The sequence below is a fragment of the Strongylocentrotus purpuratus genome, unplaced genomic scaffold (genome assembly GCF_000002235.5).
Source record: "Strongylocentrotus purpuratus isolate Spur 01 unplaced genomic scaffold, Spur_5.0 spur5_scaffold_17, whole genome shotgun sequence".
NCBI lineage: Eukaryota > Metazoa > Echinodermata > Echinoidea > Camarodonta > Strongylocentrotidae > Strongylocentrotus > Strongylocentrotus purpuratus.
In genome coordinates, this window is record NW_022145602.1 from 19,665,788 (window position 1) to 19,808,586 (window position 142,799).

The window sequence follows — 142,799 nt, forward strand, 5'->3', positions numbered from 1 at the left end:
TATCGTTTGGCAAAACCTTAATTTGAATTTGCCGCTCTCCACCCAAGGTGTTAAATGAGTACCTGGTAGGAAAGCATTCCTTGAATGCCAAAGTTGGTAGCCTAGCTGGAGCCAGGGTAATATTTGAATGCCTTGAGCACCTTGCATTGTGATTAAGTAAGATTGTAATTAAGCTCTTCTGCAGATCACACAACTATAAATAGTTTTAGCAGGTTCACTATACCACATCATTGTAGTCGAGATTGAAAGCTACATACATGTACAGGTAAATGCAATTCACTGTTAATTACTTACTTTTTCCCATTGTGATGACTTTAATAGAGAGACTGTTATATATTTTTTAATGAGAATTGAAAAAAAAAAGTTTTTCAATGGTGAAATGCATCGTAACGACATATTGAGATTCCTTCTCAACAGTGCTTGTATACTTTGAACAATAGAAATGAATTTTTTTCCTTTTTTTAAAATGGAAGTTGTTTAAATTAAAAGTGAATGTAGCCTAATATGGGTATTTTAGTTTGATCATTTAGAAGCAGCTAGCATGCACATCTCATATAACAAAGCCAAAGGTCTGCAGAATAAATTGCAAGCAATGTTGTATGTGTGTTTTAGCAAAAGTAAAGCGATGCCAATATGTACATTATGACAATCATACATGTATTATGTACAGTGTCAGTTATATTGAGCAAACACGGGTAGGATGAATGGGAAAAAGTGTTCTTTTTGTGCAGGAGAGATCAATTCCTGTTTTAAGGGACTCTTGTGTGATTTTATTTGACATGCAGTCATGTGATTCAGTCACATGTGTGTCATATGACATGTCATGTGACCTAATTACCTTGGGCCTGTTTGAACACAACATGCTTTCAGTAACTTGGATTTGACATAGATCCCAGCTAGAGTTATCTTGTCCATTAATTGCTCTGATGACTCTAGACTTTGCTCTATGGTTATAATATGAAAAGAAAAACATTTGCACTTCTGAATATACTGGTAGTACATATAATAAATAATATAAGGGTAAATTATAAGACATGTTTGATAATGAAACTTGCAAGGGGATTCAACTTTCTTTAAAAATTAGGAAAAACACTCAACTTGTTAGTTTCTAAAATGTAGTTTCTAAAACTTGTAGTTTCTAAAAATGAACTGATGACTTTCAAATCATTTTTTAAGAATTGTTAATATTTTACCTTTAAATATATAAAAATATAAAAAAAGAAGTATATTCCTAAATAGCTACTGCATAGATAATTAACACTATATTTCTGTAATGAATCATGTTTAAGCCAAAATATATTTATATTCAATATTGATAGAAATCTGGTTGTAGAACATTATGTATTTTTATAAAAATATTTGTACAGAGTTGTTTATATTCTCTGCCAGCATTTTTGCTGCATGCAGTCAGTCTTGTTACTTTTCTTCTTTTTTTTCTTTTTTTAATTTGGCCCATTATGTAACAAAAATGTATGGTGTTCCTACATGCAATCGCTCATAAGCTATTGGGCATTTTATATTCCCTTTGATTATTCTAGCTTAAACTTAGAAATGAACGAAAAAAGATTAGATTTTGCACCAACTGAGTATTTTTTTATACAGATTTTTACCTTTTTGTTTATTACACATTCTTATATGAACATACATGTACATTAGATTATTTTTATCCAAGCCATTTACATGTACCGTACATGGTGCTTTCACTTTTAAAATATGATCGCATATTATTACTTGTGCCTTTTGTAAGTGGTGCCTGTTTATAACAAAAACAAGTATTGTCAGTTTATCAATTTATACCATTTTGGTATTTTTTTTCACCTTCAAGTACTTCTTGTAATATAATGTATTTTGTATTTTATACACCATCATGCCAACCATTTCACTCCTTTTAAATATGAGAAGTATATTATTATATGATGTGTTTATTAATCATTTAATGGAAAGTGCATTCTCTTACAGTGCATCACAAAATGATTGTGTATTACAGACTAACATGTTTGCAAATCTATGTGCAGTAGAAATAGGTGGAAGAATGAAGTGCATTAATTAGTTTTCTGAAGTGCCATAGGTTTTCATGAAGCTCAGTCAGGGTATGTGCACGTGGTTCAACATTAGCAAAATCATGTTCATTAAATTCAGATTTATTTATTCTGATGTTGATGATAAATCTGTGCCATAATAATATATATATTCATGTATATTTAAGGATTGTGTGGTAGCTAATATTGACGTAAAATACACATAGTTTTGCTGTTATTGTATTTGTAAGCTTAGTTCCTGTAGAATTGTGAACATTTTCCACCATTTCTTTGATGTACATCTTAATTTCTCTTTGAATTCTTATTGAAGTGATATGGTGTGTACCTGTAAAGTATAGAGCGCATACAAAATATATACATAATGTACTCGTCCAGAGGGATTGGTTTGAATAGAAGAATTTATGTAAGAATGAAAATTGAGCTCAAAGACCCTATTTAAAGTGAAAAATGAAATAGGTGAATTATATATCATCAGAAAGCTTATAAGCCATAGATTACAATAATTTCAATGATATGCCATTTGAGTGTCTGTCAGAGGAGTATCAGCTCTCTGTTTAAGTGTCTGTCAGAGGAGTATCAGCTCTCTGTTTAAGTGTCTGTCAGAGGAGTATCAGCTCTCTGTTTAAGTGTCTGTCAGAGGAGTATCAGCTCTCTGTTTAAGTGTCTGTCAGAGGAGTATCAGCTCTCTGGTTAAGTGTCTGTCAGAGGAGTATCAGCTCTCTGAAAATTCAAATTCTAAAGCTTTGAAAATCAGGAAGTTGTCGACTTAAAAACTTGCTATCGACTTGATGACATCATCAAATGTGGAGTATGCATATTCACAATGACTTTGCATTAATAAAGCACGGCTAATCGCCTCAGCTTTAAATTAAAGGTTAACCGATCAGGTCCACATGTTATGTCGTCACTCAGAAAGTTCTCCATTTATATTAAGTTGTACACTGGGAGTGTCGTGGTCGAGTGGTTTAAGGCTCTTGACTGGAGATGCGAAGGTCGAGGGTTCGAATCCCGACACGGCACTAATATCCTTTGGCAAGATATTAACCTGCACTTGCTACTCTCCACCCAGGTGTCAAATGGGTACCCGGTAGGATGCGGCCGTCATTGTTGGTCAAACAGCTTGTGAGCGTCAAGTAACGCCCGGCTGGAATGCTCCCCAGGGAGTGGAGATTGTGCACACAGTGTGTGCGGGAGAGCACTGAATCCAATGACCGGGGTAATTGTAAAGCGCTTAGAGACATTTGTATTAAGCGCTATAAAAAAATTAAATATTATTATTATTCTTCAGATATAGTCTTTAAGTTCACCACAAATCTACGCTATGTCAATGTAACTTGGTAATGATAATGTTTGATTATGATATCTTAATTCTCTGCACTATGTTTCCTAGCCTAGAATTCACAATATAATATTAAGTTCTTGCAAAATGGTCAAGAAGATCTCACCAATAATGATTAAGTGCACTTATCAAATTTGACACAGAAAAACGTAGTTAAATTGCGCAAAAAGTCTGTACTATCTGTATATTATATTTTTTGAAAATATTATTTACATGTTGAGGAAATATGACAGATGTATCGCAAAGGTCCTTGTGTGTTATTTGATGTTTGATGTCTTGCCTTAATGTTTTAGTTTGATTTTGAGTATGGTTATTTTGACATGTTTCTGCCTGTAAATGTTATGTTTCTCATTAAAGATGATTTGTATTTTTTGGTTTAATTTTCCCTTTCCCCCTTTCTACAGGGCATTTGGAATTAATGTTTTGCTGGTTGACTTCACTATTACTGGTAGTTAATTGAAATTATATCATTATAAATGAATGGGACATACACTGGCAACATGGTTAAAATCAAAAGTAAAAGAAAGAGAACTTTGTTCAATATTTTCAGAATTACAGTGTACATGCTCAATGTATGATCTATTTCAAACAACCCTTGTGTTGACAATGCCCCCTTCCCCCCCCCCCCCAAAAAAAAAATGCAACATGTTTATAAATGTGTGTCTCCCTTTTGTATGTTAGTGTTATTATTATTTGTTTAACAAAACATTATTGCTCAAATGTCTTTGGCTTCATTGCAAGATATGTGCTACAAAAGACAGTGATTAAACAAACATTGATTTAAAAGGGAAGGGGGTGGATAATAAAACAGGAGGTAGGTTACAGTATATATTTTTTTTCTTCCATTTTCCGTCCATTACAATTTATATTTTTATGTTGTGCCTTTTGTGAAAATGCGATAATGATCAAGATCAATTAAAGATATATTTTGCACAGTTTCAATTAACAACTATCGACCTGTCTTGTAATTTATTTTACTACTATGTTGGTGAATGGGAATTTGGCATCGCCAAATAGCCAAGCATGTGAAAAGTTTGTGAAACAAACTGTTCTCATATGAGGGCATTTTTGTGTTGGAGAAAAAAGGCGGTTAGAGCTGGTGAATGCACATGGGGGGGGGGGGGGTGTTGGAGAGAAAACAGTGCCCCCAAAACTTTTTCAAGTACTCAAAAGTGCCCCTTTTTACATAGGAAAAGTGCCCCTATTACTTTTCACCTATGATAAGTGCCCCTTTTTCCTTCAAAAAGTTCCCATTTTGCAATGAGTATCCATTTTCTATTCTCACAAGTGCCATTTTTAATCTCTAGTAAATGCCTTTTTTCACTTTAAGTGACCTCTTCACATCTGATAATAACCCTATTCTAATTTGAGAGGTGCCCCTTTTCCTTTGTAAGAAGTGCCCCTTCCCCTTTTCATAAATACCCCCTTTTTAACATTGATAACACACCTTTAATTTTCACGAGTGCCCCTTTTCCTTTCAATAAATACCTCTTTTTAACTCCGATAAGCGCACCTTTTATTTTCACATATGCGCCTTGCCTTTACTCTTATAAGTGCCCTTTTTAAGTATAAGTACCCCCCATTTAAAAAAAAAAAACTCCTTCCCCTTCTCATAAATGCCCCTTTTCACCTATGAAAAGTGTCCCTTCTCGTTCTCGTAAGCACCCCTTTTCATCTCTGAGACGTGCTCCGTTTATTTTAACATGTGCCCCTTTTTCTTTTGAATAAGAGGGACTTCCCTTTTCTCTTGAAAGCCCCCTCAAATCTGATTGGTGCACCTTTTCTTTCAACAAATGCATATTTTTCCTTTATTAAGGTGCCCCTTTTCATTCTCATAAGTACCCCCTTTTCATATCTGCTCAGCGCCCCCTTTTTCAGTAAAGTGCGACAAGTTCCCCTTTTTACTTATATTACTTTCACTTTAAACAATGATACGTGCCCCCATTTCCTTTCCAATAAGGGAACTATACCCTTTTATAAATGCCCCTATCAAAATATGATGGGTATCCCATTTCCGTCAAAAAAAATGCCCATTAGCTATTCTCATAAGTGCCCTTTTTCATTCATGGTTAGTGCCTCTTTTCAGGTATAAGAAGTGTCCCATTTTCACTTTTGATAATTACGCTTTGTACTTTGGCACGTGCTCCTATTCTTTTCAAATAGGTGTCTCATCCCTTCGATAAGTGTCCCCTTTTCCTTTCATCATTAAACGTGCCCTTAATTTCAAGCGAATAAGAGCACTTCCCCCAAAGCTTGCTCGCTACACTCATTCGCATTTATAGATGATGTAATTATGTTACTGATCAAAGGTCTTTTCAGTCTTCCGTTATAAGAATGTGCTTATAACCCCATCAGGATAGGTTTTTTTTTATCTCTTTATAAGATGTAGGACAAATCTGAAGAAAAATTCATTACTTGATTCGCTCGCTCGCAAATGAATATGCAGACCATCACACCCAAAGTATGATGCTTAAGTATTATTTCGTATGATGTATATTTAAAAAATGAAAGCATCCACGATAATGTAATCACAAGTAGGGGGTATATACCAATGTCTAAAAATTATATATTCTCTCTTTGAGATTCTCATTTGTAGGTTCCATTTTTTCCCCAAAAAAAAATCCCTTGGGGGTGCCCCCCCCCCCCCCCCCCCGCTTTGGAAGTCGTTCCACCGCCCCTGGTCTTAACTATTAACACGTGATTTAAGTAGTTAGACCCGTCGTTAGTCAGATATGGAAATCGTTCATAATTTACTTTATCTGTTTTGTGGGTATTCAATAGTGCTCCAGTCGGTGAAGAACAACCGTTTGGTATGACTGAGATAAATTGTACATTTGCCGAAGTATTTGATATTATCCTAGAGCCTATTAATTTTCTTCCGACCATGTTTATATGTAAAAATGTTAAAAATACAGATAGCCAATTGAACTACCAACCATTACTTAGTCATCAAGTTAGGTTATGTCCATCCATAACGTCACACCACGAAAAAGAGGTAATGATTGCGATCATATATTTTGTAACGGTGATTGTCATATTGATTATCTTATCAATTATTGTATTGAATATAGAGTGAGGCACTATAAATCAGTGGAAAAGCAGTGCATTAAAAATTCTTCTTCTTTTTTTTAACCGAAAAAAACATCCACCAAGACGTACGTTTTCACTAGCTCTTTCATAGGAACCCTCATGTCTCCTTGACTTTTGAAAGTTTACCCACCGTAATTTCATCAAAATAGGTCGCAAGTTCACCATTGCCTATATAACACATGTACAACAAGTCGAACTTTGGACTCAATTTACCACGCGATTCTAAGGTTATAAGTCAAGCACACGAAGGATCAGAAGCATGAATTATCATAGATCAGTTCTGATTTGTTCATTATGTCCATTTTATCCATTTATATTTTGTTCACAACAGACAAGACGCGGCCCATCGTGTCCATCGGTTCATCTTGTAATGCATTATTGCCAATTAAAAAAAATATTGCCCGAATCTTAGAAACGCACTAACTCGTTCCTAATTGTCAAGGAGTTTGCACAAAAACGGAATATTAATATACGTATCAGGACAATTACCCCCTGGACATTGAAAGGGTGAATGGCAAGGCAGCGAAAAAAGATGTCCGCAAACCCTTGAATACTATCACCCCATATGACGACCTTGCTCTTTGGTATTTCATTCACCTCATTATAAATAACAGTGCCAACTCACTGAGTGGAACCAGGTTACACCACTTTTGTCAAAAATACTTGAATCACGATCAACACTAAATGTTCACCTTGTTTGAAATATTTGGATTTTCTATTACAAGTATCATCACAATTTGTGCATATAATAGCCTAGTATTTTGCAAATATACAACAAAACAAAAACAAGAACACCTCGATGATGGCTCAATGATAAGATCGACATTGTTTTAATACAGGAATTGCCAATAAGTACGCTGAATGTTAGTCTACACTCGATAGTTTGAAGACAGGCCGACCGGAAACAAACCAGAAATAGTGTGTTAACTCTCTAAAAAAAATGTTAAATCCATTAGTGTATTTAAATGCATGTATGAGCATGGAGTTGGTATGAGGATGTAGGCTAATAACTCCATGATATAACTTAAGGTTGTTTTATTTTCTGTTATTTATTTATTTCTGATATTTAGACAGGTTGACTCATTATCACCAATAATGGTGGTCTTCCATGAGGCCCTGTTAAACATAATTAGGTACATTATAGTTTAACAAATATATATGATATATAATAACAAAATCTTGAATATAAATTCATAACAGCAATAAACAATAAGTAAGAACGTGTACAAACATATACACAAAGTCTTTGGTATCCTCGTAAAAAAATGGTTTGTTTGTTTTGTTTTGCTTTGCTTTTTGTTCAAGAAAACGTTGTTGAATAATTATAATATTTTAATGAAACATTATAGCATAGACAGTAGTTAGTTTTTAAATCCGATGAAAAGTAACTATTAGCATATTTCGTTAAGTATTAGACCTTGAAAAAAGGCAACATATACTTGTGAGAGTTCAATTGTTATATACATGTTTACAACAAAATATATTACAGGATAGTAAATTACTGGATAATATGAAAAATTAATGCATGCAATCTAGTATAGCAATTGAAAGTACACTCTTAAATAACATTAAAAATTCAAATGTATTTATAGCTGATTTTACATTATAAGAAATCATTCTTTAAGTTTGAAAAAAGGAACGCGTGAACACATACCACACAAAAATGATAGTAAATAATTTGGGATAAAACACAACATGTATAATAATTTACTGTTCATAGACGATTTTTAAAATAATGAGCAATTTTCTAGGTGTAAACTTTTTTTTGACTCACACGGTATAATACACACATGTGCAATGTAAAAGTTCTTTTTCCTCATGAGTTTTAGATTTTCATGATGAACTTGGGCCATCTTCCTTTTAATGTGGTCAATTATTGAAATAATAAAGAATACATTAATTCACGGTTGAAGGCCTTTTTGCGCAACACATTATTCGTTTATTGGTTGGTATAAAAATTATCATGCATGATGATAGATGTACCACAATATTCTATATTCGTATTCATATTCATTATGTACTATATTCTGCATAATAATATAACCGCCCTTGGAACTACTACTAATGAAAATGATAACAATACTTGATGCTGATAATGATAATAATAATATTGATAATTGTAATATACGACACAAATCATACTAGCCTAGTAGTAATATAATAATCAGTCCTTAATTATTGTATTAAAGGGAGTGTATCATGGGAAATACTGGTTAACGCCATTTACGTCTTCTTTTGGACAACTGCACATAACCGAATGGTCTTGATTAACTGGGTCAGAGCGCGCTAGCGTTCGCGAAACAGACCAAAGTGCTCCTCACGCTTCGGTTTCGCGTATTTTGCCAGCACGTGAAAGCTGCGGTCGCGTCGTCCGTATACCCGCTTGGGCCCGGACGCGGCACAGATTGGGGCTTTTTTATAAAAATTTAAAAAAAGGGGGTCTTGATTTAACCCTAACCCTAACCCTTAACTTTCCTATAGGCTCAACACGCACCTATAACCCCAATCTGTGCCGCCGAAAAAATAACGCGGCCCACGTAGGGACACGGGAAAGACACATAGACTCCTCATGACACACTCCCTTTAAATTCGCTATGCGCTTCCAAATGACTTTGGATATTATTAACCTGGCATTAGTAAACAATTATTTTATCTAACATATTCAATTATTGAACCATTTTCACATTATCCTCTAACCTCTGATCAATATTGGTCGAACCCGCGAAGTATCTACTATTTAATTGTATCAACTATTATAATGATTATCCAAACCACTATTATAAAACTATTTCTATTTCAAGAGAAATGACCTGCAAATGTATGGATTCATAATTTTTTTTCTTCAAACATTTAAACCGTCAATCATTACATCAGTTCTGTTATTTCTGCACTTCGTTAACATAGATCTAAATTCTTTAAGTCGCCACCAATATACCAGCGAGTTTGACATAGTTCCTATGCTGAAGAAGATATTACCAATAAAAAGGTGTAATATCGAGGTATTCAACAACGCAATGACATATTCCACCCTATAAATCGATCGGAAAAATAATGTCGTGACGTATACAAATGCTATTGTGGCGAATACTTTTCTGTTTTCGAGTTTCCTCTGTTCTGAAAACTTGACACCAGGTGGGCCTTTGGAGACGGTAGTATAGACAAAGAGATAGAAGAGGCCAGTGATGAGTAGGAGCACGACGTCGGTGGAGACTGCGGAGATGTAGAAAGCGAATAGGTCTTTCATGATCCAGATGGGGTATGCTATTGGTATGCAAAGCAGCCATGTGGTGACGCAGGCAGCGATGATACGGGGTGTGGTAATGATGCCATGGGCACCAAACGGGTCCACCCGGATGGTAATGAATTGATGTACGGCGGCGAGAAGGATGTTGATCACAGAGACGAAGTCGGCTGAATATATAAAAAGTGTGGAGAAATAGCTTGCGGACCCAGTCTGCGAATGGATGGGAGAAGTGAGTTTAATCAAAGAATAATGATAATATAAATGAGGATAGTTATAATAATAATAATGGTAATGATGATAATAGTTGATAATATAATGATTATATACCTCACTTAAGAAATCAAGCCATCTGATTGGTCGAAATTGCAGTCGTGATTTTAGCCATTCCCGTAAAGAAACGAAAAATGCCAAAACCATTTAATAGTCCAAGAGTAAAATCCCGGCAAATTTCCAGTTACCGGGAAAATAATAAAATCTTGCTGCGATACCCGTTGGCCGTTTACGTGTTAAAATGTTCTTTGAGCGAGCGCGGAAATCATACAGAGTGTTTTTTGTCTGCGATTCCCTACTGATCGAAAATTTCAGTAATTTTTCGGGCGGTGATGAACAGACAGTTTATCAGATTTTCCGTGATGTTTTAACCAATCTTTACTCGATAAAAAGATAAGGTAAGAATTCTTGGTTGATTTTTGATTGAATTCGGCATATAAAAGGGATATCGACTGCTTTAATACTCTAGGACTGCATATATGGCTCTTCCTATACTGGCTCTCGGGAACCCAGGCGCGCCTCGGGGTGGTATAGCAGCGGAGGTAAATTTCCCTTGAGCGTATAAAAACAGCCAGTCCTCTCGTAGCAGTCGATATCTCTATATAATAAAGTTAATAATGATAATGGTAATACTAATAATGATAACAATAATATGAAAGACCATTCCGACCATAACGGCAGCTAGGTTCATGTTCGATACCAGAAGTAAGATTCAAGAGATGCGCTATTTCAAGGAGATTCGTTGTCTCCTCAGCTCTTCCGTCAGCTGCACGGCTCACAATCCGGTATGCTCCATCATTCAAGGTACACGTAATTGGTCTGTACGAAATGATGTTTCAGCAACAGTTAACCATTCGGTATATACGAATGATATCAAACTCTATGCACATAATGACGACAAGATTCATACATTAATAAGAGTTGTAAAACAACCCACCGAGAACATCAAGATGAGATTTGATACCGACAATTGCGCAACAATTACATTACTGCGAGGGGAAACGGCTGAAATGGGCAACATAACTGCCGCCGAATGGTAAAGCTTCAATCCAGGAGCTGAAAAATGAATCGACTATCTTGGTGTGAGAAAATGACAATTATCATCACCCACAACCGGGGTCGTCGCTAGACCTTTTTCAGAAGGGGGGGGGGGGGGGGTACTAGAGACCATAGATTACCGAGAAAAAAAATAGCCACCAATAACCGACAAATATATTAATGCCAATGTGTCAATGTCTATAAAATTAACCCTATAAACTCAGGGCCAGGAACTAAATTATTTTTCCGATTCCCCCTTTCCGCGCAAAGCGCGGAAGTTTTGATATTTCATTAAATTATTAGAGAAATAAGACGATTCGTTGTACCGTTCTCGACTCTTAATTCTAGTTTGAATTCAGTTTCCTCCCCTCCCGTGCGAAGCGAGAAAGCTTTGACGTTTCGTTAAATTATTAGAGAAAGAGACGATTCATTGTATCAACTCTTAATCATTGTCTGAATTTTCAATAATGTTTCATTGTCCGATAAAAAGTCACAGTTTGTAGGGGAAAAAAATTTGCCGGCCGACCGACATAATACATCTCACCGACTTCAAACTTCTGCATTGATATAGTACACGAGGATCGAGCAAGAATACCGACACAGCAACATTATCTATGCGTATCTTTCTTGCTCCCTCGACGTGGCGACTCCACCCAACATCCCCTCTCTCTCTCTCTTAGTCCCATCCTTCATCTTTATCTCAGGATCTTACCCCCCTCTCTCTCTCTCCTCTCTTTCATCCCCCTTTTTTCTTTTGTCTTCTTCTCTTTTCTTTTTGTTTTCCTTTATTTCTTTCTTTTCTTTCTTCTCCTTTCTCTTTTTCTTTTTTCTTTCTTTCTTCTCTTCTCTTTCCTTTCTTTCCTTTCTTTCCTTTCTTTTCCTTTTCTTTTATTCTTCTTTTCTTTCCCTTTCCCTCTCATTTTTCTTTCCCGCTTTGCTCATTTTTCCCGACAGCAACCCAATTTTAATATACCACCCCTCCTTTAGCGACGTCCGTGGCCACAACGCGCATGAAAATGATGACCGTAGTCAGAGTATACAGTGCGTATAAAAAGCGCAACCTACTTTGGTAGTTTCTAATTAAAGATTTATAAAATATGTGACCAGGCGCGCCGGAAGCAGTTTGGGATTTTTTTTTTTTTTTTTTTTGTGGGGGGGGGGGGGGGAAGGGGGGGATTCCAGGGGCTCACCTTTCATCACCACCACTCTGTTGAAAGATCAGATGAACGGATAAATAAGAGATCACTGTAGACAAGGTTCATGTATAAGTGGCCATCTTGAAAGTGCTTTATTCATGTATCCTTCCGCCAATCGCGGCCTCATTACGCACATTGATGTTGTTCATATAGTACCACAACATCCCCCTTCTTTCAATGACAAGTTGATAGTGCTCTCATTAACCAGTTATATCTTCCCTGCTCAATAGGCACTGTACATGACGGAAATTATCCACTAAAACAGTAACACAATTTAGAAATTTCAACAAGAGGAAACATTCCAAACATATTCTTTTTTTCTTTTTTTTGAGAAGCACAGTACTAAAAACTGTTCAACTAAAACTTACAAGTACCTTTCAACAAGAAAACAAATTTTAGAATGGTAAAATAGTGTCCTCCACTATAACAGGCATATTTTTGTCGCTGAATCGACATACTTGTATAATGTAATTCAACTTTTTATAATTTACATAACTTTTGCTGGAATAAACTAAAGTGATTCCATATTGCTTTCTGGCAAACAGTTATAAACAACATTTTCCTGTGAAAAAACGTTTTTCATCCCATTTCAATTAGGACTTAGCAATACGACAAATCAGCGTAACAAAACTATAATACCTGGTCATTTGTGTGGAGAGAAGAAATATCATGCACGAGCACGACATACAATTGTTAAATTCGGTTCTGTATACAGAAGAGATTTTCTGTTGAAAGATAGCCAATATTAAGCGTGGCAGTTATATAAAACATTTTGGTTATATACATGTATACTGATTAAGAAATTGAATCACCTGATGTCAAATATGAGGTTTTACTATCATCAATGTAATTCTACCGGGTATGCTAAATCATTAAACAAATAAAGTATAGTTGTTGTTTATCAATCTATTAATCGATGAAGTTTTTATTCTTGATAACGAGATGGGGGATTAACCTTGCGACCATATCTTGTGACATAGGCAAAAGAATCAGAACGAGGGATTGAACCATCGAAATCCTGTGTTCCTGCGGGTGTTGTGCAGTTGTCACCATCCTCTCTTGGAAGATGCTCTGTCCCTGGTGTGGGTGCTGTTGCCGTCTCTATTTGTATCGGCATCTCTCGCAGATGGGACCTGTTTCTCCTTAACACCCTGCCATTTGGTGTTGTCACTTCATATGATCTTGGTTCTGGGCAAACTCTTGAAACCTCAGCCGGCAGCCATGTATTGTCGTCTGGATGCAAAGTTCTGACTTTCTGGCCGACCTTCAGGAGGGACAGTACCCGACCGGCATGTCTGTCATGGTCGGTCTTCATCACATCCCGCCTTCGCTGGAGCTGGTCGTGGACATCGCTCATCTGTCTGTCATGATCATGGCGACCTGGAAGGGTTGTCTTCATTTGCCTCCCAAACATCATTTCGGCAGGAGATGGCAGGTCTGATTGAGGCGTTGCTCGAAGGTGGAGAAGTGCCTTTTGGACATCTTGTCCTGTCTGTTTGCACTTCTTAATCATCGACTTTATGGTGCGTACCATCCGCTCAGCTAGGCCATTGGAGCGCGGATATCTCGGCGATGAGGTGGTGTGCTTGATGTTCCATGACTCACACATGTCTTTGAAAGCTTTTCCAATGAACTGGGGTCCGTTATCAGATATAACTTCGGAGGGCACTCCCAGGAGGCTGAAGGTTTCTTTCATTACGGTAGCAACTGAAGCACTTGTGGTGCTGTGCATTTTCCTGATCACAGGGAACTTGGAATGATAGTCAGTAATGAGTAAGTATTCAGTTCCATCAAGAAAAAACAGGTCTGTGGCTACCTTTGTCCATGGCGTCATTGGAACTTCGTGCGGTTGTAGTGGTTCCCTTTGTTGCCGATCTTGGTTCTCCTGGCAAGCAGGGCAAGTCTTGACAAGGTTTTCAATATCCTTATTGATGCCTGGCCAGTATACCGTGTCCCTTGCTAGTCTACGAGTTCTCTCTATACCCATATGACTCGTGTGTAGCTGCTCCAGGATGTCTGATTGCAGTGTTGAAGGTATCAACACCTGTCTTCCTTTGAAGATAATGCCGTTGGCGACACCCAGTTCCTCTCGGTATGACCAGTGAATCCTTGAGCTGCTTGGAACCTGCTTAATCACGTCTGGCCATCCATCGTGAATAATTCTACTCAGCTGCTTCAAGTTCGGATCGCTTGCTGTCTCTCTCTGCAGCTGTGTCTGCTTCATAGGTGTGAAGCTTGCCAGATCATTGTCATGATTCTCTTCTAATTCCATGACTTCATCTACATGGAGCTCAACGATGACGTCTCCTCTCTTTCTGGGGTTTGGCAACCTACTGAGTGTGTCTGGTAATGTCATCTGACTTCCGGGCTTGTATAGGATATCACAATCATAGCCCTGTATTTTGACGAGAAGCCTCTGTAATCTTGGAGGCGCACTCCCCAGGGGCTTTCTACAGATCGTTTCGAGTGGTTTGTGGTCAGTGTAGACTGTGAACTGGTTACCAAACAGATATGAATGGAAACGTGTGATCCCAAAAACAAGTGCCAATGTCTCTCGCTCGATGTTTGAGTAGTTTGATTGTGCATCTGACAAACTCTTTGAGGCGAATGCGACTGGTCTTTCATTCTGAAGGAGGCAGGCTCCAAGTCCTTTGAGCGATGCATCTACCTCTAGTACTGTTGGGACACTGGGGTTATAGTACCGTAGACACTTTCCTTCTGAAATGTCTGATTTCAATCGTTGAAAGCATTCCTCATGGTCCTCCTGCCAGGTAAAGGGAACATCTTTCCTCAGAAGATCACGCAGTATTGCTGACTTTTCAGCATAGTTTGAGATGTATGGTGATAAATAGGTCATCATCCCTAACACTCGCTGGAGATCGTCCTTGTTCTGTGGTGTAGGCATTTCTCTGACATCCTCCAACTTGCTAGGATCTGGTTGTATGCCTTTGTCTGTGTACAGTGAACCAAAGAAATTGATGCTTCTCGCCTTGATCACACACTTTGTACTGTTGAACACCAGACCTTCTTTTTGTGCAACTCCCATCAGTCTCCAGAGATTATCATCATGCTCCTGTTCAGTCTTGCCAAATACAGCTATGTCGTCAGCTATACCTTCACAGCCTGGCGCCTGTGCAAGGATTGTGTCCATCCTTTGTTGAAAGATGTCTTGACTCACCGAAAGTCCAAATGGAAGTCTGCGAAAGCAATACCTTCCAAATGGTGATCTGAATGTAGTAAGCTCCTGCGATTCTTCGTCCAGGTGGACTGACCAATATCCTGCCTTTGCGTCCAATTTCGAGAAGTACTTGGCCTGTGAGAATGCAGGATTGAGCTCCTCTAGAGTTGGAATCTTGTGAGGGCATCTTTTCAGGTTTTGATTGAGCCTTTTGGGGTCAAGGCAGACTCGCAATGACCCATCCTTCTTCAGGGCTGTGGTGAGGGAACTGCACCAATCTGTGTGATGAGTAACTTTCCTAATGATGCCGTTACTTTCCATCTGATCCAGCTCTTTCTTGAGCTTGTCCCTCAGGTGGATGCTGCATTTTCGAGGCGCATCAATTGATGGAGTTGCATCCTTCTTCAAGTGCAACGTTGCCTTGCCACTGAAGTTCCCAATCTGGTCAAACTGGTCTGGGTAAGCCGCCTGTAGGTCTTTAGCTGACCTGATGGGAGGAAGATCATTTGGACTGTCCAGGCCCATCTGTTGTTCAACTGTGTGAATCGTAACAATCCCTAGCTTTCTGGAAGTAGGAAGTCCGACAATGACTGGTCCCTTTACGTCCGCAACATACCATGTTTGGTCTACGACCCAAGGCGACCCTTCATACATCATCGACATCATCAAGGTGCCTAAGCAGCGTAAAGGCGTTTCTCCGTAGGCAGATAGTCGCGTAGTAGTGGGACGGATAACATCTTTCCATCGAGCCCTGTACATGTCCTTCAGCGTCCGCAGTGGCAGAACATTACCGCTGGCTCCTGTGTCAACCTTTGCATTGAGGCGATGATGACCCCTCAGGTCTGGACATATGATGTTGATACTCGCATATGCTTCGGTCTCCTCCGAGTCAATAGAGTTTAGCGATATATGTATCATGTGGAATTCACGTTCCCCACTGTCCGGTTGGTTTGTGTCGTCCGGTCCAATTTCGTCAACCTTACGCTGGTTCCTGCTATGAAAGGATGTAGGCCTATACTGCCTGTTTCTGGGCTGTCTCTGCTGTGAGCTCCACCTGTCTTGTGATGGTGGACGTCTAGGAGGGATCTTCGGTTTGACCTGTTCTTTCGTCTTTCGACACATCTTCGCCCAGTGTCCTTTGACGCCACACGAATTGCACAGGTCCGCGAAGGCTGGACACCTCTTTGGAAGGTGTGAAAGACCACAGTTCCTGCATTTCTGCCTACTGTCGTGACTAACAGCATCAATGTTCCCACTTCCAATGGTGTGGAGCGTCTGCAGGCACTGTTTACCGACTTGAATGGCCTCATATTTGCGGCCTTCTTCAAGAAGCTTATCAATTGAGAACCCCTTTTCTTTGTCGAGTAGGTCTTTCTGAAATGACTCGAGTTGTGTAGACGAAATCACCAGCTCTATGAGTCTTTCACTCAATTCCCCCTCGGTGAATTTGCATTCCTTTGCCTTACTCCGACATCTATTGACGAACTCGTCGATCGTTTCTCCAGACATCTGCTTGTATCGCATTAATTCGAGCCGATGAATCCTGAAGTTCACTTTGACATTCAGTTGGCCTTCGATTAGGGCCCATAGCTTGCCTGGGTCCTTCTGATCCTCTACACTGAGGCTAGAGGCGTTTATCCTGCGTAACCCTTCGTTCCCAAGAGCTATCTTTATTTTTGTTGCCTGTTTTGTAGTATCAGTTATCTCATTATCGAGAAGGCAAAGTTCCATTCGCTGTTGAAATAACGTGAATTCTTCAGCGAGACCACACTGAGGGTCCCACTTCATCTCTGGATAGCGAGCCATGGTCCTGGTTTCTACAATGGGGTCTTGGACTACACAGGTAATTACATGTAATACATGAATTGTGACTTAAATCGACATGTAGGCCTACATAGCAATTAGCATTTACACTATAGACTAGATCTATATGTACAACTTCAAAATGTAGGTTCAAATGTATCAAAATATATCAAGTCTAGATCCATAGACAATTAGACCCCCTTGTGTAATTGGTCTAGCAAAGACAACTGGTCCTGGACCCGCTTTAAGGGGATACCACGGACCACTGTTTGGTCTATAGAGTATAGTACCAGTGGCAGTAGAGTCTACCACCACTAGATCTAGATTTAAGTTAGTAATAGTACATCAGCACTTCTACATACATGTAAGAGATATGTGTGTATCATTCACTTAATTAGGACAGGTCCACATGTAGAAATTGGACTTGTTAAGGTCTAAAGTAAACACATCTAGAAATCTAGACTAGGCCTAGTCCAGATCTAGACCAGGTCCAGTAATATAGAACAAGGTGAAAGTAGATTTTGATCAAATTACACCTAGTCATACTCATAGGGTGTCTGAACGATTTTTCAATTTTCAATTTGGGATCGTTTTTCACCATTTTTGTTTGATATTTGAATAAAAAATGTTATCAGAATAATACATTTCAAATTTCAAGTCTCACCGATGTTTCTATCAAAAGTTACAGCCCCTCCAACACGCTGGTATATTCATATCATTTTGGTCAAAATCGACGAAAAAGACGTCCACGCAGAGTGATGTTGTTTTGCTAAATTTAGCCAAACAGCTGTATCGCGCGATATGCAAGCGTATGCATATCGTACGCATGCTGCTAAGCCAATCCGCGACTTGCAGCTTGAGCTACGCTGTCTCCGAGACATGTGCGATTGACTAGTATGGTTGGCGTTCGTCGCACAATAAACCCGGAAGTGAATGCACGTTATAGTCAATGGCAATATCGCGGAGACAACGCACGTGTCTCCGCGATATTGCCATTGACTATAACGTGTATTCACTTCCGGGTTTATCGAGGGAATTGCCAACCATAATTTCAGTCACTATAATTTGGGGTTTCGTTCGTGCGCGGAGATGTTACGCGATGTAACCATGGTTTGGACTGAGCGGAGCGCACGCCTCCTAATTAGCTGATCCACCAAATAGCGAGAAGGGTATTTTTAAACTGTTATCAGTTGTGATCCCTGGGGGCTAGCGAAAATATAATCACATAGAATTGTTCCTTAGGACTGGGACTACTTATCGATCGGGGCGTCATATCTCAAAAGTGACAAACCTCAGAGTTAGCCAGGACACAATGTTTAAATTGCTGTTTTGACCAAGATATTTTTAGAATTTCGGGGGCTACGCCCCTTTGGAAATATTGGAATTCACCTGCTCTTTCATATGACACCTCATTCATTGATTATCACCTTCAGGATCACAACTGATAAAGGTTTGAATCTCGATTTGAAAAAAAAAAATTGACTTTTTTTGCATGGTCGCGCAATGCACGTAGGCTGCATAGGGATGCGTGTAATCTCTATGGGAAGAATTTTAGCACACAACATCGGGTGCGCGATCAGACACCCTAATACTCATTCTCATACTCGGTCTAGTCTAGATCCATAAGTGGAGTCTAGACTAGAAAAAAGTGTCTAGACTATCTATCTAGGCTAGGTCTTGATCTAGACCCCTAGACTAGACTAGACTCTAGTCCAGTTTTATACGACAAACAAAGCACATTAATTATGGTTTAATTGTTTCAAACCGAGTCCAAACATTATATGTCTGCTTAGATTATAGTCCATTTGATTGAGAGTCTAATCAGTAATCTAGTTTTCATTCCACAATCAGATCCGGCGAAGTCCAGCAATCAGTCCTGGATCTACTTGCACGGTCCGCAACACGACGCTCTGGGTCCGAGTGGCGGCTAGTTCCAAAACCATAATGCAGTGCAGGGCTGGAAGTCCGAGGTAGCGGCCTTAGTTAGAGCTGTACTGTTCCCGGTCCCGGTCGAGCCTCTAGGCTCTGGTCTTGTCGAGCCTCTAGGCTCTTCTCCTGACGAGCCTCTAGGCTCTGCTCCTGGCGAGCCTCTAGGCTCTGGTTCTGCCTCCGCATCAGTTCTGGTCCTGAATGTATAGGGCTTTAGTCTGACAGTCAATACACTAGTCTACTCGTAGTGTTTCCCGCGTAATATAGTGCGCAACCTTACGCCGACACAAAGTCATATTGGAGACGCGGCTGTGAGTTTACTCTGCTGGCTGTGCAGTGTGATTGTCGGCAGTTCAAAAACCGTCCCTTATCAATCTTTCATAAGTCATTCAAGATTATTGCTTGCCCTATGTGATCTGCAGTTCGATAGTAATAGATATGGCAATTCTTTTGACCGCTGCCACCATGTTGAAAGATCAGATGAACGGATAAATAAGAGATCACTGTAGACAAGGTTCATGTATAAGTGGCCATCTTGAAAGTGCTTTATTCATGTATCCTTCCGCCAATCGCGGCCTCATTACGCACATTGATGTTGTTCATATAGTACCACAACACACTCTACCGCGGAATGCTTTTCAAAGTCGAGAATTAGTATTAGAGGTATAGACCAGTTCTGGTCATGCGATTGCACTGTGAAAGAAACGTCGTGGAATCGATCAGAAAAGGTTGATCATCTAGCATATAAGTATTAACGTATACTGCAAGGTTCTGGAATTTGGCCCAGTCTTGGTAAAATTACAAGCATTGTACACAGAAAGATGTTTATGGGACTCCCATAATTGACTAAATACATCAATTAGTAGGCGGTTTCCTGGCAAAATTTGTATCATCAAGTATTAGTCAAAACATATTCTTTCACATGTTTGGTAATGAGAGCTTCCATTGCATTGCATTGAGGAGGGCGTTTCTAAAACTGGTCTTTACCTTGAATAACAATAATGATAATAATAACAATAATTGGAGTTATATAGCGCCTTTTCCAAGGATACAAGGCGCTGTCTCTTAGACTATCAACAATTTAAGAGGAGTTGTACAGGTAAGTTTCCAGGTGTTTTTTTTTTGTTTGAAGAAAGCTAGTGAAGTACTTTTTTTTTAAAGTCACATAGAAGTCAGCTCTCATGGTAGCCTCTTGTCGATGCCCTCGCGCTGTTGGAGTCTCTAAATTCTGACGAGCGAAGCGAGTCAGAGAAACCGAGGCGCTTGCGCGGAGGGCCTCTTGACAAGTGATCTGAATTTCTTATGTTTTACTTTGTTTGGCGAATATTCCGACCCAGCAGAGTTCGGTGAAAGTCATTCAATCAGAGAAAAAAAGAAAGGAAAAAAGCCCTTTGGTTTTAGAATTCTAAACGAGAAAATAGTTCAAGAATCGGATGAAGTTGAAGAAAACAGACCAATACCATTTCCACCATGGCATTACATTCCACCCACCATCTCCACTGAATTACATACTTTAATCAGCAAGAATGACAACCCACACTATCAAAAAGCCAAATCTTTAGAAGTAATAAACACTAGATATAAAACACACCTACATATATACACAGACGGATCTAAAGATCCTAAAAGAGGCAACGCAGCAGCAGGCTTCTACGTACCAGCGATGAAAATTCATGAACAGAAACGATTACACAATGACACATCGTCATACAGGGCAGAACAAGTAGCCATTATTATGGCATTAGATTGGATTGAAAACTTGAATATTTATGTTGGTATAGTTATTCTTTCAGACTCTCTGAGTACAATAAATGCAATAGAATCGCAGATAAAAGAAAATTTCGTAATAGAAATACTGATAAAAATAACACATCTTCATTATAGAGGTATAAACATAACGCTAGAATGGATCCCATCTCACTGTGGACTAGTAGGGAATGAAGTAGTAGATAGTTTTGCTAAGAGAGCATTAAAGAAAAACATAGAAATTAACAATGATCTTAATGTACAAGAACTGAAATCAATACTGAGTAAAAGAGTACGAGAAATTGGGGAAGAAAGATGGAAAACGATAGAATCACCTTTAAAACGATTTGAGAATCATTCATGTATATCAATCAAGGTAAACAGATACAGTGAAGTAATATTACATAGATTGAGAATGGGTGTTCTTCAACTGAACCAACAAAAGGCTAAAGTGGGTTTAAGTGAAACAGAATATTGTGATTATTGTAACATCAGTGAAACAGAAGAACATTTTATATTTTATTGTAATAAGTATATCATTGAACGAGCAATGCTTTTCTCAGATTTAGACACCAAAACAATAGAAGAAACAAAAAGAATACTTTTCAAGTTTTCACAGAAGGCTCAATATGCCATCCTACTATATATCCATAGAACAGGTCGCTTCAAATAAAACAAGAGACCTAATAAGTTTACCTACAAGTAAAGTAAAATAAGCCAAAAGTACTTCTTTCCCCTATCGCTTCTTTAGGAGATTCTCATAAAGAGAATAAAAGGAGGAATAAATAAAGAAATATAATGTATGTAGGTATGTAATATATAGGCCTATATAGGCCTTATATAATATTAAATAAAGACGTTAATTTTTCAATTCGTCGCTGTTTTCACGAGGTGGCGGTGGTGAAAACAAATTGCATTCACTTTGCGTTACGATTTTCCTCACTACCGTCACTTCGTGAAAGCATGGACGAATTGTTCTATTTTTATGCATTGATACTAACAAAGAGCCCACTTAAATGTTTGCTTACAAATAGTGATAATGTGATAAGATTTGTATATCAATTTACTTGAATGGATTGGAAATTCGGTTTCAGGAGCGCCCCTGTACGATGTGTCTCAATTTATAGTGTTTCTGTGTTTCTGAGTGGTCTAGGCACCGTGCGTTATAAAATTAAAAGATCACTGCGCACGCACGCCGAGTAGCCGAGAAGCCTGTTTCACATCGGGCAAAGCTAGTTTTCCATGCCATCGAAACCGGGCTGACCAGATTAAACTTTAAAAAAAAAAAAAAGCAGAAACACGAAGTTGCAAACCATCCAGAGACTCCTAAAAAATTGCGTTACTTTTTAATTATATCATTACAAATCTTTATCCTCAGTTTTCTTATTTATAACTGATTTTCCTTATAAAATTAAAAATAATTATGGCGTATATATTCAACATTGAATGAACGCCAATAAACAATTACCCAACAACAACAACAAATCAGAGAGAGCTACTATGACGTAATATCTACCGCTCTGTGCGATTTCCTTCCGTGAGAGCGAGACTGGCCGCCTAGTTGTAGTCTGCAAGCACAAACCCTGGTCAGTCGTAAAAGAGAGTGTGCACTATAAGACTACCATATGCCACGTACTATAGCTGCTCCTGACCTATATTGGTACAACCAGTAGGTACCAGTAGATAGCTGGGCTAGGCTTCTCTCAAGGCACAATGATTTTTTGATAAAGTGTCAAATTAGGGTCTGTGCTTGCAGACTAGCCTAGTTGGGCAATCCCGAACACACACGTACACACACACAATCGCTGCGGTCTAGACATGCATAATTCAGTAGGAAATCGGGTCTCATGAATATATAATTCAGATCACTTGTCAAGAGGCCCTTAGTCCAGATTCAGTCCGTTCGTTCTTTTTATCCCCCACATGCACACACAGCGCGGTCTCTCCACTGATCGCGCAATCCCCAAATTTTCGTCCACACGAACGTCCAGACGAATCTGCCAGTGTCGGGGGTCAAAGGTTCACGCTAATGTATGCTGACGTAGTGCCTTCGCTTATGCCCCAATGAATATGCATTAGTAACATCGTCGAGCTTTGTTTGTATTAGGATTAGGTCAGCCCTGCCTGAAACCTTGGACCATGCTGAAACTCTACACGCACTGCCCCAATGCAGTGGAAAACACTAAAAACATTGAGTGGAAGTCCATGGTGTTTGGCCTACTACCAGGGAGCCCAACTCCCTGATCTCTTCACATGCATGCAAACGGCATTCTTGTCTGAATTCAATAAGATTCTGTCTTGCAATCACTGTCATTATCTCTCGCTGCATGAATAAATCAGCAGTAAATTTAAGATGGTGGTCTCCTGCATTTGTCAATTAAGTTGAAATGACATTTTTTTAATTGTAATGATATGATCATATATATATTTTGACTTTTGTTAATGTACCTCGTTTAATGAAATAATGATACTATCAATTATAATGATAATAATGATAATGAAGGTCACTTAATTCAACACAAAAACGCTCAGGCATCTTTCGTTCATGACTCGTACTCGTTGGAATGATGAGCCACAGACAAATTTGTTTTATTATGTATTTGTTATACGGGGCAAACTTTCATATTTTCTTTGGGGCATATTGAGCTAGTATTAGGATTTTGGACCACCAAGATTAATATCATTCTTACGTTTTTATTTTTCCCGAAGGACGGCAAGGGGAAATCTTGTTTGGGAACATGATGATCTGAACAGGCCACAGGGGGGTCGGAATACTTTAGGTGATGTAAGGAGGGGAAAATAAGAACGAACATCAGTGGACGAAAGACATTCGTGGTTTAAGAAGAAAAAGAGTGGGCCTATTCCCAATTCTTTTGGCTTATTATTTTATTTGCAACTATAGAGAGTGAGCAAAGAGCGGCAAAAAGTCTGATGGATAGTCCAATGCGATTTACTTTTGGCTGTGAGCGCGCAAGTGACATCAATCAGATTGTACGAGAAGTTTTTAAGTCCTAAATGATTTAATTGCAAAAGTTACTTTCATTAAAACTTTTAACCGTATATTCGATTAATGAAGCTTTAAATACTTAAAACAGTTTAAGTCTCAAGAAGGATTTGGAATTTAAGTTCTAGAACTTAAGAAAGTATGCGATATAATACAAATATTAAGCCTCATGATATTCTTCATTAAATCTGAAAGGTTTGTGCCCGGTTCAAAAATCTCTTCGACTTAAAATAATAAACCTTTCGCGCTTAGAAATAAGTCTTATTTTGTAGACCATTATTCATGTTAATATTATAACGGAAAACCTAGTCTGTGAACAATATTGTAAATGTTGCCTTGTTTCATTCACTTAGACTTTTATGAGGCAATATATTGAGTGGGAAGTGGTGAAAATAGGAACGAACAGATATCTGCGGACGAAAGAGACGGATGGAGGAAGAATAATATGTAAATTATATCTATCTTGGACATGTTTATTTTGACGTTCATAGAGCATAGTTCATGTTCCAATTAAAAGGTGGAATAAACGTAAATTGCCAATAATAAGATTAATAATAATGATAATAATGACCGGGAAAAAAAAAAAAGATTAAAAAAAGTAATGATAATAATAACAATGATAATGATAGACGTTATATTCTACATCATTTATCTTAATGGTGTTATATTGTTCTTTATTCAATCAATGTTGATTTTCATGTTTCGATATGGGGATTAAGTATGTGTTTGTTGTAGTAAGCCAGTGAAACGAAATCAAAAAGCTCTTCGGTATGTTCAAAGTATGGGGAATGTGACAGAATTTCACGAATACAAAGTCATGTTCATACTATCACACCCAACTGCAAAGTATGATGATTAAGCAGTTTCTTGGACAATTTAACGAGAGAAACAAACGATGAAATCATCCCTAATAATCTAATCACAATGTAGGGGTACAATATGGCAATAATTGTATATTTGTGCTTTGAGGTTTCCCTTTGTATAGGTGCCCGTTTTTCCGTAAAGTACCCTTTTTGTTGGTGCCCCCCTACTTTGGAAGTTGCTCCGCCAAGGCACTTGTTCACGGTAAGAAGAAACTATTAAATCTCGAAGAACAAAACGTAATCTCACATGGCTATACTCCCCATATAATGTCTACAATTTCCATTTGGTATTTTTAAATTCATAAATTGGTTGTAAATTGCTCTGAAAAATGTCATAAAATGCACTAAAATAAGGCTTATATTGCACCGGAGAGAATCTAGGATCCCAGAGCTCCCAAGGCCCTGGACCCCAGCATAAAGGGACTTCACACATCGCGCTGGTGATGTGATTCAGGGTGAGAGCTTCCGAGTCAACGCCCCTTCCCCAACTTCAAGAAAGCTTCCTACGCCTATAATCTACAAACTCTATTTTTATTAGGAACCTATAATCCACAAGCCCCATTTTTTAAATATAGGTTCCTCACATTTTACTTGAAGTTTTATTTATTCCACATTTACAGAAAAACAGTTTATATTCTTTCAATTTTTTATTTTTATACAGGCATATATTATTATAAGAGTAGATTTCACACAAGAAGAAAAACAATTCAAGATTTCAAATCAAATATAATGTACGGAAAATAAGTACGAAATTACGAAATATGTAGATATAACGGGCAAGGTAGAACAATGTAAAATGTGGACAGTGGAGAGCCTAAATAAATAGCTTGTATGTGAATAGGCTCCCGTACTTAATCGTACATGTGAATTGAGTTTCTTTGTAACTTGATTATATACCATTACCATAGCTATATGATTTCTATTTCTATGTCTGTCTCTATACTGTAAAATGTGGAGAGAGCAACAACAAAAAATTGAAAACTTGAAATGCAGGAAAACCACAGGTTTTTTAAAGCAGGGATATCGAAATTCACGACGTTGGATGGAATAACCCCTTCCGACCACTTTCCTGTTCGGTTGCTTCGCTACCTCGCGGGGTCAAATTAACGATGCCATCCAATTTCTAAACACCCCCTTAGATAAAAAATCTTTACAGGTATGGACGTGTGACCATAGTTCGCGTGTGCCCTCAGTAAATCGCTATCTCAAAAATCGGTAAGATTTCGAAAATCTGATATAGGCCTATAGTGGAAAGAGGAACATAAATTAACCAGAGAAGAAATTTTCTTTTGATTGGGTGCGAAATTGAAAAAATATTGACAAAAGATCGGTAAATTTTGCAGTCATTATTTTGTGTCCGTTCCGAAAAATTATCAACTTACCGATAAGGGTCTGGAAATTTATATTTTGAGAGCAGATCGATATCCTCAAAATTGTAAGTAAAAAGTGCTCCCAAACTGATTGTATGATATATTGCCTTGCAAATTACGATATTATCTTATTTTTTTATTAATTGCGTTTTTGATAAATCAGCTATAAAGCCCCGTGCGCGAAGTAAGGTCTCGTTGTTTTTATAACCTTTTTTAGTTGCAGAGCGCACGCCGATCCGAAATGAAAAATGATGAGTCATCTACATAATTATGCAGGAAAAAATAATTGTGATAAATATGATCAAAATATAGGTAAAGGTTAGGAGAAACAAGAAATGGTGAATTTCCATATTGAAAAGGGATGGAAATTACCCATGTTAATATCAGAAGCTTAAGAAATAAGGTGAATGATGTTCAGTATTTTTTGACAATATACATACGATTTGTTCAGTTAGTCCGAAACATTGTATGAATCAAAACAATTATGTGCCTGGATATAAATGTGTGGTTAAACATAGAGGCCGGTTAGTTAGAGGAGGAGTGGGTTGCCACATAAAGGAAAATATATCTTACTTAAGAAGAACAGATTTGGACTGAATGTCACAAGATTGAACTGGGGGGGGGGGGGTGTTTCATAATGCTGTTCGTAAAGTTACGCATGACTTTACGAACGACTTGTTCAGGACCCAGATTTAGAGAAATGGCTAGGTCTACTTTCAACGTTGAGGGTGTGTTATTTATCAGCTGATTGGGTGCGCTAAACGAAAACGGTACAGAGGCTGGACTAAGAGGCCCTCCGCGCAAGCGCCTCGGTTTCTCTGACTCGCTTCGCTCGTCAGAATTTAGAGACTCCAACAGCGCGAGGGCATCGACAAGAGGCTACTCTCATGGGGAATTCGACACCGTTCGGGTGTTTACCCAAATAACAGGTGTTGTCAATCACCAGGGTTAGCCTAGAGTTTTATGACCATTATACCTTATGTAATGCTTTGCTTTTCCTTCACCCGAATAATCTCCGAGCATGCTCCGAGAGACTAGGGGGTAATTCTTGATGGGCCAACGGGTTTGCTGTGTGCAGATTTGTACTCCCATTAATGGTATTTCCACCAAGTCTGGTGTCAGCGAATTATAGCCTTCTGCACATGGAAACTGACTACCCACTCCCTTTAAGAACGAGGGGAGTTGTTCCAGAGACGTAGGGCTAAGAACTGAAAACGAGGGGATATATTGTAGCAAACAAAGCGAGTGGAGCATAAATTGACGTGGGGTCCAGGCGCGGAGCCCCCGGAAGCTCAGGGTTTAAGGCATTATATAAGGGTCAAATAAGCATATTTAGATACCTTATCTGTGACACTGGCAGGTCAATAATTGGCTGTGCCCGATGAAGCTCGTGGGTTTAAGGCATTACATTATGATCAGATAAGCCACCAGTGGCACCCCTTAGAGCCTTGGTGGGGTCCATGGGCAGAGCCACCGGAAGCCCAGGGGTTTGAGGTATTTAATTACGGTCAGATGAGCATCCAGGGGCCCGCCTTAGGGTCCCCGGTGTGGTCCAGGGGGCGGAACGCCCGTAAGCTCAGGGGGTTTAGGCATTTAATTACGTCAGATGAGCATATTTTGATACTTCATTTTTTTCTCTCTTTCTTTCTGATTCTCTTTAACATACTTTTTTTTAAAAGTGAGGGGCTTGATCGAGCCTCCGAACCCTGCCGTTCTGCAGGCCCTGGCATGAAGGCTGCTAAAAAGCATTAATTTTATGCAGCAGGTTGAGATGACAGTATATACACCAATCTATCCCACACATATCTAACCCTCCTATACTGACACGTATGTCTTATGACCATGACAAAAACCAGGCTATCTACATTTCCAGTGCACAAGCCTTCAGGATTCTGGCAAAAAATCAGCTAAAACTAGTTAATTAACGTAGGGTGATGGTGAAAAATAATGATCGAAATGTTCTTCCGAAAAAGAACTAAAAAACTACCGGGGAAACACACTGCCGTCATGAGAAACAACCACATCGGCAGTTTCTGGACAAAAAAAAAAGCACAATAAAATGATTGTAAATGGTTGAAGTCTGCTGGTCTCAAAGGTGAAACGGAGGTCTATATTTGTCATGGTCAGAACTCCGGCCTAGAATCAATCCTCCGATTAGATACTGCATATTGACAATGGCATGATGTGTGGTGAAGAAACTTGGTTTAATTCCGGATGCCCCAATTTGGCTCACTGAAACAGACTATACCAGTTAGCAATACGACATCAGCCAAACGTTGGGCCAATGTACCATGAGGCGTTGACATTGGCCCGATGTTAAAATGACCGTCAGCCCTATGTTGGCCCGAAGTTATTTCCCAAATTACGGTTATGCCAACATCAAATTCTCACGTTGGTTCAACATAAACTTTTTGACGTTAAGTCAACATCAAATTCTGATTCGGCCCGATGTTAAAATGTCCACCAGTCCAATGTTGGCCCAGCGTCATTTTCCGACGTCGGCCAACGTCAAATTCTGATTTTATCTTTTTACAGTTTAATAAAAATGTACCAAGTATTGATAAAATAAATGATTTAATAATTAATTATGAAATAAATTACGTACTTTCACTTTTATTTTTCCTACCAGCCATTCATTAAATTGACAAATTTAATCATTATTATTATTATTATTATTCATTAAATTGATAAAGTATTATATTTTAGATAGCTTTGTTACGGAATGACCAAAATTGACCTTCCATGTCATTGCGTAACAAAGTATATAAAGATCAACATTACTTAAATTTGATGAATGCTTGTAATGAAACTCAAGTATTGCGAGAGTGCCTCATATTGGTCGTTATATCATTAACTCATAGATTATTATGCAATTGTTTATAATATTTTTTTGATAAAATAGAAAAAATTCTTTGGGAAATGTTATTACTATTATTAGACTTACAAGGTAAAGAACGCAATGTGTAAGAACCGAGATGAAATCACAAAGAATGATGTTGAAGGGTATAATGTTGGTCGGTTTTCTCAGTTTCTTATTGAACAGGATGCAAGTCATAGTCAACGTAGACCCGAGACAGGAGAGAATGTTTAATATGACATAGCTATAACCCAATGCTGCAAGAAATATAGGAAATCTTTGATCATATTCATCCAGAATAGAGGAGTTAACTGACAAATTTGAATTATTTGGAGTTTCATTCATGATCCTTTTGATATCAAGTTCACACCGACAAAATTCGAATTCAGTTTGTTGAAAGGATTCTGTAAGAGCTGTCTCCCACAATATTCAAGACAATTAGATACACAGTTTGAAGTTCTTCGCGTTGCTCTCTTGGTCACCGACAAAATTCGAATTCAGTGTGTTGAAAGGATTTTGTAAGAGCTGTCACCCACACGATTCAAGAGTCAAGACAATTAGATAAAAAGTTTGAATTACTTCGCGTTGCTCTCTTGGTCCTTTTGACGCCTACACCAAACAAACAAATTCGATTTCCAGTACGCTGAATGAATGAGTAGGAATCGTCTCCCAAAATATTCAATGAATATTGGAAGTCATTGAATCAGCTAAGTCCTCTATCGATGTCAAGACTGCTCTTCGAATGTTTACAAAGGATGTGCGTTGCTTAGACTTGATAAAATACAGCCTTTCTTGATAGAAAATGATAATGGCGATTTAGAAAAATTGATGATCATAATTACTTGGCGTTGCATTCATGGTATTAATAACACCACACAAACAAATTTTAATTCCAGCACGTTGAAATATCTAAGTAAGTAGGAGCTGTTTCATAAAACATCCATTCACTGTTCTAATTTTGTTGGTGATCGAGGAAATAAAGTATCATTACAACAAACATTTCTCGGTCGGTACAAATGCATCAATCCACAACTATGGAAAGCATTCATTTCAGAATGGATGCCCCCAAAAGATAATTAGTGGCCTTTTTCTTTTTCGCCACTCTAGTGTTGATTACAAATAAGGCCTAAGTGGTTTTCAGCTTGAATCTATTTGGAAAGGGGCCTTTGTTGATCATACCTTCGTGTACTTAATTACGAGGGAAGATGATTTCATTGTTTGTCGCTCTTATTCTCACTGCTCTTAATTACTGTCTTCCAAGGATCTTCGTTAATGTAAATGAATGTGCTTTTAAAAATCAACCATTAACAAATTTGAGCATACCTACATATAAATGCATTGCATAACTTTTAAGATCACTACTATTACGTAATAAAACAAGTGATGTTACACATACTTGTAACAACTGTATTTGCGGTATTTCCTTTTAACCCTTGAGAAACGAACACAGATTGATAAATAAAGAGAAACTTACATGAAATTATAATAATGATAACAAAACAAGGTGTCTTGGTCTTCTAGCAGTGGATATTTTTGTGGACCGTGAGTCTCATGGTTTGCGGGTCGAGTCCCAGTCGCGACGCTAGTGTCCATGGTCAAGACATTAATCTGCCTTTGATTACATTCCACTAAAGTGTAGTAAGTGGGTACCTTCCAGCGCCTTTGGGCAGATTGACTATAGGGCCACGTCAACGGTGGAACTTTAAACATTCCCTATATAGGATTAAGCCAATTATACGTGTGACTTTGATATCATTAATGGTGATAATTTTAATCTATCAATTCATTAATACTATTGGTATTATCATTATTATTGATATTATTATAATAATCATTATAATTATTGTTATTATACACTGTTGGCCATAATGGTGGAATAATTTTTTTACCCCAATTTATGGAATGATTTTGACAATGATTTATTCCTAATAGATCTATATAATAGTATACGTTCTCAGATTTTATTGAATAATAATTTGTGAGTGTTTGTTTGGCGTGACTGCTAAAGCATGTGTATGCTACAATGCTAATCAACTAGGGGACATAGTATTACGGTGTATAAAAACGGCGGCCAATCGGGGTCTAAATTTGTATGATAATTTGTCCAAATTTGTGGTAAGAAGTGCTGACGAATAATAATAATAATAATAATCTGACAGGCCGGGGTCCTCAAGGCGCCCGGGCGGGTGCCGTGCGGGGCACTGAACTATGTATCCTCTGACATTCGCACCTCCTGTCCTTAAAGCTGCGTTGTACATTTTGAGATGCCGCCGTGAGGGGCCCGCACGGGCAATATTCATTTCAAATGGCCCCTGGACGGCAGACACCCGGTGTTGTGCATATCCCCGGGGCTCTTGAGGGGCCAGTGAGGGAGCCGTATAATTTATTATTCAATAAAATCTGAGAATGTATAATATTATCTAGATCTATTAGGAGTAAATCATTGTCAAAATCATTCCATAAATTGGGGTAAAAATAATTATTCCACCATTATGACCAACAGTCCATATGTAACACTTTTTGTTCAAAAAGGCCATACAGAAATCCCTATTCGGCAAATACATGTAAATTTAAATCAGTATTTAAAAAAAGAATACATAAAACAAAATCGACGGGCGTGAATGATTAAGATTCAGATCCTTATTTATTGATAGGTATTAACAAAAATAATACAAAATATCCATAAATGATCAGTATAAAACTATTACAGTTACAAAATAAAGGCCACCAATATAAGAATATAACAATTCAAATACATACATCATATAAAACAAAAATCCAGAAAGCGAAAGAAATTATGAGTGAATATGTACAGGTGCAATACATTTCAGGGGGGATATTTAAATGTAACATATTTTATTTACAATCGAATTCTATCAGTCACATGAAAAAGGACCTCCTTTCTTCCAGATATAGTTTTTTTTTACCCTCCGTCCCACATGGTTCTTTATTAACATTAAAATTCGACAAATTCCACATCCCCAAATATTAGACAAATATTCAAACAAAATATAATGGTCACACAATAATCATGATTATCACAAGAAATACAAAACGAATATTTTAATACATATAATATTAGTAGAGACAGAGTGAAATGCTGTGATTATATTCATTTTGCCACGTTTCACAGAGTCACGTTATCCCAAAAATTAAGTTGATATGCAATGTCACCAATATTTACATAAGACCTGTTTCTCATGAATATGTGATGACCTCTCTCATTTACTGGCATACACCTGACATCGAGTAAATAACCGAATGGTGTCGAAATTCCCTGATAGAACGCAAGACTTCGAGTCTTTAAGAATAAGTATACAGGTTACAGATGAAGACGGGAGCATAGTACAGGACGATCTAGGTTGAGTGATTTCTCCCGTCGTTTTTGTCTTCCGTCTCGTTGCTAAAACGCCCTAGTGAGGGCGGGGTCTAAAAGGCTGCAGCTCATTTTCTGCAATAGCTAGGCCCATAAGAACAAAGCTCATTTTTCAGTCCCTGTTAAAGGAATCTCCGTGACGTTCGATTCTACTGCTCTTCGCCTGTATAATAAAGTAAATCAAGTATATATTGTTGAAAAATGTACAAGGATCCCTTCACAAACCTTTTAGTAATAATGATAACAACAATGATGACGATTATAGAACAATAATAAGGTTAATGATTAAGATAATGATAATCACATGATAATGGAGATAAAAATGATGATACTGTAACGGCGACTTATATTGGTCGACGATAGGAAGTAAAAGTCCCAAAATATATTAGCCCCGTTATATGTTGAAGTTTAGTTGTTAGGGATGGCCGAGATTCAGGGAGAATAAACACTCAAGAGGCAGGAATTACAGTTGAAGAGTTTATTACAGCAAACCCAAACACATTTACAAGGATGGATAAAAGAGATTGTCTTGCGAATCAGAGAGGCAAAATAATACAGCAGGCGTTAGAACAGGCTAAAAAGATAGACTAACATGACAGGAGACCATTTCTGAACAGGTTGGCTCTCTATCCCCTTCGTAAAGTACTCTCGCTTCAAATACTGTGATGACAGGCTTGTCACACTAAGTCGACAAAACATCTTAACCACGAATACGACTACGACTAATATCATGGTGACGATATTAGAGAGTCGACTTGAATGGCTCGAGTCCTCTGGTTTCAATGGCGGCGTCTGGTCGCTGTAGTCACTTACTGATTTCAAGCGTGTTTGCTGCACTCTCATATGGGTAACGGGAACAACATCGTCGTCCTCGTCGAAGAACTGTGCCCAGGCCTTGTGCCGCTTCACACATGTTGTACATCCACCGCATGGCAATTGTTCAATGATAGATTCTTTGTCATAACAGTCACATGATTCTGGATCACATGGTATTCGAGACATTGCGTCTGCATTACCATGATTCCTGCCAGCACGATGTTCGATGTCAAAGTCGAACTGGCTGAGAATCTCGATCCACCGGGCAAGCTGATCTGTAGGTTCGCGAAATGACATAATCCATCTAAGGGAAGAATGATCTGTGCGCACAAGAAATTTCCTCCCAAGTAGGTAATGTCGAAAATGACGAACTAACGAGACGATTGCCAACAATTCCCGTCGTGTAGTGCAATATCGGCGTTGAGTTTTGGTCAATGTCCGGCTAGCAAAAGCGACTGGTCTCTCAACTTCTCGTTGGGTGACGTCATCCCACTGGATTTGAGATAAGACCGCGCCTATTAGATGCGTCGGCATCAAGAATAAACATGCCGTGGTCATCGGGGTAGGCCATGACGTTGTCGCTAACCAGTACGTTTTTCAATTGTTCCAAGGCTGATTTACAGTCGTCATTCCACTGGATTTACTAGATTTTTCAAGTAGCCTGTTCAAAGGAGCCGCAATTGTCGAAAATCCACGGATGAACCGGCGATAGTAGGAGCACAAACCAAGGAAAGAACGGACATCGCTTATCGATGTCGGTGTCGGCCAGTTCCGCACTTGTTCAACTTTTCCCGGGTCAGGCCTGATGCCAGCCGCGCTAACAACATGTCCAAGGTAAGATACTTCAGTTTGGAAGAGATGACACTTACTTGGCTTTAGCTTAAGTCCTGCTTGTCCAAGGCGCCCGAGAACCTCGTCGAGACGGTTGATGTGCTCCCCAATAGTCGAGCTCATAACAATGATGTCGTCAAGATATAAAATCAAGGTTCGCCACTGAAGGCCTTTCATGATGAGTTCCATTGCACGCTCGAATGTGCCAGGAGCATTGCATAGTCCAAATGGCATCGTGACATATTCGTAGTGTCCAGTCCGTGTACTAAATGCTGTTTCGTGACGGTCCTCCTCTTTAATGTCTATCTGCCAGTAACCTGACTGTAAGTCTAAAGTTGAGAAGATTTGTGCACCTCCTAAGCAATCTAGGCAGTCTTCTATGCGAGGTAGTGGATAGGCATCCTTTCTTGTGACGTCATTTAGTTTTCGGTAGTCAACGCAGGGCCGGGTCGTGCCGTCACGCTTCTTGACATACACAAGCGGGCTCGACCAAGCACTCGTTGATTCCCGAATGATGCCCATTTGCAGTTGTGTCTCGATTATTTTCTCCTCCTCATCTATGAATGCTCGAGGTGGGCGACGAGGTCGCTGCTTGTTTGGAGCTGCATCTCCAGTGTCAATGCTGTGCTGAACAATGGAGGTTCGTCCAATATCAGTAGAAGAAGATGCAATTGTAGATGAATGTTTATCCAGCAAGGCAAATAACTGATCCTGTGTATGCGGGTCTAATCCTTCACATGATTTCTGATATAATGTCTGTAAGTCATCTGGCCAGCTCTTTTGCGAAACCTCTTTACTCGAATCAGCCTTTACTGTTCGAATGCTGGGGTTTGAACTCTTGACTACATCATTGTTACACATATCACATACATCACTGATTAATTCCATTGAACCTATTCGCATTCCAGCATGAAGATTAATTTCTTCACTTGATGTGTTAACGACTCGCACTGGTATGTCAATATCATTCCGAGTTACATCTATTCGATGAGACATCCCGCGACATGAAGATTCTTTATATTCCACTCATGAGCGGTTTGCTCAATAATAGCACATGCTTGGGAATCAATATCACAATTGTCTATCTTCCCTGCATGAACTCACATCTGGGCGGCACCACAACATCATATTTCACATAAACTGCACTTCTAATAGAATTACAGTCCTGAAGTTCGATTGGAATCAAAATATTATCAATATGAAGCCCACGTCTGGCCTCGAGGGTACAATTAAAATGGTGCATAAAATCAAAACCAATCAGACCTTCATCACTTATATCTGCAATGTATGCATTCCATTCAAAATCTTTAGAACCAACATTCACAGTTGCTCCAATAATTCCATGTATATTTAGAATTCCTTTATCCGCTGACTGGAGCTGAACATGATCCGACAAGGGGATTAATTTTGGGCGAGTTTCGGTGGGCATTTGTTCATACAGTTTTATCGACATAACTGTCACTGCTGCCCCAGAATCGACCAAAAGTTTGCACGAGGCCCCATTCACATTTCCTGTGATATACGCTGTTAGTCCGTTCGATTAATCAATGCGAATTATTCTAGGGCCCGATTTAACTCCATGGCCGGCCTCGACCTGGACGATGAGGTCGGCCCTGTTTAGTTTCCCGAAGTATTGTCCATGGCTGGTTCTGCTGCCCGTTGTTGCTGCGGTGGTTGCGGCTGGAATGGTACGTGTGGCTGCCATTGCCGGGGTGGTGGGAATTGTTGCTGCGGCGGTTGCGGCTGAAAAGGAAGAGGTTGCTGCCATTGTGGAGGTGGTGGCGGTTGTTGCGGCACCCAGTTCGGTCGACTGCTAACATACTGGGGTACAGGAATTTGGCCACCATTTTGGGGTGGTACACGACAGTTACGGGCAAGATGACCAAGCTTCTGACAATTATAGCAACGAGGTGGTGGTCGATCACGAGTTTGCTGTTCTCTCGGCTGTCTAACTGGTCGTTCTGGATCATCTCGTGGCGGCTGCTGAAAAAGTTTAGTTAGTTGTTCGATTCGCTCATCAATGGAGATGATGCGGCGCCTTAACTCAATATACTTTTCATTGGTCACCGCGTCCTCTGACGTCGCTGACACCGATCGGATTTGTCGAGCTCCTCTGCCGGATTCCTCTTGGAGATGGTGAAATCGCTCAGCAATCTCCCGAGCTTCTTGGAGAGTCGCTGGCTCTCGCATCCCTATAGCCATAGCCATAGAGCTATCACCAAGCCCTCGAAGAAAATGGCGGGTCCCGACCCTAGTCAAAATGGGCTCTGGAAAAATATATTTTTTTCCTATTTTTCACTATTTATTTCCTATTTTTATGTGAATGTACCCTATTTAAACACTATTTTTTATTAAAAATAGATTAAAAATAGCATATGACAGCCTATTTTTTTTCTATTTCTAGGAATTGGTGGTTTGATAACTATTTTTTACCTATTTCTTCCTATTTTTTTACTATGTTTTTGGACTTGGATTTTTTTCTGCCATTTTCTTCCTATTTTTTACCTATTTCTTACTATTTTTTCCCTATTCTTTTCGACTTAGTTTTTTTGTCACCAGATTTTGTCCTATTTTTTCACTATGTTTCTGGACTTTGATTTTTTCACCCATTTTCTTCCTATTTTTTTACTATGTTTTGGGACTTAGATTTTTTCTGCCATTTTCTTCCTATTTTTAACCTATTTCTTACTATTTTTTCCCTATTCTTTTCGACTTAGATTTTTTGTCACCAGATTTCGTCCTATATTTTCACTTTGTTTCTGGACTTTGCCCTTTTTCACCCATTTTCTTCCTATTTGGCTATGTTTTGTACTTATATTTTCTCTGCCATTTTCTTCCTATTTTTTTACTATGTTTCTGGACTTTGATTTTTCTTACTCATTTTCTTCCTATTTTTTTACTATGTTTTTGTACTTAGATTTTTCTCTGCCATTTTCTTCCTATTTTTTTACTATGTTTTTGGACTTATATTTTCTCTGCCATTTTCTTCCTATTTTTTTATTATGTTTTTGGACTTGGATTTTTCTCTGCCATTTTCTTCCTATTTTTTTACTATGTTTTTGGACTTAAATTTTTCTCTGCCATTTTCTTCCTATTTTTTTACTATGTTTCTGGACTTTGATTTTCTTACTCATTTTCTTCCTATTTTTTTACTATGTTTCTGGACTTAGATTTTCTTACTCATTTTCTTCTTATTTTTTTACTATGTTTTTGGACTTATATTTTTCTCTGCCATTTTCTTCCTATTTTTTTACTATGTTTTTGGACTTAGATTTTTCTCTGCCATTTTCTTCCTATTTTTTTACTATGTTTTTGGACTTCAATTTTCTTCCAATTTTTTTAGGGTTAGGGACTTAATTTTTTTATCACCATTTTTCCCCTATATTTTGTTTACTATGTTCACAGACTTAATGGATTTTGTCACCTTTTTGCTTTTAATATAGGCCGATATTTGATTTTTAAGGTTGTTGAAACTTTTTTACACTTTATAAATATATATTTGCACAATTCAAAACATATTTCACAATATAACTATAATGTTAACAAAAATTGCGATATTTCGTCTTTTAAAAAGAAAAAAAAATAAATTCAAAGAAGATTTGGACAAATTACTGGCCCTCCTTAGAACTCAACTCTTCCTTTAAGGGAGCATAATTATTTCGTAGGCCTGTGAACATTTTAAGGGAGCATAAATATATCGTATAGGCCTGTGAACATTTAATCAAGAATTAAGAATGTTTTAATTTTATCTTTAAATGAAATGACTATCGATTTTGAATATTTCAAGTAAAAAAGTATGTAATTAGCAAAAGAATTAGCTTACTACTATAGTGTTATAGTGACTAGAACTTATCCAATTGGATGTAATTGTAACAATTTTCCCCATAATAAATACAAAGGTGAAAGGGTACTCTTCAAAAATGTTGAATCATAATGAAACACAACTAAATGTGTGCTGCCATCTAGTGGTAGAAAGCGAATAGGCCAACCGGTAGTTTATTTTCAAATTCAAATCTTCACTCAGACTCTGTGATGATCAGCTCAATATTTCAATCATTACTTTGCCATTTCGCCAGACTTGTCTTCCTGTAAAACCCACAGTATGGGTAATAAGGGGTAGATTTACACCAGGAAAGGACAATTTCAAGAGTAATTCCAGGGCAAGAATTGAAAGAACAAAATGAAAGGATCGAATTTATTACCAAGATTAGGCCTACAGTCCCACACTAGCACTCTTGTGTTGGAGAAATACGATCAACTTGCTTTGCACTACATGCACTGGACTGCTACTGCTAGCTGCTGGAGCTACTTTAAAGATCTTCATTTTGAAGGCGAGTAATAAAATTACACACAATTCAATACGAAATTGAGTTTGCTTTCTGTACAATTAAATTAGGAAATTGGTTAAGTAAATCTTGATTTTGTAAATTTATTTGGTTCATGAAAAAATCCAAACCATCATCAAACTGATCACAGTTGACGAAGATCGTAGATTATATCCCCTAGTAGTATGTCTACATAATTTACATAGTCATCTATATATCTGTGTTTACGTAAGGCTTTTCATTGGAAGTGAACAATCAAACAAGCTAATTCCATTCTTTAATGAGATTCGTCATGTTTGAAACATGACGAATCTCATTAAAGAATGGAATTAGCGTATTATAGTAGGTCTACTAATTCACAAATATATTTGAGCAAATTAACGCAGTGCAGTGTAGGCTAGATTCCGCCACATGCGCGTGCTGGCTGCATGGTAGTTGGTAAGACATGTGAACGCATGTGGATATATAGCATCTCCATTGAACACATGGCACAGGATCTGCACTCGTTTTGAATGAATTGCAATTCTTTACACTTTTTACAGCCAGGTAGAAATTTCATAAGCCAATAAATCATCCTAAATCATACGTGCAAGATTTTCTTGCATATTTTTAACAGAAATTGAATGGCAAAGTTGATTCTTAGAAGCCGTACATTTGTATGTCACATACACTGTATATATTATGTGTGTTATGATTTTTTTTCCATCACAATCCCGCATTCAATTGGCTGTGCAGATCCTGCATGCACATGTAGGTGTATTGCATCATGCATGACCATATAGTTGCAAAGTATAGCTCATCATTCAATCATCATAATTCATACATGTAAGTAGTCAAGCATCTATCATGTCATGAATTTGTGAAGGATGCAAGTAACTGTAGTTCTTACATGAATTTCATTTGTACAAGTGTACATTCCACGTTCAACTCTTAAATTTTCCTAGATTTGATTTGAAAGCATAATAGAATACTACAACCTGCTTATTTTTTTTTACTTATTATTTTTTCTTCTTCAGGGTATCTTAGCTTCGGCTGCTGGAAAGTCATCAACTTGGACTGTGTGGCACTGGCACCCTTGTCTTCTAGAGTACATGTACATACAGTCTTAATTTGTTAGACTGAACTGTCCAACACACATCAAGGAAATGCAAGACATGGGTGAAAGTATTAGAATCATACATGGTTAATGACTTATTGTTCATCTGTAATTAATGGAAAGCATTTCAAAATGATGCCAATAATGCCGTCCAACAAACATTCAGCAAGTACTTCCAGGTTGCCTCGCCCTGCCACAATCAAACATGTGTTCGCGGTCGGAATGAATCTGAGACATAAATCTTCAATACACAGCTTAATTTTTACCAAGGCAATCTTAACAAACACAAATTGAATTACCTCACGGCGTAATTAAATATATACATGTATTGATGTATATATATATATATATATATAAATTCTATATCTGCGTATGAATATTTTTGTATAACTTTGTTTCACTATACTCTTTGCCATGTCAGCTCACGTGTACTATGTAGTTGATGCCAGTATTATGTAACACTTTATAGATGTGTATTCATGTAACAGTAATAAAGCTTTGTCTTAGTATTCATTTAAAGTTTTAAAGACATCTGAAGACTATTCATGTTTGACATCCTTATGACACTTGACAGATAGACCAAGTTGCCAGTGCTATTAACACTTTTTACATTGTTATAGATGTGAACTATACCTTTGCCTTCACATGTTTTCATTTATAGACATTTTTAAAGATTTTGTTTAGACTGTTGAAACTTGCCAGATAGCCTTGCTACTGGTATCATGTAACACTTTATAGTCATGTATAAGCTGTTCAATACTGGTTCACATCCTGTATATATGCTAGTATTTTATTAGCCAAAAATGTGAAAATTCATTTTTTTTTTTAAATTCTAATATCTTACATTCAGATTAGATTTACATTATAATAGTTTCGTTTACACAACTAATACATATATATATGTGAACCCAATATCTGCAATTTTTACCAGTGATTATATAGGGAACAATTTAATGAAGAAGAAAAAGATATATTTTTTTTCTTTCTTGCGTTTATGTTTACAAAGACCTAGTACTACCTTTGCGTAATATTTGTATCATTTATAAGACGGGTATATGCCAATCGGTTTGCCAAAGATACATAATATTTACCGGCCGTTCTTACCTCTAAATCCAAAATTTTCTATATGAAATGCTGCTCAAGTTTTGTAAGTGTGACTTTTGTAAATATGTTTTAATAGTTTGTAGACTGTTTGTTTAGTATTCTCATTCACCATATGGGTGTACATTGCATGTGATATTTTATGTAATAAAGTGTTCTAACGTTTCAAACTGAAATAAAAATGTGTTTGCATTTTATTTATCTTGTACATCTGGCAGCAGAAAAATAGGATAGAAATATTTTAGTGTATCTATTTTCCCCCTATTTTATTCCTATTTTAATTTTTACTCGGGTAATATGTGGACGGGGATTCGACTAATCCAATTATTTTGTACATGTGCGCATGACATGCACCTACATGCATATATTGTACAACAAGGTGCTACAAAGTAGAGCTTGACAGAGATTTAATTGCTACCAAACAATTATACAGTACACCAATCATTCAATTAATATTCCATTTTTTTTTTAAATAGATTTTAAATATATTTGGTTTGTAAAAAAAATATGTTAGAAATATATTTCAGAAAAAAATATGTCTGAAATATATTTATAAACTATTTTTATTTCAACGCTATTTAAGTCTCCTATTTTTTTCCTATTTTTGTTCCAAAACTATGCTATTTGAAATAGCTTTTTGGGGTATTTTTAGGGGACGAGAAAAATAGGAAAAAAATATATTTCAAAACTATTTGTGGCTTTATTTTTTTCCTATTTTTTGTTCCAAAACTATAGCAATTAAATAGCTTTTTGGGGGGATGAGAAAAATAGGAAAAAAATATATTTCAAAACTATTTGTGGCTTTATTTTTTTCCTATTTTTAGGGGACGAGAAAAATAGGAAAAAAATATATTTCAAAACTATTTGTGGCTTTATTTTTTTCCTATTTTTTGTTCCAAAACTATAGCAATTAAATAGCTTTTTTGGGGATGAGAAAAATAGGAAAAAAATATATTTTTGCATTTATTTTTTCCCTATTTTTTTTCTATTTTTTTCCTATTTATTTTTTACTAGGGGATCATCTCCCTTGTTGCAGCATCCGCCGTCGGGTAGCCAAATGTCGTGAGGCGGCGAATATCTGCAGCATAGTCAGCAATTGATTCCCTCTGACCAAGACGACGTAATTCTAGCTGCGACACAAACGTAGAAGGCGTCTTTCGTGCAGCAAAACGATGCTCGAGCGCAGATATCAAATTCCCGAAGTCAGCGATGTCGTCTGGGGCGAGCTGCTGGAAGACAAAATCGGCTGCATCACCTCGGAGACAGGCGAGAAGACGAACACGCTGCTCCGACTCCTCCCAGCCACAAGTAGCCGCGAGGTTTCTGAAAGACGATACAAAACTCTCCCATGATCGTCCTGTACCATTATACGGCTCTTGGGGTGGTAATTGGACTTTCACTCCAGTGTGAATGGACACCTCATTTTCATCTCTCCATTCAGTATTTTCACTAGCATCATTGTCATTGTCGATATCATTCGGCTCGCCGATTTGTTTCTTGGCGATGCTGAGTTCTGCCTTTAACTCCCTGATCTCTCTCTCAAGATCGGCTTTTCGCTTCCTCGGAGACATTGTATCGTATTTAAAGCACGTGTTAAAGTCTGTATCCCACTTCTGACACCAGTGTAACGGCGACTTATATTGGTCGACGATAGGAAGTAAAAGTCCCAAAATATATTAGCCCCGTTATATGTTGAAGTTTAGTTGTTAGGGATGGCCGAGATTCAGGGAGAATAAACACTCAAGAGGCAGGAATTACAGTTGAAGAATTTATTACAGCAAACCCAAACACATTTACAAGGATGGATAAAAGAGATTGTCTTGCGAATCAGAGAGGCAAAATAATACAGCAGGCGTTAGAACAGGCTAAAAAGATAGACTAACATGACAGGAGACCATTTCTGAACAGGTTGGCTCTCTATCCCCTTCGTAAAGTACTCTCGCTTCAAATACTGTGATGACAGGCTTGTCACACTAACTGACACAATTAACTCTCGACAGCTCCCTAGTTTCACTCTTCACTGACAGATTCTTCGCTCCTAACTGCCTAAGATACGAATGCAGTCTGTCTTATATACCCTTCGATAGAGATGGAGAAAGACCAGTCATGTAGGTCACAAGTATCGCGCTGCGGAGTATTTAGGAGAAGGGCGTCATTGAGCACATAAATAGAGAGCTCAAAGTCATATTGAGAGAGAGGATACAAGGACAGGAGAAAGTCAAGACAAGAAGCAAGCTGAAAGGGCTGAAGGACAGTGCAAGGTTGAAATGAGAGTTTCGGGCAAACAAGAGAGAAGGGAAAGAGCGAGAGCTCTGAAAGTCAGGCAAAGTCAAAGTGAGAAGGGACAGAGTGAAAGTTCTGAAAGTCAGGCAAAGTCAAAGTGAGAAGGGACAGAGTGAAAGTTCTGAAAGTGAATGCAAGGTCAAAGTGAGGAGAGAATAGAACTCCGCTGTATGCAAAGCAATTGGGATCGAGCTGGCTGGATTTGTAATAGCGTAATTATAGCAAGACATCCTTAACATATACTAGTACAATAATCATGGATAGTTGTAAAGTAGACTAAAGCATGGAATAAAATATATACATAATATTACATCAAATATCTTAACCAAACTGCGTGACAATACTAATGTCATTAATATCACTATTAGTAACAATGAAATTGATATTAAAACATTGATAATGATGGAAAACCCCATATGAAATATAATAATGATATGAAAATAAAAAATAATAATAATAGTCATGACAATGATGATAACAATTAAAAAAAAAAATATTTACAATTTCAATGGTGAAATAAAATAACTTATAAACCTCTTTTGATTGGTTGGTACGTCCCCAAAGTTCCGCTTTACGTAATTTGTGTATATTTATACAAATTGTGCATAATTTATCAAGAACTTAAGTGAAGTAAATTTTCTGTTATTCATTTTATATCCAATTAATAAAATTTTCATATCGATTTCAATTTCTATTTTAAAAATGAAATATACAAGTCTTGAGATATCTTTCCAGAAAACTCTTTAAGTTCTTTCAACGAAATATAAAATGCTCAATAATTTCTTTTTCACAAAAAAATTTCACATTCGTTAGACTGTACTGTACTTACGGTTTTCTATGTAACTTAAGAGATTATCTTTAGAAGGCAATATCCTATGAATGAATTTGAAATGATATTGTTTGACATTATTGTCTCTTATCTTATCAAATTTGAACTGAAATATATCTTTCAAAACAAGTGTTTCTGGTAGGCCTGAATTATTTGCCAAAAATGGAAAACAATTTTCTCTTTTTTCGTTTCTAGGACTAAATTATAGTAACTTTTCGCTTTAGTACATTTAACGTTTATAACATTAAAATGTGCATTGTGAAATAACTGCATACTGTACCTATACAGCTGCATCCTTATTGTCAATAAGACAATAACAATAAGAGCCACTAGAGTGTACACCACCTGAGATATAACCAAGGCTATACACAAAATAGAAACAAAGAAATGACATAAAATTACTCCATTAAACATCTACTAATGCTTTGATAAGTAATGAGTTTAATAACTACCATCACTTCCAGAACCAATGTTGTTGTTGCTGCTATACTATATAGATACACGTACTACTATCATAATTACTATCATAATCGCTACATCAACAGGCACAACCAAAACTACAAATACTACTACTACTACTACTATTACTTACTACTACTACTACTATTACTTACTACTACTAATATTAATACTACTGCTATTTTTACTACTACTACTAAGAATAATAATAAAAGTACTACTACTACTAGTACTACAAGTACAAGTACTAGTCGTGCAAAATAGAAACACTTACCGAATGTTTTACGAGCTGGCAATCTCGATGGATTTTTGGTGGTTGCTTCGTTGTAGCTCGCCAAATTTCCGGTGACGTCTGTGTAATTGCAATTACGAGATCATTAAAATTATAACCAATTGATTCCTTTAATACTTATAAATAGTAATTATAATAATAATAGTGGATGCTTGTATAGCGCTCATGTCTGTCATACGGCGCTCTAGCATTTCAAGGAATTAATTCCTGCCAGGTACCCATTTACATCACTTGGGTTGAGTGTGGCAAATGTTCGTGTTTTCTTAAATTTCAACAATAAAATCTTGCTGAATCATTTCATCTTGTATATAATTACATTTTTCTAAACTGAGTATTGTTTGAGGTATTAATTATATTATTTGTTTACTATCATGATAATGTTGTAATTTTTATGTAACTTTAGAAAGAGATCACAAAGATAAATTGATAAATTAAAGGAAATCAAAAAAATTAAATAAATGAATGAATAAAAAGACAATTTAATTCATAATAAATCAGCGCCGCTAACAGCCTTTCTCTGAAGTGATGGATCTACGTCAGTCTAATAATATACAGTTATTGACTGGCAGGGGGTGTAATATAACATTATTTGGACCGCTGAAGGGAGTTATATTTCCCAAGTGGTTATATTTTCCCGAAGCGCGCAGCGCTGAGGGAAAATATGGTCACGAGGGAAAATATAACTCCCTTCAGGTCCAAAGAATGTTATATACCCCCTGCCAGTCAATAACTGTTATATTAGATAGCCTTGGGGGTTTTTTTTTGTGGGGGGGGGGGTCCATATTTTTTTAGCCCGAATTTTTTTTTTTTTTTTTTTCCGGAGACAATCAAAATTACGGAAAAATAATTTGTCGAGATCACCTTTAAAAAAAAATTTAAAAAATTGGGGTTAAAAAAAAAAAAAAAAAAAAAAATTAGCATTAGCAAAAAAAATAGCATTTTTCGGGAAACAAAAAAAAATTATTAAAAAAAAAAATTTACCCAAAAAAGCATTTTTGGGGGAAAAAAAAAATGTGGAAAAAAAAATTTCTTGGGAAAAAAAAAAATTCATGAAAAAAAAATATTGAAAAAATAAAATGGCCCTCGCGATAATGGTGTAATTTATGTAGTTGGTGACATACAGTCCTCAAGAGGGCGACATGCATTGATTAAAAATATATTCATTTCACCGGCCGGTAAAATATAACACTGAAAAGTGACCGGCCAGGAAAATATAACAATTTGGATCCTCGCAATTGATATCACGTGACGAGCTCTGGACCAATCACATCTCGGTATCTGTCTAAGCTATCTAATATATGTATTTATTTATTTATTTATGCATGTGTGTTCAAAATTTCACAATTCATTGGAGCTCACATCACATCAGTGAAATAACTAATCCTTTTCAATTCTACAATCCATTTGAATTGACTTCATATGAAAAAGAATATAACAATGTTTTATCAAAGACAAGTTGCACCTATAATACAGTTTAAAGAATGTACAGACAAAGGTGATGAAACATAAGCATAGAGCTTAAATCGTTACAACACCTTTCACATATATGATTTATGGTATGATATATGACAAATAAAATTCCAAAAGGGTTATGAGTTATTTACACTATTTACAAAGAAAAAAAAGAGGGAAAAAAAGAAAGAAAAAAGAAGTACATTGTTAAGTCTAGTAAAATGTCTCATAGATCGTAAAAGACTTAAACTTGTGTTCGATATAATGAGAACTGATATGTATGGTTAGATATATCATGTAAGTAATATCTTCTGTCTGTGAAATGATAATACATTTGAGTGCTCTTTTAAAGGAGTTTATATTGCGAGTATTGTTAGGTGGAGAATTCCGTACATCTGGATCCCTATGTCTGATTGATTTCTGGGCTAATGTAGTGTGCGGATTGACCACATACAAATCTGATGACTGCCTTGTTAAATATGAGTGAATCATAGCCCCGTTGCATAAAACTTTCCATTGGTGGTAACGTTGCCTTAAATAGAAAATACCACGGTAACAGGACTCAACAGCCAATCAAAACCAAGGTTTCCATGGTAGTTACCATTGATGGCAAAGCTAACATCAACTAATGGTAAGTTTTGTGCAACGGGGCCCAGGTATAATCTAAGTTTGCGTTACTAGCTGCTTTCGTAGAAGAGCTCCGTGTTGAAGAGGTGCCTGTTGTCCAATCGACACACTTTACACCGACATCCTCATCATGCGTACAGTCGTGGTAATGCTGGACCCGACAATGCCCGATGTTCACCTCGGTTCCATCGCATTCAACTTCGTCCAGAATGATCTGCTTCCGCTTGGACACCTTCTCGTATTTCTCGCAGGAGAAGTAGCTCTCTGCCCGCTCGTACCCGAGCATCCTGCAGACCACGTCGGAGTCTGTCAAGTCCCAGTTGTCATCGCAGATTGTACCCCAGGAGCTGTCCGACTTCACTTCGACTCGCCCCTCCAGTTTGGATGCGCCCCCTACCAGGCGGATTTGATAATCAACTGTTGAATTTAAAGAAAATAAAAAAGAGGGTGAAAAGGCAAATTTACATAAATATGGAATGGCAGGGGGGGGGGGAGGGGTAGGTGGAGCAAAACCCGTCAGTATCCACGGTCACACCCCAGTGACATTTTACTATCCCCCCCCCCCCCCCCCCCCCCCCCCAAAAAAAAAAAAAAAAAAAAGGTGTCCCCTTTATTTATTTTCTCAGAAGGAACCTGAAAATGTAGTAGCCATTATGAATTCGTTTCATGTATCAACCCCCCTTTTCGTTTGCCTTCCTATGAGAAAAGAATATTGGATTTGCCTCCCTGTAAACATGTGGCCCTGTTATGATAAGTAGCAATGCGGTACTTTTCAACTTTTGAGTCTAAACTTCACAAAATTTGGTTGAAATTCAAGGTGTGTTTTGGCAGAGATGACAAGCAGGAAAAGAGCAAAATGACAGTAGATAAGAATAAGAAATACCAACTTTGCGAATCGGACCTTGAAGGTGTCAATATATTTTTATTCCCTATTACTTGTAAGGGGTAATTTTACCTTTGAATTAAAATGCATATTTTTCCCGATCCGCAAACAAGCAGTTTCAAGCGAGCAATATTTCCTGATATTTTCACTCTTCCGGGTTTCGCCGTTGAATTTGTCCACACAAATTGCGATCAATATTTAGCCCAATACGTCTTGGCCCCATTTAACATCCGGGACCTTCCAAGCAGCATGTACCCTTTCTTGATTACAACGGAATTCAAATATTCACTGGCTCATCTTTCGGGAGATACAATGATATAGTGCCCTTACTGAAATCATATTGACCTCGTCTTCGACTCGGTCAATATGTTTTTGTAAGAGGGTGATAGAGTTTCCTGGTATCTTCTTCAAGGCCAGTTAATATTATATAGTTGTAGTCCTAGTAGGTTTAATACAGTCTAATCTCATTATCTTGCACTGGCAAAAGACAATTTTACGGTAATAGCATTTTCAGAGAAGACAAACCGTTTTCCTGGCAAGTTACTCCAAGGTCCATTAAATGACGGCATCGCCTGTGCAATCCTTGATCGCTCCGCGGGCATTCGAGGATGTTGGCTTCCTTGCCAGTGCATTTGAGAGTATCAAGAAAGATGCCTCCGAGACCTTGTCCGTAGTGGCCGCAGCACTCGTAAGACAGCGCCCTCGGGAACCCGAGCATCCGGCATATCACGTTTGCGATGTTCATGGCGTAGTGCGGCGTGGAGGTCGTGCTGAGGTCGTCTGCAGCACACACAGTGCCCCAGGAGCCGTAGTAGAATAGTTCGACCCTTCCCGAATGAAAGTCAGCTCCTCCAAACAGTCGCACGGGTACCTCAACTAGGGCAAAATATGAATCTATCAATTTCTTATCAGTGATATATCTCTTGCAGAATACGGGTATATTGCTTATAAATGTAGGCTTAAAAGGTAAACAAACAAATTCGCGTTATCTCTAATAAGCAGGAAGTTCGTCGACAATATTTTACGAAATAAAGTCGAAAAAATAAATATCAATTGCTGGAGAAAATGAATCTGGAATTTGAATTTTCAGCTGTCCCAATACCCTAGAGGCACTTTACACGTGTTGGCCTACAAAGGTAACTAAAATACTTATTTTGATATAATACGATAAGAGAAACATACGTAATTTTACCCTATATTTGTTACCTCGTTTTCTAATTGTTTAGCATATCTTTCTTTTTTATGTGATAGGGCTCCATTTACCCTGCACTATTATATAGCTATAATATGATGAAGATGATAATCATAATGTTATCGATCTTGTGTTATATTGTTATATTTTATGTAATCATCCTTGATACTTTATGTTTGTTTTCCTCTTTATTATTTTTGTTGTTAATAAACTCAAACTCAAACTCAAACTCCATTACCCTCTCCGGCACACCTAGCAGCTGCGTATCCATCGAGGTCACACCTTCCCCGCCGAGACTCCGACATGTTGCAATGGGCAACGTTTCTTTCCGTTCCGTTACACTCGATGCTCTCATACAGGATGCTCGCAGAGGGCGCTTCAAGTAATTCCTCGTCACGGAAAGCCGCAGAGGCGCCAGTGTAGCCCAACATTCGGCAGACAACGTCGGCGGCTTGTATGTTCCACGAGGTATAGCAGATCGCTGACCATGATCTCCCATGGTAGACCTCGACTCTTCCTTCGTTGTCCTTCTTAGAGACAAGACGGACTGGGACTATGGTTTTAAAAGATTATAGTTGAAATATTTGACAAAATGATGGGGGTACAACAAACCAGAGGGTTACACAATAGAAGGCACTTTGCTGCACTGGTTACGGGCTATATTTGGTGAACCAAGATGTTATTTCCAACGGCTGTAGTCGCAGCTTTTTAATTTTAATACATCACAAGAAACTTTTATACTCGGATGTTTAGATAGTGAGTTTACTACCCCATAAGGCGACATTACAACTAGACCACGTTTCGTTAGAATTTGACGTTACGAATAAGGATCATCAAACATTATTGTTTTTTCTAAGAACTCAGAACCTTCTCAGTTTTGTATTTTATGTTGGAACCAAATTTCGCATATAAAGACAGTCTCATTTACAACCTCCTGTCACATTGTGATATCTTTTTTTCTTCTTTTCAGATGCTTCGTGTTATTGCAAACATCATGCGACGTCATACTTCCACGTCTCGCTTTACGAAGTCCATTTTACATTTCTAACCAGGGCTCCGTCTTACAAAGAGTTGATATCAATAGCAACTATCGCAACATAAGAGACAGGGGACTGCAAACGTGCGATTGATTGAAGGAATTGCGATTGATTTGGACCAATCGGAACTCTTGATATGACCGGGACCCAGGGGTATATTCTGGAGGGATTTTAATTCTCGAGTCTTTGGATATTAAAGTGTGGTGCGGAAAGGTTGAAGGGAAAAGGGAAATTTTTAACTTACGACTGGTGCACGTAATCCCTGCTATCCGTTGGTCCCTACTGCAATTGACAGCCGCTCTACTCTGCTCCTCACAATCGGCTACACTGTCTTTGTTGCCCTGACACACGTAGTTGACGTTAAGAACAGCGCCCTCTTCATTGTCCAACAACTCCATATCATAGTAGGACTTAGCGGTATGTTCTCCAAGCATCCGGCATAGGACGATGGCGAGATTGAGGTCCATGGATTCGGTGCAGAAAGCTTTCTATTTGTGTCCTTGCAACAGTTCTACTCTGCCCTTCTGGTGACCGAGGCGTTTTGAACCGTTCCGGATTCGTACTTCACCTGCATTTTGATGAAAAATTAATTGCTAAATATAAATTTGGTTGTTTTTTTTTTGCGTCGGAAAGTTAGTCTTTTTATACAAAACCTTGAATAAACAATACAATTCTCGCCTTTTCTCTCTTTACATTGATGGCAGTCCATCGTGTCGATAACGATAGCCATCCAATGTTTTCTGAACTGGCTCTGCGGAAGCCACATACATTGTATTCATGAGAGCAAATTGCTGTGAAATTCTCGACATCGCTCTCAACAGCTTGACGGCGCTCTGTTTCTGCCATATTTGATGCTATAGAACGTCATTTCTGTGAGGCTCTATATGAGGCTTTCCTAAGAACGGCTGGAATTAATTTTAACTGCCTCTTCAAAGTGTCGTTGTAAAAACAGGGGTTTTCCCCAGTATGGACCCTTTGCCTCTCTTCCATTTTCTTGTTTTACATGGACTAACTTTATTTACCTGGTATGCATACTAGTCCTAGATCATCCGAATGGTCGCAGTACTCGCCCGTAAAATCAGATGAAGAGTAGCCGGGTTGGTGTGGAAGATGACTAAACTCGCACTCCGTAATATTAAACTCGCTCCCTTCACATTGTATATCCCTCATTACGTTATCGCCAACCCCTCTACCGAATTCCGCGCAGCAGTGATAGCTACTGGCCGAGATGTGCCCGAGCATCCTACACAGGACGTTTGCCTCTTGGGTGCGTATACGTTCGTCACAGACAGTTGCCCAGGAGCCTTCGTGGTAAATCTCCACCCTGCCATCAAATGGAGTTTCTCCACCTACGAGTCGAATGTCAAACGAGTTGCTTTCAACGTTACCTGCAAAAAGAAGGAGGAATGCGAACGTGATGCATGACAAAGAAGAGACAAAAATAACGATTATCTAATTATTGCATATACAAGAAAAGCACATGCGTCGTGAAACCAGTGTTTAAAAAGATAGTTAAATCAAGGTTTTTACGACGCAGGCTCGGGCGACAGATGTACTACACTATATCACCGTTAACCTGGACAAATAAAATGTTTTACCCCTAACCCTAAACCTAACCTTTTTTTTTAACAATGACCCTAGCCCTATAGATTTTGATGAAATAAAAGCCAAGGCAATCGTATATGGTGACAATCGAATCGAATTATGATATGGAAATATATATTGCACGAACAAATTAAAAAGAAAAAAAATTCCTGAAAAAAAGTTTCTGTTTACCAAGTATTTAAGTATTTTTGTAATATATGTACAATTGAAATTTGATAAATATATATTTTGCTATATTTGTTCATCATTTCATGTGTCGTGATCAGATTTAATTTGTATTACAAACATCATACTCAATCATTTATAAATTTGTTCTTTGTTTACATAATAATAATAAAACCCTACGGAAGGGAAAATATGTTGAAAAAAGAAATGGCCTGTTTTTTGTTTAATCAGAGATCACTCAAGTCTAGATATGGCATTTGCCCGAGAGCATAATCAATCGGAACGGGATGTTAATAAAACGAAGATGTGATAAAACTTGATTTAAAAAACACGCCCTACTCACCGGGATCGCATACTAAAGCAACATCTTCCGAATGATCACATGAGTACTTCGAATCGGAAGAGGAAACTACCGCCGCAGAATAAAAACTATATCTGCATTCCGAGATATTAGTTTCGTGTCCTTCGCAGTAGACATTACTAAATATAGTTTCCCCAGATCCCTGTCCGAATTTAGAGCAGCAGTAAGAACTAGTGGCCGAGGTGAAACCCAGCATCCTACACAGTACGTTAGCTGCCTCGGCATAGAAGTAATCGTCACACACAGTTGACCATACACCGAGGTAGAAGATCTCAACTCGTCCTTCATATTGATCGTTTCCACCCACTAGTCGAATTCCATTTGGATGTGCCCTGCTATAACCTTTTTAAATGTACAAAAACAAATTAAGCGTTAAATCTACTTTCATTTCAGCAATCGTCATCATTCCAAATAATCATTACCATCATCAAGTCAAAGATGAATATGCTTAACACAAAAGAGATTGAAGGTCATAAGAAATTTATTTGAAAAAGCCAATTTGGGTAATTAATATCAAGGTATTAGTTATTCACTAATTCATCTATTTTTTCACTCATTGTAACTGATATATCTTGGATAAGACATGGTCAGCCAAAATTGTTGGACGTACAACATTTGAGAAATTGCATACAACAAGAAATAGAGAATATTTGTACATTTTCAAAATTAAGAGAGGGGGCAAACGAAGGAATATCATAAAACTTGTATTTACTATCGATCCCGTGATATTTATTTATTCACTGTAAATAAGCTCTTGAGCTTTCGTGGGTTATCCTGTTTAAGATGACTTAATTTTGATCTGTTATTCTTGTATATTCTTGAGTGGTGAAGTGTGACGTCATCAAAAATCTATTTTTAGAATTTCTCAATTTTTTCTTCATTTTCTGAAAGAGCATCAACAATAATGTCCAAATGTCGAAAAGTAATTGAATATGTAATTGGCTGAGATATGACCATCTAAATAAAAAGATTTCCCATAGCAACTCAGTGTTATTTGCTCTGGCTCCTAACTTGATGCTCTTTCCGAAAATGAAGAAAGAATAGAGAAATTCTAAAAATAGATTTGTATGACGTCACAGCTTCGGTACTCTATATTGTTGTATGTTGGAAGCTTAGCGAATAAAAATCAATCAATCAATTAGACATAAATATTGATTCCTACCTGCGCTTCGTGAAATAGCTACAAACGTGAACACACAAATACAACCAACAACCAAACTTCGCATGTTGTTTAAGTAGAGACTATGACGTAGTAACCTGTAATTATCCAATCATATAAAAACGACCACATTCATTCAAGAGTACCAATTTGATTTGTCAGATCCACATCTATGGCACGGCTTTTCTACTGGTATCCCGAACTTAGATGATAATATTTCGGCATCGGACAGAACAAGCGTTAAAATTTAATTTATTTTCACTCTCTGACATATACTACTAGCAATATTTTCTAGTAATGCACATTCGTGGCTTTGGCAAAGCTAGAGCGAATAATACATTTAGAACTCTTCACGAAGTCACACAACCATCTTTGTTTGTATGCAGCAACACTAACTTCAAAACTAATAATTTATGTTGACATGGCTTTGTGTTGTAACATTTCGAGATTGACCTTCGCTATTCCTTCTTGCAGTGATTATGAATTGATAGGAAGGAGACAGGAAATGTTGTTTTGTTTAAAAACCAGGTATACCGAAACACAGGATGTCACCCCGGTGGATTATTTTTGGTTCTGCAAGTTTCCATGGTTACATTCGAGTTATATTTTAGCCCTCTTTTTATTTGACCTGTTCATATGTTGTGTAAGGGGAACTATGCCTAGAGAATCAGTTTCGATGAAACTTCGTGCTGTTGTTGGAAGTTCGGTGTAAAACATATATAAATTGCAATGTTTTTTTTGTAAAAGAACATGGACGTTGTGATTGCTTTCCTAAAAATTGCCACTTTTCAAACATTACAGGCACAATTGATAGCATCACCGCACAATCGGCCTATACCTGTATATTGAAATATAATATTAATCGCCTTTTCATTTCACGACATCTATTTCCTTTTAAGCCATGTTTTCAGGTGAAATCAACACTATCACATTATTGTTGCTGTCAGTTATGACTTGAGGACGTAGGTCCCCTAGTTGATTAGCATAGTAGCACACACATGCTTTAGCAGTCACGCAAAACAAACACTCACAAATTATTATTCAATAAAATCTGAGAATGTATACTATTATCTAGATCTATTAGGAGTAAATCATTGTCAAATCATTCCATATATTGGGGTAATAATTATTCCACCATTATGACCAACAGTGTATATGTAACACTTTTTGTTTCAAAAAGGCCATACGGAAATCCCTGTTCAGCAAATAGGCCTACATGTAAATGTAAATCAGTATTTAAACAAAAGAATAAATAAAACAAAAACGACAGGCGTTAATGATTCAGATTCAGATCCTTATTTATTGATACGTATTAAAAATATTAAAAAGTGCCCTCCAGTGGCATAATAAACAATATTCATAAAATATACAAATATTACAGTTACAAAATAAAGGCCATCAATATAACAATGCAAATACATAAATCATATGAAAGAAAAATACAGAAAGCGAAAGAAATTATGAGTGAATATGTACAGGTGCAATACGTTTCAGGGGGGGGGGGTATTTAAATGAAACATATTTTATTTACAATTGAATTTTAGCAGTCACATGAAAAGGGACCTCTTTTCCTTCAGACATAGTTTTTTCCCCTCCCAAATGGTTCTTTATTAACATTAAATTTGGACAAATTCAACATTCCCAAATATTAGACAAAAATTCAAACAAAATATAATGGTCACACAATAATCATGATTATCACAAGAAATACAAAAATGACAAAACGGATATTTCAATACATATGGTATTAGAAGAGACAGAGTGAAATGTTGTGATTATTTTCATTTTACCACGTTTCACAACGTCACGTTATTCCAAAGATTATAGATAAAGGTGAGTTCTGGTAATGCAATTGCATTGTGAAGGAAAAGGTGTGGAATGGATCAGAAACAGATGATCATGTAGCATGTAAGTATTGATGTGTACTGCAAAGTTCTGGAGTCATCAACATTATAATAAATTTGGCCTAGTCTTAGTAAAGTAACAAGCACTGACACAGAAAGATGTGGGACTACATAAGTGGTGTCGGGGATACTAACCCCGGCTACTAACCTTGATTTCCTAATCTTTCTATGCTCATTACTCAGCCAGTATACATTTTCTACCCAAATTGTTTGGCAAATGACATTTATTTGTAATCCTGAACACTCAGTGTAAGTTTCGTTTGATTCTATAGGAATTCATTTTTTTTTTAAACCAGAACTCACCTTTATCTATAAGTTGATATTCAATGTCCCCAATATTTACATAAGACCTGTTGCTCGTGAATATGTGATGACCTCTCTCATTTATTGACTTACACCTGACATCGAGTAAATAACCGAATGGTGTCGAAATTCCCTGATAGAACGCAAGACTTCGCGTCTTTAAGAATGAGTATACAGGTTACAAATGAAGACGGGAGCATAGTACAGGACGATCTCGGTTGAGTGATTTCTCCGGTCGTCTTTGTCTATCGTCCCGTTGCTAAAGCGCCCTAGTGAGAGCGGGGTCTAAAAGGCTGCAACTCATTTTCTGCAATAGCTAGGCCCATTAGCATATGGAAACGTTGTATCATCCGCTCAATCTGACTTGCGTGCATAGAACAAATAAGCATTTTTCCATGAAAAAGTGAAGTTTTCTAAAATGTGCGTTTCTTTCCAGCATTGGGGCGCCCGGAAGTCACTCGGGTAACATTTCATAAAGTATAATATAAAAAGACCATATGCAAATTTTCTGTACTTTTGTCGGAAAAAATACATTTATCCAGCACAATGTCGTCTCTTTTTGCGTTGGAGAAGAGCAAATATCGAGTTTCAATCACACTTTGGCCGCTCTCGCAAGCTCTCACTCGTTTCACTGTGGTCAAGAGACTTTGGGGCAAGCGGTTAATGAAAATACTAATCGTTAGCTTTCTTCTGGTATCAAACTTGTTTTGATTGATTGTATAATTCTGTCGGAATAAAGGAAACAAAAAGGCTCGACCAATAACTTATCAGGGTCTGAATTGACCTTTTGACCTTGAATTCCCTGATGCAAGCGCACTAATGACGTCATCTTCGCTAAATCGGTGTCTTTTATCGTAAAATGCGACACTTTCACAATGTCTATACATCTTTTTTTAATTATTAGTAAGATATAACATATTTTTTCTAATATCACTGAAGTTTTGGGTTTTATTTAATGAGTAATTTTTAAATAAGACCCATTTTACTGTTTTAATTTACTGGATCGTACCATTAAATTCGCAGGGTAGAAAGATGCATTTTCCAACCGCGCCAAATTTAATTTACGTTCCGACATTCGGTTAAATGGGTTCGTGTTGTTAAGAATCCACTGCTTTCTGCTCCAACAAACGTCCACATGCGGAGTCGTTTATCAACTAAATTATTCAAATTTATGGATGCTTAATTCCTAGCTTCCCAGGTGTTTGTGTTGCTGTTGAAGCATTTTCATTCATCTGCTATCATTCTTTGTACTCCAATTGCCAGAACCCAATTTTTATTTTGGTTTTCTAGTTTCATCGGAGTCGTTTATCAACTATATGTATTCAAACTTATGAATGCTTCCTCCCCAGGTGTTTGTGGTGTTTATGCATTTCATTCACCTGTTATTATTCTTTGTACTCCAATTGTTAGAATACAAAATGCATTTTGGTTTTATAGTTTCACGCAATAAGTAAGTCAATAAAAGAGTATGTTCTGCACAATAAAAACAATATGTGTCCCTATTGTACAATGTAATGTGTCCCCTCATTTTGTAATAGTTAATTTACCCATTCACATAATGGAACTACCTGCCCGATGAAGCCAGTGGCCTGTGACCCCTGAGCACTCAACACCGTGTGGGAGTCAGTTCGTGGTCAAATTCTTTTATGAGACAAATACAAGCGAACGTTTCCATATGACGATGCTTATTTTTCAGTTCCGGTCAAAGGAATCTCCGTGACGTTCGATTCTACTGCTCTTCGCCTGTATAACAAAGTAAATCAAGTATACAGTGTTGATAATGTACAAGGATCCCTTCACAAATCTATTAGTAATAATGATAACAACAGTGATGATGATTACAGAACAATGAATAAGGTTAATGATTACGCTAATGCTAATCACATGATAATGGAGATAAAAACGATGATGATGATGATGATATCATTGATATCACTGATAGTAACAATGAAATTGATATTAAACAGTATATCTTTTCAAAATGAACGAATTTTTGTTCACTTTTCCTCAAAATTTCATCAAACTGATTCCTTGATTTTTCTTTCACATCTCCACACACTACCACCCACATTTCTGACTTATCCTCATTAAACTGTGTAAACGAGGATAAATTTATCCTAATTTAGCTGTTAAATGATGATAAATTCATCCTCATTTATCTGTTAAATGAAGATCAATTTATCCTCATTTAGCTGTCAAAATAAATAATGAAGATAAATTTATCCTCATTTAGCTGTTAAATGAAGATAAATTTCCTTCCCTTATAATAAGTTTGCTTTTATAATAGGGGTATTTGTCCTTAGAGAGCTGTTAACTTCGAGGGTAATTTTTACGGGAGGAGAGAGAGAGAGAGAGAGAGATAGAGAGAGTGAGAGAAAGAGAGAGAGAGAGAGGGGGGGCAGTGTGAATAGATAAAGATGTATATTACTAAAGTGAACGAGAAAGGAGAGAGCGAGAGGGGGGCGAGGGGGAGAGAGAGGGAGAGCGAGAGAGAAAGAGAGAGTAAACGAGAGAGAGAGTACGTACGGTGATTCTTTTTGGAGCCAGAAGGGCGTTCACTCATATGCTTAAACAAAGAGTTTACATCCTTCTGGCTCTCAACGGAATATAATGACAAAAAAAGGGGGTTGGGTTAGAATTATACAGACACCCTTTATCTGCGTTTCATCTATGTGTATGGGGGTGGATGTTGAGGGGGGAAATGTAATATTTTCCCCCAATCTCCCATTGAACCAAAACAAATTGTGCTCCTTACCCCCCCCCCCCCCGCCGCTTTTTCACCGGCTGGCTGGTTCGCCGCTAAATATTTTCTCACGAATTAGAAGGGAAAACAATAGTACTCCTTAGCCCCCCCCCCCCCCCCCCCCCTCCCCCATTCCCCCCTCTCCTCCGCTTATTCACAGGCTGGCTGATTCGCCACTAATATTTCCTCACAAATTGGGAAAACAAATACCTCCTTTTAAAAATTCCTGGCTACACTGTTGGATAGTATACTAATGAGTGTCGCGGCCTCAATGCACACATCATGATACATGACTCACATGTTCTCCTCTACTTGCCTATTGCTGTACGATATGCAGGCATACGTGTAAATTAGAATCATCGGTGTATAGTTGGATGCATTCAGACGCCATCTCTATTTGCACAAGGCGAATGCAAATCACCATTTAACTATCGGATTGTTCTGCTTCGGGCAAGTTTTAAACATCAAAGAACAGCCATTCGAAGAGGTGAACTCTCTCAGTTCGGACTTCAAAATACGAAGGTGAGAACAGAAACTTAATAAATAAGTGTACGAATTGAGCTGGATCGTAACATCTGTTGGTATCATTTTTGTGTGGTATGTGTTCACGATTGGATGAACAGGAGGCATTGTTTGCGAGAGTGCAAAAATCGACTTGCGCCAAAGTTGCTTATGTGATATTTGAATTAAACAATTGGGATTTGGGTATTAATTGGGTCTATGCAGATCCAAATAACATCCCTAACAAAATTAATCATGCCACACATATCAAATATCAACGAACAATTGGGCTTACATCGAAAGGGTGCGGTGCGGCGCGGTGCGGCGCGGTGTGGTGAGTTCAACGCACCCATTTGATAAAAGCCCCCCCCCCCCGCTTAATTTAATACATCGATAAAAATTGAAAAAATATATTAAATGTAATATTAATGATAATACTAATAATAATAGTCATGACAATGATGATAATAATAAAAACATAATGATAAGAGTAATATTATTAAATGAGAATAACAATACTAGTAATAAAAACAATGATGATTATGATGATGATAATAACACCAATGGCAAAAAAACAAAACTGTAGTGATATTTGGATTTATTTCGTGCATTTACTACATGTATATAATAAACGAATGTGTAATGTAAAGGTTATTCTTGCTCATTCGTGTGTTTTTTTATGATGGATTTGGTCCTTCTTCCTCTTAATTAGGTCAATTATTGAAATATTAAAGAGTACATTCCTTCACGGTTAAGGCCGCCATTTTAATTTGAGAGTAATAATTGCGGCATCAATATTTTCATGTATTGCTGCACCACTGCCTGCGACTGCCGGCTTTGCATGCTGCATAACATAACAGTACGTTACTCGCAATGTTTACTGGCAATTTAAAATGGCGCCCATGTTGGCGCATGCGCACTTTTGTAAGCGTGGAAGGATGTATTATGAAATAAAAGCATGCCGTACCTATACAGCTGCATCCTTATTGTCAATAAGACAATAACAATAAGAGCCACTAGAATGTACACCACCTGAGATATAACCAAGGCTATAAACAAAATAGAAACAAAGAAATGACATAAAATTACTCCATTAAACATCTACTAATGCTTGGTAAGCACTGACTTGATAACTACCACCACTACCTAGACCAATGTTGTTGCTGCTGCTTTAAAAACTACTTCTGCAAATACAGTGTATATCTACTATATGAATGCATGTACTACTATCATAATTACTATTATAATCGCTACATCAACAGGCCCAACTAAAACTACATATACTACTACTACTGCTGCTACTACTACTACTACTAAGAATAGTAATAATAGTACTAATACTAGTAATACAAGAACTACTTCTACTACTACTACTAGTAGTACTTCTACTACTACTACTACTACTACTACTACTAATACTACTTATTCTTCTACTACTACTACTACTACTACTACTTTAAACAGTCGTGCAAAATAAAAAATACTTACCGAATGTTTTACGAGCTGGCAATCTCGATGGATTTTCGGTGGTTGCTTCATTGTAGCTCGCCAAATTTCCAGTCACGTCTGCGTAATTACAATTACGAGATCATTAAAAATATAACCATTTGATTCCTTTAATACTTGAAGATAGGTTCGAGCTTTCTTAGATTTCTACCAGAAAGCCTTGCTGAAACATTTCATCTTGTATAATTACATTTTTCTAAACAGAGTATTGTTTGAGGTTTACTGCATAAGCATAAGACAAAATCATCACAATTACCGACGGGCTACCATTAATTAATATATAACATGAATATATATCATTAGAAAATAACAAATAAATAGATATATATATAATAAAGAAACATAATTGATAAATACATGAGAAATTAATAAAGGAATGAATGAATTGATAGATGATCAAATAAATGCATAAATACATAACACCTCCAAATATCATTTTACACAAATACAATTCCAAAACTATTTACACTATTTACAAAGAACAAGAAGAAAAGAAGAAAGAAGTAAATTGTTAAGTCTAGTGAAATGTCTAATAGATCATAAAAAAATTAAATTTATGTTCGATATAATGAAAAACGATATGTAGTTTATATATGTTATGTAAGTAATATTTACATCTGTGAAATGATGATACATCTGTATCTGGATCCTTATGTCTGATTGATTTCTGGGCTAATGTAGTGTGAGGATTGACCACATGTAAATCTGATGACTGCGTTGTTGAATGTGAGTGAATCCTGGCCCCGTTGCACAAAACTTACCATTGATGGTAACTTTGCCATCAATGGCAACTACCATGGTAACAGGGCTCAACAGCCAATCAAAATCAAGGTTTTCATGGTAGTTACCATTGATGGCGAAACTACCATCAATAGTAAGTTTTGTGCAACGGACCCCAGGTATAATCTGAGTTTGCTTTACCAGCTGCTTTCGTAGAAGAGCTCAGTGTTGTAGAGGTGCCTGTTTTCCAATCGACACACTTCATACCGACATCCTCATCATGCGTACAGTCGTGCCAATGCTGGACCCGACAATGCCCGATGTTCGCCTCGGTTCCATCGCATTCAACTTCGTCCAGAATGATCTGCTTCCGCTTGGACACCTTCTCGTATTTCTCGCAGGAGAAGTAGCTCTCTGCCCGCTCGTACCCGAGCATCCTGCAGACCACGTTGGAGTCGGTCAAGTCCCAGTTGTCATCGCAGATTGTCCCCCATGAGCTGTCCGACTTCACTTCGACTCGCCCCTCCAGTTTGGATGCGCCTCCTACCAGGCGGATTCGATAATCAACTGTTGAATTAGAAAAAAAATAAAAGAGAGGGTGAAGAAGGCAAATTTACATGAATACGGAAAGGCGAAAGGGGTTGCGAAACCGTCAGTATCCACGGGCACACCCCAGTGACATATCACTACCCCCTCCCCCCCCCCCCCCAAGAAAAAGGTGTCCCCTTCATTTATTTTCTTAGAAGGAACCTAAATATGTAGTAAAAACTAATCATTATCAACCCCCTTTTTGTTTGCCTTCCTATGAGAAAAGAATATTGGATTCGCCTCCTTGTAAACGTGTGGCCCTGTTATGATAAGTACCGATGCAGTACTTTTCATCTTTTGAGTCTGAACTTCACAAAATTCGGTTGAAACTCAACGTGGGTTTTGGCAGAGATGACAAGCAAGAAAAAAGGCAAAATGACAGTAGATAAAAATAAGAAATACCAACTTTGTGAATCGGACCTTGAAGATGTCAATCTATTTTTATTCCCTATTACCTATAAAGGGTATTTTTAACTTGCAATTAAATGCATCCACAAACAAGCAGTTTCAAGCGAACAATATTTCCTGAAATTTTCACTGTTCCGGGTTTCACCTTTGACTTTGTCCACAGAAATTGCGATCAATATTTAGCCCAATACGTCTTGGCCCCATTTAACATCTGGGACCTTCAAAGCAGCGTGTACCCTTTCTTGCTTACAACGGAATTCAAATATTCACTGGCTCATATTTCGGGAGATACAATAATATAATGACCTTACTGAAATCATACTGACCTCGTCTCCGACTCGGTCACTATGTTTTCGTAAGGGGTGATGTAGTTCCTGGTATCTACCTCAAGGCCAGTCAATATTATATAATTGTAGTCCTAGTGGGTTAGTACACACTATAATATTATAATGTTGCACTGTCCACGAACAATTTTACGGTAACAGCATTTTCAGAGAAGACAAACCGTTTTCCTGGCAAGTTACTCCAAGGTCCATGAAATGATGGCATCGCCTGTGCAATCCTTGATCGCTCCGCGGGCATTCGAGGATGTTGGCTCCCTTGCCAGTGCATTTGAGAGTATCCAGGAAGATGCCTCCGAGACCTTGTCCGTAGTGTCCGCAGCACTCGTAAGACAACGCCCTCGGGAACCCGAGCATCCGGCATATCACGTTTGCGATGTTCATGGCGTAGTGCGGCGTGGAGGTCGTGCTGAGGTCGTCTGCAGCACACATCGTGCCCCAGGAACCGTAGTAGAATAGCTCGACCCTTCCCGAATGAAAATCCGCTCCTCCCGACAGTCGCATTGGTACCTCAACTAGGGCAAAATATGAATATATCAATTTCTTATCAAGTGATATATCTCTTGCAGAATACGGATAGATTGCTAATGTAGGCTTAAACGGTCAACAAACGAATTCGCGTGATCTCTTATAAGCGGGAAGTTCAAAATATGTTGTTCATTAGTTTGTCTACAATATTTAACGAAATAAAGTCTTTAAAAATGAATATTAATTGTTGTAGAAAATGAATCTGGAATTTGAATTTTCAGCTGTCCCAATACCATGGAGGCACTTTACACGTGTTGGCCTACAAAGGTAACTAAAATACTTATTTCATATAATAGAATAAGAGAAACATAGGTAATTTTACCCTATGTTTGTTTGATACCTCGTTTTCTTGTTTAGCATATCTTTTTTTATTTGATAGGGCTCCATTTACCCCGTACTATTATATAGCTATAATATGATGAAGATTATAATCATAATGTTATCGATCTTGTGTTATATTGTTATCTTTTATGTAGTCATGCTTGATACATTATGTTTGTTTTACTTGTTATAATTTTTGTTGTTCATAAACTCAAACTCAAACTCAAACTCAAACTCAAACTAAAACTCTAACTCTAACTCTAACTAAAACTCAAACTCAAACTCCATTAACCTCTCCGGCACACCCAGCAGCTGCGCATCCATCGAGGTCACACCTTCCCCGCCGAGACTCCGACATGTTGCAATGGGCAAGGTTTCTTTCCGTTCCGGTACACTCGATACTCTCATACAGGATGCTCGCAGAGGGCGCTTCAAGTAATTCCTCGTCACGGAAAGCCGCAGAGGCACCAGAGAAGCCCAACATTCGGCAGACAACGTCGGCGGCTTGTATGTTCCACGATGTATAGCAGATTGCAGACCATGATCTTCCATGGTAGACCTCGACTCTTCCTTCGTTGTCCTTCTTGGAGACAAGACGGACTGGGACTATGATTTAAAAAGATTATAGTTGAAATATTTGAAAAATGATGGGAGGTACAACAAACAAGAGGGTTACACAATAGAAGGCGCTTTACTGCACTGGTTACGGGCTGTATTTGGGGAACCAGGATTTTATTGCCAACATATGCTATAGTCGCAGCTTTTAAATTTTAATAAATCACAAGAAACTTTTATACTCGGATGTTTAGATAGTGAATCTATTATCCCATAAGGCAATATTACAACTAGAACACGTTTCATTAGAATTTGACGTTGTGAATAAGGATCATCAAACATTATTGTTTTTTCCAAGAACTCAGAACTTTCTCAGTTTTGTATTTTAAGTTGGAACCAAATTTCGCATAAAAAGAGGGTCTCATTTAATGTAACCTCTTGTCACATTGTGATATCTTTTTTTTAATATTTCAAATGTCTCGTGTCATTGCATACATCATGCGACGTCATATTTATTTCCACGTCTCGCTTTACGAAGTCCATTTCACATTTCTAACCAAGGCTCCGTCTTACAAAGAGTTTATATCAATCGCAACTGTTGTAAAATAAGAGACTGCAAACGTGCGATTGATTGAAGGAATTGCGATTAATTTGGACCAATAGGAACTCTTGATATGACCGGGACCCAGGGGTATATTCTGGAGGGATTTTAATTCTCGAGTCTTTGGATATTAAAGTGTGGTGCGGAAAGGTTGAAGGGAAAAGGGATATTTTTAACTTACGACTGGCGCACGTAATCCCTGCTATCCGTTGGTCCCTACTGCAATTGACAGTCGCTTTGCTCTGCTCCTCACACTCAGCAACACTGTCTTCGTTTCCCTGACACACGTAGGTGACGTTAAGAACAGCGCCCTCTTCATTGTCCAACAACTCCATATCATAGTAGGACTTAGCGGTATGTTCTCCAAGCATCCGGCATAGGACGATGGCGAGATTGAGGTCCATGGATTCGGTGCAGAAAGCTTTCCATTTGTGTCCTTGCAACAGTTCTACTCTGCCCTTCTGGTGACCGAGGCGTTTTGAACCGTTCCGGATTCGTACTTCACCTGCATTTTGATGAAAAATAAATCGGTAAAAATATATATTTGGTTGTTGTTTTTTTGCGTCGGAAAGTTAGTCTTTTTATACAAAACCTTGAATAAACAACACAATTCTCGCCTTTTCTCTCTTTACATTGATGGCAGTCCGTCGTGTCGATAACGATAGCCATCCAATGTTTTCTGAACTGGCTCTGCGGAAGCCACATACCTTGTATTCATGAGAGCAAATTGCTGTGAAATTCTCGACATCGCTCTCAACAGCTTGACGGCGCTCTGTTTCTGCCATATTTGATGCTATAGAACGTCATTTCTGTGAGGCTCTATATGAGGCTTTTCTAAGAACGGCTGGAATTAATTTTAACTGCCTCTTCAAAGTGTCGTTGTAAAAACAGGGGTTTTCCCCAGTATGGACCCTTTGCCTCTCTTCCATTTTCTTGTTTTACATGGACTAACTTTATTTACCTGGTATGCATACTAGTCCTAGATCATCCGAATGGTCGCAGTACTCGCCCGTACCATCAGATGAAGAGTAGCCGGGTTGGTGTGGAAGATGACTAAACTCGCAATCCGTAATATTAAACTCGCTCCCTTCACATTGTATATCCCTCATCACGTTATCGCCAACCCCTCTACCGAATTCCGCGCAGCAGTGATAGCTACTGGCCGAGATGTGCCCGAGCATCCTACACAGGACGTTTGCCTCTTGGGTGCGTATACGTTCGTCACAGACAGTCGCCCAGGAGCCTTCGTGGTAAATCTCCACCCTGCCATCAAATGGAGTTTCTCCACCTACGAGTCGAATGTCAAACGAGTTGCTTTCAACGTTGCCTGCAAAAAGAAGGAGGAAAGCGAACATGATGCATGACCAAGAAGAGACAAAAATAACGATTATCTAATTATTGCATATACAAGAAAAGCACATGCGTCGTGAAACCAGTGTTTAAAAAGATAGTTAAATCAAGGTTTTTACGACGCAGGCTCGGGCGACAGATGCTCCCTAGGCAATGTACTACACTATATCACCGTGAACCTGGACAAATAAAATGTTTTACCCCTAACCCTAAACCTAACCTTTTTTTTTAACAATGACCCTAGCCCTATAGATTTTGATGAAATAAAAGCCAAGACAATCGTTTATGGTGACAATCGAATCGAATTATGATATGGAAATATATATTGCACGAACAAATTAAAAAGAAAAAAAAATTCCTGAAAAAAAGTTTCTGTTTACCAAGTATTTGAGTATTTTTGTAAAATATGTACAATTGAAATTTGATAAATATATATTTTGCTATATTTGTTCATCATTTCATGTGTCGTGATTAGATTTAATTTGTATTACAAACATCATACTCAATCATTTATAAATTTGTTCTTTGTTTACATAATAATAATAAAACCCTACGGAAGGGAAAATATGTTGAAAAAGAAATGGCCTGTTTTTTGTTTAATCAGAGATCACTCAAGTATAGATATGGCATTTGCCCGAGAGCATAATCAATCGGAACGGGATGTTAATAAAACGAAGATGTGATAAAACTTGCTTTAAAAAACACGCCCTACTCACCTGGATCGCATACTAAAGCAACATCTTCCGAATGATCACATGAGTACTTCGAATCGGAAGAGGAAACTACCGCCGCAGAATCAAAACGATATCTGCATTCCGAGATATTAGCTTCGTGTCCTTCGCAGTAGAAATTACTAAACATACTTTCCCCGGATCCCTGTCCGAATTTAGAGCAGCAGTAAGAACTAGTGGCCGAGGTGAAACCCAGCATCCTACACAGTACGTTAGCTGCCTCGGCATAGAAGTTATCGTCACACACAGTGGACCAGACACCAAGGTAGAAGATCTCAACTCGTCCTTCATATTGATCGTTTCCACCCACTAGTCGAATTCCATTTGGTTGTGCCCTGCTATAACCTTTTTAAATGTACAAAAACAAATTAAGCGTTAACTCTACTTTCATTTCAGCAATCGTCATCATTCCAAATAATCATTACCATCATCAAGCCAAAGATGAATATGCTTAATAAAAAAGAGATTGAAGGTCATAAGAAATTTATTTGAAAAAGCCAATTTGGGTAATTAATATCAAGGTATTAGTTATTCACTAATTCATCTATTTTTTCACTCATTGTAACTGATATATCTTGGATAAGACATGGTCAGCCAAAATTGTTGGACGTACAACATTTGAGAAATTGCATACAACAAGAAATAGAGAATATTTGTACATTTTCAAAATTAAGAGAGAGGGCAAACGAAGGAATATCATAAAACTTGTATTTACTATCAATCCCGTGATATTTATTTATTCACTGTAAATAAGCTCTTGAGCTTTCGTGGGTTATCCTGTTTAAGATGACTTAATTTTGATCTGTTATTCTTGAATATTCTTGAGTGATGAAGTGTGACGTCATCAAAAATCTATTTTTAAAATTTCTCAATTTTTTCTTCGTTTTCTGAAAGAGCATCAACAATAATGTCCAAATGTCGAAAAGTAATTGAATATGTAATTGGCTGAGATATGACCATCTAAATAAAAATATTTCCCATAGCAACTCAGTGTTATTTACTCTGGCTCCTAACTTGATGCTCTTTCCGAAAATGAAGAAAAAAATAGAGAAATTCTAAAAATAGATTTGTATGACGTCACAGCTTCGGTACTCTATATTGTTGTATGTTGGAAGCTTAGCGAATAAAAATCAATCAATCAATCAGACATAAATATTGATTCCTACCTGCGCTTCGTGAAATAGCTACAAGCGTGAACACACAAATACAACCAACAACCAAACTTCGCATGTTGTTTAAGTAGAGACTATGACGTAGTAACCTGTAATTATCCAATCATATAAAAACGACCACATTCATCCAAGAGTACCAATTTGATTTGTCAGATCCACATCTATGGCACGGCTTTCCTACTGGTATCCCGAACTTAGATGATAATATTTCGGCATCGGACAGAACAAGCGTTAAAATTTAACTTATTTTCACTCTCTGACATATACTACTAGCAATATTTTCTAGTAATGCACATTCGTGGCTTTGGCAAAGCTAGAGCGAATAATACATTTAGACCTCTTCACGAAGTGACACAACCATCTTTGTTTGTATGCAGCAACACTAACTTCAAAACTAATAATTTATGTTGACATGGCTTTGTGTTGTAACATTTCGAGATTGACCTTCGCTATTCCTTCTTGCAGTGATTATGAATTGACAGGAAGGAGACAGGAAATGTTGTTTTGTTTAAAAACCAGGTATACCGAAACACAGGATGTCACCCCGGTGGATTATTTTTGGTTCTGCAAGTTTCCATGGTTACGTTCAAGTTATATTTTTAGCCCTCTTTTTATTTGACTTGTTAATATGTTGTGTAAGTTATTCAAATGGACCCCCGAGGCATTTATCCTCTCTTGTCTTTACATATACTATGTTTCTTTTGCAGCCAACATCAAATTCTATTGAACTTTGCAGGAATTATGAATATGTCATGTACGTCCTATCTGTGAAATTTAAACATTAGCAGTACTAGTGTCCTCGTATTCAAATTATGCAACGAAACCCCTTTTACCTTCTAGACTTCACTGTCAGACACTATTGAGTGACTGACTGATTTTTTTCTTTGGTAATAACATGTACATAAAATGAGCTGTAACAGGTGCATGAGTATTTGCCTATATCAATAACCCACTACTGGTGATGGCCAACATTAAACTGATTGAATCTTTGTGCAGCACAAAACGCGCAACTAACGGTCGTTATTTTCCCACTAAAAGCCATTTTCAAGCCCTTCTGTTTTGAGGGAAGTTCTAAATTAGCATTGTCTTTCAAATGTCATTGGAATTTAACCTTTTCATTTTTGGGGCCTGCAAATGGGACAGAGTACCTTTAAAGAGATCATGCTCTCATCAATAGTATTTTAGTTTTAATTTTAGTCTCAATGTTTATATAAAAAAAAGGAATGTAATGTTTGTTGTTTTTAATGTAGGCCTATTAACAGACTATAAAAGTCAAAAGGTAAATGTGGATTTTGTCTCCATATTTTCTCCTCCACAAGCAACAAATAAACAAACATATATTCAAGGTAATAAATAGGGAAAAAAACAATACAAAAGACACATAATTATCGTTTGATAATTGGCCAAACAATTACATTGTTGTGACTACTCCTAATGATTTGGAAAACATATCTCAAATTGGCAACACCCCAAAGATGGTGCACAATAATCCAGTTATAGTATGTGCATAACCAGATCAAGATCGACTGCACCAGATTGTGAAGTCAACCGAGTTCAGGCTGGGGGCAACAATGCCACCAACCAAAAGCTTTCGACAGGATAGATCATGGACTAGCGATTAGGAAACTACTCGAAATGGGGGCATCCCCGTCTTTGGTGGCATGGATTTCCAGCTTCCTTTCCAATCGAGAACAATGTGTGCGCTACATGTCACAGCTCTCTGACTGGGTGGAGATCTCGGCAGGTGCGCCCCAGGGCACTCGACTTGGGCCGCTTATCTTTCTCTGCATTATCAACGACGTGTTCAAGGACAGTGATGTTCAATGTTGGAATTACGTCGACGACCTCTCCCTGCTTGAATGTAGGAAGGCAACGGATCAACCCAAAATCCAAGAAGTGGTAAATGATCTTGAGAAATGGACCAAAGACAATAGCACGAAACTGAACCCTAGCAAATGTGTCTTCATGACCGTTCAGTTCATGAGAAACCAGGCAACCGTCCCAAAATTAAAAATTGGTGACCTGGAAATGAGTGAAGTACAACTAATTAAGCTTTTGGGTGTGTTTGTACAGGAGGACTTAAAATGGTCATATCATGTCACAGAAATGGTCAAGGCGGCAAGCATGAGGCTACACATGATGCGTATCTTGAAAGGCTTTCGGCCACCTGTTGAGGATCTGAAAGTTGTGTATTGTTCGTACGTGCGCCCGAAAGTCGAATATTGCGCACCTGTTTGGCATTCAGGTTTGACTAGGGCAGACAAGAAATTGATAGAGAGAATTCAGAAACGAGCGTGTCGCCTCATGCTTGGCCAAAGATACACGAGTTATGATGATGCCCTCAATGTTCTTGACCTTCCCACACTGGAGGAGAGGAGGGAAAGGTTAACAAAGAAATTTGCGAGTAACCTCACAAAGGAAACGCCCCCTTCTATCACTGGCTCCCCCTACGCGAGCTTCCCGCACTTCCCGCAACCTGCGCAACGCTAATGACTATTCCGAAATCAAATGCAAAAATGAGCGCTAAGAAAGAGCGCACTCCCCTTCATTGTGAGGTTACTCAATTAAAAACTGGAATAATGTAAAGACAGATCGTTTGTTCATAAATGCTGAGCATATACGTAAATCAAAGTGTTATCTTATAGATGTGCTTGAATGAAAACTTATATTGTTTACTGAAGGTTTACTGTTTTGTTAATACGGATTATATTAATTTCAATATTGCATTACCAACCATATTCTCTATTAGCCAATAATAGGAAGTGAAACTATAATTTCACTCTCCAAGCGTCTTAGGTGAATTATACTTCCATTTTGTTCTCCATATACATGTACCTTGCACCCACATGACAATAGGCCTACTTTGAAGCATGCAAAACAGATAATTTTTCTTAGCACTGATCCTAATTTTAATCAACTGTTATATTCCTCCTATGAATTTGCTTTTAAAGTCATATAAAACACTTATTTTTCCACATCCATTAACCACTTCCGTTATCCCACCATCAATATTCTTTGATCTAAGGTGTACCTATAATTGTTTGTTCTGAATGTACTATTTTTAATGACTTTGAAATACTTTTGTATTTTGTGCAGTATCCTTGTGTTAATACTTATGTAAATTGCACTCAATTCAGCCGAAAGGCTGCCATGTACAATGTTTTTTATACCACAATAAATAAATAAAAAACCCACCAACTAACACAATAGTTACTGCTACGTCAGGCAAGCCCCATCATTAGGGACTTTTAGATTTGCGTGGACTGATACGTGTGACGTCCATTCAAGGCAGTGCATTAAAAGGACGTCGACCGTAGCAATCCACTTTGTCTTCGTGCAAATCGAAAGGTCCCTATTGCACCGATGAAAGGCCGCATAGCACCACCCTGAAACATGAGACCGAGCGCCCACAGCCATGACAAGGCGCCCCAAAACTCGCTAAGCCTTCATAAAAGTTATGTAATCATTCATGTATGCATCAACCATGAAGCTACTAACACATAAGTGCATTCTGTAATAAACGGGCGGATTTTTCTTCTTCAAAAGGAACACAAAACTTTTATTCACGGTGCTCTACATCACCGCGCTTTGAGGGTAGTTAACTGTCAAATGCACAGTAATGAGTGCGAGGCGACGTTTCTTTGTAAAAAAAAAAGAAAAAGAAAGAAAGAAAAAACATTGGTTATTTGAGGTCAAACGCTAACTCCGGACATATCCATTGATTTACTCACTTCACTTCCCGTGTTATCCATTTACTATGTAACAAAAGTCTGATGAGCCTCTTCCTTAAAGGGTAGACAAAGAAATAGATGATATTAAATCACTCGTAGTTCCCCTAAACTGAATTTGTGTCATAACAGGAATCTTCATTTAAAAATAATTATGCAGGCCAAAAATATAGACGAATATCCGTTTTTATAAATAAAGTCCTGAATTAAAACCATTTTATTGTGAATGTATTATTTCTACAATTCGAATTCAATATACTTTTGATTTCTGAAATAATTTATAAGTGAAACTCTGATATTATCAAAATCAGACAATTTTGCTAATTCATTTTACAAGTATACAACCTCTGTCGAACCACAATTAGTATACAATTCAATGCATGATTATTTGAACATCTTAAACCAAATAATTTATCTTGTAGTGGAAATAGTATTCTATTTCCGGTCCCAGTATATATCCAGTGTTCCAGCTGTGGATTAATGTCTTGCCGAAGAACGTTAATGCCGACTTGGATTGGAACCCATAACCCTGGGATTGAGAGTCAAGTGAATGAACCACTAGACCACGACATCACCACTATTTATATGCAGAAATGAATTACTGTAAAAGCACCTGAAGGAATAATATCGATTGAAAATATTGTCATAAAAGGCGGAACAATGTAAAATTAAAAATATTGTCATAAAATGCGGAACAATGTAAAATTAAAAATATAATAATGTCAGAAAGGGAAAGCCATATCTGACTAGACGTTTTATCAATAATCTATTGGCATGGAGCCTATGACTACATGTACACCACTTCCCCATTTCTTCTTTTCCTTGTCTTGGGGTTCCCTTTTATCTGTTTTGCATCAATACTCCTTGTTTTCCTTATTTGAGTTTAGACCACGCATGCGCAAATCGCGAAGAATATCATACCTTTCTCTAATTACATTATGAAATTGATAATCACTTGTCTAACTCAGCACTTCATTCGCCAAACATCTTTGGGGAAACAGGTTGAGCGTGTGTTTCTCTCCAAGAACCCTAAATCATTTCCCGTTATACAGTGTGAGTATTTCTATCATTGCTTTTGATTATTGAGACTTATTTTGTCTACATCATACTTATGCTAAGAAATTGCGAGCTCTAACATATCCCCTAAGTAATTGTGAACTTGTATGATTTTGGAGAACTAAATTTAAAGTAAGCACTTATTGCCAAATGTGCAGTGATTTATGACAGATGAAGGGAGTTATTATGATAACAATTATTGTAATTAACGTTGCCATCCGTTCGTTGACTTAATTTATTATTAACGTCTGAAGGATTTGAAAACCTAGTTTTGGTCACATATTTATATTGTGTAACAAGTCCTTTTGACACATTTTATCTTTTTGATGTTGAATTGATAATCAAGATTAATGTCATTGATTAAAAATAATTATTGATCTCTTGACATAGTTCTGTCTTCAAAACTATATATTTGTTTTCAATTAATTTGTCTATTTATTTCGTTATTAAATAATCTAAATCAGATTTACAAGCTGAAATAAATCAGGAAAGCCTTTTCAATAAAACGTAAAATAGATTGGCCTATCCAATAATAATAAATGAGTTTTTACAAATCGATTATTTTGTCATAATGATAGAAACGAATGGATGTGATGGTTATGGATGTGATGGTTAATTTACCTGACTGCTAAAAAAGCATAAATGCTTGTAATTAAGCAACCAGACGGCAGACGGCTTTAGGTCCTCTATGAGGGACCTGGTAATGAGGATCAGGGGCGGCGATTTCTGTTAATGACCGGGGGGACGAAATGCGAATTTTTTTTTTACGAGGATGTTATGCGAGGGAGCGTAGCGACCGAGCGAGATTTTTTTGCAATTTTATTAGTCTAAACGCTGCACTCTTGGGCCTTCCAGAGCCTAAAAGTGTGTTGCAGTCATTATTCAGTATATGCTATACAATTTGTTTTGCACTTTTTCAAATTTCCAGGGGGGGGACGACCCCCCCCCCCCCTAAAAAAATTGAGCGGGGGGGACGTGTCCCCTCCCCCCGTCCCCCCGTCCCCCCGGGATCGCCGCCCCTGATGAGGGTTGCCTTACCAAAGGGCACTAGCGCATCGCCTTGGCTTCGAACCCGGGTCACCGAATTACGAGACCACTGCTCTCCCTCATTATACATCACTGCATCACAATTAAAGGGATCGTTTAACAATGTTAAATCTGAGATACACGGTCCTACATGTTACCAGTGTCTGTGATATGGTGTAATATTGAAGCCCTAAAAAAATCGCGCTTCAAAATGATCAAGAAGTGCCTCAAAAAAATAAAAATCTTTGAGTGACCGGTTTTACCATACTCGTTTTCCCCAATAGACTGTAGTGTTATGAAAACCGTTCGGAACGGAACATGTTTACATTTCTGTATTTTATAAGACTGAGCTCAGTTAATACGCACAAGTCCTTTGTTGCCGCTGCGAGCAGTTGCCATTCGTAAACAAAATATTTTAAAAAATAATATGATGATGGAATAATATATATCCAGGCAATACAAAAACCAAACATCCAACAATTTTAATTTTAATTCTTAAATGCATAATTAGATAATCAAAGGCTCTCTTATCTTTTAATATTTTCAAATATAGCGATAGTCATTGTTTATCACTTATTCTAAAGATAAACAGTTTTTTTTTTTATAAATATGATTAATCTTAATTTCTTTTCGTTCACTGCAATACATAAAATTTGTTTTCACAGAAATAAGGGGAGTGCATTGGTAACCGTGGTTTAATCATGTGGCTTTTACTGTGGTTTTTACAAAGTGTTTAGTACGCGCGGCAATGTTATTCACAAAGCTTTATCCACACATTAAATATGATACAAAATTATACACTGTCTTGAGAGGTTCAGTTTGAAACTATGCGCACGAGGTGACTCCAATAGTACTATTTGCTGAGGAGCGTTGCCTCGAAACAAATTGTACTACTGGAGTCACGAACGCCCATAGTTTTAAGTTAACTTTACCTCAACAAGAAGGCATAGCATAATTGTTTTATATCCTGCACCAAAACTTTATTTCAAAAATATTTAAAAAATTATTGAAATTAGAAGAAGAAAAAATCGAATAAGAATTAGAAAGAAAAACAAATAATCAAATTAAGATTTGAAGAAGAAAAATAAAAAAATAAAAACAAATCAAACAAAAATGTCAACTTCCAAATAGTACTTATACTCCCAAATAGTACTGTTTCAGAGCAACCTTAAAATAGTTGAAATATTTCTGGTCATGTGACGAGCTCTCAACCAATCAAAAGCCAATAAATTTTGATGCAGGATATAAATGTATATATATATATATATATATAATCTTAATTATTAGATATATATATATATATATATATCGCTCCTCATGTTCGTATCCATTTACTACATGCCTCATCTTACGTGTAATTCCATCAACTTCTTTCTCAAGACAGAGACGAATTCGCAGCATGGCTGATGAGAAAGCAATAGCAATCGACGAAGCGGAGAGTGGGGCACAATTAGAGACCCCAGCGACTACGTCGGACTCCACGGTGAACCCGAGGGATTGGAAGAACTGGAAGTATTGGAAGTCCATGGGCATGGTTGCACTGAAGTGGATGAGGGCCAACCTGCTCTTGGCGCTCACCCTGATTGCGGTGATTATTGGTGTTTTCTTCGGGAGTGTCTTAAGGAAGGCTGAGCTCACAGAAAATGTGATTAAAGCGATTGGTCTACCTGGTGATATCCTGGTCCGGCTCTTGAAGTTGCTCGTCCTACCGTTGATAGTCTCGAGTTTGATCACGGGTAAGATGAAAGTAATAATACTAATAATATTCTTTTAAAGCCCCACTGTCCTACTTGTACCTCCTTGCTCCCTCTATATAGAAAACTTCCCCAATCGGTGCCTGTTGGTCCCCCATGATCCTCTTTTTCTTATGTTAGTTGAGAGCTGAGTTAATGAGATAGCCACCTGTCAGTGACCTCACTGTGTGGTCTAATCCCTTCTTGCCCAGTAGTATTGACGGTCTTTAAAGTCCACTCCAAATGTTATCAAGTTAAACCGAAAATGGAAATTGTTTTTGCCCAATTGATCGTGAGCCCGGCAGCCACTGAGCAGCCAGATCGACGTTGCTCTATCCCTTATTGTTGAACGCCAAACAAGGTAGCAGCAACTCCCGTCTTTTAACGCCTTTTGGTATGACGCGGCAAGAGTTAAAGAGCCAATTATTCCAGTACCAATCATTTTTTATCGGAGCTGAAACAAACCGAAAAAGCGAAAGGACATATTACTCTTACGTTTTCAAACATGTCAAATCTTTGAAGAGAATGCTGGTTTTTGTTGAAGATGATAACGATTTGAGAGCTTTCGTAATATCGATAGGGGAATATAGCATTACTTTCTCATCAGAATTATTGATTTCAAAATATGACCTCAAATGCATTTAAGTCCAGTCTATAAACAGACGAGCAGTTTTTAAGTCACTTGACATGTGCGCAGTCCAGTTTAGAATGTTGATGTATAGTGTTTTTTATATATATCTTTTTTTAAAGCAAGATTGAGGCAAAAGATATGCTATCGTCATGACAATCCAGTGCATAGTATCTTTATTCCATACTCAACGCGTTGGGGTGAGCAATACTTTAACCTACAAATAAAAGGGGAGCCACATTAAATCTTTATATTCACGAATTTCATGTCAAGGTCTGACGAGTCTTGACACCAGATCCTGTGGGAAATTGGGAGCACGGGCACTCGTTTACTACTTCACGACATCGTGCATCGCTGTCTTCATCGGAATCATCGTCGTCGTCGCAATTCGTCCTGGTAAGCCGAAATTCCTGGATGAACATGGCATCGACCTTGATGAAAGAAGTGATTCAGCAAATCCCCTCGATTCGCTCATTGGTATCCTGAGGTATTGTTCTCATTATCTATCTATATGTATTATATCCTGCGTCAAAAATTTATTGGTTTTTGATTGGTTGAGAGCTCGTCACGTGACCAGAAATATTTTAACTATTTAAAGGTAGCTCTGAAAAAGTACTATTTGGGAGTAACATACTTTTTGAGAGTACTATTTTGGAGTAAATTACTTTTTGAGAGTGCTATTTGGTAGTTGATTTTTTTGATTGATTTTTTTTTTTTTTTTGCGGGGGGGGGGGGGAATTGTAATTTTTTTAAATTTTGATTTTTCTTTTTTTCCCCTTTTTTTTTCAAAGATACATTTTTGTTGCAGGGTATAACACAACAACGCCTTCTTTTCGAGGTACTGATATAGATATATCAACTGCTTTGAGAGGCCTGGCTGTTTTATAGGCTCGAGGAAACGCGCGCACCTCCTGCCATGACCTAGTCTAGTTCTGGACCCTATATTGATTTTTGTTATTCGCCGACTTTAAACGTTAAGCCGAGTGATGGCGCGATCCTTAGTAATTACGTGATCCCCACAGACCGCCGGTATTTGTGGGGATCGCGCAATCACTAAGGATCGCGCCAACACTCGGCTTAACGTTTATAGTCGGCGAATAACAACAACCAATATAGGGTCCAGAACTAGACTAGCCATGAACATGAGGCGCGCCTGGGTGGACGGCGCGCGAGCATATAAAGCAGCCAGACTTCGAATATTATAGCAGTCGATATGTCTTTTATAGGCCGAATTGAAACAAAAATCTATCAAGAATTCTTACCTTATCCTTTTATTGAGTAAAGATTGGTTAGAACATCACGGAAATCTGAGTAATCTTTGCATGAAAAATGACTGAAAGTGTCTATCATTTGGGAATCGCAGACAAAAGCACCGTATGGTGTCTGCGCTCGCAGAAAGAACATTTTAACACGTAAACCTATGGGTATCGCAGCAACATTTTACCCTTTTTTTTTTTTTTTATGGTAACCGGAATTTTGAGGCATCTCACTCTTGGACTATTAACCGGTATCGGCATTTTTCGTGTCACGGGAATGGCTAAAATCACGACTCCAATTTCGACCAATCAGATGGCTGGATTTCTTAAGTGAGGTATATAGGCCTAATTAAAAACTTTGGGCCTCGGTGACTCCAATAGTACCATTTCCTTCGGGGGGCTGCGCCGCTCAGCAAATAGTACTATTGGAGTCGCCTCTTGCGCATAGTTTTAACCAGAACCTCTCAAGACGGTGTATCTTTGTATACAATATTTTCCCCGAGAGCGTGCCGTTGTAACTTGCAAGAGCTACCGGTACCTACCCAAAGGCAAAAGTTGGAGCCCGCAACAGCATCCTTAAGAAGCTAGCCAACACCAACTGGGGGACTGATGCCAGAACAATCCGGACGACAGCCCTCGCGCTTTGCTTCTCTGCTGCGGAGTATGCATCACCAGTATGGAGTAGGTCGGCCCATGCACCCAAGATCGACCCAGCTCTAAATTCATCTTGCAGAGCGATCACTGGCTGCCTTAGGCCAACTAAAGTAGAAGACATCTACCTGCTCTGCGGTATTGCCGCTCCACACGTCAGAAGGTTGGTCCTGTCCCAGAAAGAAAAGGACAAACAAGAAAACAATCCACTCCACCCACTCTTCGAACAACAGCCAGTGGGCCAGACACAGCTTTCTGCACTCTGTAGAGCCTCTTAATACCAGCCCTCACAACCAAAGGATGACTTTGTGGTCTAACCACCTTCAGACCACTCCACATAAACTCTCCCTCAGCCCGAAGGAATCCCTCGCAACCGGCTCCAGTGAGACTTGGCCTACCTGGCTTAGCCTCAACCGCATAAGAACTGGCTATGGTCGATGCAGAGTCCTAATGCAGAGGTGGGGTCTAGGGACGAACAAACATCATGTGAATGCGGCCAGGAACAAACAATGGAACACCTGCTAGTCTGCCCACTCCTGCCAGAGCCATGCACCCAAGATGACCTGGAAGCCGTGAATTGCCGTGCCAAAGCCTGTGTGGACCACAGGACGGGACTTGTGTAGTGACTCGATAAGAAGACCTACCCATGCACCTTTGCAAGCGGCCTTCATGAAAGTGAAGGCGGTCATTGTCGCTTCGCGACAGACAGCTACTACTACTACTATGGTAGCTACACATAGTAGCGGCAAAGACCCAGCGAAAGGCGACGGACGTGAAAATCACAATAATTTGGCGGCAAAGCGACGGAAATAGGGGTGAAACCAAGATTTGCTGACGGGTGGGAACGACCTTAAGCGACATCACGACGGCAAGGGACGAATGGTTGCGGCAGTGAATGGAGTCTAGCGACCAAAATCGGACGTTGTCTGGGCGGCGAGTGACGATGTCTCGAGAGAGCCCGGCAACAAGGAACGAGGTCAGACGGCTGGCAGCGGTTTGGCTGGCGGCAAGGAACGGTAGGTCGTGGCGAGGCATATTGCAGCCTGACCCTATAGCTCCGTCCTCAATGATGATGAAACAGCTTTGACAAAGAACAGGGGACATTTTCTTTTGATATAAATTCAGAATTGCATCGTGCCGAACAGTCTAATAAAATCAAACTGACGTAATAAAAACATGCTGCGGTCTCCAACCAAATCTGAACGGATTCACAACGATTTTTTTTTTGCCACCACAAAAATTGTAACATGCTGCAAATTTGTCGGCGAAGGCGACTGATAATTTCGGCCGTCTTCGGTCGCTAGCGGATTCGTCAACGACAATTTAAGGCAACACACGATGATTGCCGGGAAATTCAAAATTGCAATTCGCAGCTTAACGTATCTTGAGGTACCCCCTATTCGTCAGAGTGTGAGCCGGCCTTAACTTGGAGGCCGCTGGGGCGATAATGGACGGGACCTTGAGACACGGGTTCTCCATAACCTAGTGTCTTTAGCTGTTCTAGTTAAAATGACAGTCTGGCCTATAATCTCACATATTATTTCGTCTGTCATCCATTCTTGACTCCCAATACACACAAATAATACAATAATACACTTCAATTATTGTGGAATAGCCTGACAACGACTACTGAGAGCCGGCCGTTTATTCAGTATGAATGTTTAACAAACATTTCTTCTCGTTTCCTTCACTGGAAACCGGACCGATCATGGTCCAGGTTAAAAAAACAGAGGTAAAACTCAACGAGCATAAAAACTCTGGAAAACCTTAATAAAACACAGTCATGTCGTAACATTACATAACACAACGCTCTTTTATTGTAAATAAAAGTTGTCTCGTTGAAAGTTCAAGCTATAATGATTCAATTACACACTAATTCATGCCACGCCCTGGTCTCCGTGGCAGAATTAGCTCGCACACCTGTACGAGCTGCTTATGCAAATTACATTCCATCGGGGCACAGCCCCGGACCCAACGTAAGTATGCATTCATTAACGATACAAACAACATTTGTCTGCTATACAATCGTACTGCAGACAAATAATAGGTACTTTTAGATTTGCACGTCGACAGCTTTGACTGCAACGTTTGACGTCATTTTAAGTCACTGCGCATGCGTTATGTTGTCTCAGTCGGCGATCGAGAATGCGTCAACCTTGATTTTTCCTAAATCTAGTACATGCATACATATTGAAATTTATATAGCGCCTTTACATGCTGAAAGGTACTAGTATGCCGCGTGCGCATAAAATATACAGTTCCTCAGGTAGACAAAGGAACATCACTTTTCCTGTTATTATGTAAAAATGTGTAGAACAGGTGTCACATGCATGCATATTCACCTGTTCTACACATATTTACATATTAGCAGTGAAGGGATGTTCTTTTGTTGAGGGTAGAATGAGGAACTGTATATTTTGTCCTCTTTCTTTGTCCGCGATGTTTATTGTGTTACTTCCTGCATGCATATCGTCGAGTGCAATCTAAAAGATTTCTAATTGTAGCCAACATGGGCAGTTAAGTACGTTGACACGCATGATCAGTCGGCGTTCGTCGTGTTCTCGTCCACTCAATCTAAAAGTCCCTAATATTCCCGTCTACTGCTTGATGTTATCAGTCAATGTCCTAAGTAGTCATTACTCTGGCCAATACGGTAGATTCACAGCCAAGGTGATCGACAACGCATTAAAACAGTATCCCATGTGATCGATATCCCACGATATCAAAAACTAAGGAGACCGATGGGCCATGAGCCCTAGAGCACAGACAGGGAACGATAACAACTCTGTTAGTGTAAGAACTTTAAAAAGTTATCAGAAAACCAGTGAGGCCATGGAAACTTTTAATATCGCGGGCCGTCATTTGAATAAGCGAGTTCGTAAATAGCTCTGGAACGCATGACCCCAAAATATCCACAGATCTTTTACACGGTGGATACGTCCCACATATCACTGCCAAAGGGATGGAGGTTTGTTTGTTTGCTTGTTTGTTTATTTTTATTTCTGCATTTTCAAAATGAAACATAATCATATACATAAAGTATCAAATATTTCTTCATTTTACATGATTATACATTTTAAGTACATTGAATAAGATGCATACAAACACAAATATAATTTCAATGAAAACAAAAAGAAAGATAAAGAGGTGCTTCATTAATACCTTTTATTTGCCTCTTGAGAAGAATACTTCCACCTGTGTATCAGATAAATGTACTGTTGGTGCATAAATGAATACTGATTACATAAATTTCACAAGCACGATCCGAGTATTCGTCTCAATAGTTTTACAATTTGGGTACGAATGACCTTTATCTGCCCATGCGCAAATCCTAATCACGAATTCGCTTATTGGTTATGCCTTAATAATTTGCTAAAATAATCAATTTTCAAAATCAGTGACCTTTACCTTCTACTTTTCTAAATCTGATCGGAACAAATCAATGCGTATTTAAATTAAAAGCATGCCTTATCTTTACGTCAGTCAGAAAGTGTTGGCTATACACCTTTAGGCCCGAATTCACAAAGCAAGGTTTGAGCTCAGACCAAGGTTTGAGCTCAAACCTCCTTTTGTTTCACCAAACCTCCTTTTGTTCTTTACAAACCAGGTTTGTAAAACAACGCGTAAAACGCGTCATATGACGTACGAAAACCAAGGTTTGTCGACAAACCTCCTTTGTGAATTCGGGCCCATAAGTTTAAGTGAACAATAGTTTTAAATGAGCAATTATCGCCTTAAATTCGGGCAACCGTCACTTCATAAATATTCGGGCATGGAGGCGATCGATTGCTTAATGTTATATCGTTCTTTTTGTATTTTGACAACAGAACCTATTTAGTGGCTACAACATATTGTCAAAATGTATGCCTTACTTACTTCATTCAGTCACAAACTTGAAAAACCCGACAATTGAGATTCTGGCAAAAAAGATCATCCTCCTTCCCGGGAATATTTTTCCTGTTTTCATCCGATAATGACAATACCGATGGAAAAATAATAATCATCACAGGAATTTAAAATTTTAAAATTCAAATTTGTCATTGGCCTGGGAGATATGCCCGTTGATAACGCTCCAAAATGTAATCGTCCACCCTCCACCACCTCCAGTCAAAACTCTTCTTCGGAAAATTTGGGAGGAAAAGAATCCAAGATCCAAGATCCTAAGAATAAATTTTCTCTTATTTTCCTCTTTCATTACGACAGGAATCTGTTCCCGTCCAACCTTGTACAAGCGTGTTTTCAACAGGTAAGATGTTTTTTAAATATTAACTGCTTTGGGGGCACTTTTTCCCAAAGTGATATCGAAACTGAACTGCAATCTCTGGATCTTTGTGGAGCTTTGTTTCTAACCGTGACCTGAAAAAAATAAGCACTCGATATTTTTTTATTTGCCGCATCCCTCATGTCAATCCTAAAAAAACGACATTTGAACAAAATATAACGTCAACGAATATTTTCGAAGAGTCGAAAGAATTTACCCGTCGCGATGTGAAACGCCCATCGTAAACGCTCATCGTAATCGCAGTTCCACGGTGTACTGTTTATGCTCACTTCTCTGGCTCCTCCAGGCAATTCTCGCTGGGTGACCTTGCAGCTGGATTCGCAAACCTGCACTGCGCATGCTACGTAGACCCACTAGAGGCCAGCGCGTTGACCCCATTTAAACGCGTTTACAAATGATTGTGCTTTTATGCTTCCCCAGAATCGCCGATCGTAAACGCACCTTTTTGTGAGTTAACGATCGGCGATCGTGATCGCCGTTTTTCGGTGATTCTACAAAAGTGAGAAAGGACGCAACCGTGTTTTGAACTAAACGCGTAACAGATGCCTGATTCTGGCCAGAAAAATTTGAGCATAAACATACCCCAAGAGCATTACGCGTATCTTATACTGCTCGTATCTATTGTTAACTTCAACCCCATCTATTGGTCCTTGAATTGTACGCACAATGAGAACTATGCCCAGTCAATATGTCTTCGCTAAATTAGTTTTTATTTGGTGGATTTTTAGCCATCTGATCTAATGGAGCTATGAGAATTGAAGAAATTAGAGAAACATCTTATATTAACAGTGGTAAAGATCTTCATTAATACCCTGTTAAAAGTGCATCCGATACCTACAATAAAACGGAATAAATCAATATCATTTCAATTTCAGGCGATTGAGATAGACAGAATAATACAGGCTTACATAACCAACGTCCATGTTAATTTGAATGAACATCTAATACCAAATCGACTGCCCATTCGGCAATTGCTGATAAATTTGAATGAATCTTGGCGCACGCGCTAGACGGAAGGAATTTGAATGATATTAATGAAAAAATCCTATTCCGATGAGATACATTGAATTACAGCCGATAATGATGTTTGCTCCAAATTGAACGAACTTTATGTAAAATAGACTGAATAACTGCGAAATTGGCCGGGAAAACCTATAGTACTACTTGTATTAAAACTGCTACTAATATTATGACTACAACTACTACTACTACTACTACTACTACTACTGCTGCTGCTGCTACTAATGATAATAATAATGATGATAACAATAATAATGATCGTGATAATAAAAAATAAATAAATAATGATAATGTTATTGTTACCCCTGTTCCTTGACTCATTTACTATTCCATACTATACAGGCCACACTCTCCACTTCCCTAGGGATCACATTCCATTCTTTTTCTTTCTTTCTATTTCTTCCACTTTTAGGCGAAGTCCTCCTCTGAAGAAAAGACCGTAGAGAAGTATGAAGCTATAAATGAAACATACAGATCGGTTTGTCGTTTGAAAAACGCCTCGGAATCAAGTTTTTGCTCCTCTAAAAATGTGACGGTGATAGCTAGGACGGAGGGCTACAGTAACAACATGAATGTGCTAGGTAAGGCAAGGTGCACATGAGGTTACAATAAAACTGCGCCATCAATAATGATAATAATACTAACAAAGACGATAATGATGATGATAATAATAATAATAATAACAATGATAAAGTTGATGATGATAACAAAAATAACAATAATGATAATGATGATGAAAATGATTATAATAACAAGAATAATAACAATAATGATAACAATGATGATAATAATATCAAAACATTATCAATAAGAATATTTAATATTATAATAATAGTAACGATAATAATATCAATATTAATATGAATGCTAATAATGATAATATTAACATGGTATGTGCTCTATACAAAGCGAGAAAATGACAATCCTAAATTATAACTTCAAATTCCTTTGTTGGTTGAAATCGTGTGTTAAAGTATTTTCCACTCCTCCCCCTCCACGCCAACTGCTGGTGTCCCTATGTGATCCCCCTCCCGCCCCCCCCCCCCCATTTTATCGGTATCTAGTTACGCGCGTACAGAGATGTAATTTAGACCCATGATATATGCAAGTATAATGTGTCATGACGTTTTCAGGAGAAAATGTTATCCTCGATGACCAGATCAGGTTCAGATTCATTACAAATATGCATGTTATCTGTTGGATACTCTACGTCCGATTAGGAAGGATGGGATTATTTTAATTTTATGGATCCTTTTTGGATCATGTCCAAAGTCATGAAGGCGTCCAATATGAAAAATGATCAGAACATTTATGAAGATATTGGATCAGTTTCAAATTCATATGGGCGTTTAAGGTTATGTGGGCAAAATTATATCAAGCATAATTTTGTCACGGAAGAAGAAATATTATTTTAGTACATCGCCCACCCACACCTGTCAATATTGGGATAGTATCCAATAATACAGTCTGTCAACCTAGTCTCTACATATTATTCTTCCTCGTTAATTAATCCAAGCACACACCAGTATCGAATCATAATTCTTTTCTTGAAAAATAATTTCCACATTGTTGTCAGATTCACTTAAAGACAAAGCCAGTCTAAATGAAATATCACATATGATTTTTTAATATTTTTGTTATGGGAGATGTTACACCCCTTGCCTTTAAAAGAATTTCGATGCGTTTACATTTTAAAGATATCCTGCCATATTATGTTTTTCCGACATAATTTGAATTACAGGCTTTAAAGGAAAAGGAGGTCAGATTTTTAAGGACGTTTGACAATTAACCCCTTCTCGACGGCAATGTTGTCATTGTTAAAGGTTTTGTATAATTAAGTGCAGTCATATTACGTCTTTCGGATCGTGACGTTAAAGGTCTGTCCATAATGTAAATAATCATATCTGATTGATACACGTTTGTCAAAACCCAATTACACACACACTTCCCTTTGATTGAGTTAAGTCCGTAATCTACAGTGGGGGGGAATCACCCCTTAATCAGAACATTCTTCATGCTAGGGCTCAGGGAAGCTCAAATATAATGACTCATCGTTCTTCCTTTTATTCTTTAGGTATCCTCGTTTTCACTATCCCTTTCGGTGTACTGCTGAGCAGAATGGGAGAGCGCGGTCATGTCATGGTGGAATTTTTCAGGATATTGTCTGAGCTCACTATGGAGCTTGTCAACATCACCATGTGGTACGTAATGAGATACAATTAATAATGACTGTGATGACCCGGATGATGATAGTGATGATGATAACGATGATGATGACGGTGATGATAGTGATGATGATGATGGTGATGATGGTGATTCACAGCAAAATCAAAAGAAGACGTAGATGGCGTCAACCAGCATTTCCCATGCTACAGCCCCTTTAAAAAAAACATTCACAGGCGCATGCTACTCCAATGTTTACCGGAATAGGTGAGCGTTGAGGCACCATTTAAAGTGCTCTTGATTCTCTCTCATGAAGAAAGGGAAGAGAGTGAGTATCACCAACGAGGAGCAATGGGTAGATGGTATGGTATGGTACAATCAGAGTGTTGGCAGCGAGACAACATGAAATGGTGCTCATTTCACAATGTATTGATTACACTCAATGTATTGGAATGATGAGTTTTTTATTATTTTGTTTTTCTTTGCCCTTAATATTTAGCACTGATTTCATTGCATATTTTCATTACATGTCAATTATTTAATTATAGTACCTCGTTTCAGGGAGCCCACAGATAACCATTGTTTGGCTTTTGTTTACTTATGATGATGATGTATCTATTCTCCACAACTCTATTGAATGTTTATGATTCTGTGCATTTGAAGAATAAGCGGTTGTAAATAAAGCTTCATGTAGAAAGGAAAAATTAAAGGCCATTTTGCACCCCCCCCCCCGAAAAAATTCAAGTAGATAAATAAAACAACAAAAACAACAAAATCCATCTTCTCCATGCTTGCACCAGGTACTCTCCGTTGGGTATCATGAGTCTGATCTGTGCTAAGGTCCTCGGCATGGGGGACTTGTCAGAAATCGTGCCTATTCTAGGCCTGTACATGCTGACCGTAGTGATGGGGCTTCTCATCCATCTTGCTGTCCTGATGACTATCTTCTACGCCAGCACCAGGAAAAATCCACTCACCTTCTTTGAAGGAATTCTCCAGGCCTGGCTCACAGCATTCGCCACTGCTTCGAGGTAAGTTAATACCATTCATCCTTTACATTTGCATTTCTTTTCTTTTAAAGAACGCGTACCAAGTATCTAATTATCTTTTTAGAGCCAGATAGAAGGGCTTGTTAAAAATTCATGAATATTCATAAAAAAACAACATGTTAAATGTTGGAGCGCGCAAGAGGTCAGCGATTAAAACAGCAGCAAGAACAAAGGGAGTATTAGGATATGTTTATGCTCAACTTTTTCTGGCCGGAATCAGGCATCTGTTACGCGTTTAGTTCAAAACACGGTTGCGTCCTTTCTCACTTTTGTAGAATCACCGAAAAACGGCGATCACGATGTCCGACCGTAAACTCACAAAAAGGTGCGTTTACGATCGGCGATTCTGCAAAATTAGCGATTCTGGGGAAGCATAAACGCACAATAATTTGTAAACGCGTTTGAATGGGGTCAACGCACTGACCTCTAGTGGGTCTACGTAGCATGCGCAGTGCAGGTTTGCGAATCCAGCTGCAAGGCCAATTAAGGCCACCCAGCGAGATTTGCCTGGAGGAGCCAGAGAAGTGAGCATAAATAGTACACCGTGGAACTGCGATTACGATGAGCGTTTCTAATCGCTCATTCTGCCTTCAAAATTGAGCTTAAACGCATCCTTAGATGGGTAAAGAATTTGGTAGCCAACCATAACCTACGTGAAATAGAATATGTATAAGACATAGGTGTACGATAGAAGTTCGGTGGCGCGCAGGGGTGTAGACGTTATGTATGGGAATATTGTACGCTGCTTATCATTGTGATATGAATGTTATTGATTGGCACAATCAGTGGTATAAACGCCTCCTCTGCATCAGGTTTTTGTATTTTTTCTCTCTGTCTCCGGCCCTCTCTGTCTCTGTCTTCTTCTGTTGCTCTCTTTCCCTCTCTTTCTCTTTTTCTCTATCTCTTTCTCCTCTTTCTCTCTCTCTTTCCTTCCCTCTCTCTCTCACCCTCTCTCCCTCTCTCTGTCTGTCTCTCTCTCTCCCTTCCTCCCCCTCTATCTCTCTCTCTCTCTCTTTCTCTCTCTCTCTCTCTCTCTCTCTCTCTCTCTCTCTTTGCCTCTCAGCTCTGCGACCCTCCCTGTCACTTTCCGTTGTCTCGAGGAGAACCTGAAGGTTGATAAGAGGGTGACACGATTCGTCCTCCCCATTGGCGCAACAGTCAACATGGACGGGACCGCCCTCTACGAGGCCGTAGCGACCATTTTTATCGGGCAACTGTATGGAAAGCCCATGGGGTTCGTTAAGCTCGTCACAATCAGGTGAGAATAACAACAATATCGCAGAGACTTTAGACAAATAAGCCTTGTCTATCACCTTTTTTAAACATGCGAAGGTTGAGATACATAATCAGAACATATTTTTAGATGATAAAATAATTGCCCGAGTTAATTCTGCGGAAGTTTTTGCTCTCGTGTTATTAAGGCGGAACAGCTATACGGAATACCGCATTCCGCATGGTACCCCAAAACTAACTCAGCGCTAATCATGACACTAAAATACTGATGATTTTTTTATTCAACTCATTTGAAGTAAATACCGTTTATGTGTAAAGTAAGATAACAGTATTTACCTCTGTGTCTGTGAGTTCACTGTCTGAATAGCACTTTTCAAACTTATCTTTGCTCTATCTTCCATTGCCCTGAAAGACATCATTTCTTTTATTCAGAAAAACACACAAGGGTCCCGTAAGTAACACAAAGGTTTGACTTTTATAAGATGATGACGTGGATCATAATCAAATGATTAGTTGAAAGCGTACACATGACCAGGCATTTATTTTGCCTAACGCGTAATTTGGATGATGACCGGTCATTATCCAATTCTAATGACCGGTCATTAGTAAAATCATGTTATAAAACATAGTCTTATAAAACAAATAATACACATCATTTTGTTCGGGCATATGGTAGAATTACCCACACTCGATACCTAAAAACAGGTATCGAGTGTGGGTAATTCTACCATATGCCCGAACAAAATGATGTGTATTATTTGTTTTATAATATTATGTTTTATTTGTTTTATAAAATGATGTTTATAACATAATTTTTCTACTGACCGGAGAATTGGATAATTCCCGGTCATTATCCAAATTACGCGTTAGGCAAAATAAATGCCTGGTCACGCTTTCGACCAATCATTTGATTAGGATCCACGTCATCATCTTTTAATGTTCATTATCCAATTCATTTATTCAATTTCTTTACTCCTTTTTATCTAACCTTTGTTATTATCTTTATTCAAATTTATCTTTTCCTGCAGTCTTACGGCTACCCTTGGCAGCATTGGTGCGGCTAGTATACCGAGTGCAGGTATTGTCACCCTCGTTCTAGTCTTGACTGCAGTCGATTTTCCTATATCAGAGATCAGCCTTCTGATGGCCGTCGACTGGTTCCTGTGAGTAATAGTTCAATCAATCTATCGTTTTATTATTTTGTTTGTACATGAACGTGATTGTAAAGACTTTCAAGAAATCAGCTCTAGGGAAATTTCAAAGCTCTATTATATATCACAAAGGTACAGGGTTCAATTCCCTGCCACAGCACTAATGCTGTAGGGCAAGTCATGTATCTACATTTGCCATACTCCATCCATGTAATGTAAATGAATACCTAACAGAAATCGATTCCTTAAAATGCTCGAGCATTGTTTTGCCAACCATGCTAAAATCCAGAGTGGCCTCCAGGAGAGACATTGTGCCGGACATGAGAGCTATAATTATAAGACTCCGCTTTCATTATTATTGCTATTTATCATTATTGTATTATCATCATTATTGGTTTTATTATTGTTATTATGTTTATTTGAATTTGAATGTGCATGTTTAGAAAATTCGATGACTCAAAACGAAATTGATTGGAACAAGTTTAAAAATGAAACAGGTGAGCAACGAGTGGAGAAAATTTACTCGAACATTAATGAAATTGATTGCTGCTTTGACGAATTGGCCGGGAAAACCTACATTATTATTATCATCATTATTATTATTGCGATTTCTGAATAACCCATTGGACTATAAATGATGATTACCAAAATCAGTGAATGCCAGTATGTAATCATAATTATTAGTGTTTCCCCGTGAAAGCACCCTCTCGTGGTTCATGTTATGTTCAATGTTCGGTAATCAATGTTTTCTCCCTTTTTTGTGACACATATACATGAACACAATGTAACATTAAATGTTTTATTGTTAATTTTTACTTGTACTTGCAATTAATGTGCAAGCTATTTTGTTTTATTTATGTAAGGTCACATTGATTGGGAAGGATAACCTTCGTATTATATTAATTCAGTTAATCATATGTTTACCTGTACCATTTGACTTTTTCAAACCTTACTATTGTTTTTGTAACCATTGTTTACTTGATTTTGTCTCTGCCGAACAAATATTTACACTAATAATAATAACAATAATAATTATGATAATAATAATGAAAACATAATAACAATAATAACAATAATAAACTACGTATCAAATCAACTCGATTTACGGTAATATCTAAAGAGTTCTTGCTAATTGTCATTTTACTTTGTATTTGATTGCGTTGTTTTGTTGAAAAAGTATATTATGTACACTCTACAAATATTTTGGAATAAGATTACAGGATTTATACAAAATGGAAACGCACATGTTTGTTTGGTAAGATATTACCCACATTTGGGTGCGTTTTACTTATTATTGTCTAAAGTTTGTTGTTTTATTGTGTACAATTTTACCAAACTCTTTTAAAGCCTGTCTGCACTAGTTTGGCCAGGAGGGATTAGACCTCCCTGCTGGTCACTGGTAGGTGGTTATCTCATCAAATCAGCTCTCAATTAACATAAGAAAAAGGGGGAAATGGGGGATCTACAGTCACCACTTAGGCATTGTTGGCTATATAGAGGGCGCAATAAGCTACAAGTAGTGCATACAGGCTGTAAGAGTGTAATGTTATATAACTATCCCCGTGTCCACACACACATTTTTCCGTTGTTAGGCGTGATTAGTTATACCGTTTCGGGATAGTAGTACGATGAAATTGTGTGTGGGCGCTTACTAACGATCCGTCGTATAACGAAACGTCGTATAACGAAACGATGCCCAAACATGCGTTTCGTTATACGACGTATAAAGAGTCACGCCTAATCACGCCTAATCACGGAATTTGTTGTGTGTGGACGTAACTAGTATAACTAGTCGAACTAGAACGGTATAACTGGGCGGGGCTTAACGTGGTCTCGAGCGAAAGGAGACCTGACCTCTCATTTCCGCTTCAATTTCATGATCGCAGTAGCAAACTGCGCACCTATACGACATCTCGCTGTAGAGTTTCAGGATTACTTTCGTCTGTGTGTGGACATCCTGGAATTTATACGATGATTCTTTATACGACGTTTCGTTATAGAGTTTTTGGATAAATTGTTTTGTGTGTGGACACGCTGCATGTATACATATACTGTTTCAGTATTTTGTATCTCTTTTTGGCCTGTAGGGATCGTTGCCGTACATCCATCAACGTAGTTGGCGATTCTTACGGAGCTGGTATAGTGCATCATCTTTCTCAGAAGGAGCTAGAAGCACTCGACAAGGAGGTTAGCAAGTTTGTATTTCATATATACTCCCATTATAATATAGATTATCACCGCAACAACACTCATCCAAGCTATTGACACATTACACAGATCCCTTGTGCTGACTAGTCCCTCAGTTTTAATCAAAATATCATGATTTCTCACCAAGGTTATAGACCTGCTGGTGAAAGAATCATATATTTTTTCCTGAATATAATATTTACAACCAGGGGCATGTTTCACAAAGACTAGGATTGACTTTAAGTTGGACTTAACTATGGCAGGCCGTTCATGCCACAGTTTGCTCTCACCATTATGATCTTTAGATTTTCTTTCAATAATGATTTATCCAAAAATGTAAATTCTGTAGATTTGTGACCATGATTTGTACATACTTTGACTAATGCCAGTTAATGGTGACAGCAAACAGTGGCATGAAAGGCCTGTCATAAACTTAACCTCGATCTTAGTCTTTGTGAAACACCCCTCAGAACCAAGGTGAGCTTGCTTCAAATCATTCTTACTGCCACGTTAAGTTATTATACCCACTGACACCCGTTAATACCTGACTACGACTGAATGTCAAAGAAATCCATATGGATTCAATATGAAATGAATTTCATTTGTACCACCCCCCCCCCCCCAAAAAAAAAAGCCAATTGGCGGGAAGTCGTACTGTTATCAAACCAGTCGCCCAATAAGCTGGTGACCAGTGACCGATTTGATTTTTCAAAAATATATTGGAAGGCAAAGGAAAACACGCAAATCCGATGGTAATATATACACTATCATGGTGAAATAGATATAATACCCACCACGCGCCCTCCCACTCTCTCCTTCCTCTCCACATTTCCCAATCATTTATGGTGATGTATTTCCAACTACCTTTTGTTTACTCTTTTATTCTTAGGAGGCTGAATTGGAGCTGGAGGCAGGTAAAGGCGATGACGTCATCCACTCCGGGAAAGCCGAGATAGAAGATGCAAAAGTAGTAGAAAACGTTGACAAGAAAGAAGGGGCCAACTGCGAGTCTGGTGTGTAGACTACACTTCGACGGAAGATAGAGTAATTTTGTTTGTTCAGATGTCACTTTCCTTTGTTTCGTAGTATGTATAGTTATCACGAATAATCTACAGTGTACAAGTAATCAGGTGCAGTATTTACTCAGTTTCGTTCACATTGCGTTACAGACAAGTTGAGTTCTGGTAGAGACGAAGAAACAATTTGTGAGATTATTCAATTTTGTATGTCAGTGTGGAAGATTATTACGTTCATACAGTAAAAATATCCCCTGAACAAAAAAATATTTGAATTATGAGGAAAAATTTCTGAAAAGTTTGAACCGAACTGTCATGCCACATTTTTTTTTATCTAGTATAGTCATTTTTTGTTAATTTATGTGCGTTGCGTGTAATTTCAAGATAGTCTGAGTCAATCCGTTTCCATTTCGATCATTCCCAAAACGTTCTCTCCATCTTCTCCAGATGTTGTTTCTTCACAATGCAATTGCATGACTACTACTCAACCTTATAGTAGAATATTTAGAATAAGGCGAATAAATTGAAGACTAAGCCTTGAGTAGAAAAGCTTTTAGAATCGTATGTATTTACTCTGAGATATATCTTAGTCATGTTTATGATAAGATTATTTTGTTTTTGGAAGCAGTGTTAAACAGTCAAGTTAGACATTTTGCCATGATTGTATATACATCGCAGTGATTATCAATTGTCTTTTTGTATTATTCTTTCTATATTTTATTGGTGTCATTTTCAGTGTTCCCCTTTACATTGTTACAACGCTCTCTCTCTCTCTCTCTCTCTTTCTTCTCTTCTCTCTTCCATCGCCCCCACACATAAACACACAGATTAACTCTCTCTTGCCATCTATCTCTTTCTTTCTCTTATTATTTCACTTTCTCTTTCTCACATACACTCACACACACACCCACACCTCCCCATCTCTCAAACTCTAGATCACTCCCTCCCTCATCTACATGTGCATTTTTTTCTCTTTATTTATCTGGCGTTTTCTAATACTGAAACGTTCGCTCTATACTGAGCCCTTTTGTGATACGTAACCTTCCTCTACTCTTGAAAGTTTCAGTCACTTTTTGTGTATCCCGTACAATACATATACATGTATATACTTAAAAAAAGATAATTATGTATTCCAGATCATTGTATAAGTACAGCATTCATCTAGTCAATTTACAATTTTGATGGATCTGAATTTATTTGATTAAAAACATTTGTATTATTACCCAGTTACCGATATTGTTGGTTAGTTACAGCTTATATATGTAAATTTTGCTGTATTATATTACAAGTGCAGACATTGATCTAAATAACTGTGAGTTGTATACTAAAGCAGATTTTTCAACCGATTTTACCGGTTTTGAGAAATGGAAAGATTCACCCGCAGCTACGAAAAAAGTGATATATTTTTGTTCACCCTTAATTTTATTTGCAAAATTGACAGACCAGGGCAAATGGTGTCATGTGATGCACGGTGCCTAGACAAAGTGTTCATCAAGGTTTCTTTAAGTTATGCATTTACTTAATGGTTGAGATGCTCGAAGATTCGTGAACTTGACATTATGAAATTGTTTTAATGTTTGTTAACGCTTTAGAAATATTCATTATTATGTTGTACATTTCATGGTAACCTTTTTATCTTTATTTCATTCTCTTGTTATCGCATGGTCATTGACACCTTCATATGACACATAAGTTACATGCTAACCAGCTATTACACCTTTAACCACAATACATTGGTAATAATTACAGGGGTCTGACCACTTGATCAAAGGTCCGCGTGACCGCAAGTGTAAAAAAATATGCCACAAGCTATCTATTTGGGCCGAATATGGTTAACAAAACATACACCATTTATTTCCTGTTAACAAGACATTGAGTAAATAATTATAAAGACCCTAGCACACACAGATTTATGAAATTTTGTGGGTATGCACCATAGCAGCTGTGGAAGTGTTGTCATTGATTTTGCTGATTTTAAAAATGCCCAATAAAAAAAATGATCTAAGTGAGAAAGGTTTGTTTGTATGAAGTTTGCTTGAATAAGGACTTGCTATTCACTTTTAAGACAATAGTTTACAAAATCTAATGGTTTAAATGCAGGTCCAGGGTAGGTGTTAAGTGTTTTTGTTTATTATACAGGTAATTGTTATTAATGTATTAATAGCACTGCACCAAATCTCTAAACGTGGAACTGACCTATTAATCCTTATTTTGCGACCTGTTTCAAACCATTCAAATAATGCCTATACTATTTCCTACCAATATAATTGGACTATCATTTCGAATATTTCTTTAGGTGAGATTTGGAGGGGGGCCACTGAAGAAACTTACAAATATTTAGTACTTGGGAATCGTCTGGAGGGGCTACAGGGATATTAATATGGTGTAATGTGGGAAAGCCTCAGCCAAAGTTCTACACCCCCCTACCCCACTCAGTGTTATTTAGGGTACGCGTCACCCACGTAAAAAGAACCCCTTTACCGGACATTTTGGGAACACGCATGATATCCCTCCGTTCTCGGAGTGGGGGCCGGGCCGGGTCTACACCGTAGCCAAGGTAGAAATAAAGGGGGGGGGGAGAGAAATAGAGGGAGAGAGAGAGGAGGGAAAGAGAGAGACAGAGAGAGAGGAGGGATTTTGAAGTATGTGACAAAGTGATGGAAGCTTGGTCCCAATTCATATGGGACCGTATCCATTCGTTTGTACACGGGCTCGTACTTCCTTTCACATTGTGGCCCACAATTTCAGGAAGTGTGTGTGAAAGCCGAAAGAAATGAAAACAATAACACTGATAATTTTGATAATAATAATGATGATATTACATTGCAACTAATAGATGACTTTCATTTTAAAATTACATCCCAGTCTAAAACCAGGAAGTATTTACTTTCAAATGCCGTTAGAATTTAACCTTTTCATTTTTTGGGCCTGCAAAATGGGACATAGTACCTTTAACACAGATACATACATTAAGCGGAGATGACCTCTCCAAATGTACATGCTCGAAGATGATCCGAATTGTTTTCTTTTCTCTTTTTACTGTGGCGTAAAGCGCATAAATTACAAATGTTGGAGTATCAAACAGAACATGAATAATTCATGAAGCTTCGGGCACGTCCAAATCGTGGATAATTGTCTAAGCAAACAAATATTTAGACAGTTGAGAGACCTGAAGCGCACACATTTTTTAATTTTTTTTTTCCAATTTTTTTCTTTAGAGAGATTTCATTCAAAATAAATAATTTCATAAAAATCAATGTAAATAATTCCATACAAATACAGATCTTCATTTCGTTTTCATAACATAAAAAATTATTCACAAAACAGTGGGCAAAGAAGGAGAATAATGGAATGAAATCACTAAATTGTCCTAATAATAATAATCAAGCATGCACGCACACACGCACACACGCACACAATTGACGAAGAGAATAAGAAACAGATCTGAAGAGTGTAAAGCGAGACAGGAAATGGGAATGAGAGTAGGGAGAGAGAGAGAGAGAGAGAGAGAGGCATAACAGGAGAATTGGAAAACAATCAATCAACAGTCACTTTTCCTTTCATTGTCTTGCATTTTATATGAAACAAAATTCCTTTAAAAAGAATATTTTCCAGAGACAAAATCACCTTTCAATCATTATTATAGTTACCCCAATCATCCTAATATTTATAAAAGATATTGTGGTGAAAATCTGTCAATCAAACAATACTTATTTTTCAGCGAACGCACATTATGGCAGAATATCATAACCTTCACAATTGAATAAATAACCAATTGACAAAAACCCGCTTCCCTAATAAACCACTTAACCAACGATCATACAAACAAATAAATGTTATTCAATGCAATCAGTCCGCTTCAGAAGAATCAATAATAATCACAATAAGCAATAGAAATAAGTATTGTTTAAAGGGTTTTTGTGACCGTGACTGGATCAATGTTTAAACGAGAAATTTCGCTCATTCTTCTTCACTCACCTTGTTTTTTCAGCACACGCCAGAATTACCTTTTGATGTGCATGAATTCACTCGTGTAATCGCTCTTTCAATTCGTATTCATTGAAAAAATGCTCATCAATTATTGATATCCCTAATTGTTAAAGGTACCTCAATTACTATTTTCCATTGTTACCACTCTTCTTGATTTCTAAGTTGTTACCATGATAACACCATGAGTCATGACTGTTGACCTTTAATATTGATTGGTATAACTGATTCGGACGAAAATGACAAATAGCAAACTGTAACAACAGTTTTTTCTGAAAAATAAAAGGCAAGTCCTAATGGCCTATCGCGGAGGGATTTATAAGTATGTCAGTGATTATTCGAGTTTAAGGTTAGAAGTAGCGATATTGTTTCGATTGTAGCAAGGAACGCGCAAACTTGCCAACGCGATCACTCCGTCTCTCTTTAAGTGAGGTCACATTTACCATCATTACTCAAGCCTTGAGCAGAGCCTATCTATCAGTTCCTGCCTCTGTCAGGAACGGCTAAGTACAGAGTCTGTTGTAGTCTTAAATTACAGACGCTGTTACATACAACGACTGACAAGGATTTGTGCCTGCAAAACACGCATTTCTTGCCATTTGGCGTCAAACCTTGTTGTTTCTTAGTGAAAGACAGATACTCACATCTTAGTAAGCCGTATAGTCTGTGATTCACATCCAAAACAAAAAGAATCACCATAAATGGTAAGTACTTTACATCTTACACAGGCAGTTACATGTTATATAAAAAAAAACATATTCCACGAAGATATTTTGCAACGAATTATTGGGGGTTTCATTTAATATTGTATGAGGCCAATGGGTTTTGGTACACTGTCTTCTATAGCAATGTCTGTCTTCGTACATAATAAAGAACTTGGCAGGTTTCGGATCAAAAAGCCGGTGCATTGTTTCTTTTTTTAAAGACTCATCATTTTCCAAAAACATTTTTACTATAATTCTGTATACTCGATATAAATAGGGGTTAAAAACAAATTTAAATGTCTACACCTACTTAAAAACCTGTCATAAATTACTTAGGTTCATAAAATATTATTGCAATTGTAAAAAATGTTTTGAAGATTATTTCCAAACCCTTCAGCACTAAAGATGGTATGATAAAAACGTTCATATCGGTCTTGTACTAAACCGAGCAGTGACGTTGAATTGAAATCATTCGGAATTTACAACATTATATGTCAATTCAATTTGAAGAAGAAAAAAAAGAAGAAAAACAGTCATTTTTTCGTCAGTTAATTTATTGTAGTGTAGTGAGATGTATTATTGTCCTGTTCTTTGTTATTGAAGAAATTATAGATTAAATTCTGAATTACGTTAATTATTCAATGCCCTTCACAATGTCCTTAGTAAAACCCCCTCGAGGAGGTTTCACAAAGCTTGTCATCAGTGACAAATGATAGTTTTTGTTTTAAGCTACTGAAACCCTTGCTTCTGATTGGTTATCAGCAGATTTTTCACTGATTTTTGTCATTTGACATTGATAAGAGGCTTTGTGAAACACCGGATTCACTGGATTTCAAGTCGGCACGCAAGGTGCACCATCTCTATTCCTTGGATGACATCCCTAATTGTTTCTATTGCGCACCATTCACATGCATGTAGGTAGGACCAATATCAAATGCAGTCAGATTGGCTTTTTAGCAATCTTTACAATTATTACCCATCGTCTCCTCACATTGTGGAACAATGTCTTGACCAAGAACGTTACACGACTGGCGAGTGACCAATATTAGAGGTTTTGTGGTCTAGTGGATAGGTGAACGGCAAGGTAGGGGGTACGAATCCCTGCCGAAGCACCAATGTTCTTTGGTAAGCCATTTTAATCAACATTTGCCGCGGTCGATACAGGTTAAGTATAATTTGGTATCTGTTTGGATGTATACATTGATTGCACTGGGCGCTCCGTCTACAGGGGCTGAAGCTTAAGCCGAGATGAAATATCAAAAATCATTTGGAAGCACATAGAGACGTTATTATATAATGTAATACGCGCTGTACAAGGAATCAATGTTTATCATTACTATCATATTACCAAATACCCTTTAGACCCAGTGAAGGCCGCCATTTCACTCGCTATTGAATTAATTAGCTTATTTTATCTTAACAGGAGGCTCCATCATCTTTGTGGCTGGTTATATTAATCATTTTCACCAGTGAGTAGCTATATGTATACCATTATGCCAGTAATTTTTATAGGATTTTTTAAATGACGTACACAGAAGTATCACTATTGAGATAGGCCTACATAAAACAACAAATTCAACCATTTGAATTAAAATCCATAGCAATTTTGAGAGTATACATATTCTCGTATATATATATATATATATGCAAATGCTTTGTATGTTATAACGAAAATTTCCTTATTGTAAAAAGGGGGAAATTGAATGCATTATTAATTACTGGAATAACAGAATTTCTTATGTTTTTATTACCCCAAAAAAAACGAAGAAGCTGTACATTACAGACGAAAAAAACTTTTACCATGGGTTGTTTTCTAAAAAGTGATAAGGTAAAACGATGTTCATTGTCATTAATTTAAAAAAAAATCAGGACAAGTCATTGGACAGGTTAAATGTCTGCGCAAAACTAGCTGCGTTTGCCTGAATTCAAAAGTGACCTCGGAGGAAGCATTACTGGTAAACTTCCAATATTATTATGACAATTAACATCGCTTTCACTAACAGAGAAGATAAACACAGTTTAAGAATTCATTTTCTATTGTTCATCCTCATCTTATTTTGTGTGCATGTTTATTAATGTCCTTATCATTTGTGTTGCTTACATTTAATTAGCATGATTGCAAAGTATTCCGAAAAATTAACCTTAGGCAATTTCGATAGCCTTGTCGATCACCAATTGAAACACGAGACCTATAACTTTTGAATAATCCAAACCTGATTTTATGGGATGTATGAAAGAGTATCAAAATTACCCCTGAGTTAATTTCTTCGAAATATTATATTGTTACCACATTATAATCATTTATAAGATGGTGAAGCGGATCCTAATAAAATGATTGGTTGGGAGTGTACACGTAACCAGGCATTTATTTTAACTAACACGGAATTGTACTAAAGACCGATCATTAGCAAACACTAATGACCGGTCATTAGTAAAATCATGTTATAAAACAACATCTTATAAAACAAATAAAACATCATCTTATAAAACAAATAATACACATCATTTTGTTCGGGCATTAGTCAAATTACCCACGCTCGATTCCTTCGAAACAGTCCAAAATGTGTTAGACCTTTCCAGAGGTAACTTGTGTGGGTAATTCTTACTAATGCCCTCACTGCTGTGGATTATTTGTTTAAATGTCAATAACCGTACCCTTTTCTCTGTATCTCAGCACTAGCAATAGTCTCAGCAATGTGTGGTAGCATTCAGCCTCCAGAGGGCTCGCCTATAAGATTGGTACCAGTCAGTCTGATGAAGACCACGCCATCTAGGTACCTGAAGAGGATACCTGATAGACACCTTCTGAACCATCTCATCTGCACCTTACCTGGTACATCCATGATAAATATTAAACCGTATCTGATAATATTAGTGGCAGGATTAGTGCTTTAAAGGCATCGTTTAACAGTGCTAACTATGATATGCATGGCCCTACGTGTTATCAGTGTCTGTAATAATATGGTGAAACATTAAAGCCCTAAAAAAAATCCGCTTCAAAATGATCATGAAGCGCCTCAAAGAAGTAAAATCTTGAGTGACCGGTTTTACCGTACTCATTTTCCCAAATAGACTGTAGTGTTATAAAAACCGTTAAGAAAACGAAAATTTAAATTCCGATTTCCAATAATAAATATCTTGATAATCAGACATGCGATCGGCTTGTAAAAACCATGGGACTCCTGACTGACCTTAAGGTTTATAATTGTAATTGCAGCATGAGCTATTTCAAGGATTTTGTTTCAGAATCTGAGACAATTTTTACCGAGTCACTTTAAGCAGCGGGGAATTAGCGCATGACAGCTTCCCATATCCCCATACAAAAACCTGTGTTGACGAGAGCAGTCAATGCGTTATCCACACAGCTGATTGAACGGTTCCAAAGGTAGTAGATTTTGCCTCACAAAAGGAGCAGTATAATAACAAAAACCTTTTCCAAAACTGATTCTATTGGTGTCATTTCCCTCGGATGAGTTTATTTCACCCAATTAAATGAAATAAAACTATTGACATTGTGTATAAAGTGACGTCAAGTATTAAACTTGTACGCTCTAATACCAGCTAAATGTATATAGTTCGCATAAAAATTTGCATTATTGCGTTAACCTTGAGGATTAGCTTTAATATTAGGTTCTGTGGAGAAAATTCATATGCAATCATGATAACTATCAATGGATACATAAAAACAGTGGTTTAAGAGAACGAATATCACTACCAATGTAGGCATTAGTAAAAGCTAATAAATAGATATCCTTTACTGAACATGAAGACAATTTGCTTTGTTAGTTCTGTCGAGAAGAGTTGAACAATGTATGCATGTCCGAGAATTTAATTTTTTATGCCAATCAAACAACCCAAATGAAACAACATAACAAAGGAAATTGCAGAAATTAACATAATTAAGGATGAAGACTTGATTTAGATCAGTGGATTCTGTGAAGAACTCTGTGTATAAATAAGTAATTAAAAAAAAAATTAGTGCTTTTGTTCACTGTGTCCTCAAAACTTAAAACATATATGGGCCTAGGAACCTCACTATATCATTGTTCACAGTATAATTTAGTGGTTAACATGCAGCAGTTAACAGTTATCAGTTAACATGCAGCAGGAAAATTGTTTCCTGTTCCTAAAACACTTGATATATAGTTCAGCTCTCGTTAGGCCATGTATTTGTTTCGTTTTCCTTCTTAAAGCCTCGGTCACAAATGCCATAACGGACTGCTAAGAACGCCGTACGAACGATTTTCAGACTATGGAAATTCGGGAAGACAATGTAAAAACAGGGAGATTCGTACGAAATAATCGTTCGTACAAACATTATTTGTGACCGTAGCTTTACTATTAGCAAGGTTTATATTGTGTTATTTCGGATGGTACAACATACAGTTCTTTCTTTATTGTCGAAATTCATGAAACTGTACTCTTCAAAGTATCTAATAATTGTTTAACGATCTTTGTGCAAGATGTGATTTCATATCATTTAAAACGATAGGATATTCCTGTCTTTTCAGAAAACTGCAACGGAGCCGAATGCAACAATGAATTGGATTTAAATAAGCTGAAATGTAACTGCCCAACAGGCCGTGTGGGACAGCAGTGTCAATATGGTATGCTATACCATCTTTTCCCGATTTCTTTTAGGACTTATATTTCTTGATAATTTACTTCATATCCCAAAGCTACATTTAAACATGGAACAACTGTCCAACAGGCCATGTCAGCCAGTTTATCGCGTACACATGCATCCTGCTTCCTACATTTACACATATCATTTGGGCAATACATAACAAACTCTTGTTTCTTAAAAACTCATACTTTCTCTACACGAATATTATCTTTCCTTTTCATTTCCTGTACCGACTTTATTAGTATTATCAGTATTATTTTTTATTATCATCATTAATATCATCATCATTATTATTATTGTTGTTGTTGTTGTTTTTGTTGTGGTCACACAAACATAATTTAATGAATTGTAAGATAAACTTACTTTATATGTTTTTATCTTTATCTTACGTAGATTTCAATGAATGTGAGAGCAACCCTTGTTTCAATAATGGCACGTGCTGGAACCTTGATAACAGATACAATTGTACCTGCATAGCTGGAACAACAGGGGACCACTGTGAGATTGGTATGTATTTACCAAATGTATCATAAGTATTAATTGAAAAAGAGGTACTTCATCCAATTCTTCCAATTCAATTTTTCAAACTCTTACTTCAGACAATGATAAGACTCTTTGATTTATGAATTTATGTTGGATAAGATTGATGACAATTCCCTAGATCATAACAATAGACGTGTTTCTGTGAATATATTATGGTGTTAAAAAAAAGAATCATGATTATAATATTAAACCGCAAAAAATCGTGGAGTAGTTTATACTACCATGTAGTTCGTTTCGCCCAAGGCTCATTAACAACTGAACAGAACTTACAATTAACTGAATGTACGATAGGGCACAAGTTATAACATAATGAGTGGTACCGGGCGGCTAAAAAAAAATTGCTTGTAATGAGAGCTTTAACCGACTAAAGCACTTACATCATCATTATTATCCCGATCACTAGATTAAATTACAGTTCGACACAATCCAGTGCATATTCTCCACTCCCAGGGTTGCAAGCCAGCCGGTCAGCCGCCTTTTATACTGATGAGCATACGCTAATTCAATCACATTGATCAATATGCACCATATCGGATGAAGAGGACCCATGTAGTTAATAGAGACTTTTAGATTCTGCACGACGAGAACGTGGACTGCCCTTTTAGGGCAATGTGACGTCACTGCCAGTGCCTTAAAAGGACGTCACATTGCCTTAAAAGGGCAGTCCACGTTCTCGTCGTGCTGTGACGGGGCTCGGACACACAACCTTTGCATTACGATTCAACCGATTAAACCAATCGACTACGACACCTCTGTGTGTGTAAATGGGGTTTTACAGACGTGTATCAATCAGATATGATTATTTACGTCTGGGGACCGACCTTTAACGTCACCATCCGAAAGACGTGACTCAGTTTCGAACCTGCGTCCTTGGCTGAATCAGTTTGTAACTTCCATTTTTAGCTGGATCAGAGGCCAACGCCACAACGCCCCGTTGAATGTATTTTATGTAATCTCTCTTCAATTCGTTTCATTTAATATTTAGACATCAACGAATGTGACAGCTCCCCCTGTCTGAATGGAGCGACCTGTCTGGATCGTGTTAACGCGTACGAGTGTTGGTGTTTCCCTGGCTACATAGGAGTCAATTGTGATACAGGTAGTCATCACCAACTAGTGATATTTTCAAATATTTTGTCGAGCCAACTGTAATAACTTTCAAGCTTGCCTTTTTAGTTTTTAAAGAATTAAATGGAAGAAGGGATGGTAAGAGTTATAGCTTATTTTACTGTACCAATATTTATAATAATAATAATAATAATAACAATATTTATAAAGCGCAACATATCCATCTCTAGAGATGCTCAAGGCGCATACAAATAATTTAAATTAATATTTAACATACTTAAGATTAAAGAAATATTAAATGTTAACTTGCATTAGATCATACAACTTCATGGTGCCAAGGTACATACAATGTGGCACAGTGCGATTGTTTGTTTTTTATGCATTGTATAAAAAGAACATTGAAATTTAACAATATGCATTGAGCATCAGGTGAGTTTTAAGCCCAGTTTTGAAAGTAGAGAGAGTGTTGGCCGTCTGAATAGAGAAAGGTAACTTATTCCTCAAAGAAGGAGCTGCTGATGCAAATGCTCTATCCCCCCAATTTCTTTTGGTACGTATTTCTTTAAGTCTAATATTATGTGATGAACGTAAACCAGAACGACCTGCAGAGTGGGGTGATAGAAGGGATGAAATATATTCTGGAGCTAGATCATTTAGTGCACGATAGGTTAAGAGTAGAATTTTATATATCACACGCTGTTGAACAGGGAGCCAGTGCAGAGATTTCAAGATAGGAGTGATATGTGATGATATTCTGGTGTTAGTTACAAGGCGAGCAGCAGCATTCTGAACTTTTTGCAATCGGTTAATTTGGTTGGCAGGTAGTCGAAAGAGTAATGAATTGCAATTATCAAGGTGCGAAGTAACAAAAGCATGTACTAACTGTTGGGTGGATTGAGGTGAGAGATATTGCCTAATTGCACGGATATTACGTAGATTACAATTGGCCAGTTTAACACAATTTGAAATATGGGTTTCGAGTGACATGGCAGAATCAAATATTACACCAAGATTCCTAGCTTGATGTACAGGAGATACAGGGGCAGAACCAACTTGAACATGAGAAACCTTAATTTTACTGAGCTGTCTACTGTTGCCAAGCAAAATGAATTCTGTTTTTGCATCATTTAGTTTTAAGCGACTCTCAATCATCCAGTTCCTTACATCAGCTATACAGTTTTCAATTTTCTTCACATTTTCATCTATTTCTTTCTGGACAGGTTTGCAAATAAAATAAAGCTGTAAGTCATCTGCATACATATGATAATTGATACTGTGTTTTTGAACAATATGCTGTATGGGCAGAGTATAAACATTGAACAATTGCGGACCGAGAACAGATCCTTGGGGAACTGAAAAATCTAAACTAACTGAAGCAGAGGTAGCATCACGGATACAAACTTCTTGTGATCTACTAGAAAGATATGACATAAACCACTTTAATACTATACCATTGAGACCTATTTCCTTTAATCTCTTTAGCAAAATGCAATGATCAACGGTATCAAAAGCACTGCTGAGATCAAGCAGTACTAAACCAGAGACATTTCCATTATCCATACCAATTAATACATCATTGTTTACCCGTAACAATGCACTTTCCACGCTATGCATCTCCCTGTATGCTGACTGGAAAGGATTTTGCAAACTCTTAATCTTTAAGTGAGACTGTAGTCTACCGGAAACAACTCTTTCTATTAGCTTGCCTAAGTATTTTAGATTAGCAATTGGTCTGTAGTTTTTCAAATCTTGTCTGTTAAGAGAGGGTTTTTTCAGAAGGGGTTTTATGAGGGCATGTTGTAAACAATGGGGAAAGAATCCACACTTTAGAGATTTATTAACTATCTGAGTGATATAAGGAACAAAGTCATTGACAAATTCTTTAATTAGACAAGTTGGTATCGGATCTAAATCACAAGAAGACACAGGGGAATTCATGATGATTTTTCTAATTTCAGTACATGTGGCGAGAGTGAATTCTGACATGCCAGTAGAAGGGACAGGAACAATTTCTAAAAGGGTGTCAATATTTCTGTAAGAACTTAAATCAGTTAACTCTTCTCGAATACTTTTTATCTTATCTACAAAATAATCACAGAAACGATTAGCAAGATTATGATCATTATCAGTGTTGGGATATAATGGATCCTTCTTCCTGTCTAATAACTTATTAATAATTCTAAACAGACGTTTCTGGTCTCCTGAACAATATATTAGGCTTCAACTTTGGATTTGCAAGGTGATGATGAAAATAAAAACGAGTATTTAGCTGTTGTTGTTATTTGTTGTTGTTGGTGATGATGAAGTTGTTGTTGGTGATGATTATGATGTTTATGATTAAAATTTGAAAATATCAATGTACGTTTAGGTAGTGTTGATTTTCAGTCTAAGGTAGGCTATCCTTATCATGGACTCTTAAAATGACCATTCAAGACGTTTTGTTTAACCACACTTATTCAAGAATCATCCATTGTGCTACTTGTGAAGACGTCACTCATACTGGCCGGTAGTTTGGCTCCCGAATCCTCAATTCTGGACACTCCATTCATTAGGCTTCGTTTACCGAGTGAGTCAAAATATAATTTTGAACTTTTAAATTTTGTATCCTTTTGAAGTATACTTACTTACTCACTTAATTTTCCAGCCATTCTCGATTCATAACAGGATGAAGGCCTCAGCATGCTGTCTCCAAATGTCTCTGTTCAGTGCCTGTTGTCTCTATGTGTTTTATACTTGATTATGAACACTAAGATAGACAGTTGGTCTACTGGGACACCTAACATTCGGGTTAAGGTGGAGGAATGCTTTCAAGACTACTGTTATGTTGTGAGGCCTTGCAGACTGAGGGCGCACCATGGTTTACCTCATTTACGCTACTCAAACAGAGCTCAATTATTAACCGCTGCTAAATCAGACAAAGCATTTTGTAGGCGAGTCGAACAAAAGCACACATTTTCATGTTAAGTTACCATTGTTGTTGAACAAAAGAGACAGCCACACTCACTTTCCATTTCTTTTGTAGGTATAGATAGCACCTTGGATTCACTAGGTATACATACAGAATATCGGTAAAATCAATGTTTAATGTAAAGACTGGAAAATGAAATGTTGAAACTCCATTTTACTTGAGACAATTTCTAATTTGGTAGAAGCCCAATCTTTTATATTCTACCTAATGATGTGTTTCCTACACGTGCAGGTCATGTGCGTGTGCATATGGCAGACCTGTATACTTTAATTTCCAAAGTTGTTTTGATCTCCACTTTGGCACTTGGTGTAATGGTAATTTACAGACTCGAAGTTGTAAGATCTTTTGTTAAAATCTCTTGGTAGATATGACGTCTATGAGGACAGCTGCTTACGATCCACAAGATAGGTGGGTGTTCTGGAGTCACACAACTATCTATATCTCGAGGGCTACCTTGAATGGAAGTGCTGGCGAGATCATCACATCTGTTCCAGAAGGTAAGTAACAAGCCTTGCGTTCAAGAGGTTTTAAAGACCAAGATGAGTTCCAGTCATTTTGGAAGAAAATGTCTGGAAGCATTTTTGGAAAAGGTTAAATAAGTAGCCCATAAGATTCATTGTATGCTGTGAGGTTTTAGAATGATCAAATTGATAAGAAATTTGCTGAAACTGATATACACGCATACAGTGCACACAAGAGTCGTTTTCTTTGATATTCTTCCACACTAATATAAACGGGGATAAACAATTTAAAAAAAATTAAAGCAGAACTCGATCTTTTCTCTAAAGGGTTATTCGGCAGTTTCCATGTGCAGTATGCTATAATTCGCAGACACCGGGCTTCGTAAAATGGACTCTCTTTTAGACACAGTGGGCTCAGTCATGGGGGAGGGTCCAGTCTTTGTTCTACTAAATCAGCGTTTTCAACCTGTTTTTTAGTCACGGCACTCTTTAAGGAGTTACAAAGTTTCGTGTCGCCAAATTCTAAGATGTATCAAAGAAGGTTTTGTTTTCCATCTCTCGTAAACATAGACGGACGGGCACATTTTCGAATGAGAGCTATCCGCATCTCGAATACTGTGAGAGAACGACGCGATCGAAGGAGCAACAAAATTGCACAAAGTGGCACCAAAATTGGCAAAAACGTTATTAGTCATCACTATAATGAATATATACAATATACATCGATATAATGAATATATACAATTATATATTCGGTCATCTCGTTGCCAGGAATCATCTTGATGAAAATGTTATCAATGTTGAGAAAAGTGAAGCAAACGAGAAGTAAAGCCACTTTGTAGTGGTATAAATTTCATTTCGAAAAAAAAAAAAAAAAAAAGGGGTTATACTTGGACGCCATGCTGTCCTGAATCGTGGAGATAATTCGGGCAATGAGGTGTCCAAATATCGTTATGTCATCATATTGGGATATTCATGGTCTTCACTGCCTGAAACTATCCCGTTTCTTAATCTCACGAGCTCGCGAAGTAAGCGAGGAAAATAGACAATTTACTACCTTTAAAATGTTTTTTCTTTATCACAATACCCAAAGTGATCGATTTTAAGGCATTTTAAGGTTTCTGATACCTTTTTTCACGAAGTTGACGTTATTAATAAAAAACATTTTTTTGGACATATTTAGAATTCTCTCGCGGCACCACGGTTGACAAACGTGGTTATACATGATCAAACTTAGAGGGGGCAGATTGAACAGACTGGGGGGGGGGGATATACCGCTTGCCCCTTTAGAGTGGGAACGTTTTGCATTTTAGAGTAAAAACAGACATATTATACATACTCACTCTCTCTCTCTCTCTGTCTCCTCTTCCATATGTCTTCTATATTGTACCCCTATCTCCATTCATTTTTCTTCTCTGCTGTACACTACATCAAGGACGCAGATCTGATCACCAAAAGCATTTTCGATAATCGTTTAATGCACTTCTTACAACAGATTATGATAAATGATAAAGATTATGATAACGAAAAGTCACTATTTGATTTGGTATTGAGTATCAGTCCCGTTCGTAAATATCCCTCTTGGCTATAATCTCGTCATCTTCACTACATTCATCCTTTTATTTTTACCAAGGTACAACATCAATGTTGATAATTGTGGGGAAAAGACACTCGATTATTATTTTTATTCAATGAACTTATGTTAATTAGGAGCGGTATAACAGGCATAAAAAACAATTTATTATAATAATAACAATAATAATAACCATATTTTTACCCTGAGAAGCCTCATCAGCATCAAGACTTGACCCTGCTTCTATTATTACCCCTAGCAAGTGCCAGGTGCCCATTTACAGCTGGGTGGAGAGGGGCAAATCTTGATATTTTTTTTTCAAAAAGGACGCTAGGATGGGATTTGAACCCTTAACCCTTTGATTAAGAATCAAGAGCATGAACCACTGCATCACGACACCTGTACATCATACCCCTTACTATAACCCTTTGTGCATCTTTCTTTCTCGTATGTACCCTTTCCCTTATAAAATCAGGTGGCAGTGTTCGTGATATTGCGCTCGATTTTGTTGACCGGAAAATTTACTGGACCTCTCGTAGTGCTTTGTTTCGTGCGAACTTTGATGGAAGTGCACTTGATAACCTGCTTAGTAGACGTACTTATTCTGAAGGAATTGCCGTAGATAGCTTGAATAGGTAAGTACAACATGCACAATTGTCCATGTAATGAAATTCCAACTTGAAACAAGTATATGCTACTACTACTACTACTACTACTACTACTACTACTACTATTACTACTACTACTACTACCACTACTACTACTACTACTACTACTACTACGTACTATACTACTACTACTACTACTACTACTACTACTACTGCTGCTGCTGCTGGTGCTACTACTACTTCTATCACTACTATTACTTCTACAGCTACTAATAATAATGAATGATCATAATGATTATTATTACTATTATCATTATCATCATTATTATAGTTATGTCAGATTTATCATACAAATAGGCCTAAATGTACTTTAACCCTAATAAGGCCGGGGGGCATCAGGCCCCCCCCCCCCACAATGTTTCTGATTGTTCGAGAACGCATATGGATGGCGCCCCGCCGCTCGCTGTTTTTTTTATTTCGAGTCTTGCGCAACTTTTAAAATTAATTTTTTGAAAATCAAACCTACGGTTACAAGGTCACGTGACCTTTTGTCTTTGCACGTCAGCCCGAAAATCGCTCATTTTCGTGATTTGTGTACAAAACATATGGAAAAGTCATTTTTCCTAAAAATAGATCAAACGTGGGTTATTGGGTCTTGTTTAAAGTTTAGGAGGTTGTTTTAGGAGTCAAAATAGTTAAATTGTAGTTAGAAATGAATTAAACAACAAAAACAATGAAATACATAAGTTAAAAACCAATGAAATACATAAGAAATTATCAAAACAAGAGATAACATAAGGAATAAGCTGGCTCTTCCAAATTTGTTGAGGCATTATAATTCCGAATGGTCTAATGATAATATGTCGTGAAAAAGAATGCTTAAATATGAATAATATTATGATTTATGGGTAAAAATGTGATTTTTATGACCTTATTTGCATAAACTACTATAAATATGAAAATGAGTGAAATTTTCAAAAAAATTAAATTGCCATAGTATTTTATACACTTCACTTGACATGCGTGCAAATTTTCGCGGAGATCGGCCGCTTCACGGCCGAGATCTTATGGGGGGGGGCCAAATATGCTCTCCCCCCCCCCCCCGGCCGTATTAAGACCTCAAATAGCCCGGCCTTTTTAGGGTTAAGATTGTGGATGTTATAATGCTTTTCGATCTGGTTTTGAAAGAAGTATCACATCATAGTTCATGGAATCTACGTGCGTTATACCTGAATCATTTCTTCTAATATTGAAAATGAAAGAAGGGGGTTTACATATTTATCAGTCATTCTTAGAACGAGTCTTAGAACTTGAAGACTAAACATTTTGTTAATATTGTTTTTGCTATGGTCACAAATCAGAGCAGTGACCGACCGACTAGCCTGCTCGGTCGCTGCTGGAATTTAGGCATCGCCCAGCGATTTTTAGAGAAGTCGAGCAGGCTGTAGAGCCCCAGCGGTGCCTGGACGGTGACCTGTCGATCTCCCGTCGGTCGCCGGTCGATTTTAGGTCAAAACTGAGCGAAATCGCGGAGCTTTTCCGCGCGGTGTCCCGGCAGTGACCGACCGGTGACCCACTGATTCCTGAGCAGTCTCCCACCGGCCGCCGGCTGATTTTAAAGATATTGCACGGCGGCCGGACCGTGATCGGCGGAGCTCCAAAATACGCCCGGTGCCTGGCCGTTCGCCGCCCGGGCACCGAACTAATCGAGCGTTCGCCGCCGAGCGATTTAGGTCAAAAATCGAAGCCACTAGGTCAAAGGCTGCCGACCAGTTTGGACTCGCCGCCCGGTGACCGACTGATCTTCCATCGGCGACCGGGCGGCAACCGCTCGACAGCCTTTGACCTAGTGGCTTCGGTATTTGACCTAAATCGCTCGACGGTGAACGCTCGATTAGGTCGGCGCCCGGGCGGCGACCGCCCGGTCGCTGAGCGTAGTCTGGGCAGCGAGTGAAAGTGAGCAGGCGCCGCCCGAATTTTAACTCCGCGCTAAAACTTCAGCAGCGACCGAGCGATGCCTTAAAAACAAGCGGTGCCTGGGCGGCCGCCGCTCGGTGTCCGAGCAAAATTGGCTAAAAACTCGCCGCTCGGCTGCCGAGCAGGCTACTTTTGGGTAATGTGACCAAAGCATTTGATTCCTTTTCAGTAAACTGTTGATGTAAAAGCGAGATGGTTTTAAACAGAATAACTTACATGAAAGTAGCATCATCGAAGTTTTAATTAGCTACTGATAAACAAAGTACATTTTGTGATACTTGTAATACTACTGAGTTTACAGTCATGCATGTGCTGTCCACATTCAAATGTAATACGGTCCACACTTGAGCAAGTGTTGTTTCGTAATACCAATTATAAAGTTCAATGAACGAACCAAAATAAATTGTTCGGTTTGTATGGATATCAACAGAACGCTTTTATTTTAATAATTCTAAGAAAGAAAGAAAGATTTGCAGCTGAAACAAAGAAAACAGTGAATTGACACTCTTTAATCTTTATTCAAACGTTTTATATACTTTATCATATAGCTCCGTTTAGTCTCATTTCACAACGCCCCCTATCGTCAGAGTCAGCAGCTATATCTGTTAGCCTATGGAATTGTACCAACAACAAAAATCGTTAAAAATTCATTTTTTTTGTTTAAACGAATTAAAGCACATCCACCCCGACTTACGTTATCACTAGCTCTTTCATTGAAACCCTCATATCCCATTGACTTTTGAAAGTTCACCCACCGTAATTTGATCAAAATAGGTTGCAAGCTCGTCATTGCCTATAATACACATGTGAAACAAGTCGAACTTTGGACTCAGTTTGCCAAGCGATTTTAAGATTATAGGTCAAGCACATAAAGATAAGAAGCATGAATTATCATAGATCACTTCTGCTTGGTTCATTATGTTCATTTCATCCAACACCCCCCCCCCCCCCCCCCACCGTAATTTTTCCATTTAGTAAAAGCAAACATTTTGCCGAGGTAAGCAAAAACATGAATATTCATGAACGGTCAGACAATACAGCCTTTTAGTACGTAACGTATAGTGAATGGGAATGGGCGATGATCCGTCCAGGAGGTAGAGGTCAGTGGTTTGTGCTGGCAATGTTTTATGATATATACATTTATTCATTTAAATATAATGTGTATGTGTATGTGTATATATTGCATAAGGAAATGAGAAAATAATGGTTGCATACAGCTTCAATCAAATTTCCCCATTGCTTTTCTCCCTCAGTTTGGAATTTGTGCTAAGGCTGAAAAAATATCTAAAATGTATATAAGAATAAATATATTCATGCCGTGGTTGACGAAAAATAGACAATAAAGAAGAAATAAAGAAACAACCGTAGGAGATACAAAATATACTTCGGCTATTAGCCTTTCTAAAGTAACGAAATTTTGTTCAAAACCAGCGTTCCTCAAAACTTGAAAAGGTGCAAAAAAAAAGAGGAGGGAGAGATGCGAGAGATTGACAGTACAAAGAAAAGGACTAAAAAGAACTGAAGAAAAGGAGTGCGAGAGAAAACAAAGGAGAGGCAGAGAGGGATAGAGAGAGAGAGAGAGAGAGAAGAAGAAAAGGGAGAAGGAAAAAAAAAGGAACAAAGAGAAAATGAGAAAGGGAGAAAAAACAAAACAGAAAGAAAGAAAAGGAGAAAAAGACAAAATAGACAAAAATCTAATGGAGTGAAAAGAGTGTGAAGAAACGTTTATCGCACAAGGTAGGCCTATATAATGGTGAAGTGATAACAGATACAGGTATGTGAAGGTGTGTGTGGGTGTGATTAAGAATTATAATAATAATAGCGCCGTCGCATCTTAAATCATTATTATTAAAAAAAAGTACGCTTCATGCATTTTGTATATTGTTATGTTTAATGATGCTGCCTATTATGCGTATGAATGTATCTAGTATATTTATCGTTTTATATGTCATTGATTTTATATGATGTTTACATGTATAATGCTGTATGTTACCTTATAAATGACCTGCAATTCAGCTTCGGCTGCCAGAACGTCATGTGAATAAACCCTTATTGAATTGAATTGAATCTAGAAATTCTATTCCAAGGGGCATTTATTATTAACCCGGCTTTACCCTAGCTGCCATTACAGCGCTCTAGCATTTCAAGGATTTAATTCCTGCCATGTAGGCGCGATAGCTCAGTCGGTAAGCAGTGGTGACCCGGATTTGAAACCAAGTCGATGAGCTAGTGCCCTTTGGTAATGCATTAATCCTCATTATTACCAGGTCCCTCGGAGAGGACCTAAAGCCGTCCGTCTTCTGGTTGCTTACTAACAAGCATTTATTGCTTTCTTAGCTGTCAGGTAGAATAACCACCACCACCACAATAAAGGCCTACCCATCTACCTCACCTGGGTTGAGTGTGGCAAATGAAGATTAATGCCTTGCCAAAGGACATAAGTGCCGTATCGGGCATCGAACCACGACCTTTGAATTTCAAGTCAAGTGCTTACACCACTTGACTACTGCACTTCCATGTACATGCTGGGTCCGTAGAAGTTTTCAGAAAGTTTGACTTATGTAAAGTATATTTTGTTCTACACTATATATATAGCCGAATAGTTTCAGTAAACTCGTTATCACCAATTTATATATAACAATATGCTTTATTTGAAACAAATCAGATCAAACCAATTGAAATCATTGATAGATTTACCTCATTGTCATAATGCCACGTCTCCATTTTTTTGTACAGGAAATTGTTTTTTAGGGAACAGTGGAATGTTAACCGAATAGATTTCGAGAATGGTAAAACCCCTATCCTGTTAGCAAGAGGAAACAACTCACCAACAGGCCCTATATGCTATTATCAAGAAGGTAAGTTATTTAAAGATGAAGTTGAGTTAAAGATGAAGATGAGTTTCACCGGGCATGGTGGCTCAGTGGTTAGAGCACCCGCCTCATGAACGGGAGGTCGTGGGTTCGATCCCCGGCCGAGTCATACCAAAGACTTATAACATTGGGACGTTCTGCCTTCTAGCTAGGGGCTCAGCATAGTATATTGGAGAAGGGTAGTAATAACATGTTATGCAGGGCCCGCTGGAAGAGCAGTTTCATAACTGAAGTGGATACCCTGGGTAAATAAAACGTTATTATTATTATAATTATTTCTGGGCCCCGTGTTATAAACAGTTCGTCCCTATTTTCACGAAGTGACGGTAGTGAGGAAAATCGTAACGCAAAGTGAATGCGATTTTTATTCACTACCGTCACTTCGTGAAATTTGCGATTGATATTTGCGATTGATATCAATCGCAACTATGTACATATGAGAGGGAGACTGCAAACTTGCGATTGATTTGGATCAATCGCAACTCATTATAAGACGGGGCCCAGGTCATGGAATTAGAACGTGAAAGAAACTGTGTATGAAGTAAATAGAATCGGTGTATACTGTGGAGTTCTGTAATGCTCAAAGTGACAAATTAATATTATTTAAAATCGTGCTGCAGTTCACGTGCACTGCACACATAAATAAATATATGGTATGTGGGACTATGCAAATATGTTTGGACCAATTTATTATTGTCTTAATTAAATACTAATCAATAACGCAATGGACGTCGTAAGCAGGCGCGGATCCAGGGGGGGGGGCGAGCGTGCCTTGGCCCCCCCCCCCCCCCGCAAAAAAAAAAAAAAAAAAAGGAGAGAGAGAGAAGAAAAAGAAGGGAAAGAGGAGAGAAAGGGAAAAAGAAGAGGAAGAAGAAAAGAAAAGAGGGAAGAAGGAGATCGGGGGGAGGACTTGCCTCCCCCTTCCCCTCCCCCCCCCCCCCAATAAAAAAATAAAAGAGAAGGAAGGAAAGGGAAAGAAAAAAGATAAAGAGGAGATAAAGGGAAGGACAAAATAGGAAGAAGAAAAGAAAAGAAGGGGGATATCAGTTGCAATTTTCCCGCCAACAAGGTGTAGATCGGAGGGGGGGGGGGCACTGGCATACTGATAGGGGAGGGGGAGGGGTTGGAGAAATAGAATTCAAACGTGGTTTATTTATAATTCCATAACGGTGGTTAACAAATAATGCTGAAATGAGATAATTTTCCTCACTTCATGCGTTTGTTGGAAAATGACAAATTCCTAAATTTAGCAAGAAAATGCTTCTTGAGATGCCTACATATCAGGGCCCGAGGGACGGCGGGGATCGGGATCCTCGAGCCCCTCCCCCCAAACTTTCTTTGAAAAAGTATATTAAAGAGAAATAGAAAGAAAGAGAGCGAGAAAGAAAAAATAGTTAACTGCCAGTGTCACATTATAATGGGGTATATCAAAATATGCTCATCTGACCATGATTAAAATTAATGCCTAAAATCCTAAGGGCTCTACCCCCTGGATTCCACCTAGGGCCCTAAGGCGGGCCCTTAGATGCACATATGACGGTCATTTAATACCTAAAACCCCTGATTTCTGGGGGCTCTGCCCCCTGGACCCCACGCCAAATAGTGTCCTGCTAGTGTCACAAATAATAAGGTATAAAAAATGCTCATCTGACCGTAATTAAACGCCTAAAACCCCTGAGCTTCTGGGGGCTCTGCCCCCTGGACCCAACCGAGAGCCCTTAGGCGGGCCCCTCGATACTCATCTGACCGTAATTGAGTGCCTAAAACCCTTGAGATCCCGGGGCTCCGCCCCCTGAACCCCAAGCCAATTAGTGACCTGCCATTGTAACAATTAGGTATCAAAATAATGCTCATCTGACCGTAATTAAATGCCTAAACTCCTGATTTTCCGGGGCTCTGCCCCCTGGACCCCGTCTAGGGCGCTAAAGCGGACCCCTGAATGCTAATCCGACCGTAAATTAAAACCTTAAACCTCTGAGCTTCCGGGGCGGACAAGGTATCAACATATGTTCTTCTGACAGCAGGTGCATAGCCAGGGGGGCGGTGGGGTGGTCCCCCAATAAACGCCGGCCAAAAAAGAGAGGAGTGTAAAGAAAGAGGACGCAGGAAGAAAAGGGAATAGTCAAAGAACATATTTGAAATTCAGACAAGGATTAAGAGTCGAGAACGGTACAACGAATCGTCTTCTTTCTCTAATGTATTAATGAAACGTCAAAGCTTCCGCGCTACGCGCGGGAGAGGGCAGTGGGAAATTAACTCAGACGAGGATAATTTTCGGGAACGGTACAACGAATCGTCTTCTTTCTATAATAATTTAATGAAACGTCGAAGGTTCCGTGCTTCGCGCGGAAGGGAGGGGGGGGGGAATTGATTTAGACAAGGATTAAGAGTCGAGAACGGTACGACGAATCTTCCTCTTTCTCTAATGATTTAATGAAAAGTAAAAGCTTCCGCGCTTCGCGCGGATGGGGGAAACTAAATTATTTTCGAGAGCGGAACAACAAATTGTCTTCATTCTCTAAAAATTTAATGAAACGTCGAAGCGGGGGAAAAACTGAATTTAGACAAGGATTAAGAGTCGAGAACGGTACAACGAATCGTCTTCTTTCTTTAATGATTTAATGAAACGTAAAAGCTTCCGCGCTTCGCGTGGGAGGGGGAAAACTGAATGTAGACAAGGATTAAAAGTCATAACGGTACGACGAATCGTCTTCATTCTCTAAAAATTTAATGAAACGTCGAAGCGGGGGGGGAAACTGAATTTAGACAAGGATTAAGAGTCGAGAACGGTACAACGAATCCTCTTCTTTCTTTAATGATTTAATGAAACGTAAAAGCTTCCGCGCTTCGCGTGGGAGGGGGGAAACTGAATTTAGACAATGATTAAAAGTCATAACGGTACAACGAATCGGCTTCTTTTTCTAATGATTTAATGAAACGTAAAAAGCTTGGAAGGGGAAAAACTATTTTCAGACGAGCAGGCACATACGGAAGGGGGGAGGGGGTTAGTGGGTTGACCCTCCTCCCTTCGAATTTTTATGTGAGTATTTTGGAGCAACTCTCCCCCCCCCCCCCCCCTTTTCTGTGATTTTTTTTTTTTAAATTAAAAAAAAAATATATAAAAAATATGCCAATGGCTGACCTAATAAAGGTGACCTCACTCCCCCCCCCCAACGGAACAAAATGTCAAGTTTTCAATTTCGAGACCAAAAAAAAAAAGGTGTCCTTCCCCCCCCCCCCCCCCCCCCCCTCCCCCCGCTTATTTAGCGGCTGGCTGAGTCGTTACGATTTTTTTTCGGACCAAAAAAAAAAAGTGGGCCCCCCCCCCCTAAGAAATCCTGGATCCGCGCCTGGTCGTAAGTTCTATCTATCTATTCGGCTCAAAGCTTTGGGCCGTTTGGGGCGACGATGAAATGGGCCTTGAGCATGGGTGTCGATCCCGGGGGGATGGGGGTGATATATCCCCCCCCCCCCCCCAATATTTCAGGTGGGGGGATGGCCTGTACAATCATCCCCCCAATAATTCACCATAAAAAAAAGATAAAAAATAAATAAATAATGATGAGAGCCCGATGAGAGTAGTTAATGGTTATTACTCGTAAGATGACCATCAATATACACATTTTGCTATCTCATTTTCATAATACATACATATATAAATAGAAAACGAAGTAAATGAGACGACCGTATATGAGACAAGAATAAATTGAATTCTCGTTCATACGGCTTCATCAAAAATTGATGAATTTATTCAATTTATTCAATCAACAGCATCATAGAAATGCAGTGCGCCATAAGTGCTCTCACAATTTAATTAAAGGTCAAAGCTTCCGCGCTTCGCGCGGGAAGGGGGGGGGGAAGGAACTGAATTAAGACAAGGACTGAGAGTCGAGAATGATACAACGAATCGTGTTTTTTCTCTAATAATTAATGAAATGTTAAAGCTTCCGGGCTTCGCGCGGGAAGGGGGGGAAACTGAATTCAGACAAGAATTAAGAGTCGAGAATGGTACAACGAATCTTCATCTTTCTCTAATAATTTAATGAAACGTCAAAGCTTCCGCGCTTCGCGCGGGAGAAGGGGAAGGGGGAGGGGGGAAACTGAATTCAGACAAGAAATTAAGAGTCGAGATTGGTACAACGAATCGTCTTCTTTCTTTAATAATTTAATGAAACGTCAGAGCTTCCGCGCTTCGCGCGGGAAAGGGGGGGGGGGGGAACTCCCTCTCCCTGCACCCAACCCCCTAGGAGGTGCTCACTACCGCCCCCCCCCCCCCTAGATTAAATTCCTGCCTATATGCTTGAGAGGATAATAACCCAGGTAGCAAGCCCATTTGGGACCCACATGGGTCCCATATTCTCTAAAATGTTATCTTTATTGAGGGTGACTTGAAAAAGTTAATAACTTGGAAGGGAGGGGGTGCAACCTGCCACACGCCTCTACCTCTTGGTTGCTTTGATCCATTGCCGAAAATATTTTGGCACCTATCATCCCCCCCCCCCCCCCAACCGCGGATACAAATTGACACCCTTGGCCTTGAGACACAGGTTATCTTTCTTCAGCTGTTTGAGTTATCTGCTCAAATGATATTCCCGTCCAATGCTTGATGTATTCAGTCCGTGGCATATAGTTGGTCTGCCTCTCTTTCTCCCATTAGCTCATCATTGCAAGTTGTTGTTTTCCAAGCTAATCGTTCATCTAGTAACATGCCCAGCAACTGTAGGGGATCATGTTCCCCTATATAACTCTCTATTTGGCCTATTTAAAAAAAAATGTTGTATTGCCCTTTGCGACCGACCCCAAAATTTTGAATTCTACGGTCGGCTTTAATTTGTTTTTCCTTTTTAACCGTTTTTTTTTAGAAAAAGAATGTATTAAAGCATTAAAAACTGAGAAATATCAGCCCCCCCCCCCCCGAAAAATTAAATGAATAAATTAATTAATTAATTTTAAAAATAAAAAAATAAAGAGGATTTTCGACCGACCGACCCATGTTTTGGCACCTAAAGGGCAATACAACATCTTTGTTTTTGTTAGGCCTTATATCCCTCACGTTCTTACTGGACGTACGCAAAGTGTAGCGGATATCACTGACTTTGAATGATTCATTATCACTTTTTTCTCACCTTCTTTCATATCCCATACCTATGCCCCCTCTGGCACAGAAACACGTGTGCTTTTTGCAGATGTTCAGAAGAGAGTGGTCCGGTCAGTACGATCAAACGGGACTGATCTTCACGATGTTTTTTGGTGGAACAGCAGTGAAGTGGAAATGATCACGGCCCATAATGGAATTCTCAGTTTTGTTACAAACGGAAGAGAATTTGTGGAGGTCCCTTTATCTAACCCAACGCCATCATCGGTCAGAGTGGCTAAGACTGTGAGAGCAATAGACAGGGCCTATAACCTGCAAGGCGTCCTGGACCTTTACGTCTACCACCTCAACTAGCTAGCTCCCTACTAGGGAGGCGCGATAGCTCAGTCGGTAGAGCAGTAGTCTCGTAATCCGGTGACCCGGGTACGAAACCAATTAGTCGATGCGCCAGTGCCCTTTGGTAAGCCATTAATCCTCATTACCAGGTCCCTCGGAGAGGACCTAAAACCGTCTGCAGTATGGTTGCTTACTAACAAGCATTTATGCTTTCTTAGCTGTCAGGTAAAATAACCACCACTATATATACAGTGTGTCTAAAAAAAAAAAAGGATTGCAATTGGAAAATGGTAATTGCAATAATGATAACAATAATCATCAATATCATCATCATTTTCACCAAGGCCCGGCCCCCCCCCCCCACTCAGAGGTCGGAATGACCGCATGCGTGTTGCCAAAATGTCCGGTAAAGGGGTACTTTTCGTGCGACAAAGTCCGGCCCGAGAATTGTAAAAAAAAAGGGGTGTATTTGACTTTTCACCCGGAGTTTTCTTTAAAAAGGGGGTGTTTTTCATTTTTTCTCTCATCTCTTTGGGCTCCTGAGAAATTATTCCGAATTTAGGGGGTGCATTGAGCATTTTTCCTGATTTAGGGGGGTCCCCAAGGCAGGAAAAGCCCGCAAAAAGCCCGCGAAAGGGGGGTTCGGAAATGTTAACAGTCCTCAGATAGGGGGTGCTTTCAAAAAGAGGGTACGAGCATATGCGTACCCTAAATAACACTGAGTGGGGGCCGGCCGGGCACCAAGGTTAGCCTCAACCTTAATTGATAGTGTTCTCCCCAGGACCCCTGCGATGAAGTTATAACATGTTATAACCCCGGATGTAGAAAGAACAAAGACACCATGTAACTTGATTTAATTTCTCGAAGTTATCCATGAACACGATTGGCAAAGACTGTCTACGAATCAACCAAAGGGCAAAATCAATACCCAATGTCTTTGCCTATAGAAGTCGGAAAATTGTAGTTGTAATGTTTGCACATTTATTCAAAATTTAATAGTAAGGGTAATTGAAATTGCCCTTGGTTGAATCCTAAAATGAAATTCTAAACTTCCATGTTCTTGTGATATTTTCCCCCTTTTTTTCGTCTGGTAACTATTCATACTCCCTTGGCTGATGAGAAGGAGAACTGCATTTTCGTGACATTTTTTTGTAATTATTGAATTCAATTCCATGTTTTTTTTCCCCAAAAAACACAAGCAGTTCCCCCTTATTTTTTTTTCTTCTTTGGAGGGTGGTGAAAATTGCCCACCTGCTCTTCACAATTTGTTTCAACCTTTCTTTTAATTTTAATTATGTATTATCATTGTATATAATTTCAAATGAACAAAGCATAAACTACTATAATTAGGTGATCTGTCGCGTAGCTAGTAATGAGAAAGTTCTTACTCGAGCTGGAGTGCAAAGGAAAATGATACGTGGAATGTTGATTAGGCAGTTGAAGTTCATAGGTCACATTACACGTAAAGAAGGCCTAGAGATTCTTGCTTTGACAGGGAAAATTGTAGGAAGGAGTAGGGTAAGAAGGAGGATACTTTGGATGGACAGTCTGCAGAAATTGTTGGAAGAGAGAGAGGAGTGAAAGAACTGGGAGTGGTACTAATACAGAAGGCTAGGAGCCGAGGGTTGTGGACAGCATGATTGCCAAAGTCAAACGATATGGCACTTAATAGAGAGAGAGAGAGAGAGAGAGAGTCGCGTAGCGTGGCAGGGCGCCTATTGATTTGCCGTTCTTTTTGTCCTTTCTTTCTTTATGGATTTTGTTCGCTTAATATCCCATGAATGGCATGATTATTGACAATACAATGACATTTTCATGACATGTGCCATATGCATGATTATTGATCATATCGTAGAGATTTGTGATGCGTGACGTCATCCAAGCGCCATTTTGTTAATTTCTATTATTTACCATATTTCCGTCATACATTGTCATTTCTGAACGATATTTATAACCTTGATGTCATGTGTTAACGTTTGGTCACACCCATTAAATTAATTGGCCCGAATTCACAAAGGAGGTTTGTCGACAAACCTTGGTTTTCGTACGTCATATGACGCGTTTTATACAAACCGGGTTTGTAAAGAACAAAAGGAGGTTTGGCGAAACAAAAGGAGGTTTTTGTAGACAAACCTCCTTTGAGAATTCGGGCCTTTGAGTTTCTACATGTATTATGTCTCGATCAAAGCAGCAGATCACCTAATTTGTCTCTGTGGCGAAGTCAATGTCTATATATACGAGGTTAGCTTTTTAGCTTGTCCTACTGTTTTCAAAGAATCATGTTTCCTCAAAGCTTTTGTATCATATATCCTGTGTACATTGTGAAATTATTTAAGTTTATTTACTATTTACTCAGATTTATGAAACACATTATTTTAATCCGAAGTAATTAATGTTATCGTTGTTATGCACCAATTGTATGATTAGTTGAATTTTTTTTTTTTTTAAGTGAATCAGAATTTGAATCTGAATGATGGTTAAATAAAAATCTGTACAGCACACATAAATTGAATTGTACATATGATTATAATATTGATATATCGGTTGGCCCTATAACAAATGCACCTAAGCTTAAGACGTTTGCTACGAAGAGAAGAGATACAGAGTGAGATGATCTACAGTATTTTTTAACCAAACACAAAGGCATGTGAAAATGAAATTAAAAATGTTTTAGCCTGGAGCACTTTTCTTATTTTTGAAACATGGAAAGTCCGGGAAATGCTCGCAAAAAGCCCTTGCAGGGTTTGCAAAATAGTACAACGTCTGAAAGTGTTGCATCTCTTCATAAACAAATTAAAAACTTGACAAGCAGAAATTATTGGACATGTCGAAGAAAAAAAACGTCCTGCGTGCGCTTTGCGTGTTCTGCGTGTCTTCACAAAACATGAAGACCCGTGTGTCCGACGCAAGGACGAAATCCTTTGTAAAGCACACAGAGGGGTACACGGCCGGTTGTGACCATGGGCATGGCTTAATTCAAAAGTGAAAATTTACTTCTATAGTGCAATCTTGAGTATTATGATTTTTCTTGAGGTGCAGTTTATTTTCAAACGATCATATCATTAATGATTGGTTAAATTGTAAAAAGCGTAGTGCTTTCTAAAAAGTAGCACAAGATAACAGTTGGCGACGGTTAATGATTTCTTCTAGTTTCCTCTGACCGTTCTTCAGCTTCTCCTTGGTAGCTGTCAGTGAATCCATCTCAGCCTGAAAGACATCATACATCCAGACATCAGGTTAAATCTTTCTAATTAAAGGCATCGTTTAACAATGTTAAATCTGAGATGCGCGGCCCTACATGTTATCAATGTCTGTGATATGGTGTAATATTTTAGCCCTAGACAAATTGCGCTTCAAAATGATCAAGAAATGCCTCAAAAAAGTAAAAATCTTGGTGACCGGTTTTACCATACTCATGTTTCCCAATAGACTGTAGTATAATAAAAACCATTAGGAAAACGAAAAATGAAATTTTGATTTCCAATCATAAATATCTTGATAATCAGACAGGCGATTGGCTTGTAAAAGTCATGGGATTCATGTATGACCTTAAGGTTTATAATTATGATTGCAGCATGAGCTAAATCAAGGATTTTGTTTCAGAATCTGAGGCAATGTTACTGAGTCATTTTAATGATATCTGGATATGTTAATTAATATTTAAGGTTATGAATACAATAATTGTGCATTGTGAGGTTTTGAATCATCAGAAACAAATAAAATTAACTCCATCTTGTTGAAAATCACACATAGCAAAATGCTTCTTTTAATTGAATTACCTAGAATTTTTCTGAGTTCTGCTTGAGTTTCCTCTAGCATCGTCTGATAAACTACTTTGACTACTAACTGGTGGATGTGAACCTGCATAAGAAAATACAATGTTTATTGTTTGACTACTATTAAACTGTGTAGGTTAACCCTTTCTATAATACTATCTTTGCAGGGAATTATAATATATAGCTTGAATATGCCTTGAAGGCCACACCTCGCCATCGTGGTGATGAAGATCCCGTAGATAGTGTGGTGTGGCAGGGTTAAGGGGGTCCCATAGAACCCATTTAAAAACCAAGGTTGGATAGTTGTTGTTTGAAGCTTAGGAGTGTGGGAGCATCAATGGAAGATTGTGGCAGCTTGTTCCCCTTATTTACAACTCTCTGGCTATAGAAATTATTCCTGATGTCAAGGCGGCATCTTGTTTTGGCTAACTTCATGGAATGGCCTCTTGTTCTATCATAGTTAGCAAACTGAAAACTGATTTGTGTCATTATCCTGTAGGTTTGCAGTAGGTCTCCTCTTTCTAAGTGAACTTCTGGGGTCTAATCTTTACAACATTTTGTTTATACGAATTCGACTCTGGTTATGTATGTATATCTTTTCTGTAAACCTCAGAAATCATGTACCTTATTTTTGTTTCAGGCACAATGAAATAACTATTCATAGTCCAAACATAGGAGAGCATTTATATGCTTAGGAATGGAATTATCATAATGATCATTGCCTTATAATCATAAATCTGCATCTGCCTCATTTATTTCTGTGTTTACATCAGATTGTACAGAAATTGACTTTAATACTGGAATGGAATGAAGTTAGCTTGAAATTGGACTTTGGTCAAATTAAAAGGCACCAAAACCCTTAAGGATGTATTAGAGGGAAGAGTGGAAGGAACTAGACCGAGAGGGAGACCTAGAATCAACTGGGAAGAGAATGTCAAGAGCTGGAGTGGACTAAAACTGCAAGATTGCACCAGAATGGCAGAAGATAGAGTGAAATGGAGAGATGTTGCAATCTCTGAACCTCCGAACCGGGAGAAGATACTTAGATAGATAGAACTTTGACTAACCTGCAGTGCTAGCTGTAGCCATTGCGGCAGGGCTGTAAGACGGCTGGCTCTGCGTCTGCTGGCTTGGAGTAGACTGGCCTGGCTGGTATGGGTAGGGGTAACCTGACGAGCCCTGGTAGCCAGGGGTGTACCCACTACCACCTACAGCAGGGGGCTGGTAGTTGGTGGAAGGGGGGTACTGGGGCTGGGGCTGGGAGTAGCTGCTGGAAGCATTGGCTGGGGCCGGATCGGCATCGGCATAAAAGAGGCTGCAGATAAAGCAGTAGAAGTAAATGGGGGCTTATCTATCGGCTATAAAGTTATGGCAGAAAGACATTTTGGGGGACCACCAGAGAATCTGTAGCTTTTCAGTCATGTCACAGAAAATGGGTAAGGTTATTGATGTATGAGAAAGAAAGTCATGAACACTATTAAATCAATGAACAATATGGATATGAGAAAGAAAGACATGAACACTATTAAATCAATGAACAATATGGATATGAGAAAGAAAGACATGAACACTATTAAATCAATGAACAATATGGATATGAGAAAGAAAGACATGAACACTATTAAATCAATGAACAATATGGATATGAGAAAGAAAGACAAGAACTATTACATACATTTATTAATGGATTTTGATACTTTTTCAGCCTGCCAATTTACATATTAAATCCCAGAGTTGATTCCAAGTAGTATCGATCATTAAACCTGTCATATTTTTGCCCTTTCTTTTTATTCTGTCACCAAAATATAACCCTACATTCATGGGCATGAATACTATTCATTTAGTTAAAACCTGATGCCAGGTATGTGTCATCTTTAATATGAGAAACTTTGTTTTCACTTCCTTTGTTAAATTATGACGTCAGACCAAACTTCAAACCAGTGAAAAGTTAACATTTGAGTAGAATACCCGCCAAACAGTGCAGAATTTTTAAACTTGTTTATAAAATAAAAGAGAAAATAAATGGCAGTATCAATTCAAATTCTCCATATAACACCAGTATATATATATGCACATGTTACACCCTGTTACCCCCAAAAGTATCCCCTCTATTCTCCTGGGCCGGTATTCAATTCAATACTTGGAATAAGTAAGAAATTTATTAAGTAAATGGCTTAATTAATTAAAATACTTACTGATACCATTGTGACATCACACGGTCAATCGAACGTATGGCGCAATGACAATGACAATGACAATGACAATGACAATGACAATTTATTCTCATGTCACCCACATTGGGGTATTGGAGAAGTTTACAATCAGTTTGAATTTGTCAATTAAACACTGTGAAATATACAATACAAATAGAATTAATGTTAATCCATGCAAAATAACACTATCGACAATAGTGAGAAAAATTATGATGATAATGATAACAATATTGATGATGATAATAATAATAATAATCAAAAACAAAACGATAATATTAATTAAAACGATAATTAATGACGAAATTAATGGAAGCAATTGAAAAAGAAATTTACTGGCACCAGTAAATTGATATCTGAATTAATGAATTACTGAAAATATTCTTGATATCAATTTAATAAATTGATATAAGACAAAAAAGAGAAACATAAAGTTAATATTTAACTCATAACATGTTTTTGCACATACTTAAATTAATGAAAACGAAGCATTATTTTTCGACAGAATTTTACTAAGTTTAAACGTGTTTGTACATTATTGGAGTTAAAAAGCTGATCCATTTTCAGTGTATTTGGTTTTTCAATAAAATATTTATCGATGAACAATTTTCTTTCTGAACGAAAGGTAGGGCATACAAACAAGTAATGAAACTCATCCCCAAGCGATTGCAAATTGCACAGCGTACATAGCCTCATTTCCCTTGGAGTATTAGAATATCTACCAGCTACAATCGGCAGGTAATGATTGCCACAGCGAAAACGACTTAATATTGTCCGATCTCTTTTAATGAGATCGATTAAGTATCTTTCTTAACATAAAGAATGTTTGAAGATTCGATAGTTAACACAATGCGAATTATCATACATACAAGCAGACCAATACTGAGCATGAGAATCTCTCAATCGACGTTCCACAGTTTGTTTGACCCACTCATAGCTAGTATTTTTACAAATTTCCCATAAATTAGACATCCCCATATTGTCCAGAGTCAGCTTGATTTTTTTAACCAAGGTGCCTGATATATATTCTTCTCAAAGAGTAATTTTAAGATAATATACACCTTACCAGAAAATTTATCCTGTCCACTATGTACAATCCTACACCAGAAGTTTATCATTCTGCTTTCGATATATTTCTCAAGTTTAAGCCTCTCCCAATTCACCAAGTACCATACAAGTTGCAGTTGTTTTGTTGACAGAAAGGGCTTGCTTACAAAATTTCATGTGGAAAATTTCAAGATCATGTAGCACTTCAAATCCCCATATCTCACTTCCATAGAGCAGAATGGGCAACACAAGTTGATCAAATAATTCCAAGAGAATATCAATAGGTAAGTGCAGTTGATAAGTTTTAGATAATAGACTATACATTGCTCGTCTAGCTTGATTAAGTTGCTTAATTTGAGCTTTACGAAATTTGTTGTTGTAGTTAAAAGTAGTTCCAAGATAGACGTATTCATCAACAACTTCTACAATATCATGATCAATTTAAATATAGGAATTTTTCGAACTTTACCACGAGAAAATACAACAACTTTGGTTTTAGCTGTGTTAACTTGAAGAAACCATTTTTTACAGTAATCAGATACTGCATCAACAGCAAGCTGAAGTTCACTTTCAGTTTTTGCAAGAACTATTGTATCGTCTGCATACAGTAATGTAAAAAGCCTGAGATATACATCTATACCTTTTTGATACGCAGCTGCATCAATCTTGTCAGGAAGAATATTTATGCCTCCAAACTTTTCACAAATGAATTGTTTGAAGTCATTTAAAAAAAGGGCAAATAGCATCGGAGACAAATTTTCTCCTTGTCGCACACCAATATTACAATCAAATGAAGAAGACTTTTCTGTACCAGAAATTACACATGACTTAGCCTGAGCATACATATGCTTAATTACATTGAAAAACTTTCCATCAACATTATTCTTAAGTAATTTATTCCAAAGAGAACTCCTGTCAACCAAATCAAATGCCTTCTTGTAGTCAATAAATGCACAATAAACCCTCTCTTTTGAAGAGAGATATAAATCGATCACTGAATGAAGAACAAAAATGTGATCAAGCGTTGAATGACCATTTCGAAAACCAGCCTGTTCATCACCTAGCAATTCATTATCTTCGAGATAAGACGTAAGTCGCTCATTCAAGACTGCTGTAAACAGCTTGCCAAGACAACTAAGCAATGTTATTCCTCTATATTTGTTCGGATCATTAGGATTTCCTTTCTTCTTATAAAGAGGGTGAATTAACCCTATTGTCCATTCAGATGGTACAATTCCACTTTCTAATACAATGTTAAATAACCTAACGATTACTGATAAAACAGATTTTGTGCTACACTTCAAAAATTCATTTAGAACTAAATCATCGCCATGTGCCTTACCGTTTTTCAGTCTATTTATTTGACGTGTTACTTCTTCCCTGCTTATAGAACGATTGATACATTGATTGCTCGAAAGAATTTGGTCAGGTTCTAATATATCTGCATTATCTCTTTGATTTTGGCTCAGACCACGAAAGTGTTGTTCAAGAGAATGAATTTCAATTGGTTTTTTTTCATTATTTAAACCGTTAGCTGAATTAATAATTTTCCAATATGCTTGTGGTTGATTGATTTTAAGATTTCTTAATTCACTGTGGATTTTTATATCAAAGTTGCTTTGAGCTGAACGAATAGCTTTTTTGTACATTTTCTTAACTTTGGTATATTCCTTTTCAATACTATCAGATTTATCAGTCTTCCTAAGATTTTTAAGATGAAAATACTGAGCCCTTAACCGAGCACAGTTTGCATCAAACCATGGTTTCCGCTTTCGACCAGATTTACAAGGTTTATAATTTCCATAGGTTTTTACCATTCCACTTTTTTTGGCCGCCGTAAGGTAAATATTTTTTAATAAACAAGATACATTATCGATTGATTCCTGATCAATCTGAATGTCGTGACCCTCCAAACGATCAACAGCATGATGTATATTTTCAACTAGACTTTGATCGATGTTATCAACAAAATCTTTAGCAGAATTTACACTCCATTTAATTTTCGTCGTTGATCCCGAAACTTTTTTCACTTTTCCTTCACTTTTCCATTTTTCATAACTGCTTTCGCTATTCAATCTTAATACAATGGGATTATGTTTGTCAGACAAAAAAGGGTCAAATACATCAACCGCAAAATGATTAAGGACATGGAATAATTCGAGCGATGCGGCACAATAATCAATGGTACTTGTGTTAGCACATGTAAAATCACCTTGTTTATCCACGCCTACACGACCGTTTGCAATAATCAGTTTAAAATGTCTACATAGTTCAAGAAATCTTTTTCCGTGGTTATTGATAACAGCGTCGCTGTTACATCTTCTCAACCTTATGTTATAAGTCTGGAAATTATCAGTGTTTATATAATCGTTATCAAAATCATTCACATAATGACTGTTGGCGCAATCCTCAGAATAACCAGAGATTTCATTTTCAACACCTGTTCTTGCATTAAAATCTCCAAGGAGACAAAATGGCATGTTATGTACATTTTTTTAACATGAGAAGATCAGAAGCAATGTCATCAAACATAGACTCGTTAAAATATTTAGAATTTTCAGGAGGAATGTAAACAGCACCAAGTATAAACGGAAATCCAAATGCCTTCTCGCCGATCTTTAACCAAAATACTGTTTCAGATTTAGCCTGTTTAATAATTGACACAAAATTGAATATTTCTTTTCGTAGTAGAACACCAAGTCCATGAACGCCACCAAACGGAAAGTTGCTTTGACTTGGTTTGTCTTTAAAGAGGTATTTGAAGCCATCAGGTTATGATACTGCTTTAGAAAAACATATGCCTGCCAATAAAGGCCTCCAAAAAAATGGCTTAATTCTGGTAGGAGCTGTCTTAAATGTAGGGTAAAATACTTACCGGTAGCCAAAAGTTTGAATTGAATACCCAAATTGGCTAAGTATTTTATCTAAGCCAAATACTAAGTAAAAAGCTTAAATTTTGTACGTAAGTATTGAATTGAATACGGGCCCTGGGCCCTGTAAAAACAGAGCAGAGGTAGCAATCAATTGTAAATGGACAATGGCCAATCAAGATAATCGTTACATGCATTATTGTTCTGGTCTCAACTTACATTGCTGCGGTTGTGGGTAACTGGGGTGCTGGGGCATCCCACCTCCTTGTGGGGTGTAGGAGGGGCGGGGCGGCGGTTGCCCTGCTGATTTGGCATAGACGGGAGAGCTCTCTCCGAAGACGACTGTCATGACCTGGATCAGCCCAACAAGATCGGAGTTGTTCTGGTGAAGAAACAAAGACAGAAAGAGATGCATTATCATAGAGATGCAAAGGTGATCCAATACTTACTCCGGAGACGTTTATGCTCCGGGCTTGAGTTTGAACAGATGAAGGATTAGAGCTTGGGTTTAGTATACATTTAGGAATTAAATTAGTTCTAGAAATTGACCACAAAGTGATTACATGTATTTACACAACAAGTACACTTGCTGTAACATGTAAATATTTACACCAGGGCCCCATCTGATAAAGAATTACGATTGATCCTATAACTTTATGAACCAGAGCAATATAACACTGAGCTCCTATAGGAAATCTTTTCATTCAGCTGGTTATATCTCAGCCAATAATTAACATTTTCAACTGGTTTTCGACATTTGGACATTATTTGTTATGCTCCTTCGGAAAATGAAGAAAAATTGAGAAATTCTAAAATTAGATTTTTTGATGACGTCACACTTCACCACTCTATAACACAACAATACTTATATGCTAGATTATGATCAACCTTTTCTGATCAATTCCACAATGTTACTTTCACAATGCAATCGCATGACTAGAACTTTATCTTTAAATGTTCTACTTACTGGTTTCCAATCATGTAGATAGGGCAGGTAGACCCTTCCGTTGGCATCTACATGCTTAGAGGGCTTGATAAGCATGGTACTGGTGGGCCGCACAAAGCATAGAGGGGGGTTGTGTGGGTGCGTCTCAAGGATCCACACACAGATTGGTATGTTGTATGTGTTGGCTGAAATATAAAGATATTATGTGTTATTATTTTATTTATTTATTTTAATTTTTTGGATTAGCCAAGAAGAGTATAGAGAAGTGCAATGATGCAGCTTGAAAATATTTAAATACAAAGAAAATCTGTCTCTTATTATGAAGCACTTCCGAGTTGGTCACTGCAAATTGACAGGTTGTGAAGTTGATCAAACAATCCTTATTTTTTTTCAGCAAACCCAAATTATGGCAAAATATCATAACTTTCATAATTGTATAAATAACCAATAGACAAAAATCTGACAACTTAACCTACAATCATACAAACAGATATATGTTATTCAATGAAATCTGTCCGCTTCGGAAGAATCAATAATAATCACAATAAGCAATAGAAATAATTATTGTTTAAAGGGTTTTTGTGACCGTGAATGGATCAATGTTTGAACGAGAAAAATTCGCTCATTCTTCTTCGCTCTTCCTTTTTTTCAGCGCTCGTCAGAATTAGCTTTTGATGTGCATTAATTCACTCGTGTAATCGCTCTTTCAATTCGTACTCATTGAAAAAATTATCATCAATGATTGATATCCCTAATTGATAAAGGTACACCAATTACTATTTTCCATTGTTACAGTTCTTCTTGATTTGATAGTTGTTACCATGATAACACCATGATTCATGGCTGTTGACCTTTAATATTGATTGGTATAACTGATTCTGACGAAAATGACCAATAGCAAACTGTAATAACAGTTTTTTTTCTGAAAAATAAAAGGCAAGTCCTAATGGCCTATCGCAGAGGCATTTATAAGTATGTCAGTGATCATTCGGTTTTCAGATTAGAAGTAGCGATATTAGTTCGATTGTAGCAAGAAACGCGCAAACTTGCCAACGAGTTCACTCCGTCTCTCTTTCAGTCAGTGAGGTCACATTTACCATAATTACTAAAGCTTTGAGCAGAGCCTAGATCTACCAGTTCCTGCCTCTGTCAGGAGCGGATAAGTACAGAGCCTTTAGTAGTCTCAAATTGCAGACGCTGTTACGCACAACGACCGACCAGGATTTGTGCCTGCAAACCACGCATTTCTTGCCATTTGGCGTCAAACCTTGTAGTTTCTAGACAGATACTTACACCTTAATAAGACGTAGTCTGTGATTCACATCCAAAACAAAAACTATCACCAGAAATGGTAAGTGTTTTACATCTTACATAGGCAGTGACATATTTTATTAAAAGACATATTCCACGAAGATATTTTGCAACGAATCTTTGGGGGTTTCTTTTAATATTGTATGAGGCCAATGGATTTTGGTACACTGTCTTCTATAACAATGTCTATCTTCGTACATAATAAAGTACTTGGCATGTTTCGGATCGTCTGATACTGTTTGCGCTAATAGCTTCATTAACAAAAGCCGGTGCATTGCTTCTTTTTTTAAAGACCTTTCATTTTATAGAAACGTTGTTGATATAATCTGTATACTCGATATAAATAGGGGTTAAAAACCAAGTTAAATGTCTACACCTACTTACAAACATTACATTCTTTTTATTAACCTTGCCATATCGTTAATGTATGTATTCTGTTGACTATAGGGCCCCGCTCACAAGCTTAGCTTTTACAGGAGTCCTAAAATCACTCATTTAATGATGTAATCAAGTTAATATATGTTTATTAATGTACTATTACCAGTCTCGTTTTCATGTAAAAGATTATATCATGTTTTGTGTGGTTTTGAATAAATGAACTTGAACTTGAACTTGAACTTGAACCTGGATTCATAAAATATTGTTGAACTTGTAAAAAAATGTATAAAAGATTATTTTCTAAGCTCTTCAGCACCAAAGATGTTATGATAAAACCGTTTGTATTGGTCTCGTATACCGACCAGTGACGTTGAATTGAAATCATTCAGAAATTTACAAAATTTACATGTTAATTAATTTTGCAATTCAATTTTCGTCAGTTAATTGTAGTTTAGTAAAATGTATAATTGTCCTGTTGTTCTATTTTATCGTAGAAATTATAGATTAAATTATAAATTACGATAATTATTCAATGCCCTTTATTAATGAACATCGTGGAAATTCTCGGAAAATATGGAAGTGTCTGAAACATGTAATTCCTAGGTCCAATAAGATCTCTCCGCATAGTTTGGAAATGGTGTTCGTAAATCAGATCCACCTACCATAGCTAATACATTCAATAACCTTTTTACTACCTGTGCTTTAAATATAACTAAAGACCTGAAAAATACTAAAACTGAATCTCCGATTGGTTATGATATGCTGGTTAATCCAATAGCAAAATTTGATTTGGACGATGTGTCTGAGGACTTTGTCATTAAGGAAATTGATCGCATATGCAAAGATAAAGCCACTGGCGATGACCAGATTTCTTGTCGTCTTCTAAAAAATGACGAAATATGTGATAGCAGAATAGTTAACCGATATCATAAACAAATCTTTGACCACGGGATGTGTACCCAATGGCTGGAAAGCAGCTCGAGTAATTCCTATTTTTAAAGCTGGTGATATGTCTAATCCATGCAATTACCGCCCAATTTCTAATTTGTCTGTTGTTAGCAAAATCAAGGAGAGGGCTGTACATCACTAACTTTCTGAATTCATTGATGATAATAATATCTTGAACTCTAATCAGTCTGGGTTTCGAGCGAAGCATTCTACAACAACAGCTCTCATGAAATTTGTAAATAATTGATCATGGAACATTGAAAACAGAAAGATCTCTGGTGTCGCTTTTATCGACCTTCGTAATTAATGGAATGGATTAATCAAAACCGCCTTGTACTAAACAAAAACAAAACTTGCGCCATGGCCATAGCTTCGCGTGCAAATTTGAATAACATAACAACCTTCAACGTTTCTATGAATTGAAAGGCATTGAATAGAATTAACGTCGTCAATTATTGATGAAGAATTGAATTGGTCCAAGCACGTTGACAAAGTAACAAAAGTAACGCAAAGAAATATCAGTGTAATAAAACGAGCTAAGGACTATTTACGAATAACATCTTTAAAGTTGCTGTATAATGCACTTGTATTGCCTAACTTTGATTATGGTTCCTATGTGTGGTCAAATCGATTTCAGGAACAAACGGATAAACTCAAGAAAGTTAAAAAAACGAGCTGCTAGAATAATTTCAAACAAAAGTTACGAGACTCCATCCAGTGAATTGATTGGCAATCTAAAATGGATGCCAATTGAGTAACGTTTTGAATTTCAGCGTGTTAATATGATGTTCAAATGCACACGTCATTTCGCACCATCCTATTTACAAGAAAGTTTAATTAAAGTAAGTGACATTCATCACCATAATACGTGTCAGGCAGTTGAAGGTTTTCTTTCTGTGCCAAAGTATAAAACAGAATGCTTTAAACATAGCCCCCTCGTTTCTTCAATTATAGCATGGAATCAGTTGGACAGATAATTAAAAATGGCAAGCTCTGTGAACACCTTTAAATACATGTTCAAACATTCTTGCATTATCGATTCCCAATAAGATAAAATGAGTGTATGTCTTCTTAGCACTGAATGTAGGACGATATAATGCTTTTCAAACTTAAAGAATGATTTCATATAATTTATTATCAGCTATAAATACATTTGTAGTTTTAATGTTATTTAAGAGTGTACATTCAATTGCAATACTAGATTACATGCATTAATTTTTCATATAATCTACTATCCTGTAATATTTTGTGTTGTTGTAAATATGTGTATAACAATTGAACTCTCAAAGTATATGTTGCCTTTTTTCAAGATCTAATACTTACCGAAATATGCTTAATAGTTACTTTTCATCGGATTTAAAAACTAATTACTGTCTATGCTATAATGATAAATTAAAATATTATAATTATGCAGCAACGTTTTCTTGAACGAAAAAGCAAAGTAAAACAAAACAAATAAACCATTCATTTATTACGAGGATACCAAATACTTTGTATATATGTTTATACATGTTCTTACTTATTGTTTATTGCTGTTATGAATTTATGTTCATGATTTTGTTATTACAATATATATTTTGTTTAAACTATTGTTCCTCATTATGTCGAACAGGGCCTCATGGAAGACCACCATTATTGGTCATAATGAGTCACCCTGTCTAAATATCAGAAATAAATGAATGAATAAATATATAAATGTCCTTAGTATAACCCCCTAATCACTGGATTTCAAGTCGGTACGCAAGGTGCACCATCTCTATTCCTTGGATAACATTCCTAATTGTCCCATTATGCACCATGTATATATCTAGGACCAATAATCAACGCAGTCAGGACTGTCAGGTACTAAAGGCTGTTTAGCAATCTTCACAATTACCCATCGTCTCCCCGGTGGAGAGAGGCATTCATGTATTGTGGAATAATGTCTTGACAAAGGACGTTACTGCACCGGCTGGCGAGTGACCGATGGGAGAGGTGCTGTGGTCTAGTGGATAAGTGAACCACAATGTATAGGGTTCGAATCCCTGCCGAAGCACCAATGTCTTAGTAAGACACTTTAATCAACATTTACCGCGGTCAATACAGATGAAGTATAATTTGGTATATGCTTGGATGTATATATTGATTGCAGTGGGCGCTTCGGCTGCAGGGGCTGAAGCTTAAGCCGAGATAAAATATCCAAAAAATAATTTGGAAGCGCATAGAGACGTAATAAGATCAGGCAATACGCACTGTACAAGGAAGGAATGTCATTATCATTATTAGCATATTACCAAGTACTTTATAGACCCAGTGAATGCCGCTATTTCACTCGCAACTAAATTAATTAGCTCATTTTATTTATATTAACAGGCGGCTCCATCATCTTTGTGGCTGAGTATTTTAATCATAATCACCAGTGAGTAACTATACCGTGTGAGTCAAAGAAAAGTTTACACCTAGAAAATTGCTATTTATTTTAAAAATCATCTATGAACAGTAAATTATTATACATTTTATGAAAGAGTGTTTTATCCCAAATCATTTGGTATCATTTTTGTGTGGTATGTGTTCAAGCTTGGATGAACAGGAGGCATTGTTTGCGAGAGTGCAAAAATCGACTTGCGCCAAAGTGATGCTTACAGTATGTATTATGTTGGGATTAGCGGAGTGAGAGAATGAATTGAAAATATCAAATGAAATGCATTGCATATGCTTTTTGCAGAAGCAAAGTCCCACACGCACGCACACGCACAAATGTTCGTTTATATTTGATATTCGATATTTGATATGTGTGGCATGATTAATTTTGTTAGGGATGTTATTTGGATCTGCAAAATCCTATTTAATACTCATATCCCAATTGTTTTATTTAAACATCACATAAGCAACTTTGGCGCAAGTCGATTTTTGCACTCTCGCAAACAATGCCTCCTGTTCATCCAAGCGTGAACACATACCACACAAAAATGATACCAAATGATTTTGGATAAAACACTCTTTCATAAGATGCATAATAATTTACTGTTCATAGATGATTTTTAAAATAATTAGCAATTTTCTAGGTGTATTTTTTTTTTTACTCACACTGTTTATGAATATCAATATACCAGTCATTGTAAATCGGATTTTCTTAAATTGCATACACAGCATTATCACTATTTAGATACATAAAACAACAAGTTAAACCTTTTGAATTAAAAGCCATAGCCATTTTCAAAGGGTATACCTATTCTCGTTTAAATATAAGCTAAATGCTTTGAATATTGTAGCAAAAAAATGTCCTTCCCGTTAAAGGGGGGGGGGGGATTTAATGCAATATTAATTACTGGAATACCAAAATTTCTTATGTTTTTACTACCGAAAAAAAAAACCTACGAAGATCTGCACATTTCAGATAAAAATAGCTTTTACCATGGGTTGTTTTCTAAAAAGTGATAAAGTAAAACGATGTTCATTGTCATAAATTTAAAAAAACAGGACAAGTCATTGGACAGGTTAAATGTTTGCGCAAAACTGGTTGCGTTTGCCTGAGGTCAAATGATCCTCTGCACAAGCATTACTGGTCAATGTTAAGTCCGCAAAGTTTAAATACATTATGACAATTAACATCGCTTTCCCGAAGAGAAAAGATAATATTTGTTAATTTGTTGCAAATGAAAATCAACAAAATCCCTGTGGAGGAAAAAATATGGAAAAAAAAAGAAGATAACATGAGATAAACACAGTTTAGGAATTCGTTTTCTATTGTTCATCTTATTTTTTGTGTATGTTTATTAATTTCCTTATTATGTTTGTTGCTTACATTTAGCATGATCGCATAGTCTTCCGAAAAATTAACCTTAGGCAATTTCAATAGCCCTGTCATTTACCTTTTGAAACGCGAGACCAATAACGTTTTAAATAATCCAAACCTGATTGTATGGAATGTATGAAAGAGTATTAAAATTATCCTTGAGTTAATTTCTTCGAAATATTATATTGTTACCACATTGCCTAACACGTAATTGTACTAAAGACCGATCATTAGCAAACACTAATGACCGGTCATTAGTAAAATCATGTTATAAAACATCATCTTATAAAAGAAATAATACACATCATTTTGTTCGGGCATTTCATAGTCAAATTACCCACGCTCGGTACCTTCGAAACAGTCCAAACTGTGTTAGACTTTTCCAAAGGTACCTTGTGTGGGTAATTCTTACTAATGCCCTCACTGCTGTGGATTATTTGTATAAATGTCAATAACCGTACCCTTTTCTCTGTATCCCAGCACTGGCAATAGTCTCAGCAATGTGTGGAAGCATTCAACCTCCAGAGGGCTCGCCTATAAGACTGGTACCAGTCAGTCTGATGAAGACCACGCCTTTCAGGTACCTTAAGAAGATACCTGAGAGACGCTTACTAAACCATCTCGTCTGCACCCTACCTGGTATTTCCATGAAAATATTATACAGTTTATGATAATAGTAATGGCAGTAGTAAAGGGGAGGTGATTTCTTTTCATAAATGGGTGGGGGACGAAATGCGAGGAAAAATCTGTATTCGGTTTTTTCTACAATATTTACCTGTACATTTTGAAGGATATTATGTGAGGGAGCATGGCGACCGAGCGAGAAGGTTTTTGCATTTGTATTAGTCTAAACGCTGCACTCTTGAGCCCTCAAGAGCCTAAAAGTGTGTTGCAGTCTTTAGTCAGTATTTGCTATACATTATTTTTTGGCACTTTTCCAAATTTTTACTAAACATGAAGACAATTTGTTTTTTTAATTCTGTCGGGAAGAATTCAACAAAATATTATGCATGTCCGATAATTTAATTTTGTATGCCAATGAAACAACATTTTTAAAAAAGGAAATAGCAGAAATAAGCATGATAAAGGACGATGGCGTGATTTAGATCAGTGGATTCTGTGAAGAACTCTGTGTATAATAAGTAATTTTTAAAATGTTAGTGCTTTTGTTGACTGTGTCCCCAAAACTTAAAATATACATGGGCCTGAGGAACCTCACTATATCATTGTTCACAATATCATTTAGTGGTTATTGGTTAAAATGCAGTAGGAAAATTATTTCCTGTTCCTAAAACACTTTATATATAATTCAGCTCTCGTTAGGCCATGCATTTGTTTCGTTTTCCTTCTTTACAATTATCAAGGTTTACATTGTGTTATTTCGGCTGGTACAAGATACAGTTCTTTCTTTATTGACGAAATTCATGGAACTGTGTACTCTTCAAAGTATCCAATAATTGTTTTACGATTTTTGTGCAAGATGTTATTTCATATCATTTAAAACGATGATATATTCCCGTTTTTTCAGAAAGCTGCAACGGAGCCGAATGCGACAATGGATTGGATTTGATTAAGCTGAAATGTAACTGCCCAATAGGCCGCGTGGGACAGCAGTGTCAATATGGTATGCTATATCATCTTTCCTGATTACCTTTAGGACTTATATTTCTTGATAATTTACTTGATATCCCAAAGCTACATTTAAACATGGCGCAACTATCCAACAGGGTGTGTCAGTAGATGTTTATCGCGTACACATGCATCATTTGGGCATTACATAATAAACTCTGATTTCTTAAAAAATCACACTTTCTCTACAAAAATATAAATCTTTCCTTTTCATTTCAAGATTCTATGCGCTTGTACTGTCTTATATCAACACAATACACTTTGATGAATTAACACAAAAATATTCCTGACCTAAACGAATAAGAAAGCAGGGTAAAGACCATGGGTTATAGGGCCTGCCACCAGACAGCGTTAACTGGAAGCATTACCCTGTATTTAACAAACAAAATACTGATTCATGACTCCTTACAACAATACGAGTAATACCATTTCAGGGGGAATAATCTGACACGTTTAAGTGGTCTTGGCAGAAATTAAAACATATGCTTTATCCTTTTATTTTCATCACATAATTTGAAAATGAAGTCGGAATACTAATAGTTAAGTTGAGATGTGTTGGTTTGAATATTCATTTCTCCATGGCCATCTTCCAAGAATATCTTGTTTCCATCTTGTTCATTTGGGATTGTTCTTTGATCTTGATCAATAAAAGGCTCCATTAAAAGATAGCAAAAAGTTAAGATTTCTTTGATTATCGCATCCTTAAAGTTGATATTCATTGATTTTGAAAACTAAATTTATTTTCATTATTGCAAAGTTGAAACTTTGATTCGACAAGGTTATCAAAATTCAATGCTTGGAAACATTCGGAGTAATGATTATTATAAATTACAAAACGCTTAAATACAGCCCCGGCATAGCACCGGAAGAGCTCTCCGAACGCTGCTGAAATGTGTGAGATCACAGTATGGACATGACTTGCACAAGCAGACGATGCCCCATGACATCTCACACATTTTCAGTGCCGTGTTTTCATCTTTTCTTGAGTTCTTTCTCTTACTTCACTACCGTCAGGCTAAATGTATAGTCTATGGCCTCACTCTTAACCCCGCGCATGGTTTTATTTTGATGACAAATGCAGCGATACAAAAATAAAGGTATCTGTCGCTGGTAAACAAAATAAGATGCCATTGTATATTCAGCTGCACACACCGGGGTATGTTCGGCGTTTCAAGAGGGAACAAATTCCGTCCTTAATATCATTCCAGGGGGTTTTCAATTTGAAAGTCTGGTTTTCTTTGATTGTTAATTTACCCCTATCCTGTGCATTTACAAGCAAAAGATTTTAGTTTTATCAGAATCGGGTCATATCCCCTTTTGAATGGTTTGACATGCCATTACATTTATATACACTAAACTCATTATAATTTGACAAATAATAGCTTTGCAATTATGTTCATTCTCTATGGGATGTCGTCTGCTTGGGCAGTGTTGGTCCATATAGTGACGTCATTAAAATATCGGTATTTTTCCGACGAATCTGTGGTATATCCCAGCTGCTATGGAGGTGGTTGTATTTGTATTTTTTATACATCACCCGATATGTAGTTGACCTATAACTTGTACGATGGCCATCTGTTAGATTACCAGTTTCTAGTCATATATTAGTTGACATATTTGTGATTTTCTTTGAATTTCACCTTTAACAAAATGCAGAATCTCCTATATGGTGTAAATGCTGTGCATGGGCTTTCCTTGAGTACGAAACTGCATTTAAACATTTTCTTTTTCTTTTTCACCGAAAACAAAAATTGAATCGTATATAAAAGAAATAGTTCGTGTCTGATCAAATGTTTATTCTATGACTAAATATACCGACACATCTGCCTAAGGGATTTTTTCCCCATCATGATTGTTTTATAATTCTTAATGTTTTTTTAAGGATTCGCAAAAACTGTCGGTCGTACAACCGATCTTGTTCTCCGTTCGTTTTTACGCCTACTATGTATCGCCTAAAACCGAAAGATGTCAAATTCCTTTCAATTTCAATTTTCAATTTCAGTTTCCAATGAGATACAACTGGGACTACCGAGGTATATTGATGAAGGCTTATTATTCCCATACAATAATGGGTAGCGGTTTTGTTTGATCGTTGTTGAATACGTACATCCTTGGACAGGGTGTTTGCCCACATTTATTCCTCCTGACCAAAGTGTATACAAAAATGGTAGGCCTACCTGGTAATGCTTCGAAAATAATTACAGGAAACGCATGATGAGCAATGTTTATACTGACGTGGGTACCCTGTGTAAATAACACCCAAGTATAATTGTTTATTTTTACCACAATTAATCGCATTATTCTTCTAATTACTATTTTCATCATAAATATCATAATTATTATTGTTTTGTTGTTTTTGTTGTGGTCACACAAACATAATTATCATGAACTGTAAGATAAATAAAACTTTACATGTTTTTATCTCTATCTTGGGTAGATTTCAATGAATGTGAGAGCAACCCTTGTTTCAATAATGGCACGTGCTGGAACCTTGATAACAAATACAATTGTACCTGCATAGCTGGAACAACAGGGGATAACTGTGAGATTGGTATGTATTTACCAAATTTTATCTTAAGTATTAATTGAAAAAGAGGTACATCATCCAATTCAATATTTTAAAATCTTACTTCAAACAATAATAAGACTCTTCGATTTATGAATTTATGATGTGAGAAGATTGATGACAATTCACTAGATCATAACAAACGATGTTTTTCTGTGAATATATTTCTTTTTCTTCTAAAAAGAAAGAATCATGATTATACTATTAAAAAAATAAATCGTCTGGATACAACCTTAATCATACTTAATCTTTTGCTGGGTATAGCTATACATTTGTTAACTGGAGTAGCTTATTCGTCCATGTAGTTCGTTTTTGCCCAAGGCTCATCAGCAATTGAACTAAACTTACACATTATGAATATTCTTAAACTGAATGTACGGTAGGGGCCAAATTAAAATGAGTGGTACCGGGCGGCTGAAAAAAATACTGGACAATACTATTGAACAACAACGGCTGCAGTATCGCGAGAGTGCATAGCTACAAAGGGCTACAGGGCATTGACATTTTTTGAGATCAATTCAAGAATACTACTACTACTCCAGCCTATAACACACTAGTTCCTAGAGTTGAGCATTGTCAGTACCTGCAGCTTCATCATGTTCATGCTCATACTTACTTATGAATATATATATATATATATATATATATATATATATACTGTAGCTGTTTCTAAGAAAGGCATTGGTGAATTTACCCCCTCCTCACCTTTGATGATCGGAAACACAACCTTTGCATTGAGATTCAACTGATTAAACCACTCCACTACCACACCTCTATCAATGTATTCTCTCTTCAAATCGTTTCGTATTTTTCGTAGAAATCAACGAATGTGAGAGCTCTCCCTGTCTGAATGGAGCGACCTGTCTGGATCGTGTTAACGCGTACGAGTGTTGGTGTTTCCCTGGCTACATAGGAGTCAATTGTGATACAGATAGTCATCACCAACTAGTGATATTTTCAAATATTTTGCCGAGCTAATTGTAATAACATTCCAGCTTGCCTTTTAGTTTTTAAATAATCAAATGGAAGAAGGGATGCTAAGTGTTATAGCTTATTTTGCTGTACCAATATTGATATTAGGCTTAAAATTTGGACTTGCAAGGTGATGATGAAAATAAAACGAGTATTTTGCTGTTGTTGTTATTTGTTGTTGTTAGTGATGATGAAGTTGTTGTTGGTGATGATTATGATGTTTATGATTAAAATTTGAAAATATCAATGTACGTTTAGGTAGTGTTGATTTTCAGTCTAAGGTAGGCTATCCTTATCATGGACTCTTAAAATGACCACTCAAGAAGTTTTGTTTAACCACACTTATTCAAGAATCATCCATTGTGCTACTTGTGAAGACGTCACTCATACTGGCCGGTAGTTTGGCTCCCGAATCCTCAATTCTGGACACTCCATTCATTAGGCTTCATTTACCGAGTGAGTCAAAATATTATTTTCAACTTTTAAATGTTTGAAGTCTGAACTTTAAATCTAGAATTATGCTGTTGAACAAAAGAGACAACCACACACACACTTTCCATTTCTTTTGTAGGTATAGAGATGGCACCTTGGATTCATTAGGTATTTTTTATACGAAATATCGGTAAAATCAATGTTTAATGTAAAGACTGAAAAATGAAATGTTGAAATTCCATGTTACTTGAGACAATTTCTAATTTGGTAGATGCCCGATCTTTCACATTCTACATAATGGTGTGATTCCCACACGTGAGAGACATGTGCGTGTGCGTATGGCAGACCTGTATCCTTTAATTTCCAAAGTCGGTTTGATCTTCACTTTGCCACTCGGTGTAATGGGAATTTACAGACTCGAAGTTGTAATTTTTTAAAAAATCTCTTGGTAGATATGACGTCTGTGAGGTCAGCTGCTTACGATCCACAAGATAGGTGGGTGTTCTGGAGTCACACAACTATCTATATCTCGAGGGCTACCTTGAATGGAAGTGCTGGCGAGATCATCACCTCTGTTCCAGGTAAGTAACAAGCCTTGCGTTCAAGAGGTTATAAAGACCAAGACGAGTTCCAGTCATTTTGGAAGAAAATGTCTAGAAGCATTATTGGAAAAGGTTAAATAAGTAGCCCATAAGATTCATTGTATGCTGTGAGGTTTTAGAATGATCAAATTGATAAGAAATTTGCTGAAACTGATATACACGCATACAGTGCACACAAGAGTTTTTTTCTTTGATATTCTTCCACACTAATATAAACGAAGATTAACAATTTAAAAAAATTAAAACAGAACTCGATCTTTTCTCTAAAGGGATATTCGGCAGTGTCCATATCCAGAATGCCATAATTCGCAGACATCGGGCTTCGTAAAATGGACGCTCCATTAGACACAGTGGACTCAGTCATGGGGGGGGGGGGAGGCTCCAGTCTTTGTTCTACTAAATCAGCGTTTTCAACTTGCTTTTTAGTCACGGCACTCTTTAAGGAGTTAAAAAGTTTCGCGTCGCCAAATTCCAAGATGGTTCGTTTTCCATCTCTCGTAAACATAGACGGACGGGCACATTTTCGAATGAGAGCTATCCGCATCTCGAATACTGTGAGAGAACGACGAGATCGAAGGAGCAATAAAATTGCACAAAGTGGCACCAACATTGGCAAAAACGTTATTAGTCATCAATATAATGAATTAGTCATAAATATAATGAATATGTAAAATTATATATTCGGTCATCTCGTTGCCAGGAATCATCCTAATGAAAATGTTATTAATGTTGAGAAAGTGAAGCGAACGAGAGGAAAAACCACTTTGTAGTGGTATAAATTCCATTTCGAAATGAAAAAAAAAATGGTTATACTTGGACGCCATGCTGTCCTGAATCGTGGAGGTAATTCGGGCAATGAGGTGTCCAAATATCGTTATGTCATCATATTGGAATATTCATGGTCTTCACTGCCTGAAACTATCCCGTTTCTTAATCTCACGAGCTCGCGAAGCAAGCGAGGAAAATACACAATGTACTACCTTTGAAATGTATTTTCCTTATCACAATAGCTAAAGTGATCGATTTTAAGGCATCTTGAGGTTTCTGATACCTTTTTCACGAAGTTGACGTTATTAATAAAATATTTTTTGACATATTTAGAATTCTCTCGCGGCACCACGGTTGACAAACGTGGTTATACATGATCAAACTTCGAGGAGGCAGATTGAACAGACTGGGGGGGGGGGCGGATATACCACTTGTCCATTTAG

The 142,799-nt window shown here is 37.6% G+C and overlaps 6 protein-coding genes across 7 annotated transcripts; 1 reads left to right on the plus strand and 5 right to left on the minus strand.

The window, feature by feature from the left end:
• Positions 1–9,383: 9,383 nt before the first annotated feature.
• On the minus strand, positions 9,384–17,200 carry LOC115925100. The gene is made up of 4 exons (XM_030988291.1): positions 13,172–17,200; positions 12,585–12,590; positions 9,557–9,922; positions 9,384–9,428 (listed from the first exon to the last, which is right to left on the minus strand). Exons 1-4 carry the CDS (start codon positions 17,198–17,200, stop codon positions 9,384–9,386), a joined length of 4,446 nt encoding a protein of 1,481 aa, XP_030844151.1.
• Positions 17,201–31,672: 14,472 nt separating this feature from the next.
• On the minus strand, positions 31,673–49,892 carry LOC105442381 (neurotrypsin-like). Its single transcript, XM_030987848.1, has 7 exons — positions 49,810–49,892; positions 48,767–49,081; positions 47,862–48,212; positions 46,505–46,870; positions 44,357–44,434; positions 43,904–43,985; positions 31,673–32,505 (listed from the first exon to the last, which is right to left on the minus strand). Exons 2-7 carry the CDS (start codon positions 48,957–48,959, stop codon positions 32,448–32,450), a joined length of 1,128 nt encoding a protein of 375 aa, XP_030843708.1. The 5' UTR covers positions 48,960–49,081; positions 49,810–49,892; the 3' UTR covers positions 31,673–32,447.
• Positions 49,893–56,658: 6,766 nt separating this feature from the next.
• LOC105442375 (deleted in malignant brain tumors 1 protein-like) lies at positions 56,659–62,403 on the minus strand. The gene is made up of 5 exons (XM_011674430.2): positions 62,034–62,403; positions 60,734–61,099; positions 59,795–59,872; positions 59,274–59,355; positions 56,659–56,805 (listed from the first exon to the last, which is right to left on the minus strand). Exons 1-5 carry the CDS (start codon positions 62,371–62,373, stop codon positions 56,748–56,750), a joined length of 924 nt encoding a protein of 307 aa, XP_011672732.1. The 5' UTR covers positions 62,374–62,403; the 3' UTR covers positions 56,659–56,747.
• A 592-nt stretch (positions 62,404–62,995) lies between these two features.
• On the minus strand, positions 62,996–67,352 carry LOC585196 (scavenger receptor cysteine-rich domain superfamily protein-like). The gene is made up of 5 exons (XM_011674436.2): positions 67,122–67,352; positions 65,941–66,300; positions 64,836–65,201; positions 64,056–64,379; positions 62,996–63,324 (listed from the first exon to the last, which is right to left on the minus strand). Exons 1-5 carry the CDS (start codon positions 67,183–67,185, stop codon positions 62,996–62,998), a joined length of 1,443 nt encoding a protein of 480 aa, XP_011672738.1. The 5' UTR covers positions 67,186–67,352.
• A 4,483-nt stretch (positions 67,353–71,835) lies between these two features.
• Positions 71,836–92,417, plus strand: LOC585233 (excitatory amino acid transporter-like). 2 transcript variants are annotated; one of them, XM_030987850.1, is made up of 11 exons: positions 71,836–71,908; positions 74,318–74,673; positions 75,572–75,785; positions 81,409–81,451; positions 82,920–83,088; positions 84,582–84,708; positions 85,471–85,701; positions 86,783–86,977; positions 87,981–88,115; positions 90,191–90,290; positions 91,180–92,417. In XM_030987850.1, exons 2-11 carry the CDS (start codon positions 74,337–74,339, stop codon positions 91,309–91,311), a joined length of 1,683 nt encoding a protein of 560 aa, XP_030843710.1. In that variant the 5' UTR covers positions 71,836–71,908; positions 74,318–74,336; the 3' UTR covers positions 91,312–92,417. The 2 variants fall into 2 exon arrangements, with proteins under 2 accessions (XP_030843710.1, XP_030843709.1); XM_030987849.1 differs by having other exon boundaries at positions 74,322–74,673.
• A 29,521-nt stretch (positions 92,418–121,938) lies between these two features.
• LOC105445566 (tumor susceptibility gene 101 protein-like) lies at positions 121,939–129,156 on the minus strand. The gene is made up of 4 exons (XM_030987851.1): positions 128,997–129,156; positions 128,249–128,411; positions 122,970–123,217; positions 121,939–121,987 (listed from the first exon to the last, which is right to left on the minus strand). Exons 1-3 carry the CDS (start codon positions 129,069–129,071, stop codon positions 123,111–123,113), a joined length of 345 nt encoding a protein of 114 aa, XP_030843711.1. The 5' UTR covers positions 129,072–129,156; the 3' UTR covers positions 121,939–121,987; positions 122,970–123,110.
• Between the last annotated feature and the right edge of the window lie 13,643 nt (positions 129,157–142,799).

Bases quoted from the DNA above. Each gene is read 5' to 3' on its own strand.
- LOC115925100 (XM_030988291.1), bottom strand. From the start codon at position 17,200: ATGGCTCGCTATCCAGAGATGAAGTGGGACCCTCAGTGTGGTCTCGCT. The intron at 9,429-9,556 runs GTATTCGCCACA...TATCTTCTTCAG, and splicing joins GGAAACTCGAAAACAGAAAA to CATAGGAACTATGTCAAACT.
- LOC105442381 (XM_030987848.1), bottom strand. From the start codon at position 48,959: ATGTTGGGCTACACTGGCGCCTCTGCGGCTTTCCGTGACGAGGAATTA. The intron at 44,435-46,504 runs GTAACGCAAACT...GCAATTACACAG, and splicing joins CTCTTCTACGAAAGCAGCTA to ACGTCACCGGAAATTTGGCG. The intron at 43,986-44,356 runs GTAAGTGTTTCT...TTTTGTGTATAG, and splicing joins GCCAGCTCGTAAAACATTCG to CCTTGGTTATATCTCAGGTG.
- LOC105442375 (XM_011674430.2), bottom strand. From the start codon at position 62,373: ATGCGACTGTCGGGAGGAGCGGATTTTCATTCGGGAAGGGTCGAGCTA. The intron at 61,100-62,033 runs GTTTGTCTTCTC...CTAATTCAACAG, and splicing joins AGTAACTTGCCAGGAAAACG to TTGATTATCGAATCCGCCTG. The intron at 59,873-60,733 runs GTAAAGCAAACT...GTAATTACGCAG, and splicing joins CTCTTCTACGAAAGCAGCTG to ACGTGACTGGAAATTTGGCG.
- LOC585196 (XM_011674436.2), bottom strand. From the start codon at position 67,185: ATGCGAAGTTTGGTTGTTGGTTGTATTTGTGTGTTCACGCTTGTAGCT. The intron at 66,301-67,121 runs GTAGGAATCAAT...ACATTTAAAAAG, and splicing joins AGCTATTTCACGAAGCGCAG to GTTATAGCAGGGCACAACCA. The intron at 64,380-64,835 runs GTAAATAAAGTT...ATCAAAATGCAG, and splicing joins AGGACTAGTATGCATACCAG to GTGAAGTACGAATCCGGAAC.
- LOC585233 (XM_030987850.1), top strand. From the start codon at position 74,337: ATGGCTGATGAGAAAGCAATAGCAATCGACGAAGCGGAGAGTGGGGCA. The intron at 85,702-86,782 runs GTAAGTTAATAC...TTTGCCTCTCAG, and splicing joins GCATTCGCCACTGCTTCGAG to CTCTGCGACCCTCCCTGTCA. The intron at 88,116-90,190 runs GTGAGTAATAGT...TTTGGCCTGTAG, and splicing joins ATGGCCGTCGACTGGTTCCT to GGATCGTTGCCGTACATCCA.
- LOC105445566 (XM_030987851.1), bottom strand. From the start codon at position 129,071: ATGCTTATCAAGCCCTCTAAGCATGTAGATGCCAACGGAAGGGTCTAC. The intron at 128,412-128,996 runs GTAAGTAGAACA...TTTCTTCACCAG, and splicing joins ATCTACATGATTGGAAACCA to AACAACTCCGATCTTGTTGG. The intron at 123,218-128,248 runs GTAAGTTGAGAC...CTTTATCTGCAG, and splicing joins TTACCCACAACCGCAGCAAT to CCTCTTTTATGCCGATGCCG.